This window comes from Carassius carassius, chromosome 37 (assembly GCF_963082965.1).
Source record: "Carassius carassius chromosome 37, fCarCar2.1, whole genome shotgun sequence".
Taxonomy (NCBI): domain Eukaryota; kingdom Metazoa; phylum Chordata; class Actinopteri; order Cypriniformes; family Cyprinidae; genus Carassius; species Carassius carassius.
In genome coordinates this window covers 29,204,522-29,348,700 of record NC_081791.1, presented here as the reverse complement: position 1 = coordinate 29,348,700, position 144,179 = coordinate 29,204,522, and the positions used below count along the sequence as shown (strand labels likewise).

Below are 144,179 nucleotides of genomic sequence, written 5' to 3'. Positions count from 1 at the left end.
TCTTTATTAATCCAAACAAGATTTTTTTTTTTTGGTAGAAAAGATACATCAGCATTGAAACCACCTTCCGACTTGTAAATACAAACATGACTTGAATGCACCATAATAAGGCCTACATATCATTTTACAAAGTTTCAACCAGAGTCATCAATAACAAAAGAATGATGTTTAATTTTTTCATATGTGTAACTGTTTTGTTAGATGTGAAGTTTGGCAGGAAGTTCTCAACTACAGAGACGAACATACAGAATCTGACGCAAACGCTTGTAAACGTCATAACCAGAACACGTGACCTAGAGGAACACGGTAATATAGCCTCCATCATCTTTCAACCATGTGAAATGACTTTCTCATCTGACATCATCAATCACTCTTGTTTATGAACTAGTAAATCAACTAGAAATTGAAGAAAATCAAGTCCCACCTACATTAGTTTTTTCACTGAATTTATTAAACTATTACCACAATATAGAAGTAAAATGTGTTTTAAAATGACGTATGTTCAGGACATAAGCTGCTTTTGGAAATCAGCAGTCTGGAGTTTAACCAACAGAAAATGCAAAGCATGATTAATGATAGTAAGTAGCACACATGCGGACAAACCAAATTAGACCAACTAATGTAAATCCACTGCAGATCTTATTAATATATGTGTTTGTTTAGTGTCGGATTCAGCGCAGGCACTCCGTGACACAGTTTCTGGTCTGAAATGCCAGATTAACAAGATAAGGAACAACAGTAAGTGATGCTGTATTAGTGTGTTCTCGTGTCTCATGCAGAGCGTGACACGCGTGTGTATGTTCAGACACGCAGGAGCTGTGCTGTCCTGATGGATGGATGCTCTTTTCCACACACTGTTATTTCTTCTCTGATGATGGGATGCCATGGGATGCGGCCAAGGACGAGTGTATGAAGAAGAGATCAGAGCTGCTCGTCTTAAAAAGCAGACAGGAGAAGGTCAGAGCTGATCCGTACTGTACAACTAAACCAAAACAACTAAACCAACAGAGAGTAACCAACAGCACCAGCCACACAACTAAACTAACAGAACTACTCAACACAACTAAACCAGCACACTTAACAGCATCAACAACACAAGTAACCCAGCAGAAATAAAGTTATAACAACAGACACAAGTCAAAACAACTGACCCACCATCACCAAACACACAACTAAACACATAACTTCTTGGACTGTTTCCAGCTGGTGGAACGACCCGTCTATCTCAATCCGAGTCTTTAACTATTTTCAAAAAACATTAAAAGACACTTTTTTTTCCACCATCACCTGACCAATTAATACTAGCACTGACCTATTCTATTCTATTAGTTTTTGTCTAATTTAGTTGAAAAAAAAAAGCTTGCTATGTGTGCTATGTGTTCTCTCATTGTTCTGATTGGATAAAAGCGTCTGTTACAGTAAATGACTCAATGTAAAGGTAAAGCAGCATGTTTATTTGGACTCAACCAGTGCTCTTGTAATCGTGTGTGTGTGTGTGTGTGTGTTCAGAGTTTCGTGGTCAGTAAGACCAGGCCTCTGTTCTACTGGCTGGGCTTGACTGATGCTCACACTGGTGAGTGGGAATGGCTGGATGGAACGCCGTTTACGATCATCAGGAGGTGAGTGTGTGTCCAGTGGCAGGAGCATCGTTCCCACTCCAGTGTTCATCATGTGTGTGTGTGTGTGTGCAGTGAATGGATGCCTGGTCAGCCGGATGACTGGAAAGCTCACGGTTTGGGAGGCGGTGAAGACTGCGCTCACTTTCATCACGACGGACGTTATAATGACGATCACTGCTCTCGCCTCTACCGCTACGTCTGCAAAGCTCATGCCTCCTCCATCTGATACACGAATGTCCTTCACAGCATCAACAATTCACAACAAAACTACATCAAACGAATATAATATCAGTGTAAATGTAAACACTAATAATGGTTTAATAAAAGTTTCTGATTCTTATATTTACTGTATATAAACAATATTCTATATTGATTTTGGAGGCATGACAAGGTATTTTAGTTTAGTTTCTCATGTTCCTGTACTACAAAAAAATGTTGCTTTGGATGAAAGCAACAGATAAACGAATAAATGTAGCTCTGTACTTTTGATTCTACTGCCACGCTGAAAGTGTCCACTGAAAGTGTAAATGCTACTGTATTTTTGATCAAATAAATGCAGCCTTTGTGAGCAGAAGAGACTTTCAAAAACATTAAAAATCCCCAAACTTTTGAACAGTACAAGCATACCGTTCTCTCCACCTCCATGTGGGTTTGACATTTTAATCAGGAGACTCATGTGTAAACACTGAGCTTTCAGAGGTGGAGCTGCTACTCTTCCTCAGGCATCCAGCAGGGGGCGACGGGCGAACATTTTCTGCCTCGGTTTGAGGACCTGAGAGAACCTTAGTGAAGCTGCATGGGTCAGCGCCAGTGCTGGTTTCCAGGAGCGGTGGTGTGGTGTGGCGTTTATGCCACGGGGTTGCGAGTGAAGCTGTGGGGTGTGAACGTGGAATTGCACGCTGAGGTTTGAGGGCTGGGATGGTTGAGGTCGTGTAACGTGACACATCTTCTCCTCAGGACAAAACACACGTCTTCTTTGCACAGCTGTGGACTTTTCGATTGGGTCACTCCTGAATTTACGCAGAATGGGCTGCCGGAGAGGAACAAGATCCCTCAAACTCGAGGTTTCAGAGGTGGACACACATTTAGGAGATGATAAAGAGGGTTTAATGGAAGATGAGGGTGATTTTGCAGAAGTAGATGCTCTGTTTTTAGAGATGAAGGTTTGTTTGCTGATTGTTTGTTTCACTCCAGTGCTGGTTTTGAGCGACTCTATTGTAGGTTTGACAATATCTTTAGGTTTTCACTCTGATTCGTCATTGATAACCTCTGATTCTACCACTAAACTGATTTGTGAAGGGTCAGAGGTCACGCTTACAGTAACTTTTGTATTTTCCAATGTTTTTCCTTTATTTATTGTGTTTGAAGGTCATTGTTCAGTAGGGGTGTAACCGTACGCAAAAATCACGGTTCGGTACGTACCTCGGTTTTAAAGTCACGGTTCGGTTCAATTTCGGTACAGTAAGGGAAAGAAATGCAAACATTAAACTGCAGGTTGTTTATTACTATACACTTTAAAAAAAAAAAAAATTTTTTAATAAAATATATATAAAATAAAAATAGAATAAGAAATAAAATACTGCTGCAAAGTTCTCCACTGAATAAAATACTCTCAGTCTCAAACCAATATCATATAATAAAATATAATGAAAAATATAAATAAATAACTATGATTACAGTGCAGCATTACCAATCCCAGCGTGTAGGCCTGCTTCACCAGAATCATGCCGTGCCTGCTGCTGTAGGTGACAGGGAGACCCCCGACAGACCAGGCTCTTGTCTTCATGACAACAATATCTATACTTTATTTATTTACCTTTATTTTACCAGGAAGTCTCATTGAGATCAAAAATCTCTTTTACAAGAGAGACCTGGCCAAGATAGCAGCCATACATAAACATAACATAGCTAAAAACATACACACATCCAATCATTCAAACATCATTCAAATACAAGGACCTCTCAAGAAAAACAACTACACTTCATGTTGAGCATAAATATAAAGCCTACTGATAAAGGACACCGTCAATAGACTATGTTTGACAGGTGCAATATTTGAAAATCGATAATTATTAATTTATTTTTTAAATTACATTTATATCTGAATTTATGTCAACCTATAGACATTCAAACATCAAAGTGTCATGAATTAATATGTATCTGTGTACAAAATGACATATAAACATATTTTCCTATTCTATTTTGCCTGGAAACGCTCCCAACACGCTTGCGTATCGCGTGAAAAATAGGCGTCAGTTCTATTTCTAGCATGCACACGTTTCTGAGATGCGCATCTCACGCAGGCAGTCTGCAAGCTCTAACCTGTTAACATGGGAGCCGAATTAAAAATGGACACGCCACGCAGCTGAGACGCTTGCGCCACGCATCCAGTGTGTCGCCGGCCTTAGAATCATCTGCAGGGCCGGATTTGCGCTAAACGCGGAGACTTCCGCCACTTAATATGTTTGTTTGGAAACACGAAAATGTAATTATATTCCGCTCACAAAATATTTCATTCCGTCATTCGGTACACACGTGCACCGTAGCGAAAGCCCTGTACAGAAACGGTCCGGTACGAATACACGTACCGTTACACCCCTATTGTTCAGTGATTCCTGTATTGAAAGAGTATATTCAATCCGCAGGGGTTAAAGGTCACATATGGAATCACTTCTGTGTTTCCAAATGATTCCTGGCTTTGTGTTTGAAGGTCATAGTTCTGTGATTTTTATATGGAAAGAGTCTTATTTTGGATCTCTGGCTCCTCTGTCATGTTTGTAATGGAGAGCAAGGGTATTGGAGGAAGTAGAAGTGCATGAGGTCAAACGTCACACTCTTCCGCTGCAGTTGCACTTCCCTCTTTAATGCTGCTTCTTTACTATTGGACAGCAAGCTGGAGACTCCGTCCATATCCTCATGCCCCGCCCACGAGTGATGCTTTTCCTCCGACTCTTTCAGATGCTTGCACAGAGATTCCTCCCAGATTGCTTGCTTTTTGTTTTACTATGCTTTTTCCCCAATATTTTGATATTTTTTTAAGGTGCCATACAATACTTGAAATTGTTCTCTGATGGCCCGATAGTGTGCATATGAGGTTTTATCTCAAAATACCCCAATGATAACCCACTTTTAGGGTATGAGCCAAAATGCACTGTTATCTGTGTTTGTCCTCTTTAAATGAAAATGAGCTGCTACTCCTTTCTCCCTTTTCAGACAAGTGTGGAGCAGTCATGGTTGCCAAGTACATGGTTTTCCCGTGGGTTTAAGCGACCCCAATATCGTGATATTTAGACCCTAAAATGTGAACCCGTGTGAACATGGTGTTTTGGATGGTGTTATGCAAATCTTCCAACATCATGACGTAGAGATGTTGGGTCATGTTTGAACGAGCCATTTTAGGTAGGAGTGGTTAGCTTTTGTCTTTTATAAAGAATATCTCTTTAGGTTTGTAACTTTAGTCTTTGCAACTTTACAGATCTTCTTTATGCACCAAGAGCTTGTAACACTCCAAAGAGAAAGGAAAATTTTAAATCGCATCATATGATCCCTTTAATAAGCTATCTTATTCATTCATTCACACTGCAACAATGTTTAAATCATGATGCATTTTCTACATAAGATTTTTTTTTTTTATGTTAATTCTTGTTTCCTTCGGGGGAAAACAAGTACATTTAAATGTATTTTACTTAAAACAAATAAAAGTATCTGCCATGGGGTCATAATCATTGTAATGCAAATGTAAACAAGGTTCACGTGTTCACACTTACATACAATTTAGGTGGAAAAGTTTAATGCGTATTTGGCATGCTGTCTGGAGGGAGGGCTCCGAGCTTGGAGTTCGGCCCGAACCCAAAGTACTGCCCCCTATGTAAATGTTTTAGGACATTTTAAATGTGGAGAAGGGGTGGTGGGGGGATGCTGCGAGACAGTCAAATGAATTAAGGTGAGACTGCTGTATATATACCTCTTACCATTAATTGCTGAGGGCTCTCCACCTGTGTTAATTATCCGTGATGGCGGCTCACTGAACCTGGACCGATGGGCCCTGCTGGCCACTCTGTCTGCTGTGAGATCAAATGCTCGCTGGACGAAAGATAAAACATAAGTGCTCTACCGGGAAAGTTCTCGCTGCGTCCAATGTGAGACCAAATGCTTGCTGGACAGAAAGAGAAAACAGGAAAGAAGAAAATGAGAGCTTGACCAGGAGATTTTCTCACACTGCATCCAACTGAGACCAAATGCTCGCTGGACGAAAGAGAAAACGTAAGTGCTCTCCCGGAAAAATGTTCTCACTGCGTCCACTGTGTGACCAATGCTCGTTGGACAGAAAGAGAAAACAGGAAAGATTAAAATGAGAGCTTGACCAGGAGATTTTCTCACACTGCGTCCATAGTGAAACCAAATGCTCACTGGACGAAAGAGAAAACGTAAGTTCTCTACCGTAAAAGTTCTCGCTGCGTCCACTGTGTGACCAATACTCGTTGGACAGAAAGAGAAAACAGGGAAGAGGAAGATGGGTACTTGATTGGGAGATTTTCTCACTGTGTCTGCTGTGAGACCAAATGCTCACTGGACGAAAGAGAAAACTAAGTGCTCTACCGGGAAAGTTCTTGCTGCGTCTGCTGTGAGACCAAATGCTCGCTGGACAGAAAGAGAAAACGGGAAAGAGGAAAATGAGAGCTTGACCAGGAGATTTTCTCACACTGCGTCCACTGTGAGACCAAATGCTCGCTGGACAGAAAGAGAAAACGTAAGTGCTCTACCGGGAAATTTCTCGCTGCGTCCACTGTGAGACCAAATGCTCGCTGGACAGAAATAGAAAACAGGAAAGAAGAAAATGAGAGCTTGACCAGGAGATTTTCTCACACTGCGTCCGCTGTGAGACCAAATGCTCAATGGAAAAAAGAGAAAACGTAAGTGCTCTACCAGGAAAGTTCTCACTGCGAGAACAAATGCTCTGGTTTTGTTTTTTATTATTCAATAAGGGTCTGGTGAGCTTTTTTAATGTGGAATCGGTTGGTCCTGATATAGCTATGGAAAGCATCTGAGGACCATCTCCCAAGGGCTTGGATCTTTTGTTGGGAGAGGCCTTTTTGGGCTGCTGAAGTTGCTGCCCCGATATGGAATGAGTGACTTGAAAAATTCTTTACTGGAATAACTGACTGTTGGAGAACAGATTTGAGGTGTTTCTGGAACCAAAACCGTGTCACAGGTTTTTTGGATTCGTCTATGAATAGGGGTTCCAGAGGAGATTTGGCCTGAGCGCTTTTCCATTGCAAATATGCCAGAATTGACTGGTATGGTTGGATTGGCGATGAGAGGTTGAAAATGTAGATGAAATTACCATTTTTTGGTTTGGTCGGTTTTACTTTGTTTAATCAAATATTAAATTATTTCACCATTTAGTACTGATAAGTCTGAGATGGTGGGGTGGATCTTTGGGTCAAATTTGGAAGTGATGGCGAGTTACGAGCATCTGAGAAAATAAAAAAAGGCTATGACAAACATAATGTAGAGTGTGCGATTGGTACTGATGGGCTGGTAACCGGTGCTGAAGGCATGAATATATTTGGTGAGAATGTCTAGCGTTATGTGTTGTCTAGCGTCGGGACGGGTGGGCTGGGATCTTTGAATCCCTTTGATCAGGAGGGAGGTTTGTGAATTGTTTATTTCAGGGGAAAGGAGCGCTGTACATCAATTTATGGAAAAACTGGATGCCGCTCAAGTAACCTTTGATGGACCCGACTTGAAGGCCCTTAACGCTATTAAGGTATGAATTAAAAGAGGTGACTGAAAGAAGAGAAAAATCAGGGAAAGGCATGTTATAAGAGACATGGAATGTTTTAAAACATCTCCAAGCAGGATTGTAGGATTGGGGGTCCTTGGAGAAACTGCTTGGGGGATAGTGTCGAACGATGCATCAAGCCAGGGTTTTAACGGGTGGGATACGGGAATATTAGTTCTGAATAGCGAGGTACTGGAGTTGGGAATTGATCCGCCTCTGGAGCAAGCGTCCTGAATTTCTGAAACACAAAACGAGACAGGGAGTCAGCGATTTGGTTTTCTGAGCCAGGGATGCGTTTAGCAATTATGATGAATTGGTTGCAAGCTGAAATCCAGGTGAGATGCCTTAAGAGTGGCATCTGAGCAGGTGAAGACCTTTGTTAATGCAATGCACTGTTGCGTGGTTGTTGCAATGCACTAAAATGCTACTAGCGACCCATTCTTTCCCCCCACAGAAAAGCTGCTACTACGAGAGGGTAAAGCTCGTATAGAGCTGAGGATTGAGATGCCATGGAGCTGCATTGGCCACGGAGCTGTGAATCAACAACCTTGAAAAAATCCCCCGAAACCGATTGAGGGGGCGGCGTCTGTGAACGGTTTGATATTGGTCCTCTGCGATAGGAATTTCTAGCTCAAACAAAACGTTTGGGACTGTGAGGATGTGCGCGGCTGGGATGGCGTTGGGAGGAGAGATTATTTAAAAATAGTCTTAGTAGCATTGTTAACTGAGAAGCTGCACAAATCCACGTTCATTTTCAGCGTTTATTTGCGCATCTTCTCAGTTAACAATGGCTCTGTGTAGTAACAGCTGCTCTATGTGAAATCACGCACCTGATGGAATTTACCGCTGATTAGAGAACCGGCTTTACTGACGAGATGCGCATTAACGATCGGCCGATCAGGATCTGCGCCGATCATGATCGGCCGATCGTTAATGCGCATCTCGTCAGTAAAGCCGGTTAGTTTCAGTAGTCATGTCAATGCAGTAACTAAATCAGCATACAATCATCTAAAATACATTGCAAGAATTAGATGTTTTGTTTCCAGTCAAGACTTGGAGAAACTTATTCATGCCTTTATCACCAGGCTTGACAGTACATGCAGGAAGGCCCGCCAGGAGAGCATTACAATAGTCCAGTCTGGAGAGAACAAGAGCTTGGACAAGAAGTTGGGTTGCTTGCTCTGACAGGAAGGGTCTAATCTTCCTAATGTTGTATAAGGCAAACCTGCAGGAGCGGGTTGTAGCAATGTGGTCTGTGAAGCTTAACTGATGATCCATCACAACTCCTAGGTTTCTAGCTGTCCTCGAATGAGTAATGGTTGATGAGCCCAGCTGTATAGAGAAGTTGTGATGAAGCAATGGGTTAGCTGGAATCACCAGGAGTTCTGTCTTCGTAAGGTTAAGCTGAAGGTGATGGTCATTCATCCAGCTAGAGATGTCACTCAGACAGGCTGAAATGTGAGCAGCTACCGTCGGGTCATCTGGCTGGAATGAGAAGTAGAGTTGGGTGTCATCAGCGTAGCAGTGATAAGAAAAGCCATGCTTCTGAATGACAGATCCTAATGACGTCATGTAGATGGAGTTTCAGGGCGGCTGATCCAGCGAGTATCATTCTTTCGAATGACTCCTGATTTGACCATCGTATCGCAGTCGTCCAGTCCGGTGTCATAACCAGAAGCCCACTGATCATAGCACATGGTCTGACCGTTGACCCAGAACCAGATTCTTCGTTTGCAGGAATGACGCAGACCCAGCCACACGTGATCAGAGAGAGCGCTCAAGGTCACATTCATCACCCGCTCCTGCATCTGCTCCGAATCCACCGACACCAGGTCCATGTCCATATCTCTGCAGTATCTCAGAGCTTCAGTCCATGTCTTATTCTCTCGGATTAGATCCAGTTTATCTGGAAACAAACAGAAAGTGAAGCATTTAAACACAGGAACTCATATGAAGAGTGTTGAGTTAAAGCAGCAGGGTTTCCCAAAACAGGCTTCCTCCGTTTATGGAAACTAACAATTAAGATTCAAGATACAAGAGATTCAAGTTTTATTTGTCACGTAGAAGCTATATGACATACAACAAGAAGTGAAATGTAGGTCTGGCATACTCTTTTTACACTGTGCAAAAAAATAAGAGAAAATTAAATAAAAGTTATGAAATATATGGAAAAAAAAAATTAAATGAAGAAAAAATAATAAGAAAATTACATTCAAATAATGAAATATACACAATATATTAAACTACTACACAGATGATGAAGCAGCTCATACCACGATGAGATGCACTGAGCCAGTATACTTTCTATAGACCCGATATAGAAAGTTTTCAGGATTCCAGGGGAAACCTTGAATTTTCTCCAGCGTCTCAAATGGAATAGTTATTTTAACTTGAGCTTAAATGTGGTTAGTCCAGGTCAGGTCCTTGGAAATGTGTACACCAATATATTTGAAGCTGCTCACCCTCTCCACTGTGGTCCCGTTAATGATGAGTGTGGTGTAGATTAGGGGTGTCGCTAATTTTTGTATTTGTATTTGCAATCAAGTCATGGCCAATACATGTGTGTAGCACTTAATTTCTTCAATAGATTTTCGTTCAAATCTATGACACGATTAAAACAAATCTAGAAAACTGAGTGACCACATTTCTACATTAAACTGTAAAATGTTAAGTTGGTCACAGTGCCATGCACTTAATGCCTCAACTTCAGCCATTTTATAAGCACATTAAAAATAAACTTGAATTAAAACTGAATTAGAAGCACGTTAACTGCATGACTTCATTGGCGTATGCAACGATAGGTTAAAGAGATAAAAATACGGGTACGCAAGTTAACAGGTTAAAGGTTCAGTTTTTATGTTAATATTCACAGTGTTGGGAGTAACACATTACAAAAGTAATGCATTAAAGTAACATTAGTTTTTGCTGTAACTCAGTAGTGTAAGGCAGTAATAAATCAATTTTCAGTAATATTTTTATTGTTACTATAAGTTCTATTTCCTGTTTGTGGTCAGTCAATTTTATATTATTCATCTCTCTCTTGCTGGTGTAACTTTGTATTGTGTGACGTAGTCCAGTGAAGGCATGTTTACGGCGGGTTTTAAAGGAGTGCCGCAGGATACTGGCATGTTGCTGTCAGGGATCTAGGAAGGAGGACCCAATTGCAGTGATATAACAAGGTTTTATTGACAAGACAGACTGATACAAGAGGTAGTGAAGTGCACAACAGATACCACAACAGGAACACAATAAACAGAACAGCTAGGGATGGCCACTGGGAAGGCTTCAGCAAACAACTGGCAGAATACTTGGGCAACAGAGGGGGCAGCAAGACCAGGCTGATAGGGAAAGCTACACAAGGCACCATAGAGCAGAGCTCAGAAACTTGTTGACCACTGACTCTGGAGACAGACCAGATGCCAGGCTGGTAGAACCAGGGCAGGAACTCGAACACAAGACTAGACAGGACAAAGCTCCATAAAAACACAAGTTAAATCCAAGACAAAGAATATAAATTAACTAATAAAAGTAAAGTAACAAAATAAGAAATTACCAATTTAACCATCTTAAGAGAATGATCAAACCAAACAAAACCAAGAATCAAGACTAGAAAACTCAATAAATATTACAAATGAAAGCAAAGGGCAAGAACAAACAAATTACTAAAACAAGGAGCAAGACAAGAACATAGAATTACAAGGGCTAGACAAAACAAGGGCACAAGACCAACCAGACAGGGAGACACGGACACATAATCAGCCACATCCACAGACAGAGGGGGTGAGAATGACAACGGACCAGCAAACACAAAAGGGTAAGGTGCACTATAAATAGGGAGCAAAATACATGAGGGGCAGGTGAGCACACATAAGCTGTGTCCCAAAGTTGAGTGTACGCACTTGAAGGCCACGGACTTCGAAGACCAGGTCTCCGAATTGCACGAAGGGCCCTCCGAAGTGCGTGTGATGCTCCGCCTTCACAGTATTTCCTAATTCCGCCACCTGGTGTTCCCGATTAGCGCTCTGTCGCATAGCAACGGTGCGAGTGGAGCACTAACGAGAGGACAATCCTGTCAGGATAGGTGGAGCCAGAACAACAGTTTTACTCTCAATACCTTAAATATATTAGAGTATGCAATATAATACTTTTACTTAAAGGAAAGTTCAGCCAAAAATTAAAATTCTGTAATCATTTACTCACCCTTAAGTTGTTCCAGATTTTTAATTTTTAATTTTTGGGTGAACTGTCCCTTTATCAAATATGACAACTAGTAGTTTTTCCCCAATATGGTATTAGTAGTTATTATAGTTTACTAAAGTATCTCAGTATTTCTTGTACTAATTACGTTGTCATAGCTCTAAACAGGTGTTTAAACAGGTGTTCGACTTCGCCAGTCGGAGATCACTAAAAATAAGATTAAAGAGGTGTGTGAACTTGCAAGCATGATGTCAGACACTGTAATATGCTCTGGTCCCCTCCCTGCTTACCGTGGTGATGAGATGCATAGCAGATTGTCATCACTCAATGGCTGGATGTCTAAGTGGTGCCCACAGAATAACATAGGTTTCATAGACAATTGGACGAGCTTTTGGGGCAGACCTGACCTGTTTAAAAGAGATGGTCTTCATCCCTCCTGGGGTGGCGCCACTCTTCTCTCTACAAATATGGCAAATAGTCTTAGTGTTTATACTTGACTAACTGGGGCCCAGGTCAGGAAGCAGACAGACTGGCTAAACCGACCGTCTGCTAGCCGCCTCCCGTCACAGAGGTCAGTTAATTCTCAGCACATAGAGACTCTTTCACCTAGATATCACACTATAGAGACTGTGTCTGTTTCCCGAACTAGAAAATACAAAAAACGTCCAAACCAAGTTAAGATTAACAATTTAATTGAGGTTCAACAAATAAAAAACAGAAGCAATATGGATAAACAAATGATAAAGCTTGGCTTATTGAATATCAGATCCCTTTCTACGAAAACACTTTTTGTAAATAATATGATCACTGATCATAATATAGATGTACTCTGTTTGACAGAAACCTGGCTAAAACCTGATGATTACATTATTTTAAATGAGTCCACCCCCCAAGATTACTGTTATAAACATGAGCCGCGTCTAAAAGGTAAAGGTGGAGGCGTTGCTTCAATTTATAACAACGTTTTCAGGATTTCTCAGAGGGCAGGCTACAAGTATAACTCGTTTGAAGTAATGGTGCTTCATTTAACATTATCCAGAGAAACAAATGTTAATGATAAATCCCCTGTTATGTTTGTACTGGCTACTGTATACAGGCCACCAGGGCACCATACAGACTTTATTAAAGAGTTTGGTGATTTTACATCCGAGTTAGTTCTGGCTGCAGATAAAGTTTTAATAGTTGGTGATTTTAATATCCATGTTGATAATGAAAACGATGCATTGGGATCAGCATTTAAAGACATTCTGAACTCTATTGGTGTTAGACAACACGTTTCAGGACCTACTCATTGTCGAAATCATACTCTAGATTTAATACTGTCACATGGAATTGATGTTGATGGTGTTGAAATTATTCAGCCAAGTGATGATATCTCAGATCATTATTTAGTTCTGTGCAAACTTCATATAGCCAAAATTGTAAATTCTACTTCTTGTTACAAGTATGGAAGAACCATCACTTCTAACACAAAAGACTGCTTTTTAAGTTATCTTCCTGATGTATCCAAATTCCTTAGCATATCCAAAACCTCAGAACAACTTGATGATGTAACAGAAACTATGGACTTTCTCTTTTCTAGCACTTTAAATAAAGTTGCTCCTTTACGCTTAAGGAAGGTTAAGGAAAACAGTTTGACACCATGGTATAATGAGCATACTCGCACCCTAAAGAGAGCAGCCCGAAAAATGGAGTGCAGCTGGAGGAAAACAAAACTAGAGGTATTTCGTATTGCTTGGCGGGAAAGTAACATATCCTACAGAAAAGCATTAAAAACTGCTAGATCCGATTACTTTTCTTCTCTTTTAGAAGAAAACAAACATAACCCCAGGTATTTATTCAATACAGTGGCTAAATTAACGAAAAATAAAGCCTCAACAAGTGTTGACATTTCCCAACATCACAGCAGTAATGACTTTATGAACTACTTTACTTCTAAAATCGATACTATTAGAGATGAAATTGCAACCATTCAGCCGTCAGCTACAGTATCACATCAGACAGTGCACTATAGACCCCTGAGGAACAGTTCCACTCATTCTCTACCATAGGAGAGGAAGAATTGTATAAACTTGTTAAATAATCTAAACCAACAACATGTATGTTAGAACCTAAAAGAGGTGCTTCCAGAAGTCATAGATCCTCTTCTGACTATTATTAATTCCTCATTGTCATTAGGATATGTCCCCAAAACCTTCAAACTGGCTGTTATTAAGCCTCTCATCAAAAAACCACAACTTGACCCCAAAGAACTAGTTAATTATAGACCAATCTCGAATCTCCCTTTTCTGTCCAAGATACTAGAAAAGGTGGTATCCACACAATTATATTCCTTCTTAGAGAAAAATGGTATATGTGAGGATTTCCAGTCAGGATTTAGACCGTATCATAGTTCTGAGACTGCTCTCCTTAGAGTTACAAATGATCTGCTCCTATCATCTGATCGTGGGTGTATCTCTCTATTAATTTTATTGGATCTTAGTGCTGCGTTTGACACAACTGACCACAACATTCTTTTGCATAGACTTGAACACTTTGTTGGCATCAGTGGAGGTGCATTAGCATGGTTTAAATCGTACTTATATGACCGCCATCAGTTCGTAGCAGTGAATGAAGATGTATCCTATCGATCACAAGTGCAGTATGGAGTACCTCAAGGCTCAGTACTAGGGCCGCTACTCTTCACGCTTTATATGTTACCCTTGGGAGATATCATCAGGAAACATGGTGTTAGCTTTCACTGTTATGCTGATGATACTCAGCTCTATATTTCTTCGCAGCCCGGTGAAACACACCAATTTGAAAAACTAATGGATTGCATAGTTGATATAAAAAACTGGATGACGAGTAATTTCTTACTGCTAAATTCTGAGAAAACAGAGGTGTTAATTATAGGACCTAAAAACTCCGCTTGTAATAACCTAGAACACTGTCTAAGACTTGATGGTTGCTCTGTCAATTCTTCGTCATCAGTTAGGAACCTAGGTGTGCTATTTGATCGCAATCTTTCCTTAGAAAGCCACGTTTATAGCATTTGTAAAACTGCATTTTTCCATCTCAAAAATATATCTAAGATACGGCCTATGCTCTCAATGTCAAATGCAGAAATGTTAATCCATGCATTTATGACCTCAAGGTTAGATTATTGTAATGCTTTATTGGGTGGTTGTTCTGCACGCTTAGTAAACAAACTACAGCTAGTCCAAAATGCAGCAGCAAGAGTTCTTACTAGAACCAGGAAGTATGACCATATTAGCCCGGTCCTGTCAACACTGCACTGGCTCCCTATCAAGCATCGTATAGATTTTAAAATATTGCTTATTACTTATAAAGCCCTGAATGGTTTAGCACCTCAGTATTTGAATGAGCTCCTTTTACATTATAATCCTCTACGTCCGCTACGTTCTCAAAACTCAGGCAATTTGATAATACCTAGAATATCAAAATCAACTGCGGGCGGCAGATCCTTTTCCTATTTGGCGCCTAAACTCTGGAATAACCTACCTAACATTGTTCGGGAGGCAGACACACTCTTGCAGTTTAAATCTAGATTAAAGACCCATCTCTTTAACCTGGCTTACACATAACATACTAATATGCTTTTATTATCCAAATCCGTTAAAGGATTTTTAGGCTGCATTAATTAGGTAAACCGGAACCGGAAACACTTCCCATAACACCCTATGTACTTGCTACATCATTAGAAGAATGGCATCTACGCTAATATTTGTCTGTTTCTCTCTTGTTCCGAGGTCACCGTAGCCACCAGATCCAGTCTGTGTCCAGATCAGAGGGTCACTGCAGTCACCCGGATCCAGTACGTATCCAGACCAGATGCTGGATCAGCACCTAGAAAGGACCTCTACATCCCTGTAAGACAGCGGAGACCAGGACAACTAGAGCCCCAGATACAGATCCCCTGTAAAGACCTTGTCTCAGAGGAGCACCAGGACAAGACCACAGGAAACAGATGATTCTTCTGCACAATCTGACTTTGCTGCAGCCTGGAATTGAACTACTGGTTTCGTCTGGTCAGAGGAGAACTGGCCCCCCAATTGAGCCTGGTTTCTCCCAAGTTTTTTTTTCTCCATTCTGTCACCGATGGAGTTTCGGTTCCTTGCCGCTGTCGCCTCTGGCTTGCTTAGTTGGGGTCACTTCATCTACAGCGATATCGTTGACTTGATTGCAAATAAATACACAGACACTATTTAACTGAACAGAGATGACATCACTGAATCCAATGATGAACTGCCTTTAACTATCATTTTTGCATTATTGACACTGTTTTCCTAATGAATGTTATTCAGTTGCTTTGACGCAATGTATTTTGTTTAAAGCGCTATATAAATAAAGGTGACTTTGACTTTGACTTTGAATTTTAATGCAGATTTTATCAGGACTAAATCAGAACGAAATTGTAGTCATTGGAGATCTAAATTGGAACTGGTTACATCCAGTATCTGATGAATTGAAAGCTTACTGTGACTCGCTAAATCTCTTTCAGCTCGTTGACAGTCCCACTAGACCTAACCTGAAATGTCCAGATAAATCATCTTTAACTGATCTTATCCTAACCAACGTTCCTCACAAATACTCAGCAGTTTCTGTCTTAGCAAACGACATTAGTGACCACTGTGTTGTTGCCACGGTCAGAAACACAAAAATTCCCAAAACCAAGCCACGTATCATTATTAAGCGCGGAACAAAACATTTTTCGGTACAAGGGTTTTTATGTGACCTGTTTTATTCTGATAGGGATAAAATGTATCTTATTGCAGATGTTGAAAATGCTTGGAAATTTTTTTATGATGGTTTTAAAAAAATTGTTGACAAGCATGCTCCCCTCAGAAAATATAGAGTAAAAAGCCGAAACAATGCATGGTTCACTGTAGATTTAGCCAACTCTCTCCATGAGCGTGATAAGGCCTGGGCAAAAGCCAGGAGAACAAACCTGGATTCTGATTGGCTGCTCTTCAGGAGACTGCGCAATTTGTGCACTGTGGCTATCAGAAAGGCCAAAGCTGACCACTTTCTTATAGAAACTTCAAATAATTTAAATAACCCCTTAAAATTCTGGAAGATGATTAAATCCTTGGCTGGAAACAAAACTGGCATTGAGCTGATTTTATTGCACCGCCTTTGACTTATCTTTTTAATCTTTCTCTGGACACGAATGAAATACCACTTATATGGAAATCCACATTTGTTCTTCCTCTGTTAAAAGGAGGCGACCCGACTGATTTAAACAATTACAGACCCATTTCGAACCTGTCTGTCCTGGCCAAGGTTATGGAAACTCTGGTGAACGAACAATTGAAAGAGTTTCTAACTATCAACAATATTCTGTCTAATTTTCAATCAGGTTTTCGTAAAAAACACAGCACAACTACAGCAGCCATAAAAGTAGTAAATTATTTTATTGACTCTTTAGATAAAAAACAACATTGTGCAGCTATCTTCATTGACCGATCGAAGGCTTTTGATACTGTGGATCATGCAATATTAAAACAAAGACTTCTCAGTGTCGGGTTGTCAGAACAAACAGTTTGCTGGTTTGAAAACTATCTATCAGGTAGATCCCAGTGTGTACAGGCAGATGGTCTCACCTCCAGCCCTCTTAGTATATCCAAGGGTGTGCCCCAGGGGTCAGTGCTGGGACCACTTCTATTCATTTTATATATCAACAATCTTGATCAAAATGTCTCCAACGCAAATTTTTATTTCTATGCCGATGATACTGTGATATACTGCTCTGCATCAACTCCAAACCAAGCTCTTTGTCAGCTTCAACTTGCTTTTGATACTGTACAACGTACCTTGTTCGATTTAAAACTTGTTTTGAATGACGACAAAACAAAACTTATGTTGTTCTCAAATGAAAAATCAAAGTCACGGAACCTTCTACCCATCACTACTTCTCAGGGCTCCGAGATTGAGTCTGTATCTCAATTCAAGTATCTTGGTATCCTAATTGATGATTCACTCTCTTTTAAACCTCACATTCAACAGTTGGTAAAAAAAACTAAAGCTGAAATTGGGTTTTTATTTTAGAAACAAGTCATGTTTTTCCTTTGAGGCCAAAAGGAGGCTTGTTGCTGCCACTTTCTTGTCAGTGCTGGACTATGGCAATGTTATATACATGAATGCTTCCATCACAAGCTTGAAACTGTTGGATACTGTTTATCATGGAGCTCTTAGGTTTATCACAAACTTTAGAGCACTTACTCATCACTGTTCTTTGTATTATCGGGTTGGTTGGTCTGCATTGTCCACCCGTAGACTTAATCATTGGTACATTTTTATCTACAAGGCAATTCTTGGTCTGCTTCCCCCATACCTCCAATCTTACATCGAAAAGAAAAGTACAGGAAGATATTGTCTTCGTTCTGAGGACTTATTATTATTATCTGTCCCTCAAGTCCGGACCGAACTGGGAAAAGGGATGTTCAAGTATGCGGCCCCCTGCACTTGGAATCAGCTGCAAAATGTCCTGAATCTTAAGGAGCCAGTTTCATTGGTTGATTTTAAATTACTTTTAAACAACATGGAAGCTACAAAAAAATGGCTGTAGATGTTATGACTGACTCAGTTATGACGGACGATCCTTGCTGTTGTTTATCGCTTGCGATAATATATGAAATTCTGATTTCTTATGACTTTATCATTATTTATTACTTGTACAAATTGTTTTATGTTGATGTTATATGTTATATGTTTTTATGTCTGTAACCTTGTTAATTGTGCTGCTGCCTGTCTTGGCCAGGACGCTCTTGGAAAAGAGATTTTTATTCTCAATGAGTTTTATTCTGGTTAAATAAAGGTAATAAATAAATAAATAATGCTAGTCCATCAATCAGCATGTGTTTCAAAGTTGATATTTTTTACACTATCAATAACGTTTTGCTTTTCAAGCAGGAATAAGCTTGTTGGCCAAATAGTCCCTTGAGGCCTGAGACACTTGTTAATTTCCCTTAATAAATGAAATATAAACGGTTAAACTTAAACATGTATACGTACACACTCTTCATAAAGTCCCTATTTACAAATAATAATGCAGTCAGGAGATGGTGTGATTCAATGAGTGGTTTTTCCACATTTTTAAACATTTAAAATGCATTAAAATAAATATGTTCTATCACTTTGTTTATCACTCTTGAAATGACCTGTACACTAAATAATCTAACCCACATACTTGCATAACAATAGCAGTCTATTTATTTAGTGGTCCATGTTGAAGCCAGTATGTATATTAATGACAATATGGGACAAATATAATGTAATTTAGTGGCGGCAGGTGCAGCGCGCTGCCGTTAGATGTACAGTCAGACAAAACGATGTGCAGTTATCAAAGGCGCGAGTGCACATACAGTCGTGGGAAACAATGTGTTCGGCAATTAAAGACGGGACAGCGCAACGAGTTTGTGGATGCGCGTCATTGGAATCAATGTGCTCAGTAATTAAAGAGACAGGGAGGCGTGTATGTTATTCGGTTCGTGACATCCTTTACAGCAGCAGTTCTCAATTCCAGTCCTCGCGCCCCACTGCTCTGCATATTTTGCACGTTTCTCTTTGTTAACACACCTGATTCAGATAATCAGCTCGTTAGAAATGAACTCCGTGCATGAACTGTGTTCCAGTTGTTCATTGCTCCCTACTCCCTGAGCAGGGGAAATCTGAAGTTGAAAATGTTGAAGTTTACCTCACATCGAAACATTCATTCACTGATTTGTGCTGTGCAGCGTCTTTAAACATGGACAACTGTGACATCATATACCTCTGTAAATCAATACAATTTAAATTCATGTCTTGCACATTTCAATGCACTTTGATTGGAACATGTAGCTACGTTTGCTTCTAACTGGAATCATGGCTGAATATCCTGTGATGTCCACTTCGCAGGGCACTTATGTTCGAATAGAACAAATGTCTGAAGCGCTAAGACAAACGGTCAAAATGTGCAGAGTAGTGGGGTGCGGGGACTGCAATTGAGAACCGCTGCTTTACGTGAAAAGCCGAATATTCAGAACATCGGCGCAAGGCTGCTCACAGCGCTTGGTCATGTATTGCACCAGAACCGTTTTCGAAACCGAAACTTAGAAATTGCTCACGGTTCCGGTTCTTTTCAAAGAACAAAACCGGTTCTGAATAAGAACCGGTTTTCGGTTCCCATCCCTAGTTTTTACAGACAGTCCTGACTGGACTTCATGATGACAGCATACGCACAGATCTGAAACCTTACCTGGAAGACCCACTTGGTGGAAGATGAAGTGCTTTTGGAGAAGATGAACATGTCATACAGTCTTGAGCTTGAAAAAAATCCAAGTTCTCTATCACTCGACCCAAGATCGTTAAGGTGGCCGCAGTCAGTGAGCAGGGGCAGACCCATGCTGGACAAGATAAAGGTGTCAGCCTAAAGAAAGAAAAAGCTCCAAAGTCTAACAACGTGACGGAAAAACTGGATGCATGGTATAAAGTGATATGTTAAGCAATCCAGAACCTGACTTCTCAAGTGGCAAGCCTTGCCCAAATATCACAACCTCAGACAGTCAGAAGTAACCAGAGATTCACTCATAATCAATTTCCACCTGCACAAGCAAACACCAGACGTTGAAACCAGTGTGAGAAGTCCAACCCAGAAGGAAGATGTGAACACTGCTACAAGTGCGGCAGCAGTGAACACTGGGCAGCGGGCATTCGGAAACTAACTGTGACCCATGCCACATCAAACAAGATTGAGTTTACCTCAGACATCATGGAAAAATTACCAAGAGATCACTTACCTGAAGGATCATGGTCAACCAAACAAGAGAAAACAGCAAGTTTGGTGGGACGCAGATGCATGGTGCAATGTTCTTTAGGAGGTGTTAATACAACGGTGCTCTGGGACACGGGTCACAAGATTCAATTGTGGGTTCAGAGTGGAAGACACAGAAGTGAGACCAGTGAGAGAGCTACTTGAGGAGAGAGAACTCAACCTGACAGCAGCAAATGGGACAAGCATCCCATATTAGGGTTGGATGGAAATGGATTTTTGGATATCTGGAAACACTAAGACTGAAGGAAGAGACAGACACCTGTTGGAACCAATTCTCATTAAATCCAGTGAATTAATAATTACCAATAAATGATTTTAATATGATTAAGGAATTGGTCCAAGCTAATGCAGCCAAGAAGATTCCTTTGAGTTTCCTTGTGAACACACTGAGTTCAACTCTGGAAGTTAGATCTAGAAAAGCAAAAGCCATCCTATCTCTCCAGAAGAAACGCAAAGACAGCTTGTCATATTGTCATATTGGAAGACTTGGACGAAAGCACATTATTCTTTCAAGGTATACGAGAGTGAATGCAGTTGTGGCAAACTGAATAAGACAATTCCTCTGAAAGCACACATGATCCTGGAGCCCAATCCAGATGTACCCTGGCCTACAGGGATAAAGGTAAACAAACAGCTCATTCAGATGCCTCTGAAAGATGATGACAACATCACAGTGGTGGTAGAAAAGATCACAGATGAAGAGGTGACCCTTACTGCAGGGACAGTCCTGGGATGGCTGCATGCAGTGCATGCCATCCATCAACTGAAAGTGAAACCACTGCCTCCAATTGAACCCCAACCTCAGTCATCACAATTCAATAATGACTCACCTCCAGAAACTCTGCCCAGGGTTCAGGAAAGTGAAGGATGGGACCCTCCAGTGGACCTCAGTCACTTACCAGGGGAACAACAGGAACGTGTGAGACAGCTATTAAGCCCAAAAGACACAATGACGGAGAGAAGTGGATTGGATATTTGCAATCACTTGCAGCATAATGCCTTACCTGAGTAGCTAAAGGGTGGATAAGAGACCAGTCAACAGCTAACATGTCAGGATATCAGGAATGCCCAGCTGAGTGATCCAGTCATCAGCTGAGTACTTGAACTGAAAAAGAAAAAAAACTTTACCTCAAACACAAAGACAAACTGAAGGAACTGGAAGCTGTGTGATGACGTTTACATTACCTGCAGATTGATGAGGAAGGTATCCTGCAAAGAAAAATAATGACTAAAACTCAGTTAGTAGTCCCAGAAATTTTGAAAAGGATGGTTTACAAGTACTTACATGAAGACATTGCTCACCTCGGTGCTGATCGTATGGTGAAAGTAGCTTGTGCATGTTTCTTCTGGCAAAAAAGGAGAGAAGAGATAGAGCATTTTGTAACACGAGTTTGTCGATGCCTTAGACAGAAGAAGCCAAACCGGATCACCAGAACCCCAATCCAGAGCATTGAGACAACGGCTCCATTTGAGATGATATCAATCGATTACCTGCACCTGGAGAAATGCAGAGGGGGACAGAGTATATCCCTGTGGTTAAAGACTATTTTTCAAAGTTTGCCCAGGCATATGCCACCAGAAACAAGTCTGAAAAAACAGCAGCCTTGAAGATCTTTGAAGATTTCATCATGCACTTTGGTTTTCCTGCAAAGATCCACCATGACCGGGAGGAGTTTGAGAACAGCCTGTTCCAAAAGCCACAGATTTACTGTGGGATTAGGCACTCGCGTACAACTCCCTACCATACCAAAGCTAACCCAGCAGAGAAGTTCTATAGGACTGATGGGGATGGCTTAGATTTCGTTACTGCCCTCTCGCCCTCCCGGGGCAATATGGTTGTTTTGACCGTAGTGGACCGGTTCTCAAAGGTGGCTAACTTTATTCCCTTGCCTAAATTACCTTCTGCCAAGGAGACAGTGGTTACTGTTGTAGATCACGTCTTTCGCATTCACATTTCACCTCTCGATAAACATGGTTTCTGACAGGGGGCCCCAATTTGTATCCAAATTTTGGAGAGAGTTTTGTCGATTACTTGGGACGAGGGTGAGTTTGTCTTCTGGGTTTCACCCTCAGACCAATGGCCAGACTGAGCGTGCCAACCAGGATCTGGAGAGGATGTTGCGATGTTTGGTTGCACAGAATCCCACTTCCTGGAGCCAGCAACTCTTGTGGGTTGAGTACGCACATAACTTGTTACCAGTGTCGTCGGGGGCCTCTCTCTTTCGAGTGTAGCTTAGGTTACCAGCCACCTATTTTTCCCAGTCTGGAATCTGAAGTCGCGGTCCCCTCTGTTCACACCTTCATCCAGGGGTGTTGTCGCACCTGGAGAAGGGCCCGAGAGACTCTTCTCTGGGTGGGGGCACGCACCAAGGCTAAGGCCGATCACCACCGGTCGAAGCCTCCCATCTACATCGTTGGTCAAAAAGTGTTATTTTTTTCCCCGTTATGTTTTGACATTGTCCAATAAACTGTTTGTTTTGCATCCACTCTTGAATCCCATCTAGTTACTCGTGACAAGGACGTGTCCTGGGAAAATGGCACGTTTGGTCACCCTAAAGAGCAGTAAATGCATGTTGTTCGTGTTAAAGATTGAAGCCAGAATCTGTTACAGAAAACAAAAAGAACAAAAACAACCGGATGAATAAATCTAAAGAAAAGAAAAGGTTGTTGTCGTTATTGTCCAATGGTGACATATCAGTCAACAGTTTTCTTATCATATCTGTAGTGTCTTGCCTTAAACTGAGAAATCACGTATAGGCTAACCAAACAACTAAACACAAATAATCACCTCAGCACAACTAAACTAACCAGTAAATGCAACTAAACACCTGAACCACGAAGATAATGCGCCCGTCTTTGTGTGCACTTCTGTTACGCACTAATATTTATTCTATTAGTTTCTCATAAAAAATTATACATAACATAGTGTAATATATGAACACACTGTTCAGTGAGGAAGAAAATAAACTCACCTTTGTGTTGATGATGTTCTGAAGACTGTTTCCTGTGACAGAAGTCATCTGAATTATGAAAGAATATAATTTCAGCTAAATGATGAATGATATTACATTAATCTACCTGTTTTCTATTCAAATAGAGGCATGTGAAGAAATTCTATGAATTCTGTGAGTCTGACAGGAGCTCTTTTATGTTAATGCAGAATCATTGACATCCACAACAATCATCGGAGAGAAAAATGATGCAGACTTCAAATGTTTTATAATGTTAAAGCAGATGTGAAGACTTTCACTCGAGTGTGTGTGTGTGTGTGTGTGTGTGTGTGTGACTGATAAGAGCTCTGACAGTCACACCCAACATAAACTGTTCCTTAGTATATTTATCTTGTTTTCTATCAAGACAAAAATATTCCTCCAGTGAAAATTTTGTAAACATTGTAGACTATGATTTATCTGGAAGCAAGGGTTTAAAGTTAAAAACATCTTAATGCTGGATTTGTTTCATCTTTTGTCTTCTCCAGATGTGAACTGATGGACTGGAGTGCTGTGGATTATTGTGATCTTTTTATCAGCTGTTTGGACTCTCATTCTGACGGCACCCATTCACTGATGCACTGATGCAATGCTACATTTCTCCAAATCTGATGAAGAAACAAACTTATCCTGATCTTGAGGGTGAGCTATTCCTTTGGGTTTATATTGAAAACAAGAAAATATGTTGTTGTTGTTGTTGTTTTAATCATACCGACCATAAATGATGGGAATATACTGTATCTAAAGGTGACTTAATATGAATTACTGTCTCATATTTGCATGTTTGACGCACTGCAACCAAATCTGAATCTGAATATTAACATGATAACATAGTAACAAACAATGTAACAACACAGAAGATAATGTATCAATTCAGCTCAAACTCTGCACCACACACGTCTAAAATATTACACTTTGGTTGAAGTTTGATTATATACATACACACAATATATATATAAAATTATATTTAAGTTTACATTTACTTTATTTCAGATGCTTGCAACTGAAACAAAAAATGCTTTTTATGGTTTTACTTTTAATAGCTCTGTTTCCAACCAGATTTTTGACCAAAATCACTCAACAATAATAAAAAAGACCTAACACAAGAGACAAAACTTTTATTGTTTTTCTGCTGATTTTGCATTTTACATGGAAGTGCTCTGGTTTTCTGGTTACATTGTTGCTGTTTTTTCCTTGAATAACAACGGCACACATTCAAATTCTGTCCCGTATTTGATTATTCATCCCTGAAGGACCCTGAGACATTCATGACTATCAGCTGCATAAATATATAAATAAAAACATGTAAATTAAAATGGAAAGAAATTCAAATAAGATAAACAGAAGAAATGAGTACAGGAATAATACTAGTATCCCTTAAACAATTACTCAAAATAATTAACAAAAAATAACCTGCGTTCTTTCAGACCTCAGCATTCTCATCAAAGTATTGACTTTCCCTCAGATGTTTCCCCTGGAGAAATTAAAAAAGGATACAAACGAGTCAACAATCCAGTCCAGAGCTGTACAATGAATGTGGAGCTGAAGTACAAACATCTGAAAGCAGGAAACCCTCAGTAAAAGTGTTTCGTTTCTCACTATTATTCATTTCTCTATTATAAAAGAAGGAAACAAACCTGAACAAATAAACAAACAAGTCACAGAAAGGAGTGAAGAAGGGAGGGAACCAGAGATAGGAGGAGAAGAAAGAGAGAGGATCGTGATATCAGTCTGTTCTGATAAAAGAAGAAACACAAACACACCTGAAACACAACATCTACAGGTAAGAGAATCTGATTTATAACTTTACATTGATCATAATATGATTGATTTATCAGTGTTTATATCACATTATATTAAACTGATCACGGTTTAACTAGTGAATGTGTTGAGTTTCCACGTTTTATCTGTTGGTATGTGGGTTTTTATAGAGAAAAATTACAGAGAAACCTTCACAAGTGTGTCCTGAATGTATTTTCATCCTATATTTATTAATTAAACAAATTATACTCTATTACATGAGCAAAACCTACTTACAACTGCAATGCAATACCAGATCATAATGTCTGTGTGAATTTAACAGCAGAAACGTGCAGCATAAAACAATACACTGTAAAAACTGATCATATTTCTTTATAGTAAAACATTAAAAAGCATACAGTAAAAATCTGATAACGGTATATAACTTAGAAATGTAATTTTATAGTCCTTGTGTCATTGTTTCATTCATATAGTGGATTCATTATGTGGGTTTCTATTTTTAACTATATCACAATCTGTGCTTTTAAGGTGGTTGTCAATGTTTTAAAGATTTTACTGTTTCAGTAGGTGTCATTATATCAGCTAATAAAATAAGTTTTTACAAATAATGTACAGTAAAATGTTTTACTGTAAATGTAACTTAAATCCATAAAACCTAAAATATTTCTGCTGTATTTTTTACTGTAAAGTTCAGGCAACCACAGCTGCTTTTACTGTAAGTTTGCTGTATTTTGAGTGTATTTTCACACTGAATCGTGACACACATCAGCTTCAGGAGCTTCATGTGTGTATTTATGACTGATGTAGAATCTAATAAGCAATGATAAAGCAGAAATGACATGATCTGATGTTCTGGATCTGGTCAGATGTTCAGCGTCTGCATCATTTATTGAGACTGATTTCTGTTTTTCCCTCAGAAATGGAGAGAATCACACTGATGTCTGTTCTGCTCACAGGTGAGTGAGAGAGAGAGAGAGAGAGAGAGAGAGAGAGAGAGAGAGAGAGAGAGAGAACTTTATTAATCCCGAAAGGGAAACTGGTTTGCCACCAACTTAAAACATACAGCCAACAAGCACACCACATAGCTAACACACATAAATAAATAATTCAACATTTAAAACCTATGAAAAACATGATTAAGAGACCAATGAGACATGATTATAACAAGATACAGTTGCACAATTCAGAAATGCAGGGCAAAGAACAGACAGTTCAACAGTTTGACAGTCAACAGTGTTCATTAAAATATCTGACCGCTGCAGGAACAAAAGTCCTTCTCAATCGCTCACTGGAGCACCGAGGTATAATTAAACGCTCGCTGAAAGAGCTTCTGAGTCCATTAAAAACACTATACAGTGGATGGCCTTCAAAAAACATAACAATTTTTAATTTCGACCTCATCCTCTTCTCCACAATGACCTCAAGTGAGTCTGGGATAAGACCAATAACCGAACCAGCTCTCTTGATCAGCTTATTTATCCTATTTTTATCATCAACAGATAAGCTGCCCCCCCAGCAAAGGACAGCATAAAAAAGAACACTAGCCAAGATCCCCTGATAGAAAACATCTAAAAGCTTTGTACTAATGTTAAAAGATCTGAGTTTTCCCAAAAAGAAAAGTCTTGACTGAACCTTCTTTATTAAAACATTAGTATTCTCTTTCCAATCTAATTTTTCATCCAAATGGACACCTAAAAATTTATATGACTGAACAATTTCAATCGGCTGACCATTAATTGTGACTGGGAGGACCTTCTCCTTTTTCTTTCTAAAATCAATCACAAGTTCTTTAGTCTTCCCTATATTTAATTTTAGAAAGTTTGACTCACACCAGCTAGAAAAAGACTGGACCTCCCTTCTCTAAGAAAGGTCATCACCCTGATTAAGTAGACCTACTAAAGCAGTGTCGTCAGAGAATTTTTGTACCAAACAGGATGACTGACTATGCCTATAGTCCGCAGTGTAAAGTGTAAATAAAAAGGGAGATAGAACTGTGCCCTGAGGTGCTCCAGTATTAGTTAAAATAATGTCAGACTGTTTGTTACAAAACCTAACAAACTGTGGTCGTAATAACAGATAATCTAAAATCCAGGCAATAGTTGAATTATGCAATTTAAAATTAATTAATTTGTTAGCTAAAATACTGTATGTGGCTGTATAGTATTAAAAGCACTCGAAAAATCAAAAAACATGATTCTAACAGAACTAGCAGTAGTTTCGAGATGACTGTAAATATTATGTAACATAAATAATAGTGCATCATCTACCCCCACATCCTTCCTATATGCAAATTGCAAGGGATCCTGAAAAACAGACACCTGCCTAGTCAGATGATCAAGTACAGCCCTCTCAAAACATTTCATAATGTGTGATGTCAGAGCTATAGGCCTCAGATTAGCAAGACTATTTGACACCTTGGCTTTTTTAGGAATATATTTTATCCTTATATTTTTGTTTGCCCTGTCTGATGATGACTTTCAACTCTCTTTGGGCAACTTTAATCCTTTCTTTATCACCACTATAAAAGGCTGCTTTCTTATTATTAATAGCATCTTTAACTTCTCTGGTGACCCATGGTTTATTATTGGGAAAGATTTTGATTTGTTTACATGGAATTACAGCATCGACACAATAATTAATATAACAAGTTACTTTGTCAGAGATACTGTCCAAGTCACTGTCTCCATCAAAAAACACAGACCAGTCGGTGCATTCAAAACACCCCTTTAGTGCTTCACAAGCATCATCTGACCAGACGCGCACAGTCTTTGTCGTAATCGGCTGTTTACGTATCACCGTTGAATATTTGGAAGTCAAGTTTATCAAATTATGGTCTGATTTACCCAGTGGAGGAAGCAATTTAGCAACATACCCATCCTCAACATTTGTATAAAACAAGTCAATAGTGTTATCACCCCTCGTAGGACACGTCACCATTTGTTTAAAAGATGGTAAGGTGGTGGAGAGAGTGCAGTGATTAAAATCCCCGTTCACAATAACCAGCGCATCTGGAGAAGAGCGCTGTAAGTCATGCGTGATTCTCGAAATTGTCTCAATGGCACAATTCCCATTTCCTGATGGTGGGATATACACCACCATGAAAATAACATGGGAGAACTCCCTGGGTAGGTAGTAAGGTCTACAACTCACTGCAATGAGCTCAATATTCGGGTTACAGACTCTTTCTTTTACCGTAACATGTTGAGTATGGCACCAGCGGTTGTTCACATACAGACAGACACCTCCACCTTGCTTCTTACCCGTACTTGCTTGATCTCTGTCCATCCTGTGAAGTGTAAAGCCTTCCATCTCCACATGAGAATCAGGTATCCTATCAGACAGCCACGTCTCAGAAAGACAGAGTAAACTGGTCTGCCGAAACGTGCGATCGAACTTCAAACTGTCACGGTGCATGGATCGGCTGTGTTCTCAGGTCCTGTGATTTGGTGTCTTTCATGTGGTTACATCATGCTCATTGGAATCAGCTGCTAATCAGTCCCCGCACCAGGTGTCTCACATTACCGTCAGCTACATATACTCACCTCATTCTCTCCTTCCTTGTCTGATAGTTGTTCCGGATGTTGGACTGTCTTGTTGGGTTGTCTTGGTCTTGTTCGTGTTGGATTGTTTATTTCGCCGTTGATCGTCACTGGATTGTATTCATCACGGGAGATTCACGCCACGTCATCACCAGCCATCAAGCCACTGCGCCACCCAGCCGAGAGATAACATCATCACCCACGGAGTTCATCATTGTCTTCACGGAGTTTGTGTTCACCGTATTTGTCGTCAATAAATATATATTCACACTGCTTTTGCTTCCTATCACATTCATTACCATCACAGAACTATCAGACCACTTATGGAAGCAGCAGGCTCCACCCCACTCACGGCTGAGGAGGCTTTACGTTCCTGCATCTCTCGGCTGGAGACCCAGGAGAAGAGCTCGGCGGATACGGGAACAGCGATCCGAGCTCTTGTGGCGCAGGTATCTGAGCTCACCCAGCGGATGCAGAACTGGCAACAACCCACTGCGCCAACCCCACCACCCATGCCGCCCGCCCACCAGGAACCATCCGGGGCTGCCCAGTCACCCGAACCCCGCCTTCCCCCACCAGAGCTTTACAGCGGTGAGCCAAACTTCTGCCGGGCTTTCCTCACTAGATGCTCCATGCACTTTTCATTGCAACCTCGCACGTTTACCAGTGAGGTAAGCAAAGTGGCGTTCGCGCTCACACTGTTAACGGGGAAGGCGGCACTGTGGGGCACGGCGGTATGGGAGAACCAAGATCCGTGTTGTGCCTCGTTCTCGGCGCTCTCCGCCGAGATGAAGCGGGTGTTTGACCGCGCGGCCACTGGAAGAGAGGCCGCGCGGCGTTTGACGGATCTCAAACAGGGGGAGAGATCCGTCTCAGACTTTTCTATCGAGTTTCGCACCCTGGCGGTGGAGTGCCGATGGAACGAGGAGGCGCAGTGGGACATGTTCCTGCATGGGCTGGCTGACCGTGTCCAACGTGAGATCTACGCCCTGGATCTACCCGCTGATCTCAACGGCCTCATCGATCTGGCACTACGGGTAGACGCTCGACTCTCCCGAACCGAGCGGTGGTGTTTAACCGCTCGGTTTCCCCCTGGGGAGGGACCTCCAGTTCGAGCCAGTGGCAACGACGCGGTCGGCCCATTCCAGGATCACGAGCCCATGCAGGTGGGTCGAGCTCGGTTGACTCGGGAGGAGAGGGAGAGGCGGAGATCTCACGGCCTTTGCCTGTACTGCGGGGCGGCGGGACATTTCGCCTTTAGCTGCCCGGTAAAAGGGCCAGCCCGGCAGTAAGGAAGGGGCTACTGTCGGGTGGGATCTCCGCTATCAAGTCCTCGTTCAGATCTACCTCCACGCTCCTCCCGGTCAGGCTTAGATGGCATCGTCTGGACCTGCACTGCACTGCACTTTTGGATTCAGGGGCTGAAGGTAACTTTATGGATTCTACTTTTGCGCATCAAAATCATGTTCCCCTTCTCCCCCTCACCAGTTCTATTGCAGTCCACGCACTCAATGGTCAGACGCTTCCCACCATCACCACCATCACGGAACCCATCACTCTCACGGTATCTGGTAACCACCGTGAGAGCATCTCCTTTTACATCCTGGACTCATCCCACGCACCCGTGGTCTTAGGACATCCCTGGCTCATCAAACATAACCCCCGGATTGATTGGCAGCTGAAATCGGTGTCTGAGTGGAGCATTAAATGTCATGAGTCTTGTCTTGTGTCTGCCTGTCCGTCTGTATCTGAGTCTGTGTTGCAGGAGAAGGCGGCGGATCTGTGTAACGTGCCCGCGGAGTACCTCGACCTGAAGGAAGTGTTCAGTAAGTCTCGGGCTGCTTCTCTCCCTCCTCATCGTCCCTATGACTGTGCTATAGAATTACTGCCAGGTACGTCTCCGCCTAAGGGCAAGTTATACTCACTTTCTATTCCTGAGAGAGAGGCTATGGAGAAATACATTTCTGATTCTCTAGCAGCCGGGTTCATTCGATCCTCCTCTTCTCCAGCGGGGGCGGGGTTCTTTTTTGTGGGGAAGAAAGATGGATCTCTGCGACCTTGTATTGATTACCGAGGGCTGAATAATATCACGATAAAGAATACTTATCCTTTGCCATTGATATCTTCAGCCTTCGAGAGGTTGCAGGGAGCATCGATCTTCACTAAATTGGACTTAAGAAACGCTTATCATTTGGTTCGCATCAGGAGGGGAGATGAATGGAAGACTGCCTTTAATACCCCCAGGGGGCACTTTGAGTACTTGGTCATGCCCTTCGGCTTGTCCAACTCCCCAGGTGTCTTTCAGGCACTCGTTAATGATGTGTTGAGAGATATGGTCGATCAGTTCATATATGTCTACCTGGACGACATATTGATTTTTTCTTATTCTCTCCAGGAACATGTTCAACACGTCAGACGAGTGCTTCAGAGGCTGTTAGAGAATGGGCTTTTTGTCAAGGCGGAGAAATGCGACTTTCATGCACAGTCTGTTCCTTTTCTAGGGTACATCGTGTCAGCCGAGGGTATGCGCATGGATCCCGAGAAGATCAAGGCTGTGGTAGATTGGCCAAGTCCAGATTCCCGTAAGGCCCTACAAAGGTTTCTGGGGTTCGCCAATTTTTACCGGCGTTTTATTCGCAATTACAGCCAACTAGCCGCGCCTCTGACTGCCTTGACCTCTCCCAGAACGGCGTTCAGGTGGTCAGACGCAGCGGAAGCTGCGTTTGCCAACCTCAAACGCCGCTTTGTTTCGGCCCCCATCCTTGTTACCCCTGATCCGTCACGTCAGTTCGTGGTAGAGGTCGACGCGTCAGAGGTGGGGGTAGGTGCGGTGCTTTCACAGCGCTCACCCTCGGACGACAAGATGCATCCCTGCGCGTTTTTCTCTCATCGTTTGTCGCCAGCAGAGTCAAATTACGATATTGGTAACAGAGAGCTGTTGGCAGTCAAGCTGGCATTGGAGGAATGGCGTCATTGGTTGGAGGGGTCAGGGGTACCCCTCATGGTTTGGACCGATCATAAGAATCTAGAATACATCAGAACTGCCAAAAGACTAAACTCTAGGCAGGCTAGGTGGGCACTTTTTTTCGGACGCTTTGATTTTACACTTTCGTACCGCCCAGGTTCCAAAAACATCAAACACGATTCTTTATCTCGAATTTTTGACCGCTCCGATCGCCCGTCCACTCCCGAGAGTATTTTTTCTGAGACACTTATTGTTTCTACTCTCAGTTGGGAGGTCGAATCGAAGGTAAAGACAGCCTTACATGGGGTAACGCCTCCGGCCGGTTGCCCACCTAACCGTTTGTTTGTGCCAGAAAGTCTTCGGTCCGAAGTTATCCAATGGGGTCATTGTTCCAATGTGGCATGTCATCCAGGGGTAAGTCGCACCTTACATTTGGTCAAGCAAAGATTTTGGTGGCCACTCATGGCTCGTGATGTTCGCAGTTTTGTTTTGGCTTGCTCAGTTTGTGCCACTGGTAAGACTTCTAACAGACCCCCAGATGGGCTCCTACAACCGCTGCCAATCCCTTCGAGACCCTGGTCCCACATTGCGCTAGATTTTGTCACCGCCCTCCCACCCTCTCTGGGTAACACGGTAGTTTTGACCATGGTGGACCGGTTCTCGAAGGCGGTTCATTTCATCCCCTTGCCCAAATTACCTTCAGCCAAGGAGACAGCGGTAACAGTCATTGATCACGTCTTTCGGTTACATGGCCTCCCGATAGACGTGGTCTCTGACAGAGGACCCCAGTTTGTGTCCAAATTTTGGCGAGAGTTTTGTAAACTTCTGGGGGCCACTGTTAGTCTCTCTTCGGGGTTCCATCCTCAAAGCAATGGGCAAACTGAGAGAGCCAACCAAGATTTGGAGAGAACACTACGATGTATGGTCGCTCGAAATCCTTCCTCCTGGTGTCAGCAGCTGTCGATGGTGGAGTACGCACACAATTCCTTACCAGTGTCTGCCACGGGCCTGTCCCCATTTGAATGTAGTATAGGGTACCAGCCACCTATTTTTCCCAGTCTGGAATCCGAAGTCGCGGTCCCTTCCGCTCACGCCTTCGTCCAGAGGTGCCGTCGCACATGGACCAGAGCCCGTGAGACTCTGGTCCAGGTGGGAGCGCGCACCAAGGCCAAAGCCGATCGCCACCGGTCGAGGCCTCCCGTATACGTCGTTGGTTCCAAAGTGTGGCTTTCTACCAAGAACATTCCTCTCCGATCCGTTGCTAATAAACTTGCTCCCAAATTTATTGGCCCGTTTTCTGTCACCAAGATCATTAGTCCGGTGGCAGTCCGCCTCAATCTTCCTCCAGCGTACAGGAGGATTCATCCCGTGTTCCATGTATCAAAAATTAAACCTGTATTTTTTGCTCGTATTAATCCGCCTGCCCCGGTTCCCCCACCGCCGCGGCTCGTAGACGGGGAACCAACCTATTCGGTCAATCGTATTCTGGACTCTAGACGGAGGGGACGCGGATTCCAGTACTTGGTGGACTGGGAGGGTTACGGTCCGGAGGAGAGAAGTTGGGTTCCTGCTAGAGATATATTGGATCACTCTCTTATTGATGATTTCAATCAACAGGTACAGGAGGCTGGGAAAGTCAGGGGACGTTCCTAAGAGAGGGGGTACTGTCACGGTGCATGGATCGGCTGTGTTCTCAGGTCCTGTGATTTGGTGTCTTTCATGTGGTTACATCATGCTCATTGGAATCAGCTGCTAATCAGTCCCCGCACCAGGTGTCTCACATTACCGTCAGCTACATATACTCACCTCATTCTCTCCTTCCTTGTCTGATAGTTGTTCCGGATGTTGGACTGTCTTGTTGGGTTGTCTTGGTCTTGTTCGTGTTGGATTGTTTATTTCGCCGTTGATCGTCACTGGATTGTATTCATCACGGGAGATTCACGCCACGTCATCACCAGCCATCAAGCCACTGCGCCACCCAGCCGAGAGATAACATCATCACCCACGGAGTTCATCATTGTCTTCACGGAGTTTGTGTTCACCGTATTTGTCGTCAATAAATATATGTTCACACTGCTTTTGCTTCCTATCACATTCATTACCATCACACAAACAAGCTGTTAATTCATCCGCCTTGTTGACGAGAGAGCGGACATTCCCCATAGTAACCGAGGGTAAGACAGGTTTGTATCCCCGCTGACGGTTTCTGACTCGGACACCTCCTCTGCTGCCTCTCTTCTTAACTTTTGCCCTGGGCTTGATTTCTGATAGATCAACATCAGGATCCGATAGACTTGATGCTGAAAACCGCAACTGTAGAAGCTCATGTCGGCTGTACGCTATGACAGGCAGGCCCGGCTCTTTCATCACGTGGAATGTTTGTGCAACTTTCCAAACAATCAATATCCACAGCCACAGAAGGCAAACAAGTGTACGATTATTAAGTGCAACCATAATCATGTCGTCAGGGATCGCTCACACTAATAATCCAGAGTTAAGATACTTCCAAAAAAACTTAAAACCACATAAAACACAGACGATCACACGCACAGTGGTGGCAGAGTCGCCAGCGAGGGGGTGGCGCCTCTCTGATTGCTTGACTAGTACTAGTGCTGATAGTTAGTGTTAGTGCTGGCACAACTAAAAGAGGTCTGAGCCAACTTTTCAAGTTCAAGTCGATTCAAAGAATTCAGTTTGGTCACTGAAAATCAAATCTCTGGAAATGCACCACATTCATGTGTTTATCTTTAAAGTGCACTCAGTGTTCTTCCTCTAGAGCTCCACAGTCTCACCAAATCCTGTAGAAACACTGAACGTACAAAAGCACCATTCAGAGCACTTTATCAAACACATACTGAAACTCTGAGCTCTGGAAATACAGTGTGGATATAATGAGTGAGATCTGTGTGAATGTGTCTCTCCTCAGTCGTGGTCAGTTCGTCTCCGCGTCAGTATCACTTTGTGAATCAGAACATGAGCTGGACTGAAGCTCAGAGATACTGCAGAGAGAAATACACAGATCTGGTCTCTATCAATGACATGAATGAACAGAATGATATAAATCAGCTCCTACAGAGAGAGAACAGAACTGACCGTGTCTGGATTGGGCTGCAGGACGCATGGGTTTGGTCTCTGAATAACTCTGACTTCTACAGAGGAAATGAGTCTCAGTTTAGGAAGTGGGATCCAACACAACCAAATGGAGATGGAGACTGTATTTATATGAACAGTGATGGACAATGGCATGATATGGACTGTAAAACCCAAACGCATTTCATCTGCTATAATGGTGAGTTCAGCTGTATGTTTCATATCTGATGAACTTTGCACTATTAATTAACCAAACTGACATTATCATCTTCTTTAAAGCTGCTCTTAGCTGAATTGATCTGGTTTCTGAGTAATTGATGAACTTTGGAACACTGACACTTATTTTATTTTAAATGCTACAGAAATAAATGTGACTTGATTATGTGATTAAAACCGAAATATTCCTAAAGAACTGGGCCCGTATTCATAAAGAGAGATAGAGAGAGAGAGAGAGAGAACGGTCAAATAGGAAAAATTACGCATGTAAATTCAAAGTGAGAATTAGAATAGACCCTATACTTAAAATCACTCTTTTTTCCTTCTTGGACAACCAACCAATCACAGTCTTCAAAAGATTGTGTCATACATAGCAACGGGGTCAACCCCGCCTCCTCACTAAGATGAAAGTGTTTGTCTTTTCCTTACTCAGAGTTGCTCTCAGATCGGTCCCGAATCGCTCTTAAGCTAAGACTCCTACGTAAAAGTTTTTAAGCTAAATTAAGAGTTTTCTGAGAGGATTCTTATAATCTTTATGAATACAGGCACTGGTCATTTTCATCATAAAAACCTTTCAGTTTGGAACAATGAACCACAGTTAGATTTGTATTTTTGTTCTTGGTAAATAAGAGGAGAAAGAACATGTATTTAATTTTTTACATCAATATCAGACAAATGTTTTTCTCTTTTAAAGGCAGCAGTAAAGGATTCGTCCCTGTACAGGAGCAAAAGAACTGGACTGATGCTCAGAATTACTGCAGACAGAATCACACAGATCTGGCCAGTGTGAGGAATGAGATGGAGAATAATCAGATCCAGAACATCATAAACCAGACCCTAACTTCACCTAATCAAGCCTGGATCGGTCTGCACAGATCCTGGAATTGGTCAGACAACAGCAACTTCATATCCCCTCTCTGGAGCAGTGGTGAACCCAATGAAAAAGCTACAAATTACAGCATCTGTGCATCAACTGGTATCAGTGATAAAGGAGGATGGAAAGACGAGCGTTGCTCAGATCAGCATCTCTTTGTGTGTTATGATGGTGAGTAGATCGATCATCTGAGCTGCTGAACATCTACTTGTCAAACTACAGAAACTCTCTCATCATTACAGTGTGACTGCACTATTCCTTTAACCAGCAATTCCCAGAGTTTCTGTCAGTGAAAATATTTCTTAAAGTCTTTAAATTAATGTTTCATTAATTTGACAAAACATTCACACATTCATGCTTCTCAGTTAATGATCACAAGACGTGCAGCTAAACAAAAAAAATATATATAAAATGAAGTGCTGAAAACTTCTGTCCACAAAAAAGTTGGAAATTATGCAAATTGGTAAATAGAGTAAACTGGGTTTACACACACTGGGTTCTCAAATGCTCATTAAACTCAGTTTTATTGTGAAGCATTATTTACAGTGAATTGAGACACTGAAAGTACTGTTTTAGAAGCTGCTCGTGTGTAAATGAACACAGTGTCACGCTTCACTCTGAAACACAACACATCAGACTTTGATTTGATAATCACACTAAAGCTATATCAAGATTTCAGATTCATTTTAATTAATTGTGCAGCCTCATTTAAGCCTCATTCTAAGATGTCCGTCCTGGTCGCTCTGCTTAGACTGTGTTTTTATAAAAATTGTTATTTTACTCTTACCTTTTGCACACATAACATTGGCACTGATCACATATGACAGCAGAACACTTTTAAACATCAGAAACTAGTTTTCTCACCTGTTTTACAACGTTTTACCCAACCATCAAAGTTGGCCACCAGAGATTCTCCACACGATGGATGAGAATAATGACTATGAGATGGCTCCTCCGTGGCGACGAAACAGAAAACACAGAGGGAAACGCGCTGGGGTTTGCAATAGACTGAGGACCAGAGCGCACAGTCCACCTTTACCCAGTATCACTTGAGAACAAGATGGATGATCTCAGAGCCAGGATATTGGTTCCATTGGAAACATAAAGGACTGCAACATAATCTGCTTATCAGAAATATGGCTGACCCCCTTGGTACCGGACGAAGCTGTAACACCATCTGAGAGCTTCTCTGTTCCAGGACCACTGCTATTCTCAGTTCAGAAATGGCTATAAAGCTAGCTGGCAACCAGGTTTTGGGGAGTCGTGGCCTAATGGTTAGAGAGTCGGACTCGCAATCTAAGGGTTGTGAGTTCGAGTCTCGGGCCGGCAGGAATTGTAGGTGGGGGGAGTGCATGTACAGTTCTCTCTCCACCCTTAATACCACGACTGAGGTGCCCTTGAGCAAGGCATTGAACCCTCAACTGCTCCCTGTGACCCCAGGAACATCACCTCTCTGTCGCCTCATCTGGAGCATCTAATGATCATGTGAGGCCCGTACTGTTTGCCTCGTGACTTTACAGCGGTCATCGTCACGACTGTACACATTCCACCACAAGCAGACATGGAGATGGCCCTGTCTAAACTCCATGATGTGCTTAGTGTCAGCTTAAACAACCACCCGGACACTGCCATCATTTTGACTGGGGACTTTAATCAAGCCAGTCTTAAACATGTAATGCCATACTTTTACCAGCACATTTCCTGTTCAACAAGAGAGAAGAATACATTGGACCACTGCTATTCTCAGTTCAGGAATGGCTATAAAGCTAGCTGGCAACCAGGTTTTGGAAAATCTGACCATACCGCTATCATCCTTATATGGAAATAAAAACAAAAGCTCATGCAGGCAGCTGCAGAGAGGTGGGGGGTGAAACACTGGTCTGCACAATCAGAAGCTGTGCTACAGGATGCGCTCGATGACATGGACTGGGACATGTTTAGGTCTAGTTCCACTGACATCAGTGAGTTTGCGGATGTAGCTATCAGCTTTGTGAAAGTGAAAGTGACGTGACATACAGCCAAGTATGGTGATCCATACTCGGAATTCGTGCTCTGCTTTAAACCCATCCAAATTGCACACACACACACCTTGAACACACACCCGGAGCAGTGAGCAGCCATTTATGCTGCGGCGCCCAGGGAGCAGTTGGGAGTAAGGTGCCTCGCTCAAAGGCACCTCAGTCGTGGTATTGAGGGTGGAGAGAGCACTGTACATGCACTCCCCCCACCCACAATTCCTGCCAGCTTGAGACTGGAACTGGAACAACCCTTAGATTGCAAGGCCGACTCTCTAACCATTGGGGCACGACTTCCCCTTTGTCTGCACGCTGGTTGACGAGTTAACAATCCATAACAATAAAAACTTTCTTGAACCAAAAACCATGGGTCGATAAATCAATCTGGGCAGTGGTGAATGTGAGCACGGCCGCGTATAATGCGGGATACATGAGCTGATAGAAAACTGCCTGTTGCGCTCTCCGATGCACTGTGAGAACCGCTAAACAACAGTACAGAGAATGGGTGGAGTCTCATTTGCAACTGAATGACTCCAGGCACATGTGGCAGGGACTGAGAACTATCAGTTCTTTTAAAAGTAAACCCTCTGTCGCAGTGAGTGCTGACTCTTCACTACACAATGAGCTGTACACCTTTTATGCACGTTTCGAAGCAAACCACTCTGGCAATATCAACAGTCTGCCGACGTGCAAAAAGGGAAAGAACAGCTGCGTCAGTGATGAGTGCGCAATCAGGCCGAAGGACAAGGTTCGTTGCGCTCTGAAGCTTGTGAACTTCAGGGAAGCGGCTAGCCCAGAAGGGATTTCCGGTCGTTTATTGAGATCATGCACCGATCAGCTGGCTGGATTGTTTACGTCCATCTTTAACAAGTTCCTTGCACAGTCACTTGTCCCTACATGCTTTAAAAAATCTATCATAATTTCTGTGATAAAAAACAACAATCCATCTTGCCTAAATGACTATCGACCAGTGGCACTCACAGCACTAATTATGAAGGTTTTTGAGAGGCTTATCAAGAACATCATCAGATCCTCTATCCCTAACAGCATTGACCCACTCCAGTTTGCCCTAATAGGTCTGATGAGGATGCTGTCTCCCATCTCCTCCATGCCACTGTCACCCACACTGACAGCAATAAAGTGAATTATGTGAGCCTGCTGTTTTTCGATTATAGCTCAGCCTTTAACACTATAGTCCCCCACAATCTGTTCTCCAAACTCAGAAACCTCGGACTGAATGCCCCACTCTGTGACTGGGTTCTTGATTTTCTATCATGCATACCTCAGGTAGTGAGGGTGGGTCAAACCACCTCCAACATCATCACCCTGAGTACAGGAGCCCCACAAGGATGTGTTTTGAGCCCGCTGCTCTACTCGCTCTACACATATGTCTGTGTGTCCACTCACACCTCCACGTCTGTCATCAAGTTTGTGGATGATACAGTGGTGATGGGCTTCATCTCCAGCAACATCATGGTGCCGAACAAACTGTCTCTTTCTTAATGTCAGCAAAACCAAGGAGCTGGTTGTGGACTTCAGGAAGGACTTCAGTGGATCTACACCCCACTCATCATTTACAGGACCCCAGTGGAGAGAGTGAGCAGCTTCAAATATCTTGGTGTACACATTTCCAAGGACCTTACCTGGACTAACCACATTCAAGCTCAAGTTAAAAAAAGCCAGACAACAACCGTAACATCTGAGACTCCTGAGAAAATTCAAGGTATATCGGGGCTATAGAAAGTATATTGACTATTGAGGATATTGTCTTGCCATCCACACCAAGGAATGTAAATCTAGGGCTGTTAAGATCCTCAGAGGCTCCACCCACCCTGGAAACTCACTATTTAATCTGCTACAGTCAGGCAGACGCTTCCACAGTCTGATGGCAAAAACAAGAAGGAGTTTCTTCCCTCACGCTATCAGACTACTAAACATGGACATTAAACACACTGAACTTTAGAGAATCTGGAAGTGTAGGGTTAGTCAGTAGCTCTCTGTGTCTCCACTTTTTTGAGAATAGCGAGCTATGCAACTCATCCTCACTGCACATTGTTTACATCTCTACACATCATCTGTGTAGTAGTTTTATATATTTTGTATATTTCATTATTTGTATTTAATTTTGTTTTTTCTTCTTTATTTGTATTTAATTTTCTTATTTTTTTCTTCTTATAATTTTTTCATACATTTAATTATTTTTATTTAATTTTCTCTTATTTTTTTTCTTGCACAGTCTGAAAAGAGTATACCAGACCTACATTTTACTGCTTGTTGTTTGTCATATAACTCGCACGTGACAAAATAAAATCTTGAACCTCTTGTATCTTGAATCTTAATTATTAGCTTTCATAAACTGAGGAGGCCTGCTGCTTTAACTCAACACTCTTCATATGAGTTCCTGTATTTAAATGCTTCACTTTCTGTTTGTTTCCAGATAAACTGGTTCTGATCCGAGAGAATAAGACGTGGTCTGAAGCTCTGAGATACTGCAGAGATATGGACATGGACCTGGTGTCGGTGGATTCGGAGCAGATGCAGCAGCGGGTGATGAATGTGACCTCGAGCGCTCTCTCTGATCACGTGTGGCTGGGTCTGCGTCACTCCTGCACAGTGGGGATCTGGTTCTGGGTCAATGGTTACACCGTGTGTTACGATCAGTGGGCTTCTGGTTATGAAACTGGACTGGACAACTGCACTTCGACAGTCAGATCCGGAGTCATTCGAAAGAATGATACTCGCTGGATCAGCTGCCCTGAAACTGATAGATACAATTTCATCTGCATCAAGTGAGTGCTGGAGAGTAACTGATTACATCTGATCCAGATTACAAATATTCAGTACTTGTAATTAGATTACACTTCATCTCATTGGCTACGTTTACATGCACACTTTTTGGTTCAATCAGACTGAATTCATTACAATTGATGAATCTGATTGTAGTGTTTACATGAATGCTAAATAAAGTGATCAGGTTGATCTGCGCGTTTATATGTCACAAGCTTCAAATCAGAATAGATTTTTTCAGACATGCGCACACTGCTCAAATAGTGAAAGTGAAAGTGACATATAAATAATATTGAGTTTCTCACTGTTTGCACATAATAACCACTCTCCTACATGGTTTCTTTATTTATTTTTAAAAGCAGAATTATTATATACAGGTTTATGGATAAATAAACATATTAACTGCTTTGCTGTGCTGCTCATATAAATATATATATATATATATACAGTACAGACCAAAAGTTTGGACACACCTTCTCATTCAAAGAGTTTTCTTTATTTTCATGACTATGAAAATTGTAGAGTCACACTGAAGGCATCAAGGACACGCATTTATACAACACCTTATTCAAAAGGAAGAGCCACTCGTTCCATGCATCATACGCCATTACATTATTTCTGTGTCATTCAGTTTCATGGTTCAATCCGATCGAGTGTTTACATGCACGCTCAATCATATTAGAAGAGGAATAAACCACCCCCTTCAATGGTCGTCATGGTTTCTAAGTATGTTCTTATCTGTCACTATAGTTACTGATTATGTTGTTCACCTGTGTTTCATTAATTTCCTTCATTACTGTTTTTTATTTAATTCCTCTCACTTGACGTTATAGACAATGAATATTTTTGGCTTGATGACAAAGTGAGTGTGATGTTTCTTTGTATAAAATCATCTACAATGAAAACATGTAAATGTAAAATGTAAAAATGTTTTATATCATGACAATAAATATTCATTGAGTGACTTCACAGAATATTTGCACTTTATTTGAACATCAACAGAAACATTTAATTTAAGTAATTGATGCTTTATTGATACTTCAATGTTGCAGCAAAATTACAGGATGTACAAATACTTACAGTGATGCAAAACAAACAAATAAAAAAACTAGAAAACATAGAAACACCAAATAATGTCTTTGAATTATATATAAATTATCAAAACAAGTAGCATTTATTTCAAAGAAATACAACAAAACCAGTCTTTTGAAGTTTGTTTGGAACTGAAATATTTCTGCTACAATATATATATATAAAATGTTATTTATTATTTTCATTTATTCATTTATACAAGACATTAAATTAAACAGAAATTAGAAATGTTGCCTTGGCATCTAGCTAAAATAATAATGTTTAATTTCATTTTATTTCAGTTAACATATTTTATTAGTTTTTAAAACGGTTTAATCACACAAAACACTCAGATTCTGCTGATTTTGCATATTTTACCTGAAAAGCGTTCCTGGTACAGTTGTGGTTTTTTTAATCAACAGCACACATTCAAATTCTGTTCTGAAGATACAATCTGTCCCATATCTGATTATTCTTCCCAGAAGGACACTGGGACATTCATGACTATAAAAATGAACAATATGTAAATTAATAGGAAAAAACACTGACACATGAAATAAACAGAGATGTGAAAAGATGAGAATAAGGCAAAGCATGTTTATTTATTTACTGTAGCACATTTCATACACAATTTTAATTTGCATTCCTTTGGTTTACATAAAAAGAATTAAAATAATGATAAAATGGCTAATGTTTAGCACATCTGATCTCTTCTGGTATTTCTAACTGACTCGATCCTAATGATCTGAGTGGTCTGTTAGGTTTATATTCAGCGAACATATCTGACGTATCAAAACAATTGTCTTGATGTATTGTGATTAATCAGTTGAGTGAAGTATTTTTCTCATCATGTTCACCTGTTTCTTGCCTTAAACTGAGAAATCACATATAGGCTAACCAAACAACTAAACACAAATAATCACCTCAGCACAACTAAACTAACCAGTAAATGCAACTAAACATCTGAACTACTAAGATAAATGCACTTCTGCCTTTGTGTTCGCTTCTGTTACACACTAATATTTAATCAATTAGTTCCTCATAAAAAATGATAATACATAAAATAGTGTAATATATGAACACATTGTTCAGTGAGGGAGAAAATTAACTCACCTTTGTGTTGATGTTGTGAAGACTGCTTCAGCTTCAGTCCCAGCACGATCCAAACGCTCCTGTGACAGAAGTCATCTGAATTATGAAAGGATATATCCCCGTGTCCACCAGGGGGCCCCGTGTTGGGACCTCAGAGAACAATCACGGAATAAGGTGAGATGATGGTGGAGATGGCTGAGCTGGAGCATTCTCATTCTCTACTTCCATAGGAATTAATAAAAAACATTTGTGGACACACACTGTGGGGGATCTGACAAATCGTGTAGAATGGAATGCGTGCTCAGTAGCTCTGGTCCAGATCGCGAGATTGAAAGTGAAACTAAAAAGGATGTGTGCATGCATTCAAACACAATTTCAATTCCAGCAGCTTGAGAGCGTCTGCAGCTCTCTGGTGCATGCAAATTAGGCTGCATACAATATTTACATTGTAATTAGTACACACATTTTAATAGGATGTGTAGTTATAACCATCAGTGATACGCGGGTTGATCCAAAATGAGCGGTTGCCAGTGGTTACGAGTCATCCAAAAATATTTTTCATGATATTCGGGTCGTGGTCGGTCGGGTCCTTTGAAATAAAATGTATATAGTACTAGACACATTTTTGAAATACATAGGCCTACACTTTATTGGCTGAATAACTGGCATGAAGATGACGCACGAGCTCAGTCTGTACGTAGAGATGGAGGCGGTAAAGAAGACTGCATGGGGAGCAACAGAGCTGTTTTTGGTAAAACATGATTTTGATGACTTCATTAAGTTTTGTTTTATAGAAAACTATTTTTTAAAGATTTTCATTTTGTATAAATTGTATCTTAATTTTGATCAATGTTTTATCAATCAGTTGCCCGTATTTAATAAATAAGAGGCAAATATAAAACAGACAATGTAATAAGGCGCCGGGAGAATCACTTGCATTGCATGTGAACTAAACTCAGCGTGTGCCTCAGATTTCAGAAATATAGGCTATATATTACAGAAAGCTCGAAATGTCTTCTTTTAAACGAAAATATTCAAACCAAAATAAACGGGCTACTCTCTGATGATGTAATCCATATGAAATGTGCATTTCTCTCTGGTGTTCATGGCGAGTCTTCATCGTCAACTTCATCTCTGCAGCGACACAGAAAACACCAGTTTATTACTAAACAATTAAATGACTCCTTGCATATTTTCGAACCAGCAGACCATTCTGGGTTGAGCGAGACCCCACGGAATGAGCGGAGTGTAATATTCAGAAATGCGCTCTCTGCTCACGAGATCTGATCGGAACAAACCCGAGTTTTGTTCCCGGTTAGTTGAAAACGTCGGTCGGGTGCGGGTTATTAATACATTGACCCGCGCATCACTGATAACCATCTCTTATCTCTGTATTAGAGACCGGCAGAATACGGATGTTTCAGTCTTGCTGCCGCAAGATTCTATCCCGCGCCCTCTGATGTCACATGACTACTTTGAAGATGTTTTTATTAACTTTCTGGACATGGACAGTATACTGTGCACACAGTTTCAATGGAGGGACTGAGAGCTCTCGGATCTAAAATATCTGTCACAGTCTTCTGAGAGTGTTGTGTTTGTTTGGTGCCATGTGCTTTTGTCCTGTCTCTTTTCTTACCCCGCCGATCTTGTTACCTCACTATTGTTTTAGTTGCTACACCTGTGTTTCTCCCTTGCTCCCAGACTCATTTACCTTCACTCTGCACACCTGTCTCTCAATCACACACACAGCTGTTGCTCATTGTCTTGGACTATATATTCTCGTCTCACACACCACTCTGTCTGGCTGTATTATATGTTAATGTTAATCATGTTTTGCATTTCGGCTGCTTCTGATTCTGCTCTTGTCCTTGTTATCTGTTCTTTTCTGTTTTGTTTTTGCCTTGTTTGCTTTTTGTTTAAGTTTTATTCTAATTAAAAGATTCTTCCCTGCATTTGGACCCAGACCCTGTTCTTTCTTTGCCGGCCCGTGACAATATCTTAAACTGTGTTCTGAAGATGATCAGAGGTCTTATGGGTTTGGAACGACATGAGGGTGAGTTATTAATAACATAATTTTCATTTTTCGGTGAACTATCCCTTTCATCACCTCTGATTGGCCATTGAGTTCCAGAAATCAACAGCTGAGTCTGTGATTGGCTACATTGCGCAACCCTTTAAATGCGTGTTATAAATAGAAACTATGTCAATGTCACATGTCGGTCAGGCTCATCACAACTCACTCCCTCACCTGAATATTAATCACCAGCAGATGTTCACCATCCAATCACCAATCTTCCCCAGCACTATAAAGGCACACAACTCGGATCCTCAGTTGTATGATCTCGTGACTATTCAGGAGAACATTACCCTGCTAGTTACTTGAGTTGACTCCTGCTATTACTTACCTATTGTGTTTACCTTCTCTCTCAGCGATTTGCCTCTCTCCAGTTACTCTCCAGTGTTATACGTTGATCAGTACCTCTCCTACTCACCATCGCCGAGATGTGTGCTCATCATTCTCCACTCTGGTCACCCTCACAGACAACTCTGGTTACCCCATCCGTCAAGTGCATTACCCGTTTGCAAGGATCCTCCTTCAACCTCCATTCACTACTCACTTACTGTTATATTATGCCTTCCTCAATAAATACCAGTATCCATTAATGCTCTGTTGCCAGTCCGTTTGTTACAGAAGATCGGACCCTAAAGGCTGAGAATGAGCAAAACCGATCCTTTTCAAGAACTGGTGGATTTGTTGCAGCCGTTTCTGACACCTCATGCCGCCACCCCAACTTCTTCGGCAAGGATTCATCCACCACAACATCCCATAGCTTCTTCAACTGCCAAAATCATACATTCTAGTCTAGTAGTCAGACCAGCGCCATACTCTGGATCGGCGGAGGACTGTAACAGGTTTCTCCTCCAGTGCTCACTCGCCATTGAGACTCAACCGCAATTATATCCCAATGAACAATCTAAAATCGCCTTTATCATTTCATCCCTCACAGGTCCCGCTCTGCGATGGGCCGAGACTATATGGACACAAGCCGGTCCGGCCACCCAATTCAGAACCCTAGCAGCGGCCGATGGTTGGAATGAAACATCCCATCTCACCGCCTTCCATCAAGGTCTGGATCTCAAGTTGCGCCTCCACCTGGCCACGTACAATGATTCATGTGGTCTAGAAAGATTTATCCACCTCACGATCAGATGTTCTAATCACCTTCAAACCTGCCTCTAAGAATGCTCACCTGCCCGGTTACCCACATGGTATCGTCGAACCGAAACCCAGAATCCTCCGGAATCTGACCCCTGAACCAATGAAATCTGATAGCCATCGTCTAGCACTTACTGAGCGGCAGAGGCGGCTGACCCAGGGACTATGCCTCTACTGTGGCTCAGGAAACCACCACATCCTGGCCTGCCCCATTCCCCCACCACGGCCATCGCCTATTAAGATAAATCCACTCACCACCATTGTACACTTACTGCTGACGACGTCACTCTTCCATTTACTCGACTCTATGTCAGCCAGGAACTTTATCTCGGGGAGCCTCTGCCGCCAGCTCAAGCTACCATCATACTCAACCGAAACCACCTATCAAGTGACCGCCATCACTGGAAAACCTCTTGACCACCAGCATATCTGATACAGTGTGGGCCCAATTCAAATAACTGTGGCTTGTTACATGAAGAGTCCATTACCTTGCTAGTGCTAGAATAATCAATGGCAGACATCATTCTCGGTCGTCTGTGGTTGGCACAACATAACCCAGTTATCTCCTGGTCAACAGACGAAATCCTCTGGTGGGGTGACCAGTGTTTCCCCTCCTGCTTCCCTCACAGACCCTCACCGCCAATGAAGACCTCCTAAGTCTTACCCATCAATACCACCTCCATTGAAAGCCCTGTTGATAAACATTCCATTGAAATTCCTCCCTGTTACCATGAATTTTGTGACGTCTTTTGCCCACACAATGCCTCACAACTACCTCCTCACCGCCCTTGGGATTGTGCCATTGACCTGATTCTGGGTGCGCCAGTGCTTTGCGGGAAGATCTACCTGCTCTCCCTTCCGGAACAGAAGGCCATGAAGGAGTACATTGAAGAGGCTCTTAAACAAGGTTACATAGTTCCATCCACATCCCCTGCCGCTTCCAGTTTCTTCTTCACGGCCAAAAAGGACGGAGGCCTACGACCCTGCATCGACTACCGAGCATTAAACCAAATCACAGTCAAATTCCGGTACCCTCTTCCCCTCATTCCAGCTGCCCTTGAACAGCTTAGAGGAGGAGTCATTTTCTCCAAACTAGATCTCTGAAGTGTATATGGAGGCGCCGCCCCCTCGCTGGCGACTCTGCCACCACTGTGCGTGTGATCGTCTGTGTTTTATGTGGTTTGAAGTTTTTTTGGAAGTATCTTAACTCTGAATTATTAGCGTGAGCGATCCCTGACAACATGATTATGGTTGCACTTAATAATCGTACACTTGTTTGCCTTCTGTGGCTGTGGATATTGATTGTTTGGAAAGTTGCACAAACATTCCACGTGATGAAAGAGCCGGGCCTGCCTGTCATAGCGTACAGCCGACATGAGCTTCTACAGTTGCGGTTTTCAGCATCAAGTCTATCGGATCCTGATGTTGATCTATCAGAAATCAAGCCCAGGGCAAAAGTTAAGAAGAGAGGCAGCAGAGGAGGTGTCCGAGTCAGAAACCGTCAGCGGGGATACAAACCTGTCTTACCCTCGGTTACTATGGGGAATGTCCGCTCTCTCGTCAACAAGGCGGATGAATTAACAGCTTGTTTGAAGTTCGATCGCACGTTTCGGCAGACCAGTTTACTCTGTCTTTCTGAGACATGGCTGTCTGATAGGATACCTGATTCTCATGTGGAGATGGAAGGCTTTACACTTCACAGGATGGACAGAGATCAAGCAAGTACGGGTAAGAAGCAAGGTGGAGGAGTATGTCTGTATGTGAACAACCGCTGGTGCCATACTCAACATGTTACGGTAAAAGAAAGAGTCTGTAACCCGAATATTGAGCTCATTGCAGTGAGTTGTAGACCTTACTACCTACCCAGGGAGTTCTCCCATGTTATTGTCATGGTGGTGTATATCCCACCATCAGGAAATGGGAATTGTGCCATTGAGACAATTTCGAGAATCACGCATGACTTACAGCGCTCTTCTCCAGATGCGCTGGTTATTGTGAACAGGGATTTTAATCACTGCACTCTCTCCACCACCTTACCATCTTTTAAACAAATGGTGACGTGTCCTACGAGGGGTGATAACACTATTGACTTGTTTTATACAAATGTTGAGGATGGGTATGTTGCTAAATTGCTTCCTCCACTGGGTAAATCAGACCATAATTTGATAAACTTGACTTCCAAATATTCAACGGTGATACGTAAACAGCCGATTACGACAAAGACTGTGCGTGTCTGGTCAGATGATGCTTGTGAAGCACTAAAGGGGTGTTTTGAATGCACCGACTGGTCTGTGTTTTTTGATGGAGACAGTGACTTGGACAGTATCTCTGACAAAGTAACTTGTTATATTAATTATTGTGTCGATGCTGTAATTCCATGTAAACAAATCAAAATCTTTCCCAATAATAAACCATGGGTCACCAGAGAAGTTAAAGATGCTATTAATAATAAGAAAGCAGCCTTTTATAGTGGTGATAAAGAAAGGATTAAAGTTGCCCAAAGAGAGTTGAAAGTCATCATCAGACAGGGCAAACAAAAATATAAAGAAAAGTGTTGAAGGTAAAATGTCCATTAGCAACACACGAGGTCTATGGAATGGTATGAAGTGTATTACTGGATATGGGACTTTAATCCCAGTTTATGTAAATTGGGTATACAGGCTAATGATGCCAATTCTTTTTTTGCCAGGTTTGATGAATGCGATTTCTCTTCTGTACATGAGAATGTCCTCTCTAATCTAAGGCAGAGCAGTTCTGAGGACTGTAGTTCAGCTATTCATCTTAGTATGGAAGAGGTTCGTCAGCAATTAAGGCGTATTAAACCAAACAAGGCAGAAGGCCCCGATGGTGTACATCCACATACTTTAAAAGTGTGTGCTGATCAGCTATGCTCTGTCCTTCATTCACTGTTTTCTTTGTCTCTGTCCTCTGCTAAAATACCGGTTATGTGGGAAACAACTTGCCTTATTCCTATTCCTAAAAAAGCCAAGGTGTCAAATAGTCTTGCTACTCTGAGGCCTATAGCTCTGACATCACACATTATGAAATGTTTTGAGAGGGCTGTACTTGATCATCTGACTAGGCAGGTGTCTGTTTTTCAGGATCCCTTGCAATTTGCATATAGGAAGGATGTGGGGGTAGATGATGCACTATTATTTATGTTACATAATATTTACAGTCATCTCGAAACTACTGCTAGTTCTGTTAGAATCATGTTTTTTGATTTTTCGAGTGCTTTTAATACTATACAGCCACATATTTTAGCTAACAAATTAATTAATTTTAAATTGCATAATTCAACTATTGCCTGGATTTTAGATTATCTGTTATTACGACCACAGTTTGTTAGGTTTTGTAACAAACAGTCTGACATTATTTTAACTAATACTGGAGCACCTCAGGGCACAGTTCTATCTCCCTTTTTATTTACACTTTACACTGCGGACTATAGGCATAGTCAGTCATCCTGTTTGGTACAAAAATTCTCTGACGACACTGCTTTAGTAGGTCTACTTAATCAGGGTGATGACCTTTCTTAGAGAAGGGAGGTCCAGTCTTTTTCTAGCTGGTGTGAGTCAAACTTTCTAAAATTAAATATAGGGAAGACTAAAGAACTTGTGATTGATTTTAGAAAGAAAAAGGAGAAGGTCCTCCCAGTCACAATTAATGGTCAGCCGATTGAAATTGTTCACTCATATAAATTTTTAGGTGTCCATTTGGATGAAAAATTAGATTGGAAAGAGAATACTAATGTTTTAATAAAGAAGGCTCAGTCAAGACTTTTCTTTTTGGGAAAACTCAGATCTTTTAACAGTAGTACAAAGCTTTTAGATGTTTTCTATCAGGGGATCTTGGCTAGTGTTCTTTTTTATGCTGTCCTTTGCTGGGGGGGCAGCTTATCTGTTGATGATAAAAATAGGATAAATAAGCTGATCAAGAGGTTCGCTGGTTGGTTCGGTTATTGGTCTTATCCCAGACTCACTTGAGGTCATTGTGGAGAAGAGGATGATGTCGAAATTAAAAATTGTTATGTTTTTTGAAGGCCATCCACTGTATAGTGTTTTTAATGGACTCAGAAGCTCTTTCAGCGAGCGTTTAATTATGCCTCGGTGCTCCAGTGAGCGATTGAGAAGGACTTTTGTTCCTGCAGCGGTCAGATATTTTAATGAACACTGTTGACTGTCAAACTGTTGAACTGTCTGTTCTTTGCCCTGCATTTCTGAATTGTGCAACTGTATCTTGTTATAATCATGTCTCATTGGTCTCTTAATCGTGTTTTTCATAGGTTTTAAATGTTGAATTATTTATTTATGTGTGTTAGCTATGTGGTGTGCTTGTTGGCTGTATGTTTTAAGTTGGTGGCAAACCAGTTTCCCTTTCGGGATTAATAAAGTTCTCTCTCTCTCTCTCTCTCTCTCTCTCTCTCTCTCTCATATAATCTCATCCGTATCCGAGAAGGTGATGAATGGAAGACCGCATTTGTGACCCCTACTGGCCACTACAAGTATAGGGTGATGCCGTATGGTCTGGTCAATGCCCCCTCAGTCTTCCAGGACTTCATGCATGAAGTGGTCCGGGAGTATCTCAACCACTTTGTTATAGTTAACTTAGATGACATCCTCATCTACTCCCGGAGCCTGGCCGAACATCACCAACATGTAAGGGCAGTCCTAACCCTGTTACAAAAATTCCAATTATTCCTCAAGGCAGAAAAATGCACCTTCCATCAACCATCCGTTCAGTTCCTGGGTTACATTATCAATAGTTCAGGCACACACGTGGACGAGGGGAAGATTAAAGCCATCACCTCCTGGCCACTCCCATCAACCATAAAAGAACTCCAACGTTTCTTAGGTTTTGCTAACTTCTATCGCCGTTTCATTAAGAATTAAAGCTCCATTAACAGTCCCATCACCGACCTCCTCCACAATGAACCCAAATCCCTGTCCTGGACTCCAGCTGCCACCGAAGCCTTCTCAACCCTCAAATAAGCCTTCACCAGGGCCCCCGTCCTCGTTCATCCTGACCCAGACATCCCTTTCGAGGTGGAAGTGGATGCCTCGACCACTGGAGTTGGTAGGGTATTGTCACAGCGGCAGGGGACCCCTCCAAGACTCCATCCATGTGCCTTCTTCTCCCAGAAACTCAGCGCGGTGGAGAAAAACTACGATATCGGAAACCGGGAGCTACAAGAAATCAAATTGGCTCTGAATGGAAACATTGGCTCGAGGGAGCAGCACATCCTTTCACGGTATTCACGGACCACAAAAATGTACAATATCTCCGAGACTCGATGGGCCCTATTTTTCACCCGATTCCACTTCACTATCTCCTATCGACCAGGTCCTCGCAACACCAAAGCTGATGCCCTCTCCCGCATTATCACATCGGACAAAAGTACAGACGAGCCAGAAACGATAATCCCAACTCAACTCATAGCCAGCTCGATTCAATGGACCTCTCCACCAGTCGCCTCTTAAGTCCCTCCTCCTGCTCCGCCGGACTGTCCCCCTGGACTCAGATATGTTCCTTGGACACAGCACACCCCACTAATCTTCCTCACTGAACCACTCACACCTCCCTAGGCACTGGCCACCCAGGGTCCGACGCAACTCTCTCGCTGCTAAAAGACCACTTCTGGTGTACCAACATGGCAGGAGATGTGAGAAGATATGTCCGAGGTTGCACAGATTGCACCATCTCCAAAAGTCCCCGACATCTTCCAGCAGGTAAACTCCACCCATTACCCATTCCAAACCGTCCCTGGTCACATCTCGGAGTGGACTTTATCACGGATCTACGGCTCCAGTTACTCTCCAGTGTTACCTCGATCAGTACCTCTCCTTCTCACCATCGCCGAGGTGTGTGCTCATCATCCTCCAGTCTGGTCACCCTCACCGACAACTCTGATTTGTTTTTTGCTTTTGTGCAACAGATAAATAACAATTTACATGACTCCTCTTTTAGTTTGTTTGTTTGTTTGTTTGTTTTTTATTTCAATGATCAATTTGTGGAAAATAATTCAATTGTTAATTGTTTTCTCGGCCATGTGCTCCTGTAGTCCATCCTCCTTGTTTCCTTTCTACCACACCCTTTGTTAACCTGGTTAGTCTAATTGTGTTCACCTGGCCCTCATGTATTTACCTCCCTACTTATAGTGCCCCTTACCCTTTTGTGTTTGCTGGTCTGTGGTCATTCTCACCCCTTCTGTCACCATTGTCTCTGTCTATGGATACGGCTGAGTTTTTGTCTCCCTGCCTGGTTAATAATAACAATGTTAAAGCAGATGTGTAGACTTTCACTTGAGTGTGTGTGCGTGCGTGTGCGTGCGTGCGTGCGTGCGTGCGTGCGTGCGTGCGTGCGTGCGTGCGTGTGTGTGTGTGTGTGTGTGTGTGTGTGTGTGTGTGTGCGTGCGTGCGTGCGTGCGTGCGTGCGTGCGTGCGTGTGCGTGCGCGCGTGTGCGTGCGTGCGTGTGTGTGTGTGTGTGTGTGTGTGTGTGTGACTGATAAGAGCTCTGCCAGTCACACCCAACATAAAATTTTCTATCAAGACAAAAATATTCCTCCAGTAAGAAATACTGAAAAATTTGTAGACTATGTTTTATCTGGAAGCAAGGGTTTGAAGTTAAAAACATCTTAATGCTGGATTTGTTTCATCTTTTGTCTTCTCCAGATGTTAACTGATGGACTGGAGTGCTGTGGATTATTGTGATGTTCTTATCAGCTGTTTGGACTCTCCTTCTGACGGCACCCATTCACTGATGCACTGATGCAATGCTACATTTCTCCAAATCGGATGAAGAAACAAACTCATCCTGATCTGGAGGGTGAGCGATTCCTTTGAGTTTATATTGCAAACAAGAAAATACTTTGTTTTGTTGTTGTTTTAATCATAAACTCATTTCACTTTGATAAATTTTTCAGAAAACAAGACTAATATAATTACATCGTATCTTTTTGCATCATTTGCATCTCCAGTAAATATATCTTGACTTCAGAAAGTTTTTACTGGAAAACAAAACAAAATATGGCTGAAGAACAGCATGTTTGTGATGCGTCATTATCTTACTGGAAATATTAGATGCAAATCACTGGAATACTCTCCGACCATAAATGATGTCAATACACTGTATTTTTGACGGTGACATGATATGAATTACTGTCTCATATTTGCATGTTTGACGCACTGCAACCAAATCTGAATATTACCATGATAACATAGTAACAAACAATGTGGCAACACAGAAGATAATGTGTATCAATTCAGCTCAAACTCTGCACCACACATGTCTAAAATATTACACTTTGGTTGAAGTTTGATTATATACATACACACAATATTTACATGGAAGTGCTCCTGGTTTTCTGGTTAGATTTCCTTAATTATTTTAGGTTTTATTTCCTTGAATAACAACGGCACACATTCAAATTCTTTCCCGTATTTGATTATTCATCCCTGAAGGACCCTGAGACATTCATGACTATCAGCTGCATAAAAATATAAATATATGTAAATTAAAATGGAAAAAAATTCAAATAAGATAAACAGAGGAAATGAGTACAGGAATAATATTAGTATCCCTTAAACAATTACTCAAAATAATTAACAAAAGATAACCTGCGTTCTTTCAGACCTCAGCATTCTCATCAAAGTATTGACTTTCTCTCAGATGTTTCCCCTGGAGAAATTAAAAAAGGATACAAACGAGTCAACAATCCAGTCCAGAGCTGTACAATGAATGTGGAGCTGAAGTACAAACATCTGAAAGCAGGAAACCCTCAGTAAAAGTGTTTCGTTTCTCACTATTATTCATTTCTCTATTATAAAAGAAGGAACCAAACCTGAACAAATAAACAAACAAGTCACAGAAAGGAGTGAAGAAGGGAGGGAACCAGAGATAGGAGGAGAAGAAAGAGAGAGGATCGTGATATCAGTCTGTTCTGATAAAAGAAGAAACACAAACACACCTGAAACACAACGTCTACAGGTAAGAGAATCTGACTTATAACTTTACATTGATCATAATATGATTGATTTATCAGTGTTTATATCACATTATATTAAACTGATCACGGTTTAACTAGTGAATGTGTGGAGTTTCCACGTTTTATCTGTTGGTATCTGGGTTTTTATAGAGAAAAATTACAGAGAAACCTTCACAAGTGTGTCCTGAATGTATTTTTGTACTATATTAAACTCTAATTAGTAAAACTATATTACTATAAAAACGGATCATATTTCTTTATAGTAATGATTTTACTGTTTCAGTAGGTTGGTATATTAGCATTATATCAGTTAATAATATATATATATATGTATCTTTTTACAAATAATGTACAGTAAATGTTTTACTGTGGATGCAAAAATCTGTAAACCTAAAATATTTCTGCTGTATTTTTTACTGTAAAGTTCAGGCAACCACAGCTGCTTTTACTGTAAGTTTGCTGTATTTTGAGTGTATTTTCACACTGAATCGTGACACACATCAGCTTCAGGAGCTTCATGTGTGTATTTATGACTGATGTAGAATCTAATAAGCAATGATAAAGCAGAAATGACATGATCTGATGTTCTGGATCTGGTCAGATGTTCAGCGTCTGCATCATTTATTGAGACTGATTTCTGTTTTTCCCTCAGAAATGGAGAGAATCACACTGATGTCTGTTCTGCTCACAGGTGAGTGCTTGACTAGTACTAGTGCTGATAGTTAGTGTTAGTGCTGGCACAACTAAAAGAGGTCAGTGTTGTTCCTCTAGAGCTCCACAGTCTCACCAAATCCTGTAGAAACACTGAACGTACAAAAGCACCATTCAGAGCACTTTATCAAACACATACTGAAACTCTGAGCTCTTGAAATACAGTGTGGATATAATGAGTGAGATCTGTGTGAATGTGTCTCTCCTCAGTCGTGGTCAGTTCGTCTCTGCGTCAGTATCACTTTGTGAATCAGAACATGAGCTGGACTGAAGCTCAGAGATACTGCAGAGAGAAATACACAGATCTGGTCTCTATCAATGACATGAATGAACAGAATGATATAAATCAGCTCCTACAGAGAGAGAACAGAACTGACCGTGTCTGGATTGGGCTGCAGGACGCATGGGTTTGGTCTCTGAATAACTCTGACTTCTACAGAGGAAATGAGTCTCAGTTTAGGAAGTGGGATCCAACACAACCAAATGGAGATGGAGACTGTATTTATATGAACAATGATGGACAATGGCATGATATGGACTGTAAAACCCAAAAGCATTTCATCTGCTATAATGGTGAGTTCAGCTGTATGTTTCATATCTGATGAACTTTGAACTATTAATTAACCAAACTGACATTATCATCTTCTTTAAAGCTGCTCATAGCTGAATTGATCTGGTTTTTGAGTAATTGATGAACTTTGCAACACTGACACTTATTTTATTTTGAATGAAATAAATGTGACTTGATTATGTGATTAAAACAGAAATGTTCTAAAATACTTGAAACTTGAACAATGAACCACAGTTAGATTTGTTTTTTTGTTCTTGGTAAATGAGAGGAAAAGGAATATGTATTTAATTCTTTAAATCAATATCAGACAAATGTTTTTCTCTTTTGAAGGCATCAGTAAAGGATTCGTCCCTGTACAGGAGAAAAAGAACTGGACTGATGCTCAGAATTACTGCAGACAGAATCACACAGATCTGGCCAGTGTGAGGAATGAGATGGAGAATAATCAGACTCAGAACATCATAAACCAGAACCTAACTTCAGATCATCAAGCCTGGATCGGTCTGCACAGATCCTGGAATTGGTCAGACAACAGCAACTTCATATTCAATCTCTGGAGCAGTGGTGAACCCAATAGCAGAGATGGCAATAAAAGCATCTGTGCATCAACTGGTATCAGTGGTGAAGGACGATGGACAGACGAGCCATGTTCAGATCAGCATCTCTTTGTGTGTTATGATGGTTAGTAGATCAATCATCTGAGCTGCTGAACATCTACTTGTCAAACTACAGAAACTCTCTCATCATTACAGTATGACTGCACTATTCCTTTAACCAGCAATTCCCAGAGTTTCTGTCAGTGAAAGTATTTCTTAAAGTCTTTAAATTAATGTTTCAATAATTTGACAAAACATTCATACATTCATGCTTCTCTGATGTTAGTTAAATATCACGAGACATGCAGCTAAACAAATAAAATAACTCTTGTTATAAAAACGAAAACGTACTCGGTTACTAATGTAACCTCGGTTCTCTCTAGAAGAGGGAACGAGTACTGCGTCTTAGCTAAGATGCTACGGGAAAAGTCTCTTTTCACGATACACTGAAGCAAAAAATTATCCTTAATTTTGAATTAATGTAAAGTGCATATGCAGCAGCACACAGCCATAGGCGAGACGGCTCGCTCGCTCATTGCCTGCTCTACGGCAACTGCACAAGCCTATCGAGCGCAGGCTGATGCAACATCAGACCAATGAGGGCGCTCGCGCCCTCCATGCCACTTCCCGCCGAAACGGGTGTGGCCTAGCCCTATAAAGGGAGCTCGAAAAGGCTGACTCACCTGATTTATTTCATCGCCGAAGCGAACCAGAGTGAATTGTACGCACGGCAGAGAACGCAGTACTCGTTCCCTCTTCTAGAGAGAAGCGAGGTTACATTAGTAACCGAGTACGTTCTCTTACAAGAGTTCTCTCGTACTACATCTTAGCTAAGATGCTACGGGAACCCAATGTAAAACGCCGTGCGTGCAGAGATCACACACCAATAAACCTGGAAGCGACGCCCAGGATTTACAGTGCACAATCACCAGAGGGACTCACAGAGAGTCCTAGAACAGGAGGGGGAAACCCTCCATCCCATATCTAGCAGCGTCCGTAGACGCGGCAATATGACATCACATATTCAAGGCAAGGCCTGACCAATGTGGGAATGTGGGTCTTACACAATTCTGCCCAAATAACAGTCGGCAGCGCATCGCGCTTGCGATCTCAGAGTTCCAATCAGGACACTGATTCAACTATACCGACAACAGCTTTGCTTGCAGAGCGGGAACCTCTAGGTTATAGAACCTGATAAATGTAGACGGCGAGGCCCATCCTGCCGCCATACATATATCCTGTAAGGAAATCCCACTAGACCACACCCACGATGAGGCGACGCCTCTTGTGGAGTGTGCTCTGACACCCAGTGGGCACTGAAGGCCCCTGGAAGTGTAAGCTAACGCTATAGCTTCAACTATCCATCTGGATAGGCTCTGTTTCGAAACAGCCATTCCCTTGGAACGTCCACTGAACGAGACAAACAGCTGCTCAGTCTGTCTGAAGACAGCAGAGCGAGACACATAAGTTCTTAAAACCCTAACGGGGCAAAGAAGACTTGAGTCTCCATCCTCTTCTGACACCGACAGGGCAGACAGGGAAATAACCTGAGCCCGAAACGGTGTGTTGAGGGATTTCGGCACATAACCGTGCCTAGGTTTGAGTATGACTCTTGAGTCATTAGGCCCAAACTCCAAGCACGTCGGGCTCACCGAGAGCGCGTGCAGGTCACCCACACGCTTCACTGAAGCGAGAGCCAACAAGAACACTGTCTTGAATGACAGATGTTTGAAGCGAATCGTTCGGATAGGCTCGAAAGGGGAACCTTTCATGGCCTCCAAAACCGTCGAGAGGTCCCATACAGGGACTGACGGAGGTCTGGGAGGATTCAGCCACCTAGCTCCTCTAAGGAAGCGGATGACCAAATCGTTCCTTCCTATTGACTGACCGAGCGTTGTCTCAGAAAACGCTGCGATAGCCGCCACGTAAACTTTGAGCGTGGAGGGGGCTCTGCCCTTATCCAACAGCTCCTGTAGGAAGGAGAGAACCTCCGTCACCTCACAACTAAGGGGTGAACGTCCCCGAGCTGTGCACCAGCTGGAGAATACTGACCACTTCGAGGCATATAGCCGTCGAGTCGACGGAGCTCCAGCCTGAGTGATAGTATTTAGCACTCCCACTGAGAGATCAGCGGGTAACCGTTGAGCGCCCAAACATGGAGGGACCACAACTCCAGTTGAGGGTGCCAAATCGAGCCCCTGGCCTGCGAGAGGAGGTCCCTCCTCAACGGCACTGGCCACGGGGCAGTGTCTGCTAACTGCATCAAATCTGGAAACCATGGTTGGTTCTTCCAAAGTGATGCTACAAGCAGTACTGAGCATCTTGTTTCCCTCACCCGTTCTATCACCTGCGGAAGGAGGGAGACGGGGGGAAAAGCATAGAGCGGGCAGCACGGCCACCTTTGTGACAGCGCGCTTTCGTTCTTGGAAAAGAACGCCGAACAGTGAGCGTTTTCGTGGTACGCGAAGAGGTCCACTTCCGCCCTGCCAAATCTCTCCCACAGCAGCTGGACTGTCTGTGGGTGTAGAGACCATTCGCCCGTGGGAATGTTGTTTCTGGACAGTCTGTCTGCACCCAGATTCTGTAGCCCAGGCACATGAACTGCTCTCAGCGAGCACAAGTTGCGCTGAGCCCAAACCAGGAGGCATTCCGCCAACCTGTACAGGTTTCGGGACCTGAGACCGCCCTGGCGATTTATGTAGGACACCACAGACATGTTGTCCGAACGGACTAAGACGTGGTGGCCCTTGATTCGGGGACAAAAGAGCGTCAGCGCGTTCTCCACTGCCAGCATTTCCAGACAGTTGATATGTTGGAGCTTTTCCCGTTCTGACCACAGGCCAAAGAACGGTCTGCCCTCGAGCAGCGGTCCCCATCCCGAAGTGGAGGTGTCCGTCGACACCACTTTCACTTTTGAGGAAGTCCCCAGGCTTACACCTGATTGGTACCAGTCGTTCGCTGTCCAGGGTTTCAAGGCTGTAACACAGCTCTGATTGACCTTGAGACGCAACTGACCGGATATCCACGCTCTGTGCGGTACTCGCGCTTTCAGCCAGAACTGCAAGGGGCGCATGCGGAGCAGGCCCAACTGAAGAACTGGTGATGCTGAGGCCATGAGACCTAGCATCTTCTGAAATTCTCTGAGCGAGAAGGTCGCGCTGCAGCGGAGAGAGCTCGCTGGCGCCGAATGCCCAACGCGCGCTGTGGCGACAGCCGCGACGTCATGGAGCGTGAGTCCAGAGCTATACCCAAAAACAGTATCGTCTGACTGGGGTTCAGCGAACTCTTCATCCAGTTGACACTGAGACCGAGTTTCTCGAGGTGATCGAGTAAAATGGCCCTGTGTTCCACGAGCTCTGATCGTGATTGAGCCAGAATCAGCCAGTTGTCCAAATAGTTCAGCACTCGCATGCCTCTGAGTCTGAGAGGAGCAAGCGCTGCGTCCTTGCACCTCGTAAACGTACGAGGAGCCATGGACAAGCCGAACGGCAGGACTGTATACTGGTATGTCTGGCCCTCGAAGGCGAATCTCAAGTATCGCCTGTGACATAACGCTATCTGTATTTGAAAATATGCGTTCTTCAGATCTATCGACATGAACCAGTCTCCTCTGCGAATATGCGCGAGGAGTTTCCTGGTTGTAAGCATTTTGAAACTGCGTTTCACCAATGCCTTGTTCAGCTGTCTTAGATCCAGTATGGGTCTGAAACCCCCGTCTTTCTTGGGCACTAGAAAGTATCTGCTGTACAGCCCCCCTTCGCTTTGAGCTTGAGATACAGGCTCCACAGCCCCTTTGCTCAACAGTTTTGATATTTCGGCTCGAAGTAGGTGTGCTACTTCTGTTTTGACCGTAGTTTCGACGCGCACTAAAAAGCGCGGAGGGCGTCGAAAAAACTGTAGCGAGTAGCCTCTCTTTATAATGTCTAGCACCCAATCCGAAACCCCTGGAAGCGCTGACCATGCGTCTGCATGAATGGCTAAGGGTTGGATGCGAAGCATGCTCTGTTGGCTGGGCAATGGCAGCGCTTCGATGTGCTGTAACATGGGCGTTATGCCTGTGACATTTGAGGTGGGGAGCGCGCTGATCACAGCGGGCAGATCGCTCGTCCTCGACCCCACCACGGTGCTTAACCGAGTGAGGGAGGGCTGAGCGGGTCCCGTGGGACTCATGCTGTCTGTGAGTAATTGTGGGCTGTAAGCGTGCACATTTACTGCTTTCGACTCGCTGTCTGCCTGAGCAGAACGAACGTGCACGGGTTTCATTTTTACAGAAACCACATGCCGTGTGTGACATAGTGTTTGTGGGCACTGAGGAGTGGGCACGTTTACTATGTAGTGCGTGCGATCGACCTGAGTCGCTTTTATGGGCGCGAGCCCTGTGTGAAGGGCTGTGCTTATATGTGGAAATGGGCACTGAGCAGTGGGCATTGTCACTACATTTATAGCACCATCGGCCGTGGCCGGGACACCAGAAACTACACTCTTTTCGGGAAATATCTGGGTAGCCGTGATAACGGCTTTTGTGTGCAGGCAAGCGGGCAACTGTAGAGGCTTGAGCGTTGCAGAAGACGCTGAGACAGTCACAATTCCTGGAACTGAAACAGCGGCGCGCTTTGGTGAGAGTTCGGCCACAGCGGGACTCGTACACCGGCGCTTTCCTAGGAGTGCTAGGATGACTTCGGGGCTTCCGGCCTCACCGTAATCCTCTGCCGTGGTCCTCGCGGTGCGGGGCGACGGCCCGGTAGAGCGAGAGCGGGGTCTCGAGCTGCGTTGCTGACGCTGTTGCGATGAAGCAGCAGGAGGCGGGGGGTGTGGCTGAGAGCTTTGCGGGGCCGGTCTAGCACGACTCGCTGCAGAACCGGAGCGCTTTGGGAGGAAAAATCAGGTGAGTCAGCCTTTTCGAGCTCCCTTTATAGGGCTAGGCCACACCCGTTTCGGCGGGAAGTGGCATGGAGGGCGCGAGCGCCCTCATTGGTCTGATGTTGCATCAGCCTGCGCTCGATAGGCTTATGCAGTTGCCGCAGAGCAGCCAATGAGCGAGCGAGCCGTCTCGCCTATGGCTGTGTGCTGCTGCAAAGGCGCTTTACAATAATTCAAAATTAAGGATAATTTTTTGCTTCAGTGTATCGTGAAAAGAGACTTTTCCCGTAGCGTCTTAGCTAAGACGCAGTACGAGAGAACTCTCGTAAGAGAACATATATTAAAGTTGTGAATTCACTGCCATGTAAAATTAAATAATTTTCTTTCACACTACAAGTGACAATACTAATATTGATATTAAAATCTTCAGTTTCAAAGTTTTAAATCCAAAGACTCTGAAACACAACACTTCAGACTTTGATTTGATTATCACACTAAAGCTATATCAAGATTTCAGATTCATTTTGATTAATTGTGCAGCCTCATTTAAATACATACATTTTTCATAAATTATTTAGTTTCCAATAAACTGAGGAAGCCTGTTTGAGTCAAAACTCTTCATATGAGTTCCTGTGTTTAAATGCTTCACTTTCTGTTTGTTTCCAGATAAACTGGTTCTGATCCGAGAGAATAAGACGTGGTATGAAGCTCTGAGATACTGCAGAGATATGAACATGGACCTGGTGTCGGTGGATTCGGAGCAGATGCAGCAGCGGGTGATGGAGGTGACCTCGAGCGCTCTCTCTGATCACGTGTGGCTGGGTCTGCGTCACTCCTGCACAGTGGGGATCTGGTTCTGGGTCAACGGTCAGACCGTGTGCTATGATCAGTGGGCTTCTGGTTATGACACCGGACTGGACGACTGCGATATGACGGTCAGATCCGGAGTCATTCGAAAGAATGATACTCGCTGGATCAGCCGCCCTGAAACTGATAGATACAACTTCATCTGCATCAAGTGAGTGCTGGAGAGTAACTGATTACATCTGATCCAGATTACAAATATTCAGTACTTTTAATTAGATCGCACTACATTTTAATATGCCCATAAATAGACGACCGTTACTTTCTTATGGATTACATGTTCACACAATACCAGTAAATTATTCACTTAATTATAAAGTAATCACAAAGTACTCAGAATACATGTGAAATCTAATGGATAATGTTACTTAATAAAATTTTCATTATGTACTTTATAACCAGTAAGAGACTTAATATAATATAATATAATATAATATAATATAATATAATATAATATAATATAATATAATATAATATAATATAATATAATATAATATACAACCCGAATTCTGGAAAAGTTGGGACGTTTTTTAAATTTTAATAAAATGAAAACTAAAAGAATTTCAAATCACATGAGCCAATATTTTATTCACAATAAAACATAGATAACGTAGCAAATGTTTAAACTGAGAAATTTTACACTTTTATCCACTTAATTAGCTCATTTAAAATTTAATGCCTGCTACAGGTCTCAAAAAAGTTGGCACGGGGGCAACAAATGGCTAAAAAAGCAAGCAGTTTTGAAAAGATTCAGCTGGGAGAACATCTAGTGATTAATTAAGTTAATTGATATCAGGTCTGTAACATGATTAGCTATAAAAGCTTTGTCTTAGAGAAGCAGAGTCTCTCAGAAGTAAAGATGGGCAGAGGCTCTCCAATCTGTGAAAGACTGCGTAAAAAAATTGTGGAAAACTTTAAAAACAATGTTCCTCAACGTCAAATTGCAAAGGCTTTGCAAATCTCATCATCTACAGTGCATAACATCATCAAAAGATTCAGAGAAACTGGAGAAATCTCTGTGCGTAAGGGACAAGGCCAGAGACCTTTATTGGATGCCCGTGGTCTTCGGGCTCTCAGACGACACTGCATCACTCATCGGCATGATTGTGTCAATGACATTACTAAATGGGCCCAGGAATACTTTCAGAAACCACTGTCGGTAAACACAATCCGCCGTGCCATCAGCAGATGCCAACTAAAGCTCTATCATGCAAAAAGGAAGCCATATGTGAACATGGTCCAGAAGCGCCGTCGTGTGCTGTGGGCCAAGGCTCATTTAAAATGGACTATTTCAAAGTGGAATAGTGTTTTATGGTCAGACGAGTTCAAATTTGACATTCTTGTTGGAAATCACGGACGCCGTGTCCTCCGGGCTAAAGAGGAGGGAGACCTTCCAGCATGTTATCAGCGTTCAGTTCAAAAGCCAGCATCTCTGATGGTATGGGGGTGCATAAGTGCATACGGTATGGGCAGCTTGCATGTTTTGGAAGGCTCTGTGAATGCTGAAAGGTATATAAAGGTTTTAGAGCAACATATGCTTCCCTCCAAACAACGTCTATTTCAGGGAAGGCCTTGTTTATTTCAGCAGGACAATGCAAAACCACATACTGCAGCTATAACAACAGCATGGCTTCGTCGTAGAAGAGTCCGGGTGCTAACCTGGCCTGCCTGCAGTCCAGATCTTTCACCTTTAAAGAACATTTGTAAATTGTAAAAATTTCTCAGTTTAAACATTTGCTATGTTATCTATGTTCTATTGTGAATAAAATATTGGCTCATGTGATTTGAAAGTCTTTTAGTTTTCATTTTATTAAAATTTAAAAAACGTCCCAACTTTTCCGGAATTCGGGTTGTAATATAATATACCTACATTGATTCTTATAACAGATTATGAAAGTTCAGTAAACGAAAGCCATTTGGACTTGATTAAAATAAACTGAATTGTAAAGCTCTTTTCACAATACAGACTGTTTCAAAACAGCTTATAGTTACGACCATGAAGTTTTCTGTTATTGGACTCAAATCATCTCCATTTAATGTCTTTGATGTCTATTTGAACTTCTGTCATGTTTTTACTTAAGATAAATTAAATGATTCAGTTTCACGACTCATGAGATGATGGAGACAAACATTTACTGCGTTTTCTTTCATCTGACTTCATTTTTTTTATTATTGCATGTTATTTAGTACTAAGCACTTACATTTACTTTTTTGAAAATAATACGTTCAGTAAACTTCATCTAAAATGACTGCAAATATACTCATTTTAATGCATGCAACTTGATATGATACACGAGTCTCTAAATGGAGGCTGTGATGGAAAATATGTAAGATACTCTTATAGATGTGTCATTTAATATTCAGTTTTGGTTTTAGATTCATTTTGATAGACTTTTAGTTTCCTTTCAGTTTGCTTGGTCGTCATGGTTTTTAAGTATGTTCTTATCTGTCACTATAGTTACTGATTATGTTGTTCACCTGTGTCTCATTAATTTCCTTCATTACTTTGTATTTTTTTTTTATTACTCTCACTTGGCATTGTAGACTATTAATATTTTTGACTCAAGTGTTATGTTCCTTTGTATAAACTCATCTACAATGAATACATGTAAACATAAATGGATAAATGTAACAATTTTATATAATGATAATAAATGTTAATTGAGTGACTTTATGGAATATTTGCACTATATTTGAACATCAGCAGAAGCATTTAAATAAAGTGGTTTAAATACTGTGGCAAATACTGTACAGGTCCAACAGATAAAAAAAAAAGTTTTTTTTCTAACTGAAATACTTCTACTACAATAAATTTATTTTTGTTTTAATTATTGTAGTACAAGAAGTTAAATTAAACACAAATTTGAAATGTTGCCTTGGCAACTAGCTAAAATAGGCTTAATTTTATTTTATTTTATTTTATCAGTTTTAATATCCCTGCAAGAGATTTTTAATCAGAGGAAACATTCAGCCTTCACTCAAATTTTACCTGAAAAGCGCTCATTGGTTTGCTGGTTTGATTGTGTTTTTACCATCATCATTATTTTAGAATATTACGTAATTCATATTATTATAGATGGGGTAATGAGTGGTTATGAAAGAATGAATGAAACACGTTTGTCTATGTTTCACTCAATCTCTAATTGCACTCGCGGAAAGCTCTTGAGAAACAGTGTCTCTTCTGCGGCTTGCTACGCTTTCACCTCATTAGTGCTATTGGATCTTAGTGCTGCTTTTGACACAACATTCTTTTGCATAGACTAAAAAACTTTGTTGGCATTAATGGAAGCGCCATCAATTCGTAGCAGTGAATGAAGAGGTATCATATTGATCATAAGTGCAGAATGGAGTACCTCAAGGCTCAGTACTAGGGCCGCTACTCTTCAAGCTTTACATATTACCCTTGGGAGATATCATCAGGTAACACAGTGTTAGCTTTCACTGTTATGCTGATGATACTCAGCTCTATATTTCTTTGCGGCCCCACAAAACATACCAATTTGAAAAACTATTGGAATGCATAGTCGATATAAAAAACTGGATGACAAGTAATTTCTTTATGCTAAATTCTGAAAAAACAAAGGTGTTAATTATAGGACCTAAAAATTCTGCTTGTAACAACCTAAAACTTTGTCTAAGACTTGATGGCTGCTCTGTCAATTCTTCGTCATCAGTTAGGAACCTAGGTGTGCTAGGGTGTGCTGTGTGCTGTGTTCTCAAAACTCAGGCAACTTGATAATATCTAGAATATCAACATCAACTCCGGGCGGCAGATCCTTTTCCTTTTTAGATCCTAAACTCTGGAATAACCTACCTAACATTGTTAACATTGTTAACACTCTTGTAGTTTAAATATATATTAAAGACATATCTCTTTAACCTGGTTTACACATAACACACTAATATGCTTCTAATATCCAAATCCATTTTTTAGGCTGCATTAATTAGGACAACCTTAACCAGGAACACTTCCCATAACACCCAATCTACTTGCTACATCGTTAGAAGAATGGCATCTATGCTAATATTCGTCTGTTTCTCTCTTAGTGTGAGATCACCGTAGCCACCAAAACCAGTGTGTATCCAGATCAGAGGGTCACTGCAGTCACCCGGATCCAGTACGTATCCAGACCAGGTGAGCGTGATTTCACCAAGTACAACATGTTCCTGGAACAACATTCCAATAAACCAATCAGAATTGAGATATAACTTTTCAAGAAATATCTGTTTTAGGCTTAAAATCAGGGTTAGGTGCTTCTACACTCTTGTTAATAAGCCATCATCTCCCACTGATTTTAGGAATAAATTATGGGTATGGTTAGGTTTAGGGGAGGGATTGGGTTAAGTTTATATTTTTGGACAATAATGTTGATCCAAGATCATCAAAAGATCCAGGAACATGTCTTACTTGGCAAAATCATGGCAACCATCCAGCCCAGATGGTGGATCAACACCTAGAAAGGACCTCTACAGCCCTGAAAGACAGCGGAGACCAGGACAACTAGATGAGCCCCAGAGACTGATCCCCTGTAAAGACCTGGTCTCAGAACTGATGATTCTTCTGCACAATCTGACTTTGTTGCAGCCTGGAATTGAACTGCTGGTTTCGTCTGGTCAGAGGAGAACTTGCCCCCCAACTGAGCCTGGTTTCTCCCAAGGTTTTTTCTCCATTCTGTCACCGATGGAGTTTCGGTTCCTTGCTGCTGTCGCCTCTGGCTTGCTTAGTTGGAGACACTTCATTTACAGCAATATCGTTGAACTGCCTTTAACTGTCATTTTTGATTAATGACACACTGTTTTCCTAATTAATGTTGTTCAGTTGCTTTGACACAATCTGTTTTGTATAAAGTGCTATATAAATAAAGGTGACTTGACTTGTTTCGGATTTCTGCCTCTGCTCGCTACATCGTAATCAAGTCACTACTAGAGCAAGCTTTTGATTGGTTATCGTGGCATGAATTTTCTTGATGGTGTATTCAAACCAGAGTGTTAAGCATGAGTGATTTACATGTTAAGTCAATGCAAATATGTGACAGACATCCTGCGGCGCAATTCGCACGAATGACGTGGAGCAAATTCAGCGTTTTGTCATTTGAGGAGCTTGATCTAGTAGTGATGTGATTACAACGTAGCGAACGGAGGCAGAAATCTGAAACTGTACAATACATCTTCGTACTTTTAAAGAAACGGTGGCTCCATTTATAATTTAATAACTATAAAAAATTTTAACCTTGAACAAAAAACACCACTGCCTCCTTGTGTTTTCATTTAAACATATTAATAGCCGCAGAAATGTAGTTCAGGGAAATGTGTAAGCCTATATTGTCATGATCCGGTCTCTTTCTCTGTCTCCCTCTGCTGGTTACTCACACACTCTATTCCCATTCACTCTCTGTTTCATTACTGCCACCTGTTTTCACTTTCAATTAGGCTCGTTCCTACCCACCTGTTCCTCATCCCATCTCATTATCTTGGCTTCTTCTAACCCTCTCTTTTCCCGTCTTGTTGTCAGATTGTTAGATGTCACAGATGTGTATTGACCAATGTCTTTTCACTCCTGACCTGTCCTGTCTTGTCGGCGTGTGCTATGATAATACTTCCACTGTTGGAATTACTCTGTGCTCGTCATTATACATCCACAGAACCCTACCTGCTGAGAGCTGCTACAGCTTACCTGCTCAGTGCTCTCCGACCGTCAGCCCCTTTGTGAGTTATGAGTGCCTCTCGCCAGTCTTCTGGTCACCCCTGCCACAGAGGAGCTTTATGTTCACATTTTATTACCAAGCCTATGGGTTTCTTCAGTTGGTCGTTCTCTCTTATTTGTGTTTGGATTATCTGTGGCCAGACTTTGTTTCAATTAAAGAACTGTAATCGTCACACTCCCATTTGAGTTCTCTCTACTCTATCACATATATACCCCACATTACAATGAAACTAAAATATTATATCAAACAGTACTGCCTATTTTTATTTTCATTTTAACATTTCAGACAGGACAACTTTGGCAAGTTACTTGAGTTTATTGAACACAATTTATCTTTGGTGGTATGGTTATGGGGGTTCTTGCTCCCAAATTAATTGAACATACAAGAGCTTAAACATTAACCCACCGGAACCATCAGATTGTAAACACATGACAATTAAGACACTTAATAAATGTCTTTAAAGCAAACAGTGGTAATCGTGTAGATGTGGCAGTGGGACATCTATCCTGTAGCTTGAATATGAAGATGAGTGTCTCTCAGTGGACCTCAGTGAGGTCCATGCCAACTGGGACTTGAAAGCCTTAGTGATCTGAAACAAAGAGTCGACAACCAGAAGTTGCACGGTAATATGCTCATGCTTATAATGGGGAGGGAGGGTTGGAAGCCATTTGAGCATCCTTACCGAGCAGTAGTGCACTGTATATATGTCCCGTGTCTAATAGGAGAATGGTAGTGATTAGAGCCATTTGAAAGCTGACCGCATCAGCTGGTCACAGCCTATGCCTCCGTGGACTGACTGAACTAACGCTGCGCTCGATTTCAGACAGGACCACTTTGGCAAGTTTCTTGAAGTTTCTTTATTGAAGACAATTTATCTTTGGTGATATGGTCCCTTATGGGGGTTCTAACCCCCCAAACATAATGAGAGGTATTACTGCCTGAAGAAGAACCCCTCAAAACCAACCTTGTTCCATTCCTGCAAAAGAGAAAAGACAATGTTATTGAGATATTCTTAATGTAACCTACTGGCTAGCAGAGGGGTATTCTCCCTTCTAATGAGGCAGAGAATAGCAGGCCTCTTTCTAATTAAAGTAGCATAAAGTAAATATGTTGACTCTAGGGGTCAAACAACTAAAAATCAAGTCAGGAATCTTGGTGTGATTCTGGAGACAGAGCTTAGTTTCAGTAGTCATGTCAAATCAGAAACTAAATCAGCATACTATCATCTAAAAAACATTGCAAAAATTAGATGTTTTGTTTCCAGTCAAGACTTGGAGAAACTTGTTCATGCCTTTATCACCAGCAGGGTGGACTATTGTAATGGTCTTCTCACCGGCCTTGCAAAGAAGACCATTAGACAGCTGCAGCTCATCCAGAACGCAGCCGCCAGGATTCTGACTAGAACCAGAAAATCTGAACATATCACACCAGTCCTCAGGTCCATACACTGGCTTCCAGTTACATTTAGGATTGATTTTAAAGTACTTTTACTCATATCGAAGTCACTAAATACCATTCTCCTATTAGAACTGGCCCCCCAACTGAGCCTGGTTTCTCCCAAGGTTTTTTTCTCCATTCTGTCACCGATGGAGTTTCGGTTCCTTGCCGCTGTCGCCTCTGGCTTGCTTAGTTGGGGACACTTCATCTACAGCGATATCGTTGACTTGATTGCAAATAAATGCACAGACACTATTTAATTGAACAGAGATGACATCACTGAATTCAATAATGAACTGCCTTTAACTGTCATTTTTTCATTATTGACACTGTTTTCCTAATGAATGTTGTTCAGTTGCTTTGACGCAATGTATTTTGTTTAAAGCGCTATATAAATAAAGGTGACTTTGACTTTGACTTTGACTAAATGACCTATGACCGAAATACATTGCAGATATGTTCACTGAATATAAATCTAACAGAGAACTCAGGTTGACACAAAACAAGGGGAGTCCGCCTTTAGCTACTGTATACAGGCCACCAGGGCACCATACAGACTTTATTAAAGAGTTTGGTGATTTTACATCCAAGTTAGTTCTGGCTGCAGATAAAGTTTTAATAGTTGTTGATTTTAATATCCATGTTGATAAAGAAAAAGATGCATTAGAATCAGCATTTATAGACATTCTGAACTCTATTGGGGTTAGACAACACGTTTAAGGACCTACTCCTTGTCAAAATCATACTCTAGATTTAATACTGTCACATGGAATTGATGTTGATAGTGTTGAAATTATGCAGCTAAGTGATGAGATCTCAGATCATTATTTAGTTTTGTGCAAATTTCATATAGCCAAAATGGTAAATTCTACTTCTTGTTACAAGTATGGAAGAACCATCAATTCTACCACAAAAGACTGTTTTTTAAGTTATCTTCCTGATGTATCTGAATTTCTTAGCATATCCAAAACCTCAGAACAACTTGATGATGTAACAGAAACTATGGACTCTCTCTTTTCTAACATTTTAAATACAGTTGCTCCTTTACGCTTAAGGAAGGTTAAGGAAACCAGTATGACTCCATGGTATAATGAGCATACTCGCACCCTAAAGAGAGCAGCCCGAAAAATGGAGCGCAGCTGGAGGAAACCAAAACTAGAGGTATTTCGTATTGCTTGGCGGGAAAGTAACCTATCCTACAGAAAAGCATTAAAAACTGCTAGATCCGATTACTTTTCTTCTCTTTCAGAAGAAAACAAACATAACCCCAGGTATTTATTCAATACAGTGGAAAAATTTACGAAAAATAAAGCCTCAACAAGTGTTGACATTTTACGGCACTATAAATGTTGACTACTATATATAAACTCCCAACAGTGCAAAGAAACAGACATTTATATACACACACACATATATATATATATATATATATATATATATATATATGTGTGTGTGTATGTGTGTGCAGGCTTGCAAAGACAAATGGTTAAAGTGCAAACGAGAATCTGTGTTCAGTCAAGTGGCTACTTTTTGAAAGACTGTACAAACTCTCCAAGAACAGACAGAAACCCAGCCTGAAAGTCTCTCTGTTGGTGCCTGCTTTCTCTAGCTTCTGACTGGAGGAACGCCAACTCTTGCCTCCTCATCTCTCTCTCCTCAGCCTGGCTCTCGAGTAACAGCTGCATGTACTCGTCTTGCTGTTCTTATCCACGCTGCAGGACGGCTCGGTTAGCATCTTCCATGTCTCTCAATGCATCGAGGAAGTCACTATCCCTTTTCCTCTTGCCTAAAGCGGAAGGAAAATAGTCAACATGTGGTAATAAACACACAAGTCCACCCTGACACAAAAGGAATCATCAAAAATTATTCAATTGATTTTTTTTTTTTTAAATCTTCATTTTAAACCATTTGTGTTGGCCCATCATGTGCCATATTTTAATGTTTGATCATGGGCAATGTTAGTTTTAAATATAAAATAAACACAATGTCACAAAACCATTAACATTTCCAATAGGTCAGTTTTGAAGTAAAGTTATACTTTTGGACAAAGGACAAACGTGGGTAATACCTTGGCGTGTGTGTGATTCAGCGGGGAAACATTGGACGAGGGCTACTGGTGATTGCAGGGCAAAACTTGTGGCCTCTGTTGCCTGCAATTCATTCAGCCCACTCGATTCGTCTGGAAAAACATGGTGTAAAAAAACTTAGATTGATTTATCACTACAACGAGTTTAAGACGATATCATTTAGATGTGATATATACATATATTTATTTACCTTCAACCCACTGTTCATCGGATTCCGGCATGGCTTCCAACAATGCAGTAGCGGAGTCTTTTGTCACCACTGCACCAGAAAAGGACGGTCTGTGTCCTAGCAATGCGTCCAGGCGGTCAAACCACTTGTTGGTACGCCGATCGGATCCACTTCTATTGTTGTGATCCTTTATTTTCTTGTAATCTTGCTTTAGTTTTTTGAGCTTCTCTCGGCATTGTTTACCAGTGTGCACTATCCCAAGCTCGCATAGCCGACTCGACATTTTCAAGTACACCTTTTCATTGCGGGTCGCCGTTTCCAGTTCCCGCTGGATGTCCTCTTCTGCAAATACGCTTAATAAAGCCTGCACCTCCTCATCGGTCCAACGATCGTATTTTTTATTAGACTCCATTATTTAATGTTCGCACCGCAACAAATTTTTGAAAATGGCGGATGGAACTTACTGCTGCATGGAGTCGACCAATCAAATGCGGCGTGATTCCGACCAATCAGCGTGTTCAGCGCCTAGTCCCACCCCCGAAAGTTCCTGAACTTTGAAAAAGTACCACCTCGCCAGCAGGGACTTTTTTTGGGTGAAATTTTTACCCGGAACTTTATTTAGTTCCTAGTTCCTGCGGTGGAAACACACTAAGTACCTGCCCAAAGTCCCTAGTTCCGGGGTAAAGTTCCTGCAGTGGAAACGCGGCTTAACACTGTGCTTGATTAATAAATTAATTGAATAAAGACCAAAGATGACCCGTTAGATTTACCCAAAACAAATTATATTTTATGTTTAACCACTAAAGAGACATCAGAGCCAGTGGCAAATGTCAGAAGGACTAGCCGAGTCAAGACTGCTCTTGTCGGTAACATCAGTACTGAGCTCCCACTGATCATGTGGCGCTAATCATCGGCGAAACACATTTTTAACCTGTTAGCCAGCACCCCCCATTATGGGACTCACAGCTGAAGTGCTCTACCAAACTTATAATTGTAACAGTTTCCTACTTCAGTGTGTTACAAACATAATTTTGGTGTCCTTGGAAAGAAGACCCTTTGGGCTTTACTTTTTATCAACCAGATTTGATAATGCTCAAAAATATTAAAAGTTATAGACACTGAAGTGCCTTGAATTATTTTTTACCACACTTAAATATTTTTTTATTTGATATAAAAATTCATGAAATGAGTCCTGGAGCAATCTAGAAAATAAATGGATTGAAAGCCACATGTCTCATGTGTTTCTATTTTAAATCTGAATAAGATATCATGAAAAATGAGACTCCTACAAATATTTTCCGAGACTATCTCAATAGTATTGAAGGCTTGTACAAACTATTTAGTCAGTCAGTAAACATACCACTGCATAGTTTTTTTTCAATTATTAAACACTAGACAGAAACTTAAACATTTTATAAGAGATTTATTTGAGCACTAGAAAAATACAATAAGAATAATTTGAGTAAGAAAAATAAGAATAATAAGAAAAATAAAAAAAGATTTAACTTTGTTACAGAACATCCTGAGATTGCTAGAAATGCAGTATTTACAATGAATTATGATGCAAATAAGTGCTGATGTGCTGATGGCCACTTATACAGATGGTAATAACACAAATGTGCCATAAAGTAAATAATCCACTCTCTCTATTCATATAGACGTGTTCACTTTGATAGCCGTGATCATACAGTAATAGCGAACTGATTTGGGCTGATTTACACTCAAACAGATGGTAATCATGCAGATACATTCACATTCAACATAAAACACACTCTCACATATATAAAAACTGTTGAAAAATAAAACAAACAAATAAAAAGGCGATCGCTAAAGTTCCGCCTCCATCAGCTGACAGGTGCGTCAGAGCGCGTCACGATCTTTCACTCATTCTTTTTTCAGGTGAATTGACTCATTCTGTTTGTGACGCTGTACGCTGCAAAACCATGCCGTTTTTTTTACAACCAAGACGCAGTTTCCGACCGTGAGTTATTCCTTAACGGACACAAACAGTTCTGTCGCTGAAGAACTGAAACGCAAACAAAGGAATTATGATCCATATTACAACCTTATTGCTTCGTTTGACTAAACGTGCTTCATGAGATGTCGTTCAGTGGACCCTTACCTTTCTAACTAAACCAGGATTTACAGCTGTGGATGTGTTTATGACTCGTTATTAAGACGGATCTGGTATGTACAGCATTTCTAATGTTCATGTTTTTTATGTGTACTGCTTACACAAATGTAGCAAATACAGTCTTTATAAGCTTTCCATTGAAAAACAGCGATCTGTCGCCGATGCTTGAGGCTTAGATCTTTATAATGATACATAGTTTGTCAAGATTAAATTTGTCCCGTTTCATTTAATCTATTCATAAACACTGACACGTGCGAGTTTAGGTGTTTTCAGGCATCGGGGTGCAGGCTAAGAGGTTAAAAAAAATTTTTTACACTCTTCAAGACTTTCTCTTCTCTTCTTAATCCGCCGCCACCACCTCCTCCATCGACTCTTACAGCGGATGACTTTGCAGTTTTCTTCACAAATAAGACAAGAACCATCAGTGACCAATTCTCCACACCGCAGACTGAGGACAACTACACAATGACCGACGCACACTCTTTCCACTCGTTTCCAAACTTCTCCTGTCCAATCATCCTACTACTTGTCCACTTGATCCGATCCCCACTCACCTCCTTCAAGCGATCTCTTCTTCAGTCATACTTTCGCTTACTCACGTTATCAACTCCTCTCTTCACTCTGGAACATTTCCCTCAGCATTCAAGCAGGCTCGGGTAAGCCCACTGCTCAAGAAACCATCTCTAAATCCAGCGCTTCTTGAAAACTACAGACCGGTATACCTTCTTCCATTCATTGCAAAGACACTTGAGCAAGCTGTGTTCAACCAGCTTTCTATGTTCCTTGTACAGAACAACCTCCTGGACGGCAACCAATCTGGCTTCAAAAGTGGCCACTCAACTGAGACTGCTCTGCTCTCGGTTACTGAAGCCCTGCGACTAGCAAGAGCAGCTTCCAAATCCTCGGTATTCATCTTACTGGACCTTTCTGCTGCTTTTGACACTGTTAATCACCAGATTCTCCTGTCCACCCTCAGACAGATGGGCATCTCTAGAACCGCACTCCTGTGGGTTAAGTCCTACCTCTCTGACAGATCCTACAGTGTGTCTTGGAGGGGTGATGTTTCTAAGTCACAACACCTTGCTACTGTGGTTCCTCAAGGCTCAGTACTTGGACCACTTCTCTTCTCCATCTACATGACGTCATTAGGATCTGTCATTCAGAAGCATGGCTTTTCTTATCACTGCTACGCTGATGACACCCAACTCTACTTCTCATTCCAGCCAGATGACCCGACGGTAGCTGCTCGCATTTCAGCCTGTCTGAGTGACATTTCTAGCTGGATGAATGACCATCACCTTCAGCTTAACCTTACGAAGACAGAACTCCTGGTGATTCCAGCTAACCCATTGCTTCATCACAACTTCTCTATACAGCTGGGCTCGTCAACCATTACTCCTTCGAGGACAGCTAGAAACCTAGGAGTTGTGATGGATCATCAGTTAAGCTTCACAGACCACATTGCTACAACAACCCGGTCCTGCAGATTTGCCTTATACAACATTAGGAAGATTAGACCCTTCCTGTCAGAGCAAGCCACGCAACTTCTTGTCCAAGCTCTTGTTCTCTCCAAACTGGACTATTGTAATGCTCTCCTGGCTCTTCCTGGATGTACTGTCAAGCCTCTGCAACTGATCCAGGATGCAGCAGCAAGGGTTGTCTTCAATGAGCCAAAAAAAGCTCACGTTACTCCTCTCCTCATCAGGTTACACTGGCTACCAGTAGCTGCTCGCATCAAATTCAAGGTACTGATGCTTGCCTACAAGACGACCACTGGCACGGCACCAACATACCTCACCTCACATAAACTCACTGGTTAAATCTTATGTGCCCTCCAGAAATTTGCGTTCTGCAAGTGACCGACGCCTTGTGGTGCCATCCCAAAGAAGTTCAAAATCACTCTCACGGACCTTTTCCTGGACTGTGCCCAGCTGGTGGAATGACCTCCCAATCACAATTTGTACAGCAGAGTCTTTACTCATTTTAAAGAAACATCCAAAGACTCATCTTTTTCGACAGCACTTAACCAACTAATACTAGCACTTTTCCTTTTCTTGTCTTTTCATTAAAAAAAAAACCTGGCTAGACGTTCTATATTAGACTAATTGAGACTTGTCATGGCACTTGTATACTGTGGTTGTTCTCTTGTTGACCTGACTGCTTCTATTGTTCTCATTTGTAAGTCGCTTTGAATAAAAGCGTCTGCTAAATGATTAAATGTAATGTTAATGTTAAATAGGTGCTGTCTTTATAATTACATATTTATAAACCACATATTTAAGTTTAAAACAACTACATTCTCGGCTGAAAAACAGGCATTTCATGACACAATAACAGTAATATTTTGAAAGTTATACGAATAAATAGTGGTTGAAATCACTTCTGCATGAACTCAACTGACAGAAGGCCCTCCCATGACATGAATTTGCGTCTTTTGTATAGTGAATTTCATTTGTGAAGTGAATTCATAAAGTGAACTTCACGCGTGAATGAAGCGAGTAAACTCAAATATTCAAGCGCCCAACTACGCGCAAATAGACAGATTTTGTTGCAAAAAAAAACCATTGAGCGAGATTTGCTGCCTCTTTAACCTGATCCTGCATGAGAGCAACCAAGGGGGAGACAATCACAATTATCACCTTGCCGGACTTTTGCCTCCCCAGTTTCTCGCTGACGATCGGTAACTGTTGATAAATTAAGCTTTTCCCAAAACCTGTCAGGAGTATAGCCACAACATCACCTCCATTTAATATGTGAAACAAACACTCTTCTTGTTCGGGCTTCAGTTGGCAAATACCGGGAATATTCTCCACGACAGAGTGAATAGCATCCCGTGTCTCCTTGTCTGCTGTCATTTTCGATTTCCCTGACCTAAATTACGATCTTAAATTCGAAGCTTGTGCTTAGTTTAGCATCTACGTCACGGCTCTCAGCCCGCCCTCTCTTCATTGATTGGCCGGCTGTTTTGGAGCCAGAGGAAAACTGGGAGATGGTTTGCTATCTCAGACTGAGTACAGAAGCAAACTGAAATTGAGCGGAAGTACAAAGTCTGAAGTAGTCAGGCTAGATGCTTGCAACAAAAAAAAAATGTTTTAATAGCTCTACTTCCAACCATATTTTTAACCAGAATCACTCATCAATAATAAAAAAGCCAAAACAAGAGACAAAACTCTGTTATTCTGCTGATTTTTTACCTGGAAGTGCTTCTGGTTTTCTGGTTAAATTGTTGTTGTTATTTTTCCTTGAATAACAACGGCACACATTCAAATTTTGTCCTGTATTTGATTATTCATCCCCGAGGGACACTGAGACATTCATAACTATCAGCTGCATAAATATATAAATAACAATATGTAAATTAAATTGGAAAAAATTCAAATGTCACACAATGCTGGAGATAAACAGAGGAAATGAGTACAGGAATAATACCAGTATTCATTAAACAATTACTCAAAATAATTAACCAAAAATATCTTGTGTCCTTTCAGACCTCAGCCTTCTCATTGAAGTACTGATTTTATGTCAATGTCAATGTCACCTTTATTTATATAGCACTTTAAACAAAACACATTGCGTCAAAGCAACTGAACAACATTCATTAGGAAAACAGTGTCAATAATGCAAAAATGATAGTTAAAGGCAGTTCATCATTGGATTCAGTTGTCATCTCTGTTCAGTTAAATAGTGTCTGTGCATTTATTTGCAATCAAGTCAACGATATCGCTGTAGATGAAGTGTCCCCAACTAAGCAAGCCAGAGGCGACAGCGGCAAGGAACCGAAACTCCATCGGTGACAGAATGGAGAAAAAAACCTTGGGAGAAACCAGGCTCAGTTGGGGGGCCAGTTCTCCTCTGACCAGACGAAACCAGTAGTTCAATTCCAGGCTGCAGCAAAGTCAGATTGTGCAGAAGAATCATCTGTTTCCTGTGGTCTTGTCCTGGTGCTCCTCTGAGACAAGGTCTTTACAGGGGATCTGTATCTGGGGCTCTAGTTGTCCTGGTCTCCGCTGTCTTTCAGGGATGTAGAGGTCCTTTCTAGGTGCTGATCCAGCATCTGGTCTGGATACGTACTGGATCCGGGTGACTGCAGTGACCCTCTGATCTGGACACAGACTGGATCTGGTGGCCACGGTGACCTCGGAACAAGAGAGAAACAGACAAATATTAGCGTAGATGCCATTCTTCTAATGATGTAGCAAGTACATAGGTTGTTATGGGAAGTGTTTCCGGTTCCGGTTTACCTAATTAATGCAGCCTAAAAATCCTTTAACGGATTTGGATAATAAAAGCATATTAGTATGTTATGTGTATGCCAGGTTAAAGAGATGGGTCTTTAATCTAGATTTAAACTGCAAGAGTGTGTCTGCCTCCCGAACAATGTTAGGTAGGTTATTCCAGAGTTTGGGCGCCAAATAGGAAAAGGATCTGCCGCCTGCAGTTGATTTTGATATTCTAGGTATTGTCAAATTGCCTGAGTTTTGAGAACGTAGCAGACATAGAGGATTATAATGTAAAAGGAGCTCATTCAAATACTGAGGTGCTAAACCATTCAGGGCTTTATAAGTAATAAGCAATATTTTAAAATCTATGCGATGCTTGATAGGGAGCCAGTGCAGTGTTGACAGGACCGGGCTAATATGGTCATACTTCCTGGTTCTAGTAAGAACTCTTGCTGCTGCATTTTGGACTAGCTGTAGTTTGTTTACTAAGCGTGCAGAACAACCACCCAATAAAGCATTACAATAATCTAACCTTGAGGTCATAAATGCATGGATTAACATTTCTGCATTTGACATTGAGAGCATAGGCCGTAATTTAGATATATTTTTGAGATGGAAAAATGCAGTTTTACAAATGCTAGAAACGTGGCTTTCTAAGGAAAGATTGCAATCAAGTAGCACACCTAGGTTCCTAACTGATGACGAAGAATTGACAGAGCAACCATCAAGTCTTAGACAGTGTTCTAGGTTATTACAAGCAGAGTTTTTAGGTCCTATAATTAACACCTCTGTTTTTTTCAGAATTTAGCAGTAAGAAATTACTCGTCATCCAGTTTTTTATATCGACTATGCAATCCATTAGTTTTTCAAATTGGTGTGTTTCACCGGGCTGCGAAGAAATATAGAGCTGAGTATCATCAGCATAACAGTGAAAGCTAACACCATGTTTCCTGATGATATCTCCCAAGGGTAACATATAAAGCGTGAAGAGTAGCGGCCCTAGTACTGAGCCTTGAGGTACTCCATACTGCACTTGTGATCGATAGGATACATCTTCATTCACTGCTACGAACTGATGGCGGTCATATAAGTACGATTTAAACCATGCTAATGCACTTCCACTGATGCCAACAAAGTATTCAAGTCTATGCAAAAGAATGTTGTGGTCAATTGTGTCAAACGCAGCACTAAGATCCAATAAAACTAATAGAGAGATACACCCACGATCAGATGATAAGAGCAGATCATTTGTAACTCTAAGAAGAGCAGTCTCAGTACTATGATACGGTCTAAATCCTGACTGGAAATCCTCACATATACCATTTTTCTTTAAGAAGGAATATAATTGTGTGGATACCACCTTTTCTAGTATCTTGGACAGAAAAGGGAGATTCGAGATTGGTCTATAATTAACTAGTTCTTTGGGGTCAAGCTGTGGTTTTTTGATGAGAGGCTTAATAACAGCCAGTTTGAAGGTTTTGGGGACATGTCCTAATGACAATGAGGAATTAATAATAGTCAGAAGAGGATCTATGACTTCTGGAAGCACCTCTTTCAGGAGCTTAGATGGTATAGGGTCTAACATACATGTTGTTGGTTTAGATGATTTAACAAGTTTCTACAATTCTTCCTCTCCTATGGTAGAGAATGAGTGGAACTGTTCCTCAGGGGGTCTATAGTGCACTGTCTGATGTGATACTGTAGCTGACGGCTGAATGGTTGCAATTTTATCTCTAATAGTATCGATTTTAGAAGTAAAGTAGTTCATAAAGTCATTACTGCTGTGGTGTTGGGAAATGTCAACACTTGTTGATGCTTTATTTTTCGTTAATTTAGCCACTGTATTGAATAAATACCCGGGCTTATGTTTGTTTTCTTCTAAAAGAGAAGAAAAGTAATCGGATCTAGCAGTTTTTAATGCTTTTCTGTAGGATATGTTACTTTCCCGCCAAGCAATACGAAATACCTCTAGTTTTGTTTTCCTCCAGCTGCGCTCCATTTTTCGGGCAGCTCTCTTTAGGGTGCGAGTATGCTCATTATACCATGGTGTCAAACTGTTTTCCTTAACCTTCCTTAAGCGTAAAGGAGCAACTTTATCAAAGATGTTTCCCTGGAGAAATTAAAAAAGGATACAAACAAGTCAACAATCCAGTCCAGAGCTGTACAATGAATGTGGAGCTGAAGAACAAACATCTGAAAGCAGGAAACCCTCAGTAAAAGTGTTTCGTTTCCACTATTTCATCTCACTGTTAAGGAGATACACAACCATAAACTGATGATTACTGACACACACACACACACACACACACACACACACACACACACACATTTGTTTTTGTGTAAAGTGTGTTCATCCCATAGGTGTAATGGTTTTTATACTGTACAAACTGTATATTCTATGGCCCTACACCAACCCTACACCTAACCCTAACCCTCACAGGAAACCTTGTGCATTTTTACTTTCTCAAAAAAACTCATTCTGTATGATTTATAAGTGTTTTGAAAAATGGGGACATGGGTTATGTCCTCATAAGTCACCCTCTCCTTGTAATACCTGTGTCATACCCATGTCATTATACAGAGTTGTGTCCTGATATGACACAAAAACAAGAGCACACACACACACACACACACACACACATACACACTACGAACACACACACACACACACACACACACACACACACACACACACACACACTTGCCATCTACATTACAGACTTCTATTGTTTATATATACAGCTAGTTATAAATATTATAACCCAGCCCTAACCTACAATCTAACCATAAGACACAACCCTGCATTTTAATAAAATAAATAAATAAATAACAATAAACTTTTATACAGTTTTTTTTATACAAATGATGACGTTTCCAAATGCAGATTTTGTCATGTTTAACTCACTTCTGGATACAAATTTGTCGCCAAAATATGGTTAAAGCAAGACAGTACTAGTGGATAAGGTAAAAAATATTAAGTAACAGGCAGAACCATATCTCCCCTGTTAATTAAACACTGTACATTAAGACATTACAATTAAATATGCACTAATCTGCTTACATTTCCAGAAAATAGATCTGAACATTGGATAAAGTCTGGTTCAAAATTCTACGAAACAGAAAAGTCTAGGAAAGAACTTTTGAAGATATGTATTTAAAATTAAATCTAAAGACAAAAATAATTACAGAATATTCAAAGTGTGTATTTAGTTTTCTTTCAAGCTATATAAACACACACAACAGTGAACAGATGAACACACTTCTCTTTTATTCAGTTCGCTTGAAAGAAGGAAACAAACCTGAAAAAGAAACAAGTAAACCACAGAAGGGAGTTTTTCAATCCAGGAAAACCAGAGATAGGAGGAGCAGAAAGAGAGAGGATCGTTGATATCAGTCTGTTCTGATAAAAGAAGAAGCACAAACACACCTGAAACACAACGTCTACAGGTAAGAGAATCTGAGTTATAACTTTACATTGATCATAATATGATTGATTTATCAGTGTTTATCACATTATATTTAACTGATCACTGTTTAAGTAGTGAATGTGTGGGCAACAGGAGTGCCAAGATCATAATGTGTGTGTGAATTTAACTCTGGAGATTTTAAAAATACGTGCATCATAAAACAATAGACTGTAAAAAAAAAATCATATTTCTTAATGGTAAAACTAAAAATCATACAGTAAAATTCATTAAAATTCAAAATCATTATGTGGTTTTCTTTTTTTAAGGTGGTTCTCAGTGTTTTAAATATTTTACTGTTACAGTAGGTTGGTATATTAGCAATCTGTAAACCTAAAATATTTCTGCTGTATTTTTTACTGTAAAGTTCAGGCAACCACAGCTGCTTTTACTGTAAGTTTGATGTATTTTGAGTGTATTTTCACACTGAATCGTGACACACATCAGCTTCAGGAGCTTTGTGTGTGTATTTATGACTGATGTAGAATCTAATAAGCAATGATAAAGCAGAAATGACATGATCTGATGTTCTGGATCTGGTCAGATGTTCAGCGTCTGCATCATTTATTGAGACTGATTTCTGTTTTTCCCTCAGAAATGGAGAGAATCACACTGATGTCTGTTCTGCTCACAGGTGAGTGCTTGACTAGTACTAGTGCTGATAGTTAGTGTTAGTGCTGGCACAACTAAAAGAGGTCAGTGTTGTTCCTCTAGAGCTCCACAGTCTCACCAAATCCTGTAGAAACACTGAACGTACAAAAGCACCATTCAGAGCACTTTATCAAACACATACTGAAACTCTGAGCTCTTGAAATACAGTGTGGATATAATGAGTGAGATCTGTGTGAATGTGTCTCTCCTCAGTCGTGGTCAGTTCGTCTCTGCGTCAGTATCACTTTGTGAATCAGAACATGAGCTGGACTGAAGCTCAGAGATACTGCAGAGAGAAATACACAGATCTGGTCTCTATCAATGACATGAATGAACAGAATGATATAAATCAGCTCCTACAGAGAGAGAACAGAACTGACCGTGTCTGGATTGGGCTGCAGGACGCATGGGTTTGGTCTCTGAATAACTCTGACTTCTACAGAGGAAATGAGTCTCAGTTTAGGAAGTGGGGATCAAATCAACCAAATGGAGATGGAGACTGTATTTATATGAACAATGATGGACAATGGCATGATATGGACTGTAAAACCCAAAAGCATTTCATCTGCTATAATGGTGAGTTCAGCTGTATGTTTCATATCTGATGAACTTTGAACTATTAATTAACCAAACTGACATTATTATCTTCTTTAAAGCTGCTCATAGCTGAATTGATCTGGTTTTTGAGTAATTGATGAACTTTGCAACACTGACACTTATTTTATTTTGAATGAAATAAATGTGACTTGATAATGTGATTAAAACAGAAATGTTCTAAAATACTTGAAACTTGAACAATGAACCACAGTTAGATTTGTATTTTTGTTCTTGGTAAATAAGAGGAGAAAGAACATGTATTTAATTATTTAAATCAATATCAGACAAATGTTTTTCTCTTTTGAAGGCAGCAGTAAAGGATTCGTCCCTGTACAGGAGCAAAAGAACTGGACAGATGCTCAGAATTACTGCAGACAGAATCACACAGATCTGGCCAGTGTGAGGAATGAGACGGAGAATAATCAGATCCAGAACATCATAAACCAGAACCTAACTTCAGATCATCAAGCCTGGATCGGTCTGCACAGATCCTGGAATTGGTCAGACAACAGCAACTTCATATTCAATCTCTGGAGCAGTGGTGAACCCAATAGCAGAGATGGCAGAAACAGCATCTGTGTATCAACTGGTATCAGTGGTGAAGGACGATGGACAGACGAGCGTTGCTCAGATCAGCATCTCTTTGTGTGTTATGATGGTGAGTAGATCGATCATCTGAGCTGCTGAACATCTACTTGTCAAACTACAGAAACTCTCTCATCATTACAGTGTGACTGCACTATTCCTTTAACCAGCAATTCCCAGAGTTTCTGTCAGTGAAAGTATTTCTTGAAGTCTTTAAATGAATGTTTCAATAATTTGACAAAACATTCATACATTCATGGTTCTCTGATGTCAGTTAATGAGCACAAGACGTGCAGCTAAACAAATAAAATAACTCTTTTTATAAAAACAAAAACAAATATTACTGTTGTTAATTTACTGCCATGTAAAATTAAATAATTTTCTTTCACACTACATGAGAAAATACTAATATTGATATTAAATTCTTCAGTTTCAAACTTTTAAATCCAAAGGCTTTTGTTTTGGTGAATATGAATGAAAAGCTGTAAATTACTGTCCACAAAAAAAAAAAATCAAAATTGGAAATTATTCAAATTGGTAAATGATGTAAACTGGGTTTACACACATTGGGTTCTCAAATGTTTATTAAACTCAGTGTTAATGTGAAGCAGTATTTAATGTGAATCTAACTGTTTTAGAAGCCGCTCATGTGTAAACGAACACAGTGTCACGCTTCACTCTGAAACACACAATGTATCAGATTTTGATTTGATTTTCACACTAAAGCTATATCAAGATTTCAGATTCATTTTGATTAATTGTGCAGCCTCATTTAAATACATACATTTTTCATTAATTATTTAGTTTCAATAAACTCAGGAAGCCTATTTAACTCAACACTCTTCATATGAGTTCCTGTGTTTAAATGCTTCACTTTCTGTTTGTTTCCAGATAAACTGGTTCTGATCCGAGAGAATAAGACGTGGTATGAAGCTCTGAGATACTGCAGAGATATGGACATGGACCTGGTGTCGGTGGATTCGGAGCAGATGCAGCAGCGGGTGATGAATGTGACCTCGAGCGCTCTCTCTGATCACGTGTGGCTGGGTCTGCGTCACTCCTGCACAGTGGGGATCTGGTTCTGGGTCAACGGTCAGACCATGTGCTATGATCAGTGGACTTCTGGTTATGACACTGGACTGGACGACTGTGATAAGACGGTCAGATCCGGAGTCATTCGAAAGAATGATACTCGCTGGATCAGCCGCCCTGAAACTGATAGATACAACTTCATCTGCATCAAGTACTTCTAATTAGATTACACTACATTTTAAAATAAAAAATTTTAAAGGACTGTTACTTTCTTATGGATTACATGTTCACACAATACCAGTAAATTATTCACTTAATTATAAAGTAATCACAAAGGTCTCAGAATACATGTGAAATCTAATGGATTATGTTACTAAATAAAATTTTCATTGTGGACTTTAACCAGTAACAGACTAAATATGAATATAATATAATATAATATAATATAATATACCTACAGTGGGTCTTATAACAGATTATGAAAGTTCAGTAAATGAAAGTCATTTGGACTTGATTAAAATAAATTAAATTCCAGTTTACTTGTAAAGCTTTTTTCACAATACATCCTGTTTCAAAACAGCTTCACTAAAAATTAATATTTCATAGTTACGATCATGAAGTTTTCTGTTATTGGACTCAAATCATCTCCATTTGAAGTCTTTAATGTCTATTTGAACTTCTGTCATGTTTTTATTTAAGATAAATTAAATGATTCAGTTTCACGACTCATGTGGTGATGGAGACAAACATTTACTGTGTTTTCTTTCATTTGACTTTATTATTTTTTTTTTTTATTGGATATTATTTAGTACTAAGCACTTACATTTACTTTTCTGAAAATAATATGTTCAGTAAACTTCATCTAAAATGACTGCAAATATACTCACAATTGTAATGCATGCAACTTGATATGAGACACGAGTCTCTAAACGGACGCTGTGATGGAAAATATTTAAGATGCTCTAATATATGTGTCATGTTCAGTTTTGGTTTTAGTTTCATTTTGATAGACTTTTAGTTTCCTTTCAGTTTGCTTGGTCGTCATGGTTTTTAAGTATGTTCTAATCTGTCACTATAGTTACTGATTATGTTGTTCACCTGTGTCTCATTAATTTCCTTCATTACTGTATTTTTTTTATTCCTCTCACTTGGCATTGTAGACTATGAATATTTTTGACTTGACAAAGTGAGTGTGATGTTCCTTGGTATAAAATCATCTACAATGAATACATGTAAACATAATTGGATAAATGTAACAATTTGATATAATGATAATAAATGTTGATTGAGTGACTTCATGAAATATTTGCACTATATTTGAACATCAGCAGAAGCATTTGGATAAAGTGGTTTAAATACTGTGGCAAATTAAAGGTCCAACAGATTAAAAAAGTTTTTTCTAACTGAAATATTTCTGCTACAATAAATTATTTTAGTTTTAGTTGTTGTAGTACAAGTTAAATTAAACACAAATTAGAAATGTTGTCTTGGCAACAAGCTAAAATAGGGTTAATTTGATATTATTTCAGGTGATGTTTTTTATTAGTTTTAATATCCCTTCCATAGTGTTTTAACTAACCCCCTATAGTTAGTATAACTATATAAAAACTTGAATAAAGCTGAGACAATAACTAGAGGTTATGGCCAGTGCTATGAAGTATGTCCGAACCATGCTAGTACTACAATAGTATATTTTGTCTAGCCCCCATAGTTTAAGAGGTCATGTGGTGCAATTTCAGGTTTTCCTTTCTCTTTGGAGTGTTACAAGCTGTCCATGCATAGATAATATCCTTAAAGTTGCAAAAACTAAAGTCTCAAACCCAAAGAGATATTCTTTATAAAAGTTAAGACTCATCCATGCCATCCTAAAATGCATTGTTTAAACACGCCCCCACATGTCTACATCACTATGTGGATAGATTTGCATAGACCACAAGAAAGAAAGAAGGCGTAACTTTTATCTAGTATTGTTGGTGCCGCCACAGCCATGTCATGGAGATGCTGTGTGTTTCATTATATTTCAATATATTTCACCAATATTCGAGTGTTTAGTGCATTTTATGAAGGAATGTTTCCTGAACCTGTTTCTATAAAGTGGGGCAATACCAACTTTGTAAGGACAGTCTGGCGCTTCTGGCTCACAGCCTGTAAGTACATTTTCATATTTAAAGAATTTGCCAGTGATGATCCAATGTAGAGTAGTGTTTGTTGTTTGTTGTTTCTCCTCTCACAAATGCAGACATGGTTTTGTTTTATGTGGCACGATATGCAATGCAATGCGTAAAAAGACAGTATAAGTCATTATAACCAGTAATTATGTCACCACTTGATGCAACAAATGACTCATTTGTAATGAGGCATCCATTGGGTGAATGGATATTATGGCAGGCCCCAGAGCCAACTGTGTGCTAGTGCATCCGTGCAGAGAGTTGCCTTGGTTAGGGAGTAGAAACACTGGTAGTGGGTGGTTTCTGGAAATACAAACAGGTCCACCTGAGCAGCTTTGAACCGCCTCCAAATCAGCTGAACCGTTTGGTGATGCAGTCTCCACTCCCCTGGAAGTGCCACTCGAGACAGCTTGTTGGCCGCCCCGATTGAACACTCCTGGGATGTGGATGGCATGAAGGGACCTCAGAAGCTTCTGACTCCAGAGGAAGAGCTAGCGGGCCAGTTGCGACATGCAACAAGTGTGTAAACCGCCTTGCTGGTTGATATAAGGGATTATCTCACTGTTGTCTATGCAGACCAGAACGTACTTGCACTGAAGGCAGCCTCTGAAGCGGCCCAGGGCAAGGCATACTACCAGCAGCTCGAGGCAATTGACCTGTCCATACCCCTGACACTGTGTGCCCATGGAACGTAGCTCTCCAGTTGGTGGAAGAAGCGTCTGTGAATATCACAGCATGCCTTGATACCTGTTCCAGGGGCACACCTGCTTAAAGGAATGAGGGATCCGTCCATGGGATGAAGGTTCTGCGACAGGCCGCTGTAAGCTGGACCTGGAGATACAGTGTAGCCATGCCCACCTCAGGACTTGGCTATGGAGCCAGTGCTGAAGTGGTCTCATATGGAGCAGATAGAGCAGACCTACTGCTGCAGCCATATGCCCCAGGAGCCTCTGAAAGAATTTTCAGTGACTAATAAGGTCTTGGGGCAGTTCGGCACTGACTGAGCACGTTCCCGGGTGAGGTGTGCTTTCTGCCTGACAGAATAAAACTCCATGCAGAGAAAAGAGATCCTCTGCATTGGCACGAGTTTGCTCTTTTCCCAGGTGTCTGAGCACCAGGGGCGTATTACAGAAAGATCCTAACTTTAAAATCTTATCTGTTTGGTAACCATGGTAATTTTAGTTAGGACCAGATTTACGACAAAACTATTACACATCACCATTTCCAAAGTGTTATATCTTATCTTAACTAAAGATAAGAATGGGCTATAACAGAAACCTCCTAACTTGTCCAAAAATCCTAAAAAACTGTCTTAACTTTGGGAGAACCCAAAAGCTGTCCTTGTCATGACTTCGGTCTGATCAGCAGGTTTTTGTTGTGTTTGACAGTTCACCATGTGCTCGTGGTCTTTGCTACTCCCTCCCCATCGTTATCCTAATTTCTACCTCAGCTGCTGTCACACCTGTGACTTGTTTATTCCTTAACTCTCCCTCTTTTTAAGCTCCCCTCGTGTGTAGTCTGGTTTCCGACCGTTGTGGTGTAATGAGCTACACTTTGTGACCTATAGTTAGTCTTGTCGTGTGTTGCTGTGTCTTCTTAGGCTCCAAGTTCAGTCCAGTGATTTCTGTTCACCTTCTCTGCTGTTTGCTCTCAGCCTCCTGTTTCCGCAGTCTTCTGTTCCTGCCCTGATATCGCCAGAATATTAAGTGTGTCAGTACCGACGCTTGGCCCCTCTGTGCTGTACTCCATCTGACGTTGCGTCGGCTCTGACGCTGGGACTGTGTGTCCTGGTCCTCAATTACCTTGCCTGGTGGAGGGGCTGGAGGCTCATGTGACTGTACCCCTTATCCTTCCCCTAATCTCGGCCTCAGCTGAGGGGTGCTTGAGACTTTAAATAAATTTGAGTTGTACCTGCAAATTGAATCCGTGTGTTTCCCTGACAGTCCTAACTTCGAAATTATTTGAAGGCTAATGGAAAAAACACTTACAATTGAGCTGTCCAACAATGGTATTGCATATATTAATAACTGAAAATGAAGAATTGGAGATGTTTAATAGTAGAAAGACTTGGAGGACCCTGAAGATGTGTTACACTTTGATGACAAAACACTTATAAATAATTACAGACTGCCACACGACATATTACAGTGTAACAGTTCCAGTGTGTGTGCACTATTACTGGCTGTCTATAGCTGTTTGGTAATTATCTTCCTGGTAACCAGGGGGCAACGCCCTCAGGTAAGGGGTTTAGAATACCCATATAGAGAAGAATGAGTGATCTAGCTTGGAGGGCCATGTGGTGTCTTGATCAGGAAAGGGCTCACTCTTTTTACTTAAGAGGGGTTTTGAATTAAGGCTTGAGGTTTTTATGCCTCTTTTGGCTACTATTTGAGGAACAGTGTGTTTGCAATACTCAATGTAGTCCATATTTACTCAATTGTGGTGTTTGGTGTTATCTGGAATCCTTATGTTCAATACGGACTTAACCCCAGCATCAAATCTTCTTTGATTGGATTTCGCTGGTGGATTATACTTTTTTTTTTTTTCAACATGGCCCGGAGGACTACAAGTTTTGGCTGAGTGAGTTTTTTTTCCGGTGAGGAGACTTTGGTCGCTACTGATCTAATTTTCAACTGAACTATTGTGCACTAACAATCGGATTGATCATCACTGGATTGCAGGTTCATTATTTCCATTACACACATATTATCCATATTATCCTTTTATGGTTTTGTGGTTACCTTGTATGGACTGAACTAATGTTGCAGATCTCATTGGACCAGGTTTTGGGTGACTCTAAGCTATTATTGCTTTATGGTGTTTTAATATATTATTTTGATATAGATTCATTCAGAGCTGGTGGTTGGCAATTATATTTGGATGTGATTCCCCCCTTATTTTCTTTTTGTGTTTCCTTTTTGTCTTTGATATTAGACAAGTTGTTACACAAAATGGCGCCCGAACAGGGACCCTCCAAAGGCAACCAGTTCATTTGAAAGAATTTTGATTTGTTAGTTTGTGTGTACTGGGTATTGAACAAACAATCATATTTTTAATATACTTCACCGTTTATAGTTGAGCAGTAATACCTTGTACTTTTTCAGTCATTTGTGTTGCTTTAATACCAAGTTGTACATATATAGTCAAGTCAAGTCAGTGCCCTAGAAAGGTCGCACAAGAAGTTGGCAGAAACAATACTTGATGGAACTAAACAATAATGTCAGAGAGTGAAACAGCTCCTTGAGCATAATATGCAATCGCTGGGAAATGCTGTTATTGACTGCCTTAGACGAAGAGATGAACAGTTAAAGGCTAAGGTACTCCCCATTCCATATGCCATGTCTACTCCCACTGTAACTTCCGTCTCACCTTTTGAAACTGGGCAGTGATCAGTTCACTTTAGTGCTCCCATCAAAATTGAATTTCCAAAGTTCAGCAGTCAGGAAGCAGGAAATCTGATAGCCTACCTAGAAAAGTGTGATGAATATCTGGCTATTCACCCTCTAAGTAAATTTAAATTTAAATTTTTGCATTAAGCAGACGCTTTTATCCAAAGTGACTTACAGTGCATTCAGGCTATCAATTTTACCTATCATGTGTTCATGGGGAATTGAACCCCCAACCTTGTGCTTGATAGCGCAATGCTCTACCAATTGAGCTACAGGAACACTAATTAATAATAAGTAGTACAGAGATATTATCCATGCTTCTGTCAGTACTTATCCACACAGCAAAAGACTGGTGGATTGCTGAGAGAACCCTGGTAAAAACTTGGGCTCAATTTAAGACCCTTTTCTTGCAATCGTTCTTACCTGATGACCATGAAATCGAAGCTGAAAGAAAAATCAGGGAGCGAAAACATAAAATAGGAGAAAGTATACGTACTTTTGTTTATCAATACAGAGCTTTGTGCTTAAGACCTTCTATGACTGAAAGAGAAATTCTACAAGCTACTGCAATCACTGCAATAGCTAATGTACTAAGTGGTACTGTATCCACAGTGGACGAGATGGTTAGAGTGGGAACATTGGTGGAGAGAGACCTCAATGAGGAGAGAGCATATTGGAGACAGAGGCAGGCTGAACAATCACGAAAACCTGCTGTGGTTGGAAGCTGGTCGAGGTCAGAATGATAGTCAACCTATTGCTCTGTTGGATGGAACTTGTGAGCGTTCTATAACTCCTCTGACATTACCTCTAGTTATTCGTGGTTATCCCTTTGAAGCTTTAAAAGATACAGGCAGCACTTTCTCGTTGGTGCAAGAATCCCTTTGGTATCATATCAAGGAAAGAGAGGAACTGATTCAGTGGGAAGAACTTCCACCATCAGGCATCTACTTAACACCAGTGATGAAATTCCAGAGAGGAAACAGGCATACCCTACCCCAGTTCACAAGCAAAAATTAATTGAGGATGAGGTGTCGAAGATGCTGGAAAAGGGAATCATTCGTCCATCCACTTCCCCGTGGGCTGCACCTATTGTATTGGTGCCAAAAAATGGATGGTAGTTTGTGCTTTTGTGTAGACTACAGGTCCTTAAATGCAAAAACTCCACTAGATGGTTTTCCTATGCCTCAGGTGCAGGACATTCTCGTCTCTTTGTATGGAGCCTCGGTTTTCAGCACGTTATATCTGAAGAGTGGTTATTTGCAGGTCTGTATGGAGGAAGATAGCATTTCCAAAACTGCTTTTGTCACCAAATCTGCACAATATGAGTTAATTCGTATTCCTTTTGGTTTGAAAAATACTGCTTTGACTTTCCAGCGATTTAATGAATACCATCTTACAAGAGCTCATTGGTAGATGTTGCTTTGTCTATATAGATGATATAGTTGTGTACTCGGCTAATGTTCAGGAGCACTTTGGTCATTTAAGACAGCTGTTTACAAAGCTGGAAGTGTCTGGGTTGACTTTGAACTTTAAAAAATGCAACCTAATAAGAAAGTCCCTTTTGTTCCTTGGTCATGTTATCTCAGAAGGAGGAGTAAAGACTGAACCATCTAAGGTTGAAGCTGTCCATCATTTTCCAACTCCCAAGAATGTGAAGGAAGTCTAGTGATTCCTTGGTTTGGTGGGTTGATATCGTCACTTCATACCTAACTTTTCAGAGTGTGCAGCACCTCTTCATGCCCTGAAAAAGAAGGATGTCTTGTGGGTATGGACTCAGGAGTGCCAACAATCATTTGAGTGGCTAAAGGAAGATCTGCAGAAAGCTCCTATACTTAGACCTCCAGATTTCAGTCGGCCCTTCAGAGTGCAAACAGATGCCAGTAACATTGCTTTGGGAGCAGTTTTAACCCAAGAAACTTGTAGTAGCGTATGTTTCCAAGCTGCTGCAGAGTGCTGAGAAGTCATTCTCCACAGCTGAGAAAGAGTGTCTCGCTGTGGTATGGGCTGTGGAGAAATGGCGAGAGTAACTTGAAGGATGACACTTTGATGTGCTTACAGATCATTCTGCACTCACATGGGTTGTTAATCATCCAAGACCCACATCTAGGTTAACAAGATGGGCCATTTGGCTCCAAAGTTTAGATTTTACGGTAAAGTACCGTAGAGGGCAGTGCAATGTTATCCCTGACACGCTGTCACGAGGAATGGAAGAAGAAATCAAGAAGACAATTGCTCTCTCTCAGGTGGTCAGTGCCCCAGGTAACTTAGCTTTGAACTGGGAGGACATCGAGCATGGGCAGAAAGAGAATGTTTCTCTTGGATGAAGCCAAAATTGATGATGCAAATCAAAATCGTATTCGTTATGTCATTCAAGATGACTATTTATTTAGGTGTACCGTCAACAAATAGGGAGGTCAAGTTTTCCAAGTGATCATTTCTACACAATAAAGAGAGCAGTGTCTTCAATTTGTCCATGCCAACCCCTTGTCCGGACACCTGGGACCCATGAAAACATTGCGCAGATTGCTGGAGGTGCCCTATTGGCCAGAGATTCGGAAGGATGTCTAGAAGACCTGTAAAGAGTGTCAGATGTGCCATCAATGACATCATCGCCCTTATTTCTTCTCATACTTTTGATGCGTGTAGGTCATTTTTTTATATTTTTACCTCAATTTTTGCACATGGTACCTTTAAGAGCATGTTAGCCTCCTATGTGCAAGAGAACCATAGCCAATGGGATAGGTGGATCCTGTCCCGGAATTTCTGTATGCACTAAATTAGGCATGGCAGGAGAGCACTGACCACACACCTGCTGAAATTGCAATTGGCAGAAAACTGAAAGGTCCCCTCGAGCATCTTTTCCTCAAGTCTCCAGAACTTGACCAAGCCGCTTATAACACCATTAAGAGACAGAAGGCCTTATTGGAGTGTGTCAAAGAAAATGTGAGTAAAGCCCAGAAGAGACAGGCCAAGTATTATGATCTCAGAAAGAGACTATTCCAATATGAAGACGGAGACTTAGTATGGGTACAAACTCACCCGCTGTCTCGAGCATGTGATGCTTATATGGCAAAGCTGGCTCCCAAGTGGAAAGGACCTGCTAAAATTATGTCAAAACTTAATAAAGTCAATTATCGCATAAGAATGGTCAAGGAGCCAAATAATGTTGAGATCTATCATGTAGAGAAGTTTAAACCCTTTTTGGGGCTGACTAGCCTTTTTCAGAGGGTATGTAACAGTTCCAGAGTGTGTTCACTATTACTGGCTGTCTATAGCTGTTTTGTAATTATCTTCCTGGTCACCAGGGGGCAACGCCCTCAGGTAAGGGGTTTAGAATACCCATATAGAGAAGAATGAGTGATCTAGCTAGGAGGGCCATGTGGTGGCTTGATCGGGAGAGGGCTCACTCTTTTTACTTAAGAGGGGTTTTGAGTTGAGGCTTGAGGTTTTTATGCCTCTTTTGGCTACTATTTGAGAAACAGTGTGTTTGCAATACCCAATGTAGGCCATATTTACTCAATTGTGGTGTTTGGTGTTATCCGGAATCCTTATGTTCAATACGGACTTAACCCCAGCATCAAATCTTCTTCAATTGGATTTCGTTGGTGGATTATAAATTTGTTCTCCAACATGGCCCGGAGGACTACAAGTTCTGGCTGAGTGAGTTTTTTTTCCGGTGAGGAGACTGTGGTCGCAATTGATCTAATTTTCAACTGAACTTTTGTGCACTAACAATCGGATTGATCATCGCTGGATTGCAGGTTCATTATTACCCATACACACATATTATCCATATTATCCTTTTATGGTTTTGTGGTTACCTTGTATGGACTGAACTAATGTTGAAGATCTCATTGGACCAGGTTTTGGGTGATTGTAAGCTATTATTGCTTTATGGTGTTGTGATATATTATTTTGAAATATTCATTCTGAGCTGGTGGTTGGCAATTATATTTGGATGTGATTCCACCCTTATTTTTTATTTTTATTTTTGTGTTTCTTTTTTGTCTTTGATATCAGACAAGTTGTTACAACAGTTAGCACAGGAACTGCAACCAATGCCTCATGTTTTTTTTTTGCAAAAGGCGATTTTCAAAGTGAAGTAGCTTCTACTATTTTGTTTACCTCATCACCAGATTTCGCAGTGTTGGTTGCTTGGTAACAGACCTGAGAGTGGATTGTCGAACTTGATAAAACAATTTAATATTCCGTAACTAAAAATAAGATACAATTTTGTAAGACAGATTCCCCCAAACGTGAATATCTTGAACCTCGAACGGGGGTTCAACAAACAGGGTTCAGCTAATATATTTTTCTGTTGATGGATGCGCATTCTGGCTTCCCAGACATTACAACAACAGCAATGAGAGGGGGAAAAAAAAGTGGACAAACCATTTACTCAATGAACCATTGCTCAATGCGGATGCCATATGCTGGAATATGAGTAGTCATTTATTCCGTCATCAACCGGGTGCTGATAGTGTGCGTGCACAGATGAGACCTGAACAGTTACACTGCGCCTCAGAACGCGTGCAAATATATTAAGCTCTCTCTGAAGTATTGTGTTTAAGTGGTCAAATTCAAATTTAAAATGCCCGTCTTGGTAAGTGTCCTACAGCAGACATAACCGGCTGAGCATAGGCCTACTGTATCAGAGCACTGGATAAGTGCATTCTATTAAAGAAATAGTCTTAATATTAATCAAACAGCAACAATAAAGAAATCACTCACTACTCTTGTTTGAAAAGCTTTTGTAACTTTAAAGAATAAACTTTAATTTATACAGTCCAATATGCAATGCTGTTTTACATTTGATTATTTTATTCAATTTCTGTACCTAAAAACTGTTAGACCTACCCCAAAAAACCCTGAAAATCATTGTTTATTTATTTTTTTTGTATTTGTGCTGTTGCTTGTAGTTAGATTTTTATTTTTATTTTATTTTTTAAGTATTAGTTCTTCCATAGACATAGCACATACATAACCGTGCCGAAACCATGACTCTAAAACCATAAAACAAAACAAACCGAAAAAAAGCTTGATGGAAGGACCGGCTCTATCGCATCCTTTACCAGCAAGACTGCTGTTGCTGTCCGCAAGACATGGGCATCGACTGCCTTGACTGAAGTGAATCGGATGCCCATGAACTTTGGAGGACGCAGGGTGAACTGAATTACATAGCCAAGTCTAATGGCCCGCAGGAGCTATGGAGACAGACTGGGGAGTGCAAACCAGACTCACAGAGACAGTGCTAGCATGTTCTGTCCTCTTTCTTTGAACTATTGCTGTCTAGTTGACACTACAGAGCACTGCGCACCAGAACGACCAGACACAGAAACAGTTTCTTCCCTCAGGCAATCCATCTCATGAACACTTAACAAAAATCTTGGAACACACAAAATTATCATGCATTTATTTAACACACACACTTATTTACATTTCAAATTTGCACATAGCATACCTGTGCATACAAATTTGTCTATTTTGCATATTTTTTTTTTGCTATTTTGTATATAATTATTTTTGTTATGTGTCTTGTCTTGTCACTGTCGTTCTGCACTGTGGAGCTTCTGTCACTAAAACAAATTCCTTACTTGTGTAAACATTAACATACCTGGCAATAAAGCTCATTCCGATTCTGATTTTAATAAATATAAAGAACAGCACTTTTAGAGTCCATTACACTATTTGATGTGAGCATAAGTCTTGGAACAGTTGAACGAAAGGCAGATGTAAAAGATTAAAAGCTAATATTTAGTTGCTGATCCATTTCGTGCAATCAGAGCAGTGAGTCTGTGACACATACTGTAGTAATCACCAGACTCTTGGTTTCCCCAGCCTTTAATGCAGCCATTTTGCTTTTGCTTGGGAGTTTCTGTCTTGAGTCTACTCTTTAGCCGGTAAAATTCAAGCTCAATTGGATTTAAATCTGGAGATTGGCTTGGGCAACCTAAGACTTTCCATTACGTTGTCCTGATCAAGTCCTTGACCTAACTGGCAAGGTGTTTTGGGTCATTGTCCTGGTGCAATATGAAGTGCTTTCTGATGACTCGTTTGGCATTTTCTTGAATAGTGTTAGCCAATATGGTTTTGTACCCTTCTAAATTCATTCTGCTGCTGTCGTCATACATTAAGTCATCATTAAAGCTGAGAGGGCCTTTTCCAAAATGCATGCCCACAGCATGACACCACCTCCACCAAGCTTTACTGATGAGGATGTATGCGTAAGATCATTTGCTGTTCCCTTTTCTCCACACATTTGCTTTTCCATCATTTAGATAAAGGTTCATCTTTGTCTCACCTCTCCATAAAAATCTGTTCCAAACCTCCTGGTTTTTGCAAACTCTAATCTTGCCTTTCTATTTTTGGTTTGATCAGAGGTTTGCATCTTTCTGTGTAGCTTGTGTAATTCTGTGTCAACTTCTCCTGCAGACTGTCAGAGCATCATCCCAGCTTTCTGGAGGTTGTTGGTGATTTTAGGGTTCATTTTGACAGTTTGTTCAGTTTTTCACCCTTTAGAGTCAGCTCCCTCATCTTCATCCTGGTTTGTGTGTGTCATCATCGAATTCAAGACTTAGAACGCAGAAGCAATGGATATAACTGTTACGACACATTTTCTGCTTTTAATATCTGAAGAATTAATTTAACGGGACACAGCTAAACACGTAGAAAGAGCTGCGAGGCAACTGTTCCAATCCTTGATACTGCTCATATCAGATCATATTAGAAATGAAACTCTAAAAGTGTTGATCTTACCTGGTAAAACCTTGTTGAATCACCCAATAATAAAATGTGACATTCTGTAGTTTTGCCTCTTAATCATATTCACAGATTTTTCTATATCATATTTATACATAGTAAATATAGTACATTTTAGTGTTATCTATAGTAAAATCTGAACTATATAATAAGATATCTATTTTTCTTGTCTATTTCCTGAACCAAGAGAAGTTTTAAACACCAATGCATCCAACACATCTGAAACACTCATTATCCAAATTAGTATTTAAGATGCAAATTAAGTTCCTCTCTAATAAAGGAAGGTCACCGCATATTTTTACAGTTTCCTGTGGCTTGTTTTGGTACTTTCTTCCCTCCGCATTACGTCAACCTCATCAACGTCACAGTCTGGAAATGTGAGCGTGATCTAGAGGAAGAACACGTCTCGATGCCCACACGTCCTTAAGATCTCACTTTCAATTAAATCTGCCCACAAAAGAGCCGTGATTGTCTCACAGGGGAAATTAAAACATCTGTATTAAACATCTGTATAATCAAAACTCATATCTGTGTCCGGCATCGAGCTTGATTTCAGCCGTCCAGTCCCTCTGTCTGTGGTCGGACACAAATAGATGTTTATAGGGGCTCCGTTATGTTCATTAAAACACGCAGCGTCTGTCTGACAGCCCCCGCATGTCGGGACGCTCGTTTAAATGCCGTCTGTGTGATCGAGGAGATCCAGACCAAGCTCAGTTCATGATCTCCTGCTGTTCTCTGTCCTAAACTAACTGAACGCTTCGGGTCGATCACAGGTAAGAACCAATCACCTGATGTTACACAGGGTTTCTGGAAGCTTTATGGCAGTAGGCTTTTTTGTTTTTCAGATCAACTTGAGAAAATGTAAGGAATAAATTGAACACAGCTGTCTTGTTTTTCATGTCTTTCTTGGAATATTTTTTTTTTTTTAAGTTTGAAGCATTAACATTTTGTGTAACGAGACTTCTTATCTTCAGTTGTTTTGCATCTCCAGTAAACGTATCTTGATTAAAGAATGTTTGCATTGGAAAACAAGACAATTGTGTGTCAATTAAGGCTTTTTAAGACCCACAGAAACCCTGAAGATCCATCATTAATTGCTTTCATTGTTTGTACAGTGACTTTAAAGATGAAGATCGCTTTGCTGGTTTTGGTGCTTCTGGCGTTCGGACACTCGCTGCCTGTAAGTGTATTTGGCTATTTTAGTTTCTTCCAAAAAATGATCTGTTAAATGAAGCGCAGTTCAAAGTCTAATTCACTGACCTGAATGTGATTGAATTAAAAGTTTGATCAGAACACGATGCTAAACAAACGTCACTGTTTTTATCATGATACAAACAGATGCAGAGGAAGAGAGTAACGAGATCAGAGAGCTCAGAAGACGACGGGGTAGGAAACACACACACACACACACACACACAAACACTCAGTTACATAAACACTCACTCACTCTCATGCACACATATGCAAAAACAAACTAGTTTGACTATATTTCTGAGAGCTCAGTTTCCATATTATGATATATGATACGACCGAAACACACCTGTGACACAAACCCCTCAACATTTTTAGATTTCTATCAAAATATGATTTGCCTTTCAAACAGAGACCGAAACAGTGAAGCTGTTCTACAGGTTTCACTTCATCAGCTTCTTTATCAGAAACAACATCTGAGTTTCTGATGCCTTTTTTAGAGCAACTGTGAGGAACACGGCAGTGAAGAGAAGAAAGCAGAGGAAGAGGAAGGAGGAAATGGAGATGAGGAAGAGGAAGGGGGAGATGAAGATGAGGAAGAAGACGAGGAAGGAGGAGATGGAGAGGGAGAAGAGGAAGGAGGAGAAGAGGAGGATGAAGATGGCAGTGAGGAAGGAGAAAGTGATGAAAGTGCCGCAGGTGATGAAGAGAGTGAAGACGAGCAGAACACTGAGGAGAACAACGGAGAGGAAGAACAACCGTCTGGGAAGATTTCCTCAGATCTGACAGACGTCAGTCGATCACGTGATCATCTCCTACTGGAGTATTTCCATCTGACTCTCTGTGACGTGTGTTTACTCCCACAGACAGTCAGATGAAAATAACTGAAGTATTAATGCTATAATAGTATAATAAAACCTCAGTTTAAAAAAGAATCCCTCTCTCCCACAGGATGTGACATCATGATGGGCGGAGCTCTCGCCGGATGACATCATGAACACTGTGAAGATGATCATGGTCACCGATCACGGAGTCAAAGAAGAAAATAAAAGCAAATTCATATTTAACTAACATGCAAATAAAGTTTTAGGAAATAATTCATACTCACTTCATGAATCTGAAGAAACCTAATGAATCAGATCAGAACACAAACCACAGTATAAAGTGTAAATAAACACTGCATGCTATTTTAAATGTTGTTATAGTTTGTCATTATTAAAAACAATGACATTTGAACATTTTTGTTTTAATTCAGTTTTACTTACCTACTCAGTCTGGTTTCTCAGTATATTCTTTCAAAACATTTTAAGGGCTGCTAAATATAAAAGATGTTGTTGTTGTTGTTTTTTTAAATGTATAAAACTTATTTTCCTAATTCATTGATTTGAATTTAATATTACATATATAAAATCACAATAAGCAGGCTTATATTATATATCAGTAATTTGTTCATGTAAATCCTGGGAACCAGCATTACCAGAGCTGGATTCTGTTTTTAATGTCACATAAGTGTATATAAGCCTCAATTTCTATGTTATTGTTTGAAAAACATCTTTAATAAAAGGTAACCTGTCGTGAAGTAAACGTATCTGTCCTGTTTTTTCACGCATGCGCCTCTATTTTATTTATTTTTTTAAAGCTATATTTAAGCATTTAATTGAAGTTTGATTAGCTTTTTTGTATGTAACCAACAAACCCATTTCGCATGATCAGGGTTACGCGCAGATGCCTTCGTTTCCTATCTATGTGGAAGAGAGCTTGGTTTCTGTCCCAAGGTCCCGTTCTGGGAGCGTAACGTCGCCAGAAAGCCGTCTCGACAGACGCCTCCCTCACAGGCTGAGGTAATCTAGCAAAACAAAACAGATTAATTGAAGATGAAGTTCTTCTTTATCAGTTGGGGAACCATTGACAGAGACTCAAAACACTGAATACTCTAATCTACAGAATAAATTAGACCTGTACAGATCCAAAGCTAAGGGAGTATGTGTTAGATCCAGGAAAACATGGCTGGAAGAAGGAGAACAGAACTGGAAAGATCCAATGCTATGAATGTCTCTATAGATCGTCTCCAAACAAATGATAGAGTTCTTGATAAGCCTAAAGAAATAGCTACTTATTGTTCCAAATTCTATAGTAACTTATATACATCAAGATATTGTGATAATTCAGCCAAATTGTTTTTTGATTCTGTCAATCAAATTAAAGTTATTTCATTAGAAGAAAAAGAAGCTTGTGATGGTGATATATCTCAATCAGAAATTGAACAGGCAATTAAGAGTTAAAAAATATTAAAAGTCCAGGCAGTGATGGTCTAACCGCTGAACTACATAAGATGTTTGTTAAAAATGTATCTCCTTTCTTATTAAAAGTGTTCGAAGAAAGTCTTGAATTGGAAGCACTTCCACCAACCATGACACAAGGAGTCATCACCCTGATACCCAAACCCAACAAAGATAAAGAGTGTCTAGAAAACTGGAGGCCAATCACCCTCTTAAATAATGATTAGACAATATTAGCTTCAGTTTTAGCAAGAATTAAAGACGTCCTTAACTCTATTATTGATGAATCACAATCAGGTTTTATGGAGAAACGTCATATTACAAATAACATAAGATTAATCTTAGATCTTCTAGATTACGAGAATCTCATTCCTAATAACAGTTTCATGCTTTTCTTAGACTTCTACAAAGCCTTTGATTCGCTTGAGCACAAGTTCATATTTCAAGCTCTTGACAAATTTGGGTTTGGAGATCATTTCTGCAAAGCCATCAGGACATTATACAGAAATAATAATAGTGTTATTAAGTTAAAAGTTGGAACCTCACCAAGATTCAATTTGTCACGTGGAGTAAGACAAGGCTGTCCTATATCTCCATATTTATTCTAACTTGCCTCTCAGTTTTTAGCTCTGCATATCTCTACTAATAATTTGCAAGGTATCACAATTGACGATAGACAAATCATTATTAGCCAGCTGGCTGACGACACTACTTTATTTCTGAATGACAAGAATAAATCACTTTTCTTTGACAGCTGGTTTGAAAACAATCTTCTTTTAGTTGGACAGCTTTTTAATTCACAAGGCAGACTTTATAACGACTCAGATTTCTCACAGAAATATAATATCCCTGTATCTGCTGATGATGAATATGTGTCTTTTCTGTTGCAAGGTACTACATTTCCATGGCCATGTACTTACACTCTGAATTTAACTGACACAATGATCGGAAATGTTTGCTTTTCTGCAGATCAACAAAAAAATAACTATAAAATTAGAGATAGATAATAACGATTCCTTACATAAGACCTTATTGGAATAGTATTGTGGAGAAAATACCTTGGGAGAAAGTGTGGACCTTGCCTCATAGATATCTGCTTACCAATAATGTAAAAGAAATAACATTTAAGTTAATTCACAAATGTTACCCAACTAAAGCTTTCTTAGGAAAATAAGTTAGACATTGACAAGAGTTGCTGTTTTTTTCATTCTCCTGAAGAAGACTTCATTCATTTATTTTGGCAATGCTCCTACATACAGATTTTTGGCGTTTATTCAGTGTTATTTTGTAAGTGACTTCTCTTTTTGTTTTCATGATGCTTTCTTTGGATTGTTTGACTATTCACAAGAGAATACTGGAAAATATTACATAATTAATTTATGTTTCCTGTTAGCTAAATTTCACATTCATAAACAAAAGTTTACTGGCTCTAAACCTCTTTTTTCTTTATTCAAATTGGACTTAGAGAAGTACATGGAAACTATCCAAAGATCTATTAATTTGAAAGCTATGAAAAGTCTCTTTATATTCGTCCTTTGTGTCTTCTTGAGATGTAATTTTATTACCTCGTTTTTCTTGTTGTTACCCTGGCCTAACAAACAAATCTGTCTTTTTTTTTTTTTGAGTTAACTGTATTAATGTTTTAATGTTTGTATTGTTTAATAATAATAAAAAAAAAAGCAGTTCGTAGCGGATTCGCGAATCATTTGAGTAAGTTCGGGAGTTCGTAGCGGGTTCGCGAATCATTTGCGTCAGTTTGGGGATAACGAATCATTTGAATCAGTTCGGGAGTTCGTAGCGGGTTCGCGAATCATTTGAGTCAGTTTGGGGATAACAAATCATTTGAATCAGTTCGGGAGTTCGTAGCGGGTTCGCGAATCATTTGAGTCAGTTTCTGGGGTTTAAAGCGGGTTCGCGAATCATTTGTGTCAGTTTGGGGATCGCGAATCATTTGAATCAGTTCGGGAGTTCGTAGCGGGTTCGCGATGGGTTGAGTCAGTTTGGGAATCGCAAATCATTTGAATCAGTTCAGGAGTTCGGAGCGGCTTCGGGGATCATTTGAATCAATTCGGGAGTTCGTAGCGGGTTCGCGAATCATTAGAGTCAGTTTGGGGATCACGAATCATTTGAATCAGTTCGGGAGTTCGGAGCGGCTTCGGGGATCATTTGAATCAATTCGGGAGTTCGTAGCGGGTTCGCGAATCATTAGAGTCAGTTTGGGAATCGCAAATCATTTGAATCAGTTCAGGAGTTTGGAGCGGCTTCGGGGATCATTTGAATCAATTTGGGAGTTCGTAGTGGGTTCGCGAATCATTAGAGTCAGTTTGGGGATCACGAATCATTTGAATCAGTTCGGGAGTTCGGAGCGGGTTCGCGAATCATTTGAATCAGTTCGGGAGTTCGTAGCGGGTTCGCGAATCATTAGAGTCAGTTTGGGGATCACGAATCATTTGAATCAGTTCGGGAGTTCGGAGCGGGTTCGCGAATCATTTGAATCAGTTCGGGAGTTCGGAGCAGGTTCGCGAATCATTTGAATAAGTTCGGGAGTTCGGAGCGGGTTCGCGAATCATTTGAATCAGTTCGGGGGTTCGGAGCGGGTTCGCGAATCATTTGAATCAAATCGGGAGTTCGGAGTGGGTTCGCAAATCATTTGAGTCAGTTTGGAGATCACAAATCATTTGAGTCAGTTCGCGAATCATAGCTGTATATGAATAGGAAATTTTAACTAATTTAGTAGCTAGTTCTAATTACGTTTTCCACTCGTGTTTAGTTGTGATATGTAAACTCGTATTTTTTGTTTTAATGATGTGCCTTCCCAGCCAGAATTCAACGTTGAAACAACATCAGGTCCATGGTTGAATCAACATTGAATTACCTATCGATTTTGCAAATTGGATCAACGTTGAAATCGCGAAGCTGTTTCACCGTCTCACCTTCATTACGGGTGAATTAGGGTCGTTCTGCAGACCTTGGATAAACGCTGAATGAGGTGTTGATTTTGAAAAGTTAATCAACGTTGATAACACGACGTTGTTTCACCGTCGTACCTGGCACTGTGTATAAAAACACAATTGTATGTTCAATAAGATCCTAGTTGGCATTTAGACCAACACTGTACAGGATAAAGGCTAAAAATCTAATGACTGGCAGCAATGGCTTTACAATCAACTTCAATAAACTACCACATGCTCAAAATTGTAAAACTGCAGTTTTATTTTGGAAACATACTGTATAAAACAGATGAAAATAAACTTTACTCTGCAAACTTTATTATGCAGAGTATGCATGGATGTATTGTTAAAAACATGTAGAACAACCCAAATACAATAATATTTAAGGGTTTTTGTAAAAATGTTTTTGCATATAAATGCATATTTTTTGCTGCACTTGCAAGACAAACCCTTGTACCTTTAGGACTGAAACCAGTGGATCTTTTATTTTGGTGGAAAACTACAGTTTCTGTCGAAAACATGTTTTAGTAATGTGTCTCATTACAAGAGATGTGTACATTTGTGCAGTGAAAATGTGTTGCACAGTTCGAGCAGGGAACCTTCAACCAGATGATTTCTAACGGGAAACCCCCCCCGGACTGTGTCTTCTTTACCGTGGGGAATGCAGAATGAGATTTCTACCGAAGGGGACTCTAAAATGTTAGAACCAGCAGCCTCGTGCATACAGTGTGGTTGTGCTTCGGGTGATCCTTGAAAGAGTCCCAGCACTAGGTCCATTCTGACGCCGTCCCCTCCACTCTCTCCCACTTTCTGTACCGTCCTGTATAAACTTTTACATTTAATCATTTAAGAGACGATTTTATCCAAAGCGACTTACAAATGAGAACAATAGAAGCAGTCAGGTCAACAAGAGAACAACAACAGTATACAAGTGCCAAGTCTCAGTTAGTCTAGTACAGAACGCATAGCCAGTTTTTTTTTTTTTTTTTTTTTTTTTATATGAAAGACAAGAAAACAAGAAAAAGTGCTAGTATTAGCTGGTTAAGTGCTGGCAAAAAGATGGGTCTTTAGATGTTTCTTGAAAATGAGTAAAGACCTAGCTGTACGAATTGAGATTGGGAGGTGATTCCAGCAGCTGGACACAGTCCAGGAGAAGATCGTGAGAGTGATTTTGAACTTCTTTGGGATGGCACCACAAGGCGTTCACTTGCAGAGTGCAAACTTCTGGAGGACACATAAGATTTAACAAGTGAGTTTAGGTATGTTCACAATAACTTTGATATTGTGGAATATATTTAACTGAAAACTGAATGCAAAATAAATCACACAATATTTTCACTTTTCAGTTCAGCAACAGTGAGGTTGGAAACAAAGTGGACAACACTATTCATTAAACACTTATTTAATGTATTCAGATGAAAATGTACAATATTAAATTATTCACAAGCAGTGTTTTCAGAGCCCCCAGTTACACTGTTTTAACCAGAACACTAGCAATACAGTGTAGTAAAACAAGTCAAATCTAATTCAGTAAATGTTTAAGTAGAATCAAAACCCTAAGCTCAAAGCATCTCTAGCAGAAGTGACAGTGCAATGTAGCAGATGAACAATTTCTTACCAATGTTTCAAGAACAAGCTGGATCCTTAATGACTCTACAAGGGGAAAGAAGAAATGGTTTACTGAAAAGTTCTTAAAAAGCAGGATTTCATATTATACCATTTCTTTAAACCATTGGTTCTCAAACTTTTTAAAACCAAGTATCACTTCAGAAAATATTTGTTATTAAATATTAAGTTCCACCAAAATGACCAACATTATATTTCAGCAGCGTAGTAGGCCAAACTATTCATCTACAGCTCTACAGTTAAAAAATGAGGCAGTTTTATTCTAATAAGAATATTAATTGTTGTCAGACACTTTACCATGGTAAATACAGTTTGAACATTAACACTACACTGTGCTTACGTACAGGTAAATGAAAAAAAAAGTTAAGTAAATGTAATTATGTAACAAAAGTTACAAAACTGTACTGTACATTAACTGTAACATACTTAAATCTGAAAAAAAAACTTACTCAAAGATTAAATTAAAATGTATTAACATTAATTAGTTTTATTGATTCACCTGTGTAACCACTAGAGGGGGCCTGACACTTTGAGAACCATGGCTTTAAACAATCCTATTCATTTTCATTAATTCATTAAAATTGTTCCGACATTTGCACTTATACGTTTCGGAAAACACTTTGAAACTATTATAAGAATAAAAAACATATATAACACACCTAATGCATGGGATTCATATCAGGAAAATGTGGAAAAATCTCTAAAAGACAGATATTAACACATAACTTACCAGCAACACAGTAGGTGAGCGTCTAACTTGATCATCTGTGATAAAGCAATGCAAAAATACACACACGGTTATTTATTTATCTGCAGGTTACATGTCCTTTAAGCTACCCATTTGTAAACTTTGGTTATACTTTACTATTTACAAAAGATAATAAAGATAGCGATTTTCTTACCTCATTTTGCCAGTATGTTTGCAGGACCTCGCAGAACATATCTGACCCTTCTTGTGTTCACAGTTTTTGTTCTCCATTGACATGTCACGACTCAAATTCGCTCAAAATAAAAAAAAATGTACAGGCAAATATTAAATAATTCGGGACCGACCGAGCGGTCAGTTATAACCTGTTTTTATACAGTCTATGGTTATAACGAGCAGCAGCTCACAGTGAGCGCCTCACTCAAGGAAACACGACAATAACGGTCATATTTTTAAATGTAGAAAGGCGCGAACCGATTCATTGTCCAGTTTCCTGAATGACAGCCAGATTAACCAATCATGTTCGAAGTAATAAAATAAAACTACCAATGGGAGTTGTTTCAGTGTGATAAAGCAGCGAAATGTATATACCCAGCAAACATTGGTCCGACGGCGACGTCGTGTCCCCGGCCAAAAATAGTCGCGGTAGGACGGCATAAATCGGTGAAAATATGTAACACAGAACATTTCCTAAAAATGCATTCAGATATGTTTGTACATGTCTATAGTTCTATGGGGCTGCATGTATAATTGTTACTTTGACTTTTAGCTGCGTGTAGTTCAATATTTACCCGTGTTGTGAATCGGGTGTGAGATGACGTCACTAATTGACGTCTTTTACACGTGCATTACACGTCCAATCGTGACCCTCTATGAAATCCTTGTGGAATATGCAAAAGCTGTGCTTACACCTTGATTAATACTGCAATAATTAATTTAAGTGCACCAAGTAGTTTTTAAGAAGTTTTAAAGAGGTTGTGAATAGACGTCCACTGATGTCTTTTACACGTCTCGTCACGGTTGTGAAAAGACTCCAAACAAGACTAACAGGGAAAAAAATGTTTTTATACAAAGTAAATATAATTACTTTATCTTGTTTAAATAAATTATAATCACAAACTGCCCAGTGTGGTCAGGTGATTGCCATGCTACAATTTAGTCATCATTTCAACATGTTTTATGAATTCGTTGTTATTATTTTTATGGAATCTATGCATATACATGTAAAACAGATATATATCCGGTCACCATTTCGGTCTGAGTTGTATGTAATTGCCAAAACGGTGCTGCCAAGATGTAGACACAAAACATAGTAATATATTTCGTCATATTACAAAATCATTTATTCATCTTTTGTATTTGTAATGTCTATGAATCTTTTGTGAATTGTTTTTTTAGTAGACTGTCCCTTATCTACTGCCTTGCTTTACTCTGAGTGTACTGTATTATTTTTTTTGTGTGTGTGCTTGATTCTGTAAACCCCTGTGCATTTTGTTAAATAAAAAAAAAAAGTAAAAAAAAAAAAAAAAGTAAAAAAAAAAATTACAAAATCCCGCGATAGAATAGATTATCTCGCGAGATCTCTGGAACATCCAGCAGGCAACCATCCCAAATCGCGCACTTCATGTGGACTTTCGGTCTCGTGGACTTGAAATGCGCGTGCTCGCCGAGTCTACGAGTCCGTAGGCCGTCCCATTCAGCATTTTAACGCTCCGAAGTGTGCTCAGCAGCGCCCCCTTTGTACCCTTGAAGCGGTCTTCCGCGAAGCCCGCATAGAAGCAGGCTCCACGCACTTCAACTACCCAGGAATCCTTGCGAAAGACCAATCAGACAACAGATGGGAGGATATTTCGCTCACGGACTGTAAACATGGCTGAGAAGAGAATATTTAAGTGTAAAAGTATCAATGTTTTTTATGACATAGGCGTACATTTTACCAGTTGTTACTTACAGTTATACAAACACTATCGACCAGTTGATATCTCAAACATAATAATAGCGCGTTAAATAATACGATCGCATTATGATTCATTACATAAATAGAACCGAATGGCATGGCTTTATGAGTCATATAAACGTAGTATGAATATTGAAACCTATACATTTTTCTTAAACTCATTTTAATTTTGTGTTAAAATTTAACATTATGTATTATTATGTACAAATGTATTTATCATTTAAATAACCATGACATCTATTCTAATGCCCAGGTGGCATTTACAATTATAGAACTGTAAAAGCAGGCTGTGTATTTCACATGGACATATTATTTGGGAAATTAAAATTAATCCTGTTCTCTATGCTAAAGACTGTAATTTGTTTAATGATATTTGTGATATTTTTCTAATAAAGGGACTGATGAGATGACCTTTAAGTTTATTCAGCTCCGTATGGAGAGGGATAAGTCAACCAGACCTTCTTCCTGTTTCCGGCGTGACGATCGAGTCTGTCCCAAAATACCTCTCAATGCACCCTCGCGGACTCGCGCTAAGGGCCCTATAGGTCTGCACTACATGACGTCACCGAAGTGTGGACTCTGAGGAAGTCCACAAGTCCAGAGTGTGCCATTTGGGACAGGGCCATGGGAAGAGGACTCGAAGAGGACTCGAGGAGGGAGTTGTATCGATATATATTATATAAAATCTACTTTTGGGTAAGTACATATTGTATTATTTGATTAACGTGCTTGAGTTTTACTTGTTTGACACGAAGGAACCGAGAGAAATGATGCCCACGTTGTCAACTGAAATTCACTGAGTATGGCTAAAACTCGCTAACGTTAGTAGGCTAAAAGTTACTATATTGATGTCATTTTTATTGGTACGCTTTAATTAATTATTCAGGGGACATCACAGCCCTCCTGTCTTATCAGAAATGTCCTGTTCACTTTCTCACAGTTACACACCTAGTTAAGAGTGTTTCTCAAGGGCAACACATTGAAACACAACATCTTTTATTCAATAAAAATAAAATCTAATGCATGTTGATTGCCTTTTTCTAATGTTTCATTCATTTTGTTCCAAGGTTTTTTATTTATTTATTTTAGCTGTAGACCATAAAGATATTTTTAAAATAAGTGCATGTCATTTATCTCAAATTATTTATTTTATTTATTTTAAAAATAAATATATTCTCTTCCCTCAGCTGCTGTGAAGAGGTGGAGTCTCTGAGACTGATGCAGCGATGGCAGAACACATGAAGCTCGCTCCAGGAAGAGATGAGGGTGGAGGTTACAAGAAATGAGCCAAACTACTGTCATGTGTTTAGGGATAGTTCACCCAAAAATGAAAATAGTCATAATTTTCTCACCCTCATGTTACGATCATAATCATTTTTCCTACAATGGCAGTTAATGGATTGTGAGATCTGCTTGGTTACAAATATCTTTGTGTTTATAAGACAACTGTGTAAGTCAATGACAAGATTAATAAAGACATGATAAAAAGAAACCATCTTTTAACATTTTAGTCGAAAACACGTGAACGCATTCTCAGAAATGTAATATTTGAATTAATGTCGGTTCTATACAGTTTTTAACATCATTTACGCTACTTTGGTTTTATAAATAGCAATGATTTCAAACATATTTTATGATGAGGGTCTTCTATGTTTTATGATTTTCTTGTCACATGACAACAATGGCTCCTGCAAGGTGGTTATGCCACATTCAAATATAATATTCTTAATATTTATTTATATGATTAAAGTATTTAAAAATAAATGCAATTAATATTGATTTATATTATTATATATTAAAAACATTAATAAACAAACACTGCGAAAATAGAAATATTTGACAATAATAATGGACTTCAAGATTATTTCAGCACTTTTTATTCAGTGAGGACCCTCATTAAATCATATTTCTGATGAAAATGGTAGACCTGTAAACTTATTTCAGAAATCCAAAATAGATACAAAGATTACATTGAAAAACTAATTTTTTAAATAGATTTTAATCATCTTGAAGATTGTTATTTGTCATTGTCCCAGTAAAGATAACGTGAAAACAATATCATCAGAACATAGAAAGGTATACAGGTTTGAAACATGAGGGCGAGTAAATGACAGAATTTCCCCTTTATATAATAATTCAGTGTTTTGTAATTGGTATTTCAGTTTGGTAAACAGATGCTAAACTGTTCAAAAACAATAAAATGTGCTAAATCAGAACATGCTTCTTTTTTGCATACGTCCACAAATAATGTGTTATTGTTTGTGATGTGCACTTGATTAAGATGTAAGATCTAGAACTTTTGTCAAGATGTGTTAAACCTCAACATAATTAATTGCCTTTCACGATGTTACACAGTGGGTGTGTGATTATTTTATATGCAGGCTTATAAGTACATACACTTAAACTATGCAGAAACGCATTTAAACATCCAGAAGATGACGACGTCCAGAAATCGACGCATTTAGACGTCCAAGAACGTGCAGAAAAGACGTGCAGTTCACGTCCAGAAGACGTCAAAGGCGTCGGTTCAACTTTCATTTTGGAACTATTTTTCAACCATGACGGGACGTGTCGGACGGACGTCTTTTCAGCGGTCAAAAGACGTCCGAATGTTTGCTGGGGAGCGGCTTCGCGGATCATTTGAATCAATTCGAGAGTTCATAGCGGGTTCGCGAATCATTAAAGTCAGTTCGAGAGTTCGGAGCGAGATTGCGAATCATTTGAGTCAGTTCGGGAGTTCGGAGCGGGATCGCGAATCATTTGAATCAGTTCGGGAGTTCAAAGCGGGTTCGCGAATCATTTGAGTCAGTATGGGGATCACGAATCATTTGAATCAGTTCGGGAGTTCAAAGCGGGTTCGCGAATCATTTGAGTCAGTATGGGGATCACGAATCATTTGAATCAGTTCGGGAGTTCGTAGCGGGTTCGCGAATCATTTGAATCAATTCGAGAGTTCATAGTGGGTTCGCGAATCATTAGAGTCAGTTCGAGAGTTCGGAGCGAGATTGCGAATCATTTGAGTCAGTTCGGGAGTTCGGAGCGGGATCGCGAATCATTTGAATCAGTTCGGGAGTTCAGAGCGGGTTCGCGAATCATTTGAGTCAGTATGGGGATCACGAATCATTTGAATCAGTTCGGGAGTTCGTAGCGGGTTCGCGAATCATTTACAGTACACCTGGTGTAACAAAGACCGCTCGAGACAGTCTAGAATCGATTATTGGTTGATCTCTAAAACATTAATAAATAATAATAATCTCTATTAATATTAGTAACAGTCCACTGACTGACCATAATGCCATTTATATTTCAATTAATTTATCACAAAATACTACAATGAATACTTCTAAACCGTCACTTTGGAAACTTAACAATTCTCTTCTTAAATATGAAAAGGTGAAAGAGCAGATTGATAAATTAATCCAAACTTACTGGGAAAGAGCTGAATTAGAAAAATCTTATGGACTGAATTGGGAGCTTCTAAAATATGAATTAGGGAAATTCTTAAGAAAATTTGGAAGTAATATAGCAAAACAAAACAGATTAATTGAAGATGAAGTTCTTCTTTATCAGTTGGGGAACCATTGACAGAGACTGAAAACACTGAATACTCTAATCTACAGAATAAATGAGATGACCTGTACAGATCCAAAGCTAAGGGAGTATGTGTTAGATCCAGGAAAACATGGCTGGAAGAAGGAGAACAGAACTCAGCCGATTTCTCCAGGTTGGAAAGATACAATGTTACAATATTTGTAACATTCCTGTGAAAGATCAAGTTACATACTTAGGAATCTTAAACAATGAAGACCAAAAAACAAGATGCAAAATAAATTTCGACCCTTTAATAGTGAAAACCCAAAGAAAACTCAGCTCGTGGCTGCAGAGAGATTTGTCAATAAGAGGAAGAACTTTACTCTCTAAAGCCGAAGGTTTGTCTCGACTGACTTATGCTGCTCTTTCCTTGGAGGTTGATAAAGGAACATTGAAAAAAAATGATAGCATGTTAAACAATTTTGTTTGGAAAAATAAAACTCACTATATTAGGAAATCTGTAATAATGAAGCAAACTAAACAAGGGGGACTGGATTTTGTAGATTTTACTACCCTAAATAATACTTTTAAAATTAATTGGCTGAAGAATTTCCTTAAAAATCCCTGCTCACTTTGGAATATTATCCCTTATTATATGTTCTCTAAAGTTGGTGGCCTGAATTTCCTTTTACTTTGTAATTATAATGTTTTAAAAATCCCTATCAAACTTTCTAATTTCCATAAGCAGATGCTCTTGGCCTGGTCCTTAATATACAAACACAACTTTTCTCCGCACAGATATTATTTATGGAACAATAAGGATATTCTTTACAAGAATAAATCACTTTTCTTTGACAGCTGGTTTGAAAACAATCTTCTTTTAGTTGGACAGCTTTTTAATTCACAAGGCAGACTTTATAACGACTCAGATTTCTCACAGAAATATAATATCCCTGTATCTGCTGATGATGAATATGTGTCTTTTCTGTTGCAAGGTACTACATTTCCATGGCCATGTACTTACACTCTGAATTTAACTGACACAATGATCGGAAATGTTTGCTTTTCTGCAGATCAACAAAAAAATAACTATAAAATTAGAGATAGATAATAACGATTCCTTACATAAGACCTTATTGGAATAGTATTGTGGAGAAAATACCTTGGGAGAAAGTGTGGACCTTGCCTCATAGATATCTGCTTACCAATAATGTAAAAGAAATAACATTTAAGTTAATTCACAAATGTTACCCAACTAAAGCTTTCTTAGGAAAATAAGTTAGACATTGACAAGAGTTGCTGTTTTTTTCATTCTCCTGAAGAAGACTTCATTCATTTATTTTGGCAATGCTCCTACATACAGATTTTTGGCGTTTATTCAGTGTTATTTTGTAAGTGACTTTTACTTACAAAAGTTTACTGGCTCTAAACTTACTGGACTTAGACAAGTATGTGGAAACTATCCAAAGATCTATTAATTTGAAAGCTATGAAAACAGTCTCTTTACATTCGTCCTTTGTGTCTTCTTGAGATGTAATTTTATTACCTCGTTTTTCTTGTTGTTACCCTAGCTGGCATAACAAACAAATCTGTCTTTTTTTTAAGTGTACTGTATTAATGTTTTAATGTTTGTGTTGCTTAATAATAATAAAAAAGCAGTTCGTAGCGGATTCGCGAATCATTTGAGTCAGTTCGGGAGTTCGGATCGGGTTCGCGAATCATTTGAGTCAGTTCGGGAGTTCAAAGCGGGTTCGCGAATCATTTGAGTCAGTTTGGGGATAACGAATCATTTGAATCAGTTCGGGAGTTCGTAGCGGGTTCGCGAATCATTTGAGTCAGTTCGGGAGTTTAAAGCGGGTTCGCGAATTATTTGAGTCAGTTTGGGGATCGTGAATCATTTGAATCAGTTCAGGAGTTCGGAGCGGCTTCGGGGATCATTTGAATCAACTCGGGAGTTCGTAGCGGGTTCGCGAATCATTTGAGTCAGTTTGGGGATCGCGAATCATTTGAATCAACTCGGGAGTTCGTAGCGGGTTCGCGAATCATTTCAGTCAGTTTGGAAGTTCGTAGCGGGATCGCGAATCATTTGAGTCAGTTCACGAATCATAGCTGTATATGGATAGGCATTTTTAACTAATTTAGTAGCTAGTTCTAATTACGTTTTCCACGCGTGTTTAGGTGTAATATGTGAACTCGTATTTTTTGTTTTAATGATGTGCCTTTTAACAGTATCAAGTATATTCAAAAACTAAACAAATCGTGCCTAAAAAGTGCACGCATCTAGGCTAATGTAAAGTTACATGATGAAGTCATTCTAGTGCGCGTGTACATTTTGAGTGCGTTCTTTCACTGCATTATTCGGTGTATTCAAATGCATTTATGAATGCATGTGAATGATCACAAAATTCAAGATATGGGGGTTAGAAAATGTATATATTTATATCATTTTATGTAGTTAATCAATATCACACGAAGAGTGCCATTTCAGTTTTTCTCCAAAAATCTGCATGATTAAAATGTGATATTAAGTTACTACAAACAATTATTTAATTACAAATACAAAATGTTGCAGAATAATGTAATATATGAATGAATAATGGCCTAAAGAACCTTTGTGCTAAAAGGGTTCTTTCTTGTCATTATAGAACCTTTTTAGCATAACAGTTCTATATAGAACCCAAATGAACCCTTTTTTCTAAGAGTGTGTTGTCATAACGTTCACCTTGGAGATTGAAAATGTTTCTTTTTTGAGACCCCAGGAGCCCAAATTCAGACCCAGAACAATAAAACCCACAGAAGAGGTGGGAGTTCAAAGGAGGAATCTTTATATTACCAAACTGCAGGGAGAGGAAGAGAAGATATAAGTCATGATCTGCAAGATTAACCACAATCTGATGTGATCCGACTACCTCAGAGAAAACCAGTGTTGAGCTGCTGCAAGAGCTTTTGAAGCACAGCAGCTGTGGTCAAAGAGTTCTCGTGTGTTCTGATTGGTGGATGATGATGATGATGAGTGGATAAAGACTAGAGCAATCAAATAGTGAGAGAGTGATCTGCTACGTGGATGTTTCGACGTGAAAAGCAGTTCGGAATGGAAATATTGATATTTTATTTGTTAACAACATACTTTTCGTACCTTAAAATCAGTAAATGTTATGAAGTTAGAGAACTAAGCCAATAGTAGCGCTGGCGGTGTCATTTGATTTGGATGGGAACATCAGATTGTGAATCATTTGAGTTCAGAGCATGATTCATTTGAGTCAGTTTGGGAGTTCAAAGCGGGTTTGCAAATCATATGAGTAATTTTGGGAGTTCAGAGTATGGAGCGTGAATAATTTGAACCAGTTTGGGAGTTCGGAGCAGGATCGCGAGTCATTTAAATCAGTGTCGGGAGTTCGGAGCGGGTTTGCGGATCATTTGAGTCAGTTTGGGGATCGCGACTCATTTGAATCAGTTCGGGAGTTCGTAGCGGGTTCGCAAATCATTTGAGTCAGTTTGGGGATCGCGAATCATTTTAGTCAGTTTGGGAGTTCGATACGGGATCACGAATCATTTGAGTCAGATCGGGAGTTCGGAGCGGATTCGTGAATCATTTGAGTCAGTTCAGGAGTTCGGAGCGGGATCGCAAATCATTTGAGTCAGTTCAGGAGTTCGGAGCGGGATCGCGAATCATTTGAGTCAGTTCGGGAGTTCAAAGCGGGTTCGCGAATCATTTGAGTCAGTTCGGGAGTTCGGAGCATGAATCATTTGAGTCAGTTCGGGAGTTCGGAGGTGGTTCGCGAATCATTTAAGTCAGTGTTGAGCTGCTGAGAGAGCTTTTGAAGCACAGCAGCTGTGGTCAAAGAGTTCTCGTGTGTTCTGATTGGTGGATGATGATGAGTGGATAAAGACTAGAGCAATCAAATAGTGAGTGTTCTGCTCACCTGGTTATGTTGGTGGATGTTTCGACGTGGAAAGCAGTTCGGAATGGAAATATTGATATTTTATTTGTTAACAACGTACTTTTCGTACCTTAAAATCAGTAAATGTTATGAAACTCCCCACTCCCGCGGGACCCAGCACCACCAAGCGCGGTGCGGTACAGTATTTGACGGGTGAATGCCGACACGGGCGGTAAGATATTATTGTGTGCGGGTTGCGGGAAAATAAAATTATTTGCGGGACTCCCGCAAAGTGGAAATATCTAACAAAATAAAATAACTAGTAACAAATAAACCTTTATTTATAATAAAATTTGCTGATGATACCATAGACAGCGACGTGTAATTCGATTCCGAAATAGCGAGAAATAAGGTCAAATTGAATGGATTAGAAGTACACATGATGATGTCCTCCAGTGGTGGAAAAGACGAATTTCCGAGATTAAGCAAAGTAACACGCCAAGTACTTTGTATTCCAGTTAGCGCACCATCGGAGAGGGATTTCAGTATTTGCAGTCGTTTACTGGAGCAGAGAGGGATTATACTGAAGCTCTCAACAGTGAACGACAGCTTTTTTTTTTTTGTCAATTCGATTTATTTATTTATTTATTTATTTAGCTAAATATTTAAAATTGGTCTATTTTGTTTTTGAGGAATAAGGATATTTTTAGTTAAATGTTTGAAGGAATTGTTCAGGCCCCATAAGCTACTTTTCCTTTGAACATGAAATAAATCCAGGTTTATTATCATTATATTATTTATTAGGCTATATTATTATAGGTATATTTTTTATATACATTTCTTACTTTTACTGTATTTCTATGTTCTAGTTCCTTGTTCATGTTCATCCATTTAATTAAACGCAAATAAAACAAATTTTTTTTTTATTTTTTGTTTATTTTTTACATTTATATTCAACAGGGGAGGAAGTGAAAAAATAAGAGAGTAGCAGGCAGAATATGCAATGTATTTAAAAAAAAAAAAAAAAACTACTATACGTATACCCGCGGGATTTTGCGGGCGGGAGCGGGAAGAAACTTGATTGTTTGCAGGCGGGAGTGGGAGAAAATAACATATATTTTTGTGGGAGTGGGAAAAATCCCTCCCACGCAGGTCTCTAGTCTGAATACATTTTGGTTTGACTGTATGAAAATACACTCCATGTAACGGGATTCGAGCTGTTGCTGGATAAATAGACGCTGAAGTCCTTGTGTGGAGCTCTAGAACGGGTTGTCGATGTTCCAGATGTCTCCGCTGAGCGCGTTCACGGCGCCCTGAAGCGTCCAGGTGAAGAGCGCGAGCTGGCAGCGGAAACGAGCCTCGTCGAACAGGTGTTTGTTTTGTGAGCGCCTACACTTCAGAATAGTTCCGAAGCTACAAGTCATTGAAGTCTCATGTACAGTTCACAAATGGATGGGTTCAGGAGCTGCAAATCATAGAACCGGAACAGCGGCAAACAGTATACAGTAATCCGGTAAGCTGCGCTCTACCTAGCTGCTAGTTTTAATAACCGTTAGTGCTAACAACCATTCACACATGGACTTTTTTTTTTTTTTTTTTATTAGAGATTTTCAAATAATACAAACAACCGAGACAGAAACAATCAAACAAACAGACGAACAAACAAACCCCAAGTGCTGCAAGTTAAATAAAATGTACAAGTGTATCTGTTAACAAAAAACATAATAAATCAAAACAGAAGAAGCCAAAAATCTCTAAAAAATAAAATTTCAAATTTTGTGTAGGAAGGATTGGAGAGGTTCCCAAAGTTTCTTGAATTTGTCCTGTTTGTGGTTGAGGTCATAAGTTAATTTCTCCAAAGGAAGAAAGGTTGACAGCTGAGAAATCCACATGGAAATTGTAGGGATCTGAGATGTAGACCATTTTAGTAATATACATTTCTTAGCCAGAAATATGAGGGTAGTAAACAGAGATTTGAGGTCTGAGTCAAAAAGGTCTTTAGGGATGTCATTCAACAAAAAATGTGAGGGGGATAAAATAAAACGTTTCCCTGTTATCTCCTGGATTGCAGAGTGGACCCCTCTCCAAATTGGTGGGATGTGAACACAAGACCAAAATACATGAAAAAATGTGCCCTTACAAGCTTTGCATTTAAAACAGAGGTCGGAACAACCTGGGAACATTTTATGCAGTCGAACAGGTGTAAAATAAATTCTGTGGAAAAAATTGAAATTTTGTTCATGTATGGAAATTGAGGTACATTTTGGAAAGATACCATCACAGATCTTGGTCCAATTTTCAGAATTAAACAGAACCCCTAGGTCCCGTTCCCATAGTGGTTTCAAAGAATCATACGCTGAAGAATCAGAATGAGTTAATAAGGCATAAAATTTTGAAATAAGTCCTTTGAATGATTTAACTGATAGTATGGTTTCTTCCAATTCCGATAACTTAAATCGGAATCTATTTTGTTTTAAAAGAGACTCTATAAAATGCAGAATTTGAAGATATTTGAAAAAGTCTTCGGAGGGAATATCGAACTCTTCTCTAATTTGTTCAAATGATCTCAAAGTTTCAGAGGCAAACATTCCTGAAAAGTCAGACAAGCCTTTAAAACTCCAATCCAGCAATCCAATGCTCCTAATCTGAATGGGAATGTCTGGGTTCAAAGCCAGAGGGGAGTGTATGGATATAGTTTGGGGGATATTCAAATGTTTTTTCACATCATTCCAAACCAGTAATGTATTATAGACAATCACATTATCATTAAGAGAGTTTATCTGAGTTATATTATTAATAAACCACAGGGAATCTAATCTTCTTGGATGGCAAAATAAAGATTCAAAATCAATCCACATAGCATCCTGCTTATTCATAACCCAGCTTGTTATCATTTTGAGTTGAGCAGCCCAATAATAAAGCTGAAAATTGGGTAAGGAGAGACCCCCAAGGTCCTTTGGTTTACAAAGTTTAGAAAGACCAACTCTCTGCTGCTTATTATTCCAGATATAACGAGATATGTAAGAATTCAAAGTTTTAAAAAACGATGTAGCTAAATAGCATGGGAGATTTTGAAAAAGATAGTTAAGTCGAGGAAGTATGTTCATTTTTATGACGTTAACTCTCCCAAGAAGAGAAATTGGCAGAGGGGTCCACTTTTCTAAATCTTTTTTAACTTTTTGAACTAAAGGTGAGTAATTTGCTTCAAATAAATTATTCAAATCAGGGGAGAGGAGAATGCCAATATACTTAAAACCTTTTTTAGAAATCTCAAAAGGAAATTGTATTGTAGGGTTATTAAAGTAATTAAAAGACATAGAAACAGACTTTTCGATGTTAACTTTGTATCCCGACACAGTACTGAACAAAGCCAAGGAAGTCAGAACTGCAGGAGTAGATGTCTGTAAATTTTCTAAATATAAAAGGACGTCATCTGCATACAGAGAGATGACGTGTTTTTTCCCGTTAATTATAATTCCAGATATCTCAGGATTAGTCCTGATAGACTCTGCCAAAGGTTCAATAAATAGTGTGAACAATGTCTGCAACCTCTACGTACTGAAAAACCTTCTGACATCAAACCATTTGTGTTGACGGAGGCAGTAGAGTCGGAGTAAAGATGCTTAATAACATTAATAAAATTAGAGCTTAATCCAAATTTTTCCAAAACTAAAAACAAAAAAGGCCACTCCACGCGGTCAAAAGCCTTTTCGGCGTCCAAAGATAATATCATTGATATCTTTTTCTGAGTATTAAAATAATGTATAGCATTAAGAGCACGACGTACATTATCCGAACCATGCCTGGATTTCACAAAGCCTGCTTGATCAGGATTTATAACCTTAGGAAGAATTGATTCCAGTCTGCAGGCCAGAACTTTTGCCATTATCTTATAGTCTACATTAAGGAGACTAATAGGCCTATAAGATGGACAATCTAGAGGATTTTTATCTTTTTTTAGGAGTAAACTAATTGAAGCCTGTCTCCAAGATGGGGGGATTTCACCTTTCCAGATATCATTGATCGCAGGCATAAAAATCGGATGAATATTGGGCCAGAATTTTTTGAATAATTCCAGTGGGAAACCATCTGGACCGGGGCACTTCCCATTTGGCATGGATTGAATTGCTGCCCAAACCTCCTCTACTGAAAAAGGAGCATTTAGGTTAAAACGATCCTCCTCAGAACATAACGGTAATGTGATATTACTTAAAAAGGCAGCAATGTCAGAATCCGTCGCTTTTGATTCAGAGCTATATAGCGATTTATAGAATTCCTTAAAAGTACTATTTATGACTAAAGGGTCACTAGAAGTGACACCATTTATATTCCGTATCATATTAATTGACCTGTCGTTGTTTTGATTCTTTAATTGGTATGCCAGTAACCGGCTAGATTTATTGCCAAATTCATATTTTTGTTTAGTAAAGAGAAGAAGCTTCTGAATATGGGAGGTATGATCCATATTTAGTTTAGTTCTTGCATTCTCCAGTAATTTTAAATTTGAAACTGTAGGGAATTGCTTGTGTATTTGTTCCAATCTAGTTACCTCCTTTTCAATATTTTTCCTATTACTGTCTTTGGCTCTTTTAAGGTGGGAAGTGTAAGAAATAAGATGACCGCGTAGAGTAGCTTTGGCTGCATCCCAAATTATGGCAGAAGACACAGGAGAATCTCTGTTGTCGAGCCAAAATTGAGACAAACTATCTGAAACAAAAGATGAAAAATGATCACTGTTTAAAAGAGATGTATTAAATCTCCAATTTGAAGATCTAGGAATACTGAAGGCGGGGTCAATTTGCAAACATACTGCTGCATGATCTGATAGGACAATAGAGTCAATATGACAAGTCTGAACTGCATGCAAAAATTGTTTAGGGAGAAAGAAATAATCCAGCCTGGAATATGAATTGTGGGGGTGAGAAAAAAAAGTATAATCCCTCACTTTAGGATTTAATTGACGCCATACGTCTATCAAACCGGAGTCAGAACATAAATTATTGAGCACCTTAGATGATTTAGGGTTTGATACGTTTGCAGATAAGGATTTGTCCAGAGAGGCATTCATTATACAATTAAAGTCTCCAGCTAGAAAAACTAAGCCTTTACAATGATGAGTGAACAGTAAAATCATCTGTGTTATAAAATTAGGCGAATCAAAATTGGGAGCATAGAGATTGAGAATTGTTACATGGCATTTGAGGATCGATCCTGTGATCATAATAAATCTCCCTTCAGCATCTGATTCTTTATATTCTAAAATAAAAGGTAGATTTTTATTAATAAGAATGGCTACCCCTCTTTTGTTCTGTGAGTAAGAAGAAAAGTAGACTTGACCAACCCAGTCTTTCCCTAGCTTTGAGTGTTCTACGTCGGATAATTTTGTTTCCTGAAGCAATACTATATCAGGTTTTTGTTTTTTCAAATGAGTTAGAATTTTTTTTCTTTTAATTACATGTCCAATCCCTTGAACATTCCAAGTGATAAGTTTAAGTGAACCAGCCATGAAAGGTGTGAATTAATCGCGAAGATAAAGCGATTTTATTTGGCGAAAAAAGGCAACAGAGAGTTGGCTTACAACAAACGCATAAAACATCAAAGAAAACCTTGCAGCGCGTACCCACCCCCACTCTGTCCCCAAACGATAGAGTAAAACCCCCCATAATGAAGTCAACGAACGTAATAATCAGTACAAATCCAAACTCAAATTAGTGACCACAATAACAATTCAGTCGCCAGAGACAACGGCCAAACCAAGAGACTGAATAAAAAAAAAGAAAAACAAAAACACTGCGAGGAAAAGGAAAAGAGAGTCCCTTAGGAATAAAAGAAAAACTATATTATAAATGGGAAGCTATACTTAAGATTAATCAAACCTCCTAGTTATTCCAAATTACTTTGAATCAGGTAGGCTATAAAAATAAATAAATAAATATACAAAAAAGTGAGTAAATAAAAACAGGTTGGCTCCTTTAGTCTTAAAAACTAGAAAGTAATGAAGGGACTCGCTGTAGATCAAGTCAATAATCCTCCTTATCAAACGAGAGTAGCAGCAAAGATACCTCAAGTAAAAGATTTCAAAAAGGCAGCGGCTGATTCGGGGGTATCAAAAAGACGAATTTGCCCGTTATGAAGACAGCGAAGTCTCGCAGGGTAGGCAAAGCCACGATACATATTCCGACGGGCCATCGATTTCCCCACGGAGTCAAACTCACGACGTTTGCGCAGGACCTCCGCCGAAAGGTCAGAGTAGAACCTTAATCTGGATTCATTGTAGAGGATGTCGCGCTTCTTCAAAGCTGCCCTGAGAACCGCTTCTTTCTGAGAGTACCGGAGAAATCGCACAAGAATACTTCTTGGTGGCTTGTTCGCATCCGGGCTCGGGACCAGAGCGCGATGGGCGCGTTCAATCTCCAGAAGAGGAAAGTCAGCAGGTAGGCCGACTAAAGTTGGAATGGTAGTTTGGAGGAAGTCCGCGAGTGAAGTGGAGCCTTCCGCTTTCTCCGGGAGATTGACGATCTTTAAATTCTTCCGACGCCCGCGGTTCTCCAGGTCGTCAACCTTCAGCTGTAACATATCCACTATCTTTTGCAAAACTGATATTTGGGCTTCGCAATTGTCGCGACTATCCTCGGTATTTGAGATCCGTTCATCCATTCGTTTTTCCAAATCTGTTGCTCGATTAGATAGATTGGAAAGAGAAAGCTCAACTGACGTGATAGATGTTTTAATGTCACCCAGAGCACTGTTTATCGTATTCAAACGAGCTTCGACAGCTTCATCCATGTTATTAACACGGGAGGCCACAGATTTGATTTCAATCAAAATCTGATCCATAGTAGTCGAGCAGGTGGCCTCCGTGTCAATTTCACCATGCTCATCTTCATCAGTGGAGCACGCGGTCAGTCGAGTCGTCGCTTTCTTTTTCCCGGTGGACGGGCCAGAGGACGAAAATATAGGAAAATCTTTGTCACGAGGAGGTTTAGGCATACTTGAGATAGAAATTAACTGATTAAGTGACGTTTGCCAAGTGAGAAAAAGAACTTTAAACCTTGGTTTAGCAAGGAGCGAAGTCTCAAGCGTCCATCTTGCTCCGGGTCACGTGACCAACTCCACACATGGACTTTTAACAATATGTTTTAAAAGTGTAGTTAGTAGCTGTCAACCCTCCCGTTTTTTCCGGGGTTCTCACGTATTTGAGCTCTTTTGCCGCTGTCTTCCCGTTTTTGTATTTTCCTGTAAAATATCCCGTTAGCCCCTTCAATAAATGTGTGTTGAATTCTGTGTTGTTGTCCTGTTGCCACTCCTTGCCCTTCCAGCGAAACAGATGTTTTCAAAGCATTGTTTTGCTTACTTGAAAGCAACCTTAGCGTGATGTTGGGCTTTTTAAGATAGCGTGGTTGTTGTGAGAGCCCGATTTCACGCCAATCTGTAATTAAAGTCACATTAGACCTAGCTTCACAAATCGCTTAACGTTAGTTAATGCAGCAGTTTTGTAGTATGACTTTTTGCTGTCAGCAAAGGGATAGCCACAGAAAGATGAATGTTGAAATTTCCCATATTTTGGATGAGTAACCCGAGAAATTTCCCTTATTTTCAATGTTGACTTAAGAGAGTGAGGAGTTGTCGTCATAGCACAGAGCCCCTCCCCTTGATATCCCAGTCTCCGCCATGTTGGCAGGACACCGGCGGCGAAACAGGATTGTTTACATCTGTTGTTAACTCGGTAGTAGAGGAGGTTTTTGCAATTCCGCACTGTTTTACCATGCCTGGAAGTTACTGCTGCGTTAAAAACTGCTCCAGTACCTCACACGATACATATGGAAAACATAGGAACAATGGAATACAGTTTTTTTTTAGGTTACTCCAAGCTCAAAACAGCGGTATTTGGAGAAGCTCTCAGGCATCCAAAATATCGACCCATACGAGCTCCCTGCAGCGGAATGGCACAGAGACGTGGACCATACAGCCACGCACACATATGGACAATGTGAATTATCTTGTTTTTGGTGTAAGTTGCTACACAATTCAGGAGTTTAAAAGCCACAAGTCTTTGGAAAGTCCCCTCCCTGGGACAGGTGAGGGGGTGAGTGTCCTGGGACAGGTGAGGGAGGGAGTGTCCTGGGACAGGTGAGGGGGTGAGTGTCCTGGGACAGTTGAGGGGGTGAGTGTCCTGGGACAGGTGAGGGGGTGAGTGTCTTGGGACAGTTGAGGGGGTGAGTGTCCTGGGACAGGTGAGGGGGTGAGTGTCTTGGGACAGGTGAGGGGGTGAGTGTCCTGGGACAGGTGAGGGGGTGAGTGTCCTGGGACAGGTGAGGGAGGGAGTGTCCTGGGACAGGTGAGGGGGTGAGTGTCTTGGGACAGTTGAGGGGGTGAGTGTCCTGGGACAGGTGAGGGGGTGAGTGTCCTGGGACAGTTGAGGGGTTGAGTGTCCTGGGACAGGTGAGGGGGTGAGTGTCTTGGGACAGTTGAGGGGGTGAGTGTCCTGGGACAGGTGAGGGGGTGAGTGTCCTGGGACAGTTGAGGGGGTGAGTGTCCTGGGACAGGTGAGGGGGTGAGTGTCCTGGGACAGGTGAGGGGGTGAGTGTCCTGGGACAGGTGAGGGGGTGAGTGTCCTGGGACAGGTGAGGGGGTGAGTGTCCTGGGACAGGTGAGGGGGTGAGTGTCCTGGGACAGTTGAGGGGGTGAGTGTCCTGGGACAGGTGAGGGGGTGAGTGTCCTGGGACAGGTGAGGGGGTGAGTGTCCTGGGACAGGTGAGGGGGTGAGTGTCCTGGGACAGTTGAGGGGGTGAGTGTCCTGGGACAGGTGAGGGAGGGAGTGTCCTGGGACAGGTGAGGGGGTGAGTGTCTTGGGACAGTTGAGGGGGTGAGTGTCCTGGGACAGGTGAGGGGGTGAGTGTCCTGGGACAGTTGAGGGGGTGAGTGTCCTGGGACAGGTGAGGGGGTGAGTGTCCTGGGACAGGTGAGGGAGGGAGTGTCCTGGGACAGGTGAGGGAGGGAGTGTCCTGGGATTATGTTTATGTTTATGAAAATTATGTTTTCTCTGCTCTCCCCTATCGCTTATTGTTTGACTGTTTTGATGTTTCGTTACAGGGAACTTTGTGGAAGTCCCTGTCTTATAAAGGGAAGTCGCAGCCTAATGGTTAGAGAGTCGGACTCCCAATCGAAAGGTTGTGAGTTCAAGTCCCGGGCCGGCAGGAATTGTGGGTGGGGGGAGTGCATGTACAGTTCTCTCTCCACCTTCAATACCACGACTTAGGTGCCCTTGAGCAAGGCATCGAACCCCCAACTGCTCCCCGGGCGCCGCAGCATAAATGGCTGCCCACTGCTCCGGGTGTGTGCTCACAGTGTGTGTGTGTGTGTTCACTGCTCTGTGTGTGTGCATTTCGGATGGGTTAAATGCAGAGCACAAATTCTGAGTATGGGTCACCATACTTGGCTGAATGTCACTTCACTTATGAGGAGGGGTGTGACGACTTCTGTTGGTCTATGATATTGTAGCTTGGTACTAGTTTCCACAAATCTGCAGTCTATTGAAGACACCTGTGACCAGTGCTTCAGGCGCTCCTTTAAAAAGATCTTTCCACTTGAGCCAACGAGGAACTGATTATCACACTGATTGTGTTTTTTTTTTTTATTATTATTCAGTGCAAAAATGACTGAATCTGTCAGAAACACAAACAGGAGGAAGAACAAGTAGTTTGGAGGATGGGATGACTAAAAAATAATGCATATGCTTGCATTTAATGTGATAAACAGATGAATGAAATAATACACATATGATTTAAAGAATGAAGATGTTACCCCAGAAATCAATCCTGTGACAGAATCCATCATCTTCTTTAACACCTGTCACACACACACACACACTTAGGACCAGAGTCAAATAAAACAGGATGAAACCGCTAAACATAATGTTTTATTGTATATGTGTAACTTAACTCTTAATATCAAAACGTGATCCTGAAGAAAAATGTCAGTTTAAAATATTTTCAGTTTAAAATCACAAGAATGGAGTTAACTGAAAATGTGAAATCAATGATTTTAAAATAAAACTAATCAAAATAAATCACTTTTTAAAAAATGCAAACGCAGAATTAATTATTTTAAAAGGAAACAAATCCAAACAAAACACTTATCTAAACAATTAATAATCACAAGAATGTCAAATTAAATAAATCACTGTAATGTACATCAAAATAAAATAACTTACTAAACATGTATAAAATCATAAGTTTAAATTAAACTGAATTATTTTAAAATTAAAATACAGCCAAATAAAAACACTTACTAAAATGTATTAAATCAAAAGTCAAAAATTTAAATAAATGATATATTTTTAAATAAATTTAAGAAAAAACAAGTATTTTATTTGTTATTCTGAATATCATAATGGACATGAGAGAACCGTGAACATGTGAATGTGTTGTTAAATTATTGAAATATTAACTTAAAGTTAAAAGTTAAGTAAATATTTGAGCTCAAAAGGGGTTCGCTGAGCAAACGTTTGGGAATCTGTGCAACAGATCATACAGAGTTCATGAGATCTGAAACTCCTCAGATTGAGAAAATTACACATAAGATATTAACCCTAAAAAAAAACAAATTACACAATATATAACCCCAAACCAGTACACTACACAAACCCTCCAGAAGGCATCCTCATGTGAATTCATAACTTCAGAAGAAGCTCTCGCTTTAAAGCTTTATTTGCTCTCCTGCTTCACATATTGATTTCTATTACAAACACACACAACACACATAAAGCCAATGTCAGGAGCTCCACCCACTGAGCCTCATCTGTGAGAAGCTCCGCCCCACGAGTGCTCGTCCGTCTGGAGCTCCGCCTCCGGACTATCATCTGTCAGGAGCTCCGCCCACTGAGCCTCATCTGTCTGAAGCTCCGCCTCCGGACTCTCATCTGTCAGGAGCTCCGCCCACTGAGCATCATCTGTGAGAGGCTCCGCCCCACGAGTGCTCTTCTGTCTGGAGCTCCGCCTCCGGACTCTCATCTGTCAGGAGCTCCGCCCACTGAGCCTCATCTGTCTGAAGCTCCGCCTCCGGACTCTCATCTGTCAGGAGCTCCGCCCACTGAGCCTCATCTGTGAGAGGCTCCGCCCCACGAGTGCTCGTCTGTCTGGAGCTCCGCCCCCACACGCTTTCCTTCTCTGTGATTGGTTAGTGCTGAGAGACTTCAGGGTGAACTGATATTTAAGCTATTATAATCCATAAATCAAAAATATTTCTGTTTATTTCTGTTTCTGAACAATAGGTTTATCTTACCATTGCAAAGTTTTTTTAAGTTTTAAACTGAAATCCATGAACCTGGTGCATTATGAGAGTCCATTTACTTCAAATAGTCTCACAAAGTCCTGTGAAATCCAATGAAATTTTGATTATATGCTCATTATTATTATCGCTAGAAAAACTTTTTTACTATTTAAAATAAAAACAGTACTGAACAATACTTTGTAAATGAATAAAAACATTAATATTCATTTATATATTAATCAATAAAGTTAGTTCACAGTTTATTAACTAATACTGACAGAAGAAACTTCAAAATATTAACGTGTATCAGTAGTAGTAAATGTTGAAATTAAGCAACAATACTTCTACAGCTTTCATTCATCTAAATGTAACAAATGGACTGTCATTGTAAAGTATTACCGTTTCATTTCAACACTCGTGCTTAGAGATGGCCATATTCTAATCTTTCAGTGTGATCATGTTTTAAAGCAAGCATTTTTCTTCATTGCTAAAAGCAGAAATATGAGCAAGCATACTTTCTTCGTTGCAGTGAGCTTTAGAGAAAGTGTGTGTGTGTTTCAGACGTATCTGTTTGTGCTGTGTGGCCTTGGATCTGGATCAGTCTGAGACTGTCTTTGTCCTCTGCCTCGTCCGCATGATTCTGGAAAGTCTTGATCTGATGACACAGTGTTTCCACAATATACCTCGTTGTCAGTGTGATTCCAGTCTTTGAGCATTGCCCGATGGGAAATGTTGCTCCCAGTTTGAGCATAAGTGAATGTTCCAGTTCTTGCATGATGGAGCTGAATTCTTGACAAAACAAGTATAAATCCTATGCAAACGTTTGGGGCTTCACGCCTGTGATTTAAAAAAAAAAAACGTTTCTATGTTCCTATGTTTCTGAATCTTGTATTTTTGTTTGTTTGTTTGTTTGTTTTTTCACTTTTTATATTCTCTTAATTTTTCACAATTTTCCAAGCTCTCTTTTATTTTCTTAAGGGCTGTTTTTCTTTTTTGGAAAACCATGATTCTCAACCCAGGGTATGACTTCCATAATTATTTCCCATATTTCGTTTTCACGTCATTGTAAATTGAACTGTCCAAATCATCAAGATCAATCAATAGATTTGACATTCCCAGACCCCATATTTGCAATCCAAGACTTTACCTGGACTTTACCTTTACATTTACATAAAATAGCTCAATGTCCCTATGGACTAAATATACTACCTTGAACACTGTATGATAAAAAAGATACTTGCATGAGATTAATGCAATCAATGCAATCAATTAACAAAATCAAACATTTCGATAACAACACACACACACACTCACAGACCCCCATCGGGATGCTTAAAGATTGTTTTAATGTGCTCTACATGTTACTGTCATCACGAGACGTGCTCTGTTCAATACTTTATTATGCTATTATGCAAAAAGAAAATGTCCAAAACCAAAACAATATAAATAAGGTTGATAGAGCGACTGAACTCTTTTCTCGTCGTGTTGTATTTTGTAGACGGTCCCTATCTTCGTGTCTTTGGTTTCATGTCCAGACTGCATGACTGTCTATTTTTACTCTGTAGCATCATACTGCAGTAGTGCTGTACACGTGTATCTCTATTGATTTCTATGGGATGTCCAGCGCTGCAGAGAGAGATGGACGTTAACCCAGCGGCGGACGTTTTGCATTAATACCAGATCATAAACATAAAACTCCCATTTAGCTTTCACTGTCTATGCTTTCTGATTTCTCAATCCGGATTTGATCAAACTAAGGCATGGACACCAGGTGAGTTAACAATGTCATGGCTTGCATGAGGATTTAATATTAATATCATGCTTAATATTGTAATTAACTTTGCATGGAAAATACATTAAAAAACGAAAAGATGTCTCCAATATCTAGATGAGTTCATTAATAATGTGAAAATACGTGCTAAACGAATGTCATGTTGAATGAATGTACAAAATGCACATTGTTGTTTGGTTCTGTGGCACAGGGCACGGTTAGAGAGTCGGCTGACAGAGTATGTCAAAAACACACTCAGTTACATTGAGACCGTAAGAGTTTTCTGTCACCAAGAACAGAACTGGACTTATGAGAGAAAGGCAGAGCTTGAGAAGTTGAGAGACATCAGTGAAAATCATCATCAGGAGGAAGACCTTGGTGCTGTCCTCAAAGACACATTAATGGGGCTGAAGAAACTTGAGCCCTTCCTGGAAGCAGTGGGGAAGCTTTCATTGACCTCGAGTCATGTCTTCAGTGGACAGGTGTTCCTGCTGCAGGGAAAGAGCCCTGAAAGACTGCAGTCGGTCATCACAGATGCCAGGATAGATGCTCCTCTCCTCATCCACTTCAGAAGAGATGCAGAAACCTTCTTCAGGCCTCTACTTGAGAATGTGAATGTCCTGGTCTTCCAGCTACAAAACTACGTCCTCAAAACAGAGCAACTTTGTAGGAGAGTAAAACAAAAGTGAGTTCTGAAAATGTTGGTGTTGTTTCTTATAGCCAAAGCAGCTTCAGATTTTTACTGAATACCATAATTAGATCTACACAATAATTTCTAAACGTTTTCTCAACAGTTCAGTTGAGTGTGCAGACATCTATAAGTAAGTATAGTATACAAGTTTCTTATTCAAGTTTGAGATGAAATACAGCAATAACTACTCTGATATTCTTTGCAGATGGAAGACGGATCAACTTTCAGTGCTGCTCGTTCTGAACGCAAGCGAGGACGATATGAATCAAATGCTTCATCATCTGAACCAGTTGTGTGAAATCAGGTGGGACCTCAAGTTTTTTTTAAATCAAATGGTTCGAGAGGTGAATCGTGAACTATTCGTGACCCTGGAGCACAAAACCAATCATAAGGGTCAGTTTCATCATCAATCAAAATCATCTTTAAAGTTGTTCAGATGAAGTTCTTAGCAATGCATATTACTAATCAAACATTAAGTTCTGATATATTTACGGTAGGAAATTGACAAAATATCTTCATGGAACATGATCTTCATATCCTAATGATTTTGGGGCATAAAAGATAATTTGACTCACACACTGTACTGTTGGCTAAATATAGCTGTGCTACTTATGACTGTGCTCCAGGGACACATATGATCGACTCTGTCTTTTTTCTCCTTGTCCAGGACGAATCAAGACACTCGGCTGGCGTTCCTCTTTCAGGAAGATGCTCAGGAATTCATTGATGTGTTCAGTGAACGTCGCTCTAGAATGAGGCAGTTGCTGTCTGATCTGGAGGAGACGGCCGTTAAACTGGACTCGATGAAGATGGGGGCTAGTATATCCACTGTGGTTGGTAGTTCAGTGGGGATTGTAGGGGGTGTCTTGTCTATTATTGGAATCGTTCTTGCCCCGTCCACTGCAGGAGCATCATTGGTTTGCACCGCAGCAGGGGCCGGTCTGGGGGGCATTAGTGCAGTCAATACTATTGTAACAACCGTCACTGAAACACAAGTCAACAGTCGGCAGGAGCACAATGCACAAAGTTATTTAAAGAGTTACAAGGATGATATGATAAAGATTGAAGAATGTTTGAATGAAGCGGCCAACAGCGAAGGACCTTTAGTGAAGCCTAGTGCAGTTGATGCTAAGACCATTTTAACCTATATAGGAGAAGGGATTAAAGAGCCTGTGAATGTGGCAGATGCAATTGCATCTTTAAGAGTCCATAAAATGGAAAAAGCAACTGCAGCAGAAACCGAGATCGTAATGCAGGATTTAAATATGGTTCGTGACGTACCGCAGGTGGCTAGATACCTGTCTAGGACAGAGCAGCTGGCAAACGTCAAAACATTGGCGACTGTAAAGGTTGTTAGAGGTATATCTGGCTTCGTAAATGCATTCTTTATTGGCCTGGATGGCTATTTTATTGTTGAAGAAAGTATAAGTCTTGCAAAAGGGAGTGAGAGTGAGGTCTCTAAGCTCATCCGCTCCAGGGCAACTCTGTGGAAATCTGAGCTGGAGGCCTGGGAGAAAATCCACGATTCCTTATGCATAGGAATAAAGACGATCAGTGAGAGCTGGGATACGTTGAAGAAACCATTTCTTCCTTAGTTCTGTCCTGACAACTTGATTTTAGCACGGTAATGGATATGGCAATGTTAATATCAATAGGGTGCTGTGAGTATTTAAGACATACTGCTGCAGCACAAATAGCATATAAAATAACCCCCCAACTGTTCAGCTCTCATCACTTGTTGTTGTTGTTGTTTTGCACTTGTTGCAACAGAATTGGTGTCTTAAATGATTGGGTCCATTATATTAATATAAATAAGCTACTTAATCAGACTGTGGAAATTAGAAAAATAATTCAAGCACATTTCAAACGGAAAGTGCAAAAATTGTCTGAATATGTCTCTTCCCGATCATTTAAGGTAACTACAAGATGGTGCCGATGTTGATGGCAGCCTCCGTGGAATAAAGGATGGCAGCTTTAGGACTCTCTGATCACTGTTTGGTTCATCTTATACCGACCTACAGGCAGAAACTGAAATCAGCTAAACCTGTATTAAGGACTGTGAAAAGATGGACTAATGAAGCAGAGCAGGACCTTGTTTTGACCTCACTGATTGGAGTGTTTTTGAAGCTGCTGCCACTGATCTGGACGAACTCACAGAGACCGTAACATCATATATCAGTTTCTGTGAGGATATGTGTATTCCTACCAAGACTCAACTAAATTACAACAATGACAAACCGTGGTTCACTGCAAAACTCAGACAGCTCCGTCAGGCCAAAGAAGATGCTTACAGGAAGAGGGACAATGTCAAATACACACTGAGAAACGAGATCAGAGTGGCAAAGAGGAATTATTCTGAAAAAAGGACTCAGTTCACCTCGAGCAACTCAGCATCAGTGTGGAAAAGTCTGAAGGAGATCACCAATTACAAGACACCACCCCCAGCACTGTGGAGAATCAACGACTGGCAGACGATCTGAACGAGTTTTACTGCAGGTTTGAAAGAAGAACACCCATCACCTGCCCTGAACACCTCTCCACACAACCGTTCACACCATTATCGGCCCCCATCTTCACACAGATCTTCAACAGATCACTGGAGCTGTGCGAAGTCCCTCAAACACTCCACCATCATCCCCATCCCAAAGATACCCAAAATTACAGGACTAAATGACTACAGGCCTGTGCCACTTCCGGTTCTGTGCTTGTGTCTTTATCATCAATTAATAATACAGTTATAGAAGATCAAAAAAAGATTTCACAGTTTGTTGCTCAGTTTTATAAAGATTTATATACTTCTAAATTAGTATCTTCTGATTTGAATAACTTTCTAAATAGTGTCAAAGATAAAGCCAAAGTTATTGATGATGATTTCAAGTTGTGTTGTGATGATGATTTAAAATTGGAGGAAGTTATAGAATGTATTGGTAACCTTAAAGATAATCGTTCTCCAGGTAATGATGGGCTTGTTAGTGAGTTTTATAAAATGTTTCGAGACAATTTAGCTCCCTTTTTACTAGCAGTGTTCATAGAATCCATTGAAAAAGGGGAATTACCCGCCTCTTTAAGACAGGGTGTTATTACATTAATCCCAAAGCCAAACAAAAATATTCTTTATTTAGAAAATTGGAGACCCATTAGTCTATTAAATTATGATGCCAAATTATTTGCTCTAATATTTGCCAAAAGACTGAAAAAAGGATTAAAAAGTATCATAGATGAGGAACAGACAGGATTTATTCAAGGAAGACACATTAGTAATAATATTAGATTGATTCTAGATATGGTAGACTACAGTGAATATATTTTAGATGATAGTTTTATTGTGTTTATTGATTTTCACAAGGCATTTGATACCACAGAACACAATTTTTTATTCAGAGCAATTGAATTTTTTGGCTTTGGTAGTTACTTTCAAAATGCTATCAAAACCTTATACAAAGGATGAAGCAGTTCTGTAAAATTAGCAAGGGGGACTTCTGGCAGATTTAATATTGGTAGGGGAATTAGGCAAGGGTGTCCAATCTGCCCTTTTTTGTTTTTGTTAGCAACGCAAATAATGCCCCTTCAGATAAAACATTTGATTTTCAAGGAATTGCTGCATTAGGGAGAACATTTAAGTTGAGTCAGTTTGCCGATGACACTACCTTATTTGTGAAAGATTCGAATGAAATCATTAAAGCAGTGAACTGTATAAAAGTATTTTCAGAAGTATCAGGGTTAAGAATAAATATGAATAAGTCAGTTCTGTTTCCTCTCAACAAATGTTTTTTTTTTAATAATTTCCATAATATTCCAATTAAAAACCAAGTAACATATCTGGGAGTTGTTATATGTAAAGATGAATATTTGCGTAATGATTTAAATTTCAATCCAATTATTACTAAAACAAGTAAGAGGTTTAATATGTGGTTGCAAAGGGATTTGTCTATTCAGGGGCGGGTACTTCTGTCAAAAGCTGAAGGTATTTCCAGATCAGTCTATACATCCTTATCATTGGATATTCTTCCTAAAGTTACCAAGCAATTGGATAAAATGCTTATTAATTTTGTCTGGAAAAACAAGCCTCATTACCTGAGAAAAGACATTTTATGCAACTCCAAAGATCATGGAGGTCTAGAGGTGTCGAGTTATGATACGTTAAACAATGTATTTAAAATAAATGGAAATAATTTTTTAATACATTTAAAATAGCAGTTAAACCTAAGGAATTTGCAGTTGTAATGGATGCAATCCCTCAAAAAGTTTTGTTTCTTCTTAAAAATGCATCACATGAGAAAGATTTGAATTTTGAAGAGATCAAGAGTAAAATGTTTATTGGTAATACAAATATTATACAAAATAGAGTCTCAAATAATTACATTAGGAATACACTTAATAACATTGTTTATCCTCCAGCTCACTTTTTCTGGTCTTCTGTATTTGGAGATGTTAATTGGCGTAAAGCTTGGCGAACAGTAGACAAATTTTATATTAATAATAAAGTAAAAGAGGTTTCTTTTAAAATAATGCATAGAATATATCCAGTTAAACGTGCTGGAACGCTTTAAATTAGAAATTGATTACTCTTGTGATTTTTGTAAAGGTGAAAAGGAAACTATTTTTCATTTATTTTTTCATTGTATACATACAAAAATATTTTGGATTGATATGGAGTTTTTTATTAAGGAAATATTGGACATTTCTTTGCAGTTGAGTGGATATGATGTAATAATATACTTCAGTGATCATGGAGTTGGCAAAGATGAAGCATATCTCATACAATTGTTAATTTTAATGGGGAAGTTTCATATCCATAAAATGAAGTGGTCAGGCTCCAAATGTACACAAAATAGCAATAATACAATTAATCTTAACATAATTTAAAAAGTATAATAAATTCTATAAACTACACTAATATACACATTAGCCTACTATATTTGTGCAATTATTATTAAAGTAATTCAAATGTGTAATAAAAACATTCATATATATATATATATACAGTACACACACGTGTGCATGTGTGTTTAAATAATCAGCGTTTAACATATTAGGATAAATTTATATTTTCATAATTAAACGTGAGAGAAAATGAGAGACTGTATAAACAAAATGAGGTAAATGTACCACTCTGCTGTGTTTTATTTATTTTATATATTTTTAAGTGCTTTAGCAACTCTTCCATCCGTATGGACACGAACCGTCCTCAGATGTCACTTTTGTATTTATGAACCCAAATATTATATATTATCACCGATCTGTGAACTCTCCCGCTCTTCTTCTGTGAGTGTTTGTGTGTGACGTCACGAGTCTTCTTGCGTCTCCAAGTGGAGCGGAGAAAAATAGCACATGAGCCAGACACACTTATATAATAATAATAATAATCTGTAGGCATTAAATAACGATCAGCAAAACAAATCAAATCATCCGACATTTATGTACAGAGTTAGCTGATTTGGACACGGACAAAATCAAAAAATTCCGTTGTATTGTTCGTGTACTATATATATATATATATATATATATATATATATATATATATATATATAGTATAATAAAATTTATTTGCTATAATAAAAAAAACATAAAAATTCATATTTATAGTTTAGAAACAATTGTCATTCCCCTGTATGACTTAGAAGCTTATGTACGCCATGGAATAAAAATACAAAATGGCAACTGCGACTTTTTTTTTTTTTTATCTAACAATTCGAAAAACTTATATTTTAGTTCATAAATTATAAATAAATAATTACGATTACCCTTTTATATTTTTATTCCCGTGGTGTAAACCATAGACATGTCAATGGTGTAAACAAGCTTTAAAGTGTTTAAAATATTTTTTTTTTTAAAAAGCAAAAGCGAATCGATTAAAAAAAACATTTTACAATTCGTGTGGTATATATTAAATTAATGTTATTTGCATGATTAATTATTAAATATCACAATAATTTGTATTACACTTTATATAGTAATAATATTTGTTTTGATTTCAGTTTACAAACATTCGAACCACACCAAAGATTCCAGTCCGCCAATCAGCTTAGCGAATTCAGCAGTGCTCGGTCGCTGATTGGACGTCCCGATTGTGAGCTGAGCCAATCAGCAGCCGAGTCCAGGCTGCCGTCAGCATAGCGAGTGACGCACGTACAACACACCAGGCTTCACGTGAGACCAACAGTACCGAGGAGAGTCGCGCACTGGTCTACAGAAAATAAAGAAAAGGTTTGTCCGATTTATAAAACTATGTTTTAAATCATTTCTAAACACGCTTATGCGGATTCAAACGCGCGCAGTGTTTTAGTCGCGGACGCGCGATGTTTGCGCGAGAGCGTGAGCGCGGTTTAACACGGTGTTTACTGCTCGCGTGAGCTCGCACCGGAGCGCAGTTACCGTGTTTTAACGGGGAATCGATGCTGTAACGGCGCTCTGAGATCCTTTTCACGCGTGTATCGCGTTAATTCGTGGTTTCTTGATGATATCCGTGTGTCACGTAGAGATGGGGGAGGGTGGCGATGAGGGAATTAGGCGGGAAGGAAAAATGGTGGAATCTTTGTTTAACAAAGGCCTCTGACGAACTACAACAAAAGTGCTCCAGAAACCGAGAACAAACGTTTAAATTAGTTTTTTCTTCTTTTTTTTTTTTTACCCACAACTTATTTATGTGTCCGTGCAATTCAATGCAATATTTTTAATGAACTTTATCGCTTTTGGTGAATTACAATCGCAGTTCTTTATTCGGTTACCGAATCTGCGCGTTTGAGTAACGTTGCTCAAGCGTTGTAATGTGTTTCAGCTTGTAACAGGCTGGTATCTGATATAATGTAGATTATTTTATTTACATAGTGTTTGAAAACCACGCTGTGTGGGGAAATTAGCTGATGTACTAAATAATAGACAATATTAATCACTCACAAACACAAATGTATATTTAAATACAATTTTCAGACATTTTTCTGTATACATTTTGTAAAATGTATGCAAATATGCGTGTGTATGTAACCTACGTATACAAAACGTTTAAGTATGTGTATTTACACACAAATATATATTTATACAAATGTATTTTGTATACTTTTGTCTATATGCATATTTGTTTAAAATATACATTTTTAATGCATTTATTTATATCTGCTTATACACACGTGTGTGTGTGTGTGTGTGTGTATATATATATATATATATATATATATATACACACACACACACATTTAGATGTATTTACATAAACTCACATTAAATAAATATTTGTGTATGGTTGAGGATGTAAGTATTCATATGAATGTATACACAAATTTAAATGTATTTTTTATAAATATATGAGTAGTTTAATGCATGTGCATCTGTGTGTGTGTGTGTGTGCGGTCAGGTTCGAGTGTGTTTTCTTCTATCAGGATGGTAAAAGGAGACGTAAACAAACCCAAGGGAAAGACGTCTGCGTACGCCTACTTCGTACAGACGAGTCGCAATGAGCACAAACGCAAGACTCCCGACGTTCCCGTCAACTTCTCTGAGTTCTCCAAGAAGTGCTCCGAGCGATGGAAGGTGAGCGAGCGTCACACTGAGGAAGATGATGATGATGAAGGTGCAGTCACTAACCGCTGCTCTTCTGTTCCTCCAGGCGCTGAGCGCTTCAGAGAAAGGCAAGTTTGAAGACATGGCCAAAGTGGATAAAGTTCGCTACGACAAGGAGATGAAGACTTACGTGCCGCCCAAAGGAGTCGGGAAGGCCAGCCGGAAGAAGAAAGACCCGAACGCCCCGAAACGCCCGCCGTACGTCACACACACACACACACACACATCAGTTTCTAAGTATCTTTGTACAGCAGATTGTGTAAAATTGCTTTAAAAATGTTAATTTATTAATGTTAGGAACTAAAATATCTGAGAATAATTCAGAAACCAATATAAAGTATATGCATTATTTCTGAAAAATATATTACATGTGGAACCTAGCAATTATGGAAGAATTTAATTTAAGTACATCATAGGATTAATGTGGTGTATATTACAGTTACATGTGTGTGTATGTGTATATATATATATTAAACATATGTATTTATATGCATGTCCCTGCAGCACAGAAGCAGTCATCAGTATCACAGGTGTATTTGTAGAAATAGACAAAAACACATTGTATGGGTCACACTTATACATTTCTCTTTTATGACAAAGATCATTTAGATTTTTTTGCTCCCTCAGATTCCAGATTTTCAAATAGTTGTATCTCACACAGATATTGTCCTCCTAACATATCTTAGTGTCAAAAAATTGATGCTTATGACTGGTATTGTGGTCCAGGTTGATATACACACACACACACACACGTAAATATATATAATTAGTCTAATGATTGCTACTATACATAGCTCCAGATGTGCTTTTAAGGGTTTTCCTCTGCGCAGATCTGCGTTCTTCGTCTTCTGCTCGGAGTACCGGTCAACGGTGAGGAGCGAGAACCCGAGTCTGTCCATCGGTGAGACCGCCAAGAAGCTGGGCGAGATGTGGTCGAAGCAGAGCATCTCCGACCGTGGGCCGTTCGAGCAGAAAGCTGTCAAACTGCGCGAGAAATACGAGAAGGTGAGCCGCGGATTCACGCTCATGTTTATTTAATGTTGTGGGCGTGGCCTGAGTCTGAACGCTCTGTGATTGGCAGGACGTGGCGGCGTACCGTGCTGGGGGCGAGGCCTCTAAGAAGGGTCCGGGCCGGCCGATGGGTGCAACTAAAAAGGTCCTGGTTGCTGACGACGATGATGATGATGACGACGATGAAGAGGAGGACGAGGAAGATGATGATGAGGAGGATGATGATGATGATGAGTAGAGTGTTTGTGATGCAGCTTCACTGATGTGAGACGGGCGAAGGGTTATCTTGAGTTTTTCTTTATGTACATGTTTAACGCCTCCAGCAATAACGCAAGTGTTCTGTTCTGTTTTTTTGTTTGGGATTTTTTTTTTCTTTTCTTATTTTTGTACACGTTTAGCTGTTGATTCAATAGTGTAGAGGTGCTTTTTTTATAATAAATTTTTTAAAGTTCAGATATTGTGCGTTTGCTGTGGTCTTTCTGATTTAACTGAATGTTTGATGGTTTTACTGTATATTACAAGAGGAAATAAATTGCGTTTCAAAAATAATTTGGCTTCCATCAAAGAATTTTCAACAGAAATTCATTATTCTTCACGCTGTCTGACAATTTCTACCTAATTTGATTTGGGACATTTTTATATTAGTAATAAATTTGTGTGTATATATAGTTTCATATTTGTATAATATATATGAAAATGTTACTAATTGAAGAAAAACAGGTTTGAACCCATTATCTTACAATATATATATAAGATTGCAGTGTTCCTGTTTTGTAAGTATACATTGTTTAATTTATTCGAGAATTTAGAATAACTGATAATGGCCTGGATATAATATCTACATATCCATACAAAGATATATATTGATATTATACAAATATGCCACACCTGTGAGGTGGATGGATTATCTTGGCAAAGCAGAATTGCTCACGAACTCAGATTTAGACAGATTTGAGAGAAATAGGCCTTTTGTGTACATAGAAAAAGTCTTGGAGCTTTGAGTTTTCAGCACATGAAAAATGGGAGCAAAAAAAAGTGTTGCGTTTATAATTTTGTTTAGTGTATGTGCGTTATTTCTAAATGTTTAAGACATTTTATTTCATGTGGAATCTGATAATTAAGGATAGAATCTTTTAAATGTTCTTTACAAGAAAATAATGATTGTTTTAATAACTTACATTCATACATACAGAGAGAGAGATGATGGATAAACAGTCGTGAGCCGCTGCAGTGACACTGTGTTTATTCTCATTATATTCTCACATCAAGCAGTACAGGTTTGTCATCCAGCACAGAAAAAAATTAATAAATAGAAACATACACCATCATAACGGTGAAACTCTGTAACATCACGTGCAAAACACATGGATTCACTCAAGCTTTCATTCACACACACATGACAATTTGTGTCGTGGAGCGATGATTCAAGTGTTTACACTGCCATTCAAACACATTTACATTAAATATGTGTTTATATATTCATATAGAGCTCAAAGAGTGTGATTGCCCATATCAGATGTGATTGACTGGAAACCTGTTATAATACTATTAATAATAACACTGTCGTTTAATCATTAGAAAGCATGAAGATTTAAGATTTGCACTTCTTCACAAGTTTCATGAGATTCACCAAACCAGGTGCGATGCGACACATATTTGACGTGAAACAAGCACAGCCAATCAGAACACAGGTAAAGCCGCGTGGGCGGAGCTACACAGCATGACACACCATCAATAAAAACAAAAAACATCTTGTGGTGTGTCGCTTGTGTTGACTGCTATTTAAGACAATTCCATGAGCATGAAGGAGATGTGATGCATCGCACCTGATTCAGACGGAGAACAGATGGCACAAAACACACACTCGCATCAAGAAATCTGCTGTCCTTCAGAACAGATGTGTTTCTTCAGCTACCAGCCCTGAATAAATCATGACAAAAAGAAGAAACTCCGCTACGCTTCTAAACACTCATGGAAGCTTATGTCCACCATGGAATACAATATAAAAATGATTATTACAAGTTGTACATCACAATTCTGACTTGATTTCAGTCCTCAGAAAAAGTAAGTCAGAATTGTGAAGCAAAATTAGATATAAGCTCGCAATTGCAAGGAAAATAGTCGCAATTCTTCTTTTTTTAAATTACTTGGGGGGGGGGGGGGGGGGGTGGCGGGAAAAAAGTCAGAACTGTGAGATATAAACTCAAAATTCCAAGATACAAGTCAAAATGAAAAAAAAAAAAAATAGAATTGCGAGATATAAAACTCAGAATTCTGAAAAAACTCAGAATTCCAAGGAAAAGCCAAAATTGAATTGCGAGATGTAAACTCAAAATTCCCAGAAAAAGTAAATCCTGTAAGATATAAAATAAAATAAAAAATCCTGAGACAAACTTTTTTGAGGTATAAACTCTGAATTGCAGGGGAAAAAGGTCCAAATTGCAACATAAATAGTTTACTACTATTTATTACTTTTTAAAATTTTGTTGCAAAATCGAGAAAAAAATTAATTGTGAAATGTAAACTCAAAATTCTAAGAAAAAAGTCAGAATTGCAAAACATAAACTTAGAATTCTGAGAAAAAATAAATGCAATATGTAAACTTGCAATTACAGGTTTATAACTTGCACGTGCTAAATATAAACTTGCAATTGTGAGAAATGTCATAATTGTGAGATAAAAAATCTATTTATTTATTTTTTATCCAGTGGTGGGAATAGCTTCCACAGTGACTGGTCTGTCCGCGAGCAGCGGTTGACATACACACGGGTTTCAAGCGAAGGCCGAGCGCGTTGAAGGCATTAAATGAAGCGCATCGTGAGCCGTGCTGAAGAACACGGTCCATCAACCACTAAAACATCAAACCCTGCAACACTTCAGTCTGTTCGATGCCATAAATCAGCTGCAATCAGTTTAACATAAAAAATTGTCTTTCGCAAACCACATGTGCTTACAAACGTCACAGCACTAACGACTAACCACTAACACTACAGTAGTAACTAGCATTATATGCTATGTGGATACGATCACACACACAATAACCAGCGCATTCCGGTAACACAATCTTGGCATTCGTGGAAATACCACTTATTTCAAAAATAAGACTTTATATGCTGCTTTAGGAAACATCTGCCATCAGGCTGAGAAAGGACACCCAGTTTAACTAGCTTATGATGGCTGCACGTTGCTGGTCATCCGCTAGTCTAGATGGTTTATCACTTGGACTGCTAGCTCAAGTTGATCTGGTCAACCATCTTTAGGCAGGATTTAGAGCTGGTTGACCACTTTGCACCAATAACAAACCAGCTAACCAAAACACGTCATGTCGACATGTGTGTGCTTTATGTTCAATATCCTTATTGCATTTTCATATTTCACTGGAAATTATGAACAATAAGAAGTTCTTAAACAAGAAAATAAAGAGAAAGACCACACAGCAAAAATGATTTTCCTGTTTAGTATTGTGGGTAACACTACAATATCCCATGTGTTAACATGAACTAACGCTGAAAAAGCACTTATTAATCTTAGGTCATATTCATTTCAACATTTACTAATACAAAGTTGCATCTGTTAATATTATTTAATGAACCTGAGCCAACATTAACTAACAAGGAACAGTTGTAATTTTATAAAGAAAGATTAATAACGATTGTAAAAAATGTATTGCACATTGTTAGTTAATGCTAGTTAACCACAGTTATTGTAAAGTGTTACCCTATTTTTGTCTTGTTTTCCATTATATATATATATAATATTATATTTACTATGCATTTAGAAACAAAAGATAAAGTCTTATTTTATGAAAGAAAATATTTAAAATTAGTTTTTGCTTAAAAAAAAGAGAAATATCTGTCAGAAAAATTTTTTTTAATCCATTGTTCATTTTGATTATTTTTTTTTTAGAAAACAAGACTTTAAGTTAATTTTTTAAGTAATTTATGTATCTTGATTTAAGAATATTTAGATATTTGTACTGGAAACCAGAAAAGAAAAAACACTGAGAAAAACATTTCTGTTCTGAGCCAAAGCCAAAATGCATCAGCAAGCAATAAAATTAACAAATCGGAACAACATCGCGTTGTTCGCTGCTTAGCTAGGAGAAAAAATATTTAACGCGTGCGTCAAACAGAGAGCAGCGACGCAATCAAACACACATCTGGAGATCCATGCTGGGATAGAGCTGGACGAAGTGAGGTTTATCAGAAGCGTGAAGCACTAGTTCCCTTACGTCAATCAAGGCAAAGTAAAAATAAATAATCTGAAACACGAGGAAAACAATATAAAGAGACTCTAAAGATTCACCGTAAACCATGAATCCAGGAGCGCACACACACACTGAGTACTGCTTCTCCACTCAGACAGAACTCCGTAATGTCTACAATCCTCCTCAATATCATCATAATCCTCTGAGTCACCGATCGACAGGAACAGGAAGTGAAGCTGTAGCACAGATGCATGATAAAGGCAGCTGTTGGGCTGCTAGGCAACAGTGGGGGTGGGCGGAGCCTAGTGAGGCAGAGGCACTAGGATGTCCACGTAGTTGACGGGAAAGAACCCTGATTGGCCGTGGATCATGCCCTCGTACCAGTTGTCGTCGATCTGATTGGTCAGAGTTATGATGTCACCCTCCTTGAAGCCGAGCTCACCCTCGTTCTCCGGCTCGAAGTCATACAGCGCGCGACAACACGGCTGATCCAACGGAGCTGAGCGACACAGAACGAAAGCGCTTAGACAATTATTATCATTCATGGAAACAGGAACTTAAAATCAAAAGTCATGTTAGTGAAAACACTTTCAGTAACTAAAATATTATACAGAATACCCGTCTGCAAAGAACAGAGTCAAAACACTTAGTATGAAAACAATCAAATAAAAGCCAAATGAAATACAGAATTGTAAAACACTGGTCAGTTTTGAGATTTTGTGTTGTTTCAGACTTGCATAAATAAAAAATACAGAAAACACATCTAAGTGTTAAATTTATTACACCTTATCTATTTGCATCTGTAGATTACAATTCCGGTTCATACCTTTAAAGAGTTTTTCCTCCACTCCAGCAGCACTTACATACACCAAACTTAACAGTTTTATTCTTCCCTATATTCTGAAGGATTTTACTGTGGGGTTTGTTCATATTTCATTCACACCGATTTATACAACACTTTATTCTTAAAAATGTGGTGAAAGTGTATTTGTTTTCTGTCTGTTGACTATTTTATTAGCAATAAAAATTAAAATCTAAAATTACCTCTGGAAAAATCTTTAACTCTAATATGCCAACAGAATCAAACAAGAATTTTGAACCCGACTTCAGATTTCTGTTCTGGACATTGCTCTGAATGTGAACCTAACAATATTGTTATTCTGTGTTGTTATCATTATAGTTTTACATATAAAACAGCTGTAGGATTTACTTTGAAAAATTTTCACTCAGAATTTGCTAATAAATTTCACAAATAATTAAAAAGAAATAGCAATTAACACTGAATTAAACGTAAAATTCTTAAAATAGTATTTTCTTGTAAAACGTAAATTGTGAGGGTGAAATATGAACTGAATACATCTGTTTGTTTTTTTTTTTTGCTTTAGTTGCATTCATCTGTGTGTCAGTTTTTTTTTGTGTGTGTTTTTTGTATTTGTGTGTGTGTGTGTGTGTGTGTGTGTGTGTGTGTGTACCTGGTGAGCGTGCAGGTGATTTTGCAGAGTTTATTCCTCCGTTGTAATTCTCACTGGGCAGCTGAAGCTCCATGCGGGGTTTGGGAATGTACTCCCTCCGGGGTCTGTTGGACATTTCCTTTATCCTGTAACACACACACACACATAGTTAAATCAACAGCACACATTTATAATTATTCAAGTATAGAATCTCCATTGTAAATGTTTAAAATAATACTTCAATATTTATTAGTATGTAATTATATCTGTAAAGACAATTTTATTTTATTTTAGAAACATGTTTCTGGTAAATCTTGTAATAAATGGAGTCCAAGCAGAGTTTAGCACATCAGGGACTTTTACTATCGCAATCCTTTAACATTACACTCAGAACAGCAAAAAGCAACTGGTCCCCGTTTTCCTTACAGCAAACACACGCTAAAGGGAAAACACAACACTAACCAGAACCTTTCTTAAAGGTACCATAACCTGTTTTCATAACATCTCTCCCTCCAAAGCATGAACATTAACCAGTTAACATAATTAAATCAAAACTTCCTCTTTAAGACCCCTGTACCGACTATTTAACTCTCATTTCCACTATGAGCTACAAATTAAGCCTTTGAGGTGCTTTCTTCTGTCGTTTTGATCTCCGAACAGTCTCTGCACTTTCCCCAAGTGGGGTGGGTACACTGTCCTGGGACTAAGGTGTCTCCACTGGCACCTGCACAACCGTCCCCTCCAAACTCTGTGTGGATGGCAGTTGCTGAGGGCCCAGCATTCCTTTCAACTCAGAACTCTCCTTGTTTTCCAATCCAGCAGCTTGCTCGAAACAACTCCACTGCTCTGACGCGTGCCGGTTTCTCAGATGATCATGATGACGTCGGACCTCCCGCCCATCTGACAGTCTCACCACACACGAGCGAGGACCACTTTCTTTGACTATTGATCCGGGTAACCAGCGCTGACCTCTGGCGAAATTCCTGACAAAGACAGCCTCACCCTCTCTGAAACTCCATTCTCTTGCATGCCTGTCATGCCAAGCTTTCTGCTTCTCTAGCTGGACTTTCACTTTCTCCCCCACATCCGGATGCAGCAAATCCAGATGAGATTTTGGTTTCATCCCCAGCAACATCTCTGCGGGTGCTAGACCTGTAGTAGTCTGTGGCGTAATTCGGCACTGAAACAGAAAACGAGATAGATTAGTTTCAATGTTTGCCCCTGCCATTTTCTTTAAACCCTCCTTCAGCGTCTGCACCGCTCTCTCGGCCAGCCCATTTGAAGCAGGGTGAAAAGGGGCTGTACGAATATGTCAAATTCCATTCTTCTAAAACTCTCCCGTAAAAGTTGGCCCATTATCAGAGACGACAACATCCGGCAAGCCATGAATAGAAAACACTTGTCGCAGTGTCTCAATTGTCACGGGAGCTGTGATGTTTATCAAGATGTGTGCTTCCAGCCACTTGGTGCAGTCATCCACCATGACTAAGAACATTCGCCCCATGAATGGGCCTGCAAAATCCACATGTACCCTAGACCAAGGCCTACTAGGCCATTCCCAGGGCTGAAGAGGAACTGGTGGGGGCATTTTTTGTTTTCCTGGCACTCCTTGCAGTGCTGAACCTTGTCTTCAATATCCCAATCCATATTTGGCCACCAGACATATGACCTTGCTAGGCGTTTCATGCGTGACACCCCAGGATGGGCTATGTGGACCTCCTGCAGCACTCTGGCTCGTCTTGGTGGACGTACCACTACTCTTGAACCCCACAAGATGCAACCATCCTGAACTGAGAGCTCATTTTTCCTTTTCTCAAAAGGTTTCATCTCTATGTCCCCCAACCTGCCTGGCCAGCCCTGGAGGATAAATCTTTTGACTTTTGACAAGACTTTGTCTCTCTTGTCCAGGTTTTGATCTGCTTCGCGCTCACTGGTGAGTCACTCAACTTCTCCAACAAGAAAACAGTTTCAGGTGGTAGTGGAGTGGATGCAGGGATGTCTGGAAGTGGTAACCTGCTTAATGCATCTGCATTGGCATTTTCTTTGCAGTATTGGTAGGCAGACAACGTCAGCGCCCACCT

The 144,179-nt window shown here is 40.0% G+C and overlaps 6 protein-coding genes across 6 annotated transcripts in view; 5 read left to right on the top strand and 1 right to left on the bottom strand.

The window, feature by feature from the left end:
- The window catches only part of asgr1a (asialoglycoprotein receptor 1a), a 10,951-nt gene extending 8,832 nt beyond the window's left edge, over nucleotides 1-2,119 (top strand). The window contains exons 3-8 of the mRNA XM_059528585.1: nucleotides 202-306; nucleotides 507-578; nucleotides 664-738; nucleotides 806-957; nucleotides 1,510-1,619; nucleotides 1,692-2,119. Coding sequence (XP_059384568.1) covers nucleotides 202-306; nucleotides 507-578; nucleotides 664-738; nucleotides 806-957; nucleotides 1,510-1,619; nucleotides 1,692-1,845 — 668 coding nt within the window. The 3' untranslated portion in view covers nucleotides 1,846-2,119. The remainder of the gene's footprint in view (nucleotides 1-201; nucleotides 307-506; nucleotides 579-663; nucleotides 739-805; nucleotides 958-1,509; nucleotides 1,620-1,691) is intronic.
- A 22,929-nt stretch (nucleotides 2,120-25,048) lies between these two features.
- On the top strand, nucleotides 25,049-79,579 carry LOC132118622 (macrophage mannose receptor 1-like). Its single transcript, XM_059528583.1, has 9 exons — nucleotides 25,049-25,189; nucleotides 26,085-26,123; nucleotides 34,598-34,960; nucleotides 35,672-36,022; nucleotides 54,940-55,302; nucleotides 55,631-55,981; nucleotides 61,423-61,774; nucleotides 76,641-76,660; nucleotides 79,458-79,579. The coding sequence occupies exons 2-8, from the start codon at nucleotides 26,087-26,089 to the stop codon at nucleotides 76,657-76,659; spliced, it is 1,836 nt and encodes a 611-aa protein (XP_059384566.1). The 5' UTR covers nucleotides 25,049-25,189; nucleotides 26,085-26,086; the 3' UTR covers nucleotide 76,660; nucleotides 79,458-79,579.
- A 1,854-nt stretch (nucleotides 79,580-81,433) lies between these two features.
- LOC132117629 (macrophage mannose receptor 1-like) lies at nucleotides 81,434-83,922 on the top strand. The gene is made up of 4 exons (XM_059526961.1): nucleotides 81,434-81,470; nucleotides 81,701-82,063; nucleotides 82,392-82,742; nucleotides 83,561-83,922. The coding sequence occupies exons 1-4, from the start codon at nucleotides 81,434-81,436 to the stop codon at nucleotides 83,920-83,922; spliced, it is 1,113 nt and encodes a 370-aa protein (XP_059382944.1).
- Nucleotides 83,923-126,944: 43,022 nt separating this feature from the next.
- On the top strand, nucleotides 126,945-129,815 carry LOC132117817 (apolipoprotein L4-like). The gene is made up of 4 exons (XM_059527121.1): nucleotides 126,945-127,181; nucleotides 127,393-127,866; nucleotides 128,078-128,176; nucleotides 128,540-129,815. The coding sequence occupies exons 1-4, from the start codon at nucleotides 127,171-127,173 to the stop codon at nucleotides 129,465-129,467; spliced, it is 1,512 nt and encodes a 503-aa protein (XP_059383104.1). The 5' UTR covers nucleotides 126,945-127,170; the 3' UTR covers nucleotides 129,468-129,815.
- A 4,123-nt stretch (nucleotides 129,816-133,938) lies between these two features.
- Nucleotides 133,939-136,893, top strand: LOC132118619 (high mobility group protein B2-like). Its single transcript, XM_059528578.1, has 5 exons — nucleotides 133,939-134,079; nucleotides 135,224-135,399; nucleotides 135,476-135,627; nucleotides 136,260-136,434; nucleotides 136,511-136,893. Exons 2-5 carry the CDS (start codon nucleotides 135,250-135,252, stop codon nucleotides 136,676-136,678), a joined length of 645 nt encoding a protein of 214 aa, XP_059384561.1. The 5' UTR covers nucleotides 133,939-134,079; nucleotides 135,224-135,249; the 3' UTR covers nucleotides 136,679-136,893.
- A 3,434-nt stretch (nucleotides 136,894-140,327) lies between these two features.
- Nucleotides 140,328-144,179, bottom strand: part of LOC132118618 (endophilin-A1-like) — an 18,182-nt gene continuing 14,330 nt past the window's right edge. Inside the window, exons 8-9 of the mRNA XM_059528577.1 lie at nucleotides 142,120-142,244; nucleotides 140,328-141,146 (exon numbers count right to left, since the gene is read on the bottom strand). Of these exons, the coding sequence (XP_059384560.1) occupies nucleotides 140,950-141,146; nucleotides 142,120-142,244 (322 nt within the window). The 3' untranslated portion in view covers nucleotides 140,328-140,949. The remainder of the gene's footprint in view (nucleotides 141,147-142,119; nucleotides 142,245-144,179) is intronic.

Coding starts and splice junctions, on each gene's coding strand:
- LOC132118622 (XM_059528583.1), top strand. CDS start 26,087: ATGGAGAGAATCACACTGATGTCTGTTCTGCTCACAG. Junction 26,124..34,597: donor GATGTCTGTTCTGCTCACAG/GTGAGTGAGAGA, acceptor GTCTCTCCTCAG/TCGTGGTCAGTTCGTCTCCG. Junction 36,023..54,939: donor TCTCTTTGTGTGTTATGATG/GTGAGTAGATCG, acceptor GTCTCTCCTCAG/TCGTGGTCAGTTCGTCTCTG.
- LOC132117629 (XM_059526961.1), top strand. CDS start 81,434: ATGGAGAGAATCACACTGATGTCTGTTCTGCTCACAG. Junction 82,064..82,391: donor GCATTTCATCTGCTATAATG/GTGAGTTCAGCT, acceptor TCTCTTTTGAAG/GCAGCAGTAAAGGATTCGTC. Junction 82,743..83,560: donor TCTCTTTGTGTGTTATGATG/GTGAGTAGATCG, acceptor GTTTGTTTCCAG/ATAAACTGGTTCTGATCCGA.
- LOC132117817 (XM_059527121.1), top strand. Junction 127,867..128,077: donor TGTAGGAGAGTAAAACAAAA/GTGAGTTCTGAA, acceptor TATTCTTTGCAG/ATGGAAGACGGATCAACTTT. Junction 128,177..128,539: donor AACCAGTTGTGTGAAATCAG/GTGGGACCTCAA, acceptor CTCCTTGTCCAG/GACGAATCAAGACACTCGGC.
- LOC132118619 (XM_059528578.1), top strand. CDS start 135,250: ATGGTAAAAGGAGACGTAAACAAACCCAAGGGAAAGACGTCTGCGTAC. Junction 135,628..136,259: donor AACGCCCCGAAACGCCCGCC/GTACGTCACACA, acceptor TCCTCTGCGCAG/ATCTGCGTTCTTCGTCTTCT. Junction 136,435..136,510: donor TGCGCGAGAAATACGAGAAG/GTGAGCCGCGGA, acceptor TGTGATTGGCAG/GACGTGGCGGCGTACCGTGC.